Source organism: Staurois parvus, unplaced genomic scaffold (assembly GCF_062004578.1).
Source record: "Staurois parvus isolate SC_StPar_1 unplaced genomic scaffold, SC_StPar_1.0 ptg000025l, whole genome shotgun sequence".
Lineage (NCBI taxonomy): Eukaryota > Metazoa > Chordata > Amphibia > Anura > Ranidae > Staurois > Staurois parvus.
In genome coordinates, this window is record NW_028317821.1 from 1,448,286 (window position 1) to 1,592,464 (window position 144,179).

Consider the following 144,179-nt stretch of genomic DNA (forward strand, 5'->3'; position numbering starts at 1 on the left):
GTCCCCCAAGCAACACCTCGTAGGGTGACAGCCCATGTGGTTGCCGAGGGGCATTCCGGATGGAATAGGGGGCAATGGGGAGACACTCAGGCCAAGGTTTTTGGGTATCGGCCATGATGTTGGAGATCCTGTTTTTAAGGATTCCGTTAAGACGTTCAACCTTACCGCTACTCTCGGGGTGATATGGGGTGTGTAGCCGCTGACTCCAGTTCCACGAAAGAAATGCAGTCGTGTCCTTTGGAAGAGAGGTTAGTAGTGGACAAAGAAGACATGTTAGCAGAAGAGGTGTTAGTATTGTTAGTCGTGTTGCAAAATTCAGCACTGTCGTTGCTGTCCCCCCCCCCCCTTCTCATCTTCCAACACAGGAAGAAGAGAAGCTGGGTTAAGAATAGTGCATCGTTTGATAGTGAGGTTAGTAGGGGTTAGGAGGGCTTTCCCCTGAGAGGGGTACCTTGCCTTGGATGTCCTGTTTTTGCAAGACCGTTCTTGCTGCACTGGTGTCGGTGAGGCAAGGGAGGGGATATTTTAATTCCTCTAGAAAAAGATGGATCTGGGCCGACACCGATTTGTCAACTTCCTATGAGAATTCATAGGAGTTACTTACCATGGTGGTCACAGGGGCGGAGGACTCATCAGGAATGAACTGCCACCGACCTTTAGGTAATTGGGGACAGCTCCTCCTCATGTGCCCCGTTTGGTGGCACTGGAAGCACCTGGGTGGGGGCCTATCCTTCCTGTGACCCAGATCCCTTGGTTTTTCGTGTGGGGTCTGGGACATAAGAACTTTGGCCTTGTCCTGTTTTCTTCTATCCATTTCCCTCTCTATTGCCGCAAGAGTGGAAAGGATAGCAGGGATAGACATCTCATTATATTCGGGTCGGGCCAGAACCAGCCTTTCCCGAATTTTAGTATCGATGCCTTCCAAAAATTTGGCCCGCAACAGAATGTGCGTCGTGGTCACCTTTACCCCTTCAGTTGGAGCATCAGGTCCAACTTCCAGATCCGCATCCAGTGCCGTCTGCTTGAGACGGCGCCAGAAGCAGGCGCTTTCCTCATTAGGACCCTGGGTGAGCTTCATCATGTCCGTAGTAGAGGTAGCACCATACATTTCTGGAAGCTTTGCCTTTAGCTGTGTACAGAACTCTTTGCCCCCTGAAGTCATCTCCTCATGAGTGGTTATAGAGCACCCTGCAATCACTGTACTGGCCACTTCCATGCCCACCTTTGCCCGCAGGATCTGCGCACAATCTGACCCGCTCATACCATAGCTGAACTGGTTTTGTCCAAACATTCGAGCAAATCCTCTCGGATTGACTCGATAGTCCGGGAGCTCAGCCAGAATAGTGCGGATCTCTGCCGGGGTGAAGGGGACATGCCAAACTACCCGTTCCCCTAAAGTCCGTTCCCCCTGTGCATTGGGAGGACCTTCAAATTGCTGCACCCTGACTGGATAGGCCTCGGTCCGGAAAGAGTGCAAGGGCTGGCCCAGCTTCATCGGTGGGCTTAGATTAACCACCTCGCTTACTGCACCTTCAGGTTTGAGGTCCCTCAGATCAGGGTATAGCTGGGGGGGCAGGGGTCTGATCAGTGGTTCGTAGCGCTTTGATGCAATCTGCCCTGTTTCTTAACCGGGTGTCTATTCCCCTTGATTCACAGATAGTCTGCAAATCGGTTGTTGAGAAGGCTTCATAGTTGGAAACAGAAGGAGCTGGGGTGAAGCAGGGAGAAGGGAGAGGTAGACGCTGAGGCATAGATACAGAAGACACGGAAGGTACGTCAAGAGTGACGTCACTAACAGAAGAGACAGGTGCAGTTATACTTATCTCAGCCACTGTTGGTTGTTCGGGAACCCCAGCAGACCCTGATCCTGCCTGCCTTAGTAGAGTCAGCCCTGAAAGAGCTTCCTCCACCTCTGACACTGGATCCTCCTGTTTTATTCCCTCTGGAGGCCAGGTATACATCACCTGGTTCTTCCGGACAGACACCAGTTTATGTATGCCCTGCTTCCCTAATTGGATTGACCTGTGAAGCCATAGCTGTGCGATCTCTAGTTCTGACGCCTGCATCCGTGGTTCAAATTCAGAGATGAATTTTTCCCACCTCCATGCGTCAAATGTACCTTCCCGGGGAATTTCCCATCTGGTACCCTTCGACCATTTATTCCACCTTTTGAGGGGTTCTGTAGACTTCCCCCCCAAACTCACCTTCATCAGTTGTGCAGCTGTCCTTACCCTGAAGAGGGCTGGTTCCCCCTCTCTCTTCATGGACTGACTACTGCCCATCGTGACTAGTCACTGGTATATATCCCGCGTCCGGGTACCTGTTTACCCCCTGGAGCACTCGGTGGGATCCTACCGAGAGGCCTGATCCCACCACTTTCCCAGCACAGCGTAATTTATGTGATACTTATCGATCACCCGAAGCACATCAAGTGGCGGTCAGACTGAGAGCAAACCTCCCACTCCCACAGCGCAATTTATGTGATCCTGACCACCCGAAGTGTTTGTGGTAACCAGGCTAAGCGTTACACTTCCCTGGACCGCCCACTCGCACAGCGCAATTTATGTGGTTCTCATCACCCACTGTGTTTGGCAGGCCACACCGCACAATGATGAAAGTGGCTTTTCTCTCCCTGCACACAGTAGCTAACACAAGTCAAAACAAAAAGAGGGGTTCTTGGATGTTACTTAGGGGTCACTGGTTGGCCGGAAACCTGCTAACTGACCTTTAGGAAATTTGTGTAAAGAAAAAAACTTTCCTAATACACACAGAAAAACCCCTTTTCAACCTGAAAAACCGTTAAAAAGGACAAAGTGGATCCTTATGAAAAACACGGGACGTTTCGCAGTAAAACAATTACACAGAGGTAAACTGAAAAACTGCGCCAAAAATAACCTTGTTGCTGACGCAAAAATCGCTCCTACCAGCACCGCTAAACGATCCACGTTACACACGCAATCTTCGCTGCAACCACCTAAAACCGTTTACACAAAAAGTCTGCTGGACGCGAAACACGTAATGCAGCAGCTTAAAACAAACCCGCTTTACAATAAGGAACTACTTTTAACAAGAAAAACACAAGAAAAACATAATCACTATACAAGAAATCTATGTGCAAAAACTCAGACTTCACCACGCTCACTAAATGTGGAACACGTGAGGGGAAAAATCGCTTAACACACTTTAAATTGGCCGGCAATACGCAAATTTAAAGCTAAAAGCAAACAACTTAAACTGTAAAAATTTGGATTAAAAACACAAAATGGGTCAAATGCATATAGGAAACTTCATGCACATTGCATAGAGATTACTGCACATGTGGTAGTCAACAAAATGGCCACCAACAGGGAAAGCACATGGGAACACTAGCCTCATAAATTGCCTCTAACCTCTTACATAAAACAGACTTTAGGACAGAACATACACTGGACAATTACACAACAATATACAGCACACATACAACACAATTTGGCACGATCACAGAACAGACATAAAACACCAACATATCACACTAACATGCACATGTAACAGAAAGGACCCCCTGCTGCATGCTTGCTGGGAGCAGTAGTACCACAAAACATTGCACAGACTATATACACACAAAGATCTTACAACAGTTAACAATTAACCTAAACCTTTCAGCACTGTAATAATTACCTCACGTGGAGGGGGGTAAAGCAATTACCACAGTACCTACAACCCGCAAATACTTACCTAACATTATGCAACAACTTTTACCCGCTAAAACATATACCCGTTTAATTTTTGGTTGGAAGATTTTTAAACTTGACCAAATCCAGCCAATCAAACCCACCCCTCTGCTGCTCTCCGCAGAGACAAACCCTTGTCTTTCACCCACAAATCAAGATTTTAGGACGCAACTTATAAGAACTTTATTTAGAACTTTTGTAATTTTGCAGCTATGTTCTGGATTTTTGCTTCATTAGCTGACCTGACTCTTGTAAATCAGTTAATGATATTGGATCTATATTGCAATAGCTTGCACTTGCTGCTTATTTTTATATATTTGTCTAATTAGGACAGATGGAGTGTCCCATGTTTGCAGCTGCTTGCTTGTCATACATACAGAAGTATAGTAGCTGACTCAGCTGAGATGCTGAGATCCTATGCCATTTGCCATTTATAGGCATGTTCCTGTACTAAATGTATTTTCTTTGCCTGTGAGATTACACATGTTATTACTTTTCTTAAAGTGGTAGTAAACCGCATCCAAAAAAAAAAAAAGCCCCTGCAAGGAAAAGGCATAATGTGCTAGTATGCATTGTACTAGCACATTATGAAGTACTTACGTTGAAACTAAGCCCTCCAGTGGAGCGCTGTCACGTCTCCCCAGGGCTAACTGGGCGAGCCGCAATTACATCATTCCCGGGTATGCCGCTCCTTCAGATCGCATGCACCGGCTATCAGAGAGGTCTAATATCTCCTAAACAGTTCATGTTTAGCAGATATTATTTTTACCTACAGGTAAGCTTTATATAAGCTTACCTGTAGGTAAAATTATTAAAGAAGAGTTTACTACCACTTTAACCACCTCCTGTCCACCATATAAGGAAATTATGGGTCTGCGGGGGCTATCTCATTCTGGGAAGACATCATATGGCGTCTTTCCACTCTAGTCACACATGCGCGCCCCTGGGACAAAGCCCATCATCGATCAAGGTGAAGAGCCATTGGCTGTGGCTTTTTACTACATGATCGGCTGTGTCTATTCTCTGAAAACCAGGCAGCCTCCAGCAGCGCCATACACCCCACTGGTCATTCGGCAAAAGCCAATGGCGCTAGACCCATGGATGAAAGACCCAGCACTGGAATATTCCATCAACGCCCAAGAATCAGGGCCCAAACATACCTCCCAGATGCACTTGCCAACCCATTATGGCTGCCATCCAACTCAGGATCAGCAAGCATGCCCTCTTTCACTGCATAGCCAGATGTGCAGGCCAACACTGAGGATTTTTCAAAAATTGATTTTTTGCCCGACACTTTACTTCAGTTTATTGTGGACCAGACAAACCGTTATGCCACACAATTCATTACTAACAACCCCAGTTCTTCCTATGCCCATCCATTTGAATGGAGACCTCTTACATTGGAGGAATGTAAGTTATTTTTGGGTCTCACCCTTAACATGGGGCTTACAAAAAAAAAAGGACATGCGCACTAGTCCACACACCCATTCCACCACATGCCATTTTATTCTGCTGAAATGCCCTGTGTCACGGACGCGGTGTCAGACCCCAGACCTTCTCACCAAACTCGTGACAGAAGGAGCGGCCGATCTAAAACTGCAGTGTGACGTGCGTAACAATGCCACACTCAACTGCGCCCTGCACAACGATTGTCCAGCTAATGTTCTACAATCTGTGCCTGCAGCCTGAATGCGTTTGTTACTGGGTCGGGTTAATTACACAACTAACCCTTCACTGCCACCACCCCTTTTTGTACAGAGAAAGGGGAAACTCTCCTTATCAATTAATACACTATAATGATTGAAATAATGATCTATATAACACAGTCCGCAGCCCCGTTATACAGAGATTAAAACAAACAGTAGCTTCTCTTCAAAGGCAGGGATTCGTAAATTGCAATTAAGAACTATAGGAACAGTTCAACACTTTCAGAAAGAAAGATTTATTACTAAAAGAGTCAAACAGGTGCAATAAAAGAAATATTTACAAAGAAGATGTAACTAAGATGTATCTATACATGTACAGAAAACAGCATAGCACAGCAAGAGATATCAGAGAGAGGTGAAAGGGTTAAAGTTACTTGCCAATTAAGCCTTAGCCGTAAGCAGATCCAAGTTTCAGAGCCACGGGGTCTCCCTAAGTTACGATGGGATGATAGGAGAACTTTTTAGCTTAGCCTCAGGCCTACAACCTGTGCTTTTTTAAAGTCCCCCAGCAGGGGGGGTGCCTTTGAGTAACTGGCCAATACTCTGTTTAGGGAGGGATCTCGGGCGGACTCTGAATTAAAACCAATATCTTCATAACCCATGATATGAAACGCAGGGGTCAAACTGACTTGAGGAATGTTCATTTAATTCTGTCACCTTAAACTGTTAGGTTTTACGAGGTTACAATCTCTTTCAATTCCTGGGAGAAGCTGCCTTATCTGTTTTATGATGTGTGAGCCTACACAGGTCCTTGGGTCAGTGCTTCCCAATTCTCTGAGGAACACTGGCCTTATCATGACTTAGGTGAGTAAGGCTACACTTTTGCAGACTGCTCGGCACCGAACTAAGGATGCCTTAACCTGCTGTTGACCCATAACCAGCACACACACATCTGTCACTGTGCCTCTCAGGAAGGGAGGGGGAAGGAGAATAAGGTGTAAATGAATACTTTTTAATAAAGGGGGGAATCTGTGTCAGTCTCTGTTGCGCACGTTCTGCTACACCCTGTAATGCCCAGGTCACGCTATGAGATAATCATGCATTTCCATAAAGTGGAGTTCCAGCTGAAAAAAAAAAATTAGCTACAAAAACTGTAGCTGCTGAATTTTAATATACAGCCACTTACCTGTCCCTTGGTCAGGTGTCCTCACCACCGCTGGTTTCACCGGCCATCTTCTCTCCCTGGCGCCGGCATCTTTAGTGTGGGCACCCGGCTGTGACAGCTTGCGGCTTCACAGCCGGGTGTTTGTTTCCCATGTGCCCTGTTTCCTGTATCCTGTCTCCTGCCTGCTCGACTCTGCTGCTTGACTCTGATTCTGATAGAATTCCCCCTGCACTGATCCCGGCTATTCCTGACCATTCTTTTGCCTGCTCCCGTTGTACCTTTCTGCCTGATTGTTCCTCACCTGGCCTGCCTGACCACTCCACCTCTCCAGCCCTAACTGCACCTGTACCTATTAGTTTAAGGTTTGTTTTGTTTTGCACCGTGTTTGTTTATTTTGTGCAGCTCATAATAAATATTATTATTATTTAATCATTTCTGAAGACCATATTTCTACCTACTGCCTGTACTGACCCAGGACTTTTTATGGGCCATGTTCCTCCTTGCTGCCTGGACAAAAACTTTGGCTGTGCTAACAATATCTCTTCCTGCCGCCTGTAATGACCCAGGACATTTTATGTACCATATTCCTACCTGCTGCCTGGACAAATACCTTGGCTGTGCTGACCATATCTCTGCCTGCTGCCTGTAATGATCCAGGACATTTTATGGACCATGTTCCTGCCTGCTGCCTTAACCATACTTTGGCTGTGCTGACCATATCTCTGCCTGCTGCCTGTACTAACCCAAGACTTTTTATGGACTTTGTTCCTGCCTGCTGCCTGGTTGTCTACCTGCCGCCTGTACTGATCTGGAACAATGTTCTCGTCAAACCACTTGTAATCTTTTGTTTATATTGTTTTTTGTATAATGCTTGCTGATTTTTGTGTTACACTTGTTGCAATGTTGGCACATAATCTGTACAGATATTGAAAAGGTCTTACACATGTGGGATCCCCATAATCAGGAGGAGAAGCAGAATGTATTTTGGGGTGTAATTATTGGTATCTTCATGCTGTTTGTTATAAATATCTTATTGATTGACAACTTTGTGCTAAAAAAATACATTTTCCATTTATGTGGAAAAAATGACATGTTCCAAAACTCATTATGCCTCACAAATAAATACATTTGAGTGTCTTCTTTCCAACATGGGGTAATTTTGTGGGTGTTTCCACCTTCCTGGTGCTCCAGGGCCTTCAAAAATATGACAGGTTGTCAAGAAAGTAGATGTATACTTTTTGCCCCCAGAAGGCCTAAGGGAGCTACTTGGATGTTGGGGTTCTCTATGTGGCCAGGCTGAGGAAAAGTCTCACACACATGGTATCCCCATACTCAGGAGGAGTAGCTGAATATATTTTGGTGTGTAATTTTCATATGTACGCACTATGTGTTAAAAATATATTATAAATGGACAACATTGTATCAAAAAATATGTTTTCATTTTCTTTCCACATTTTCTGAAAACTTGTGGAAAAACATGACATGTTAAAAGACTCATTGTACCTCATAGAATATACGTTGGGGTGTTTGCTTCTCAAAATGGGGTCATTTTGTGAATTATTCCATTGTCCTGGTGCTCCAGGGCCTTCAAAAGTGTAATAGGTTGTCAGGAAATTAAATGTGTAATTGATACCCATAGGACACCTGACGGTGCTCCTTGGATGTTGGTCCTCTCTGTGTGGCTAGGTTGTGAAAAAAGTCTCACACATGTGGTATCCCATACTCAGGAGGAGTAGCAGAATGTGTTTTTGGGATGTAGTTGCAAGTATGCATATGCTGTGTAAGAGAAATAACCTGTTAATATGACAATTTTGTGGAACAAAAAAAAACCGTAATTTTTAGCAGAATTGTAGGAAAAAGTTACAACTTCAAAAAACTCACTATGCCTCTTACTAAATACCTTGGACTGTCTACTTTCCAAAAAGGGTTTCATTTGGAGGGTATTGTACTGTCCTGGCTTGTTAGTATCTCAAGAAGGCTGCATTCACACCTGAGTGTTTTGGAGCGTGAAGCTCGACGCTCCAAAACATTCAGGGGGAAAAAAAAAATCAATGTTTCTCTATTGAGATGGTTCACATCTCCACTCCAAGTTGCCTGAAGCACAACACCTGAAGCTCAAAAAAGTTTTGGAGCAACTTTTGTAGCTGAAATTGGGCAGATTTGCACATTTCTGGCAAGTTTACCTAGCAACAAATGATGCAATAGATGATGTTGGTCACAATTCACTAAGCGGTATCTTACCACATCCGAGTATGCGGTAGGATACCGTATAGCTTTTTTTAACAAAAAGTTTGAATGCACTAAAAAATGCTACTAAAATACAGCATCAAGTCATGCGGAATTTTAAAATACCGGCATGAAAACCATGCGTTAATGTTTCAGCTGTCAGCGGGGTTCCCCACTGCTGACTGCAAGGATTTTTGAATAATGTCAGGATGAGTCTGTCCCAATTCTGTCCTCAATAACATATAATGCAAGAAGCCCAGCTGCTACACCTTTAACCAGTGGTGTATTTTGGTTTTGTGCTGCCCTAGGCAAGACTAAGATTGGACGTCCCCCGTATAAATTTATCCTAACCCTTCTGTTTGAGATCCACCCCTTCAGGACAGGACAGGAGGGGGGCAGCATGATGGGTGGGTGGGACAGGTAGGAAGCAGCATGATGGGGGCACAGAATAAGAGGGGGGCAGTGGGACAGGAAGTGAACAGTGTGACAGGGGGGCCATAGGACAGGTGGGGGGCAGCAGAACAGGTGGGGGGCAGAGAGACAGGAGGTGGGCAGCTGGACAGGAGGGGGCAGCGGGACAGGTGGGGGGCAGCGTGATGGGTGGCAGTGGTGTATTTTGGTTTTGTGCTGCCCTAGACAAGACTAAAATCTAAATTTGTCCTACCCCTACCTGTTTAAAATCCACCCCTTCAGGACAAGACAGGAGGGAACAGCATGACGGGGGCACAAGAAAGGTGGGGGGCAGTAGGACAAGAGGGGGACTGTGGGATGGGGAGGAAGCATGATGGGTGTGCGGTCACGGGACAACAGGGGAGGCAGTGGGACATGTGGGGGCCAGCAGAACAGGTGTGGGGCAGTGGGAAAAGATGCGGGACACTAGGATCTCCGGTAGCAGCTGCAGAAGAGCCGGGGGGGGCTCCTCCACCCTGACCTTGGCCTCCACTGGCACCTCCTAGCCTCCCTGCACATCCCTGAACACGCTGACAGTGGGCTCCGGCCCTTGAGTGCTCCCTGGTGGAATCTGCCCACCGCTCTGCCCTCCTCTGCAGCAGGTCCATTTGCCCATGTGGCCCTACTTGTGAGTCGGCTCGGCTGTCCCCCCACTGATGGCGGCCCTGCCGCTGACACCCACGGTGCCCCTTCTGCCTGGGGGGCGCCGCCGAGCCCCTGTGAAATGCTGCCCAAGGCAAATGCCTTATTTGTCTAATGGCAGATTGGCCCCTGCCTTTAACCCTTTGTTAGAACAGTGTTCAAATATAGTTGCAACTAATAATGATGATCTTCCTGCACAACACAAACAGTGTTAAAGCAGTAGTAAACTCCACTTTTTATCTTGTACCTACAGGTAAGCCTGTAATAAGGCATTCCTGTAGATACAGTGAATACCTCCATTTAGGAGATATTTACATGTGTAGCAGATTGTGATGTCACCGGCTCAAGTGCACTGTGCTCTCAATGGACACCATGCCATCCACTGAGAGAGCTGTGCCATGACTCCCGCTTGCATATCCACCTCATCGTCTCATTCAATTGGCTGAAGCCCAGGACCTCGAAAGGCAGACTGGGTGAAAATTGAATCCCTGTCAGCGGTGAGTCTGTCATACTAGTACATTATGGCATGAGTCTGCAGGGGGACCATTTTTTAATGGGATTTACAACAGCTTTAATTATAGTAAATACAGCTGCCCAGCCCCCTCATAAACAAAAAGAGCTATGTAGGATTTTTCCTTGCTGGACGGTCTAGAACAGAACATCTATAAGGGATAAGCTGCATTTTTTAACCACTTGCCTACCAGGCACTTATACCCCCTTCCTTACCAGGCCAATTTTCAGCTTTCAGTGCTGCCGCACTTTGATTGACAATTGCGCGGTCATGCAACATTGTACCTATATGAAATTTTGATCATTTTTTTCTCACAAATAGAGCTTTCTTTTGGTGGTATTTAATCGCCACTGGGCACTTTACTTTTTGCACTATAAATAAAAAAAGTGCAAAAAATTTGAAAAAAAAAAAAAGTTTATTTGTTTCTTTTATAAAATTTTTCAAACAGGTATTTTTTCTCCTTCACTGATGTGCGTTGATGAGGCAGCACTGATGGGCACTGATAGGCGGCACTGATGGGCACTGATAGGCAGCACTAAAGGGCACTGATAGGCAGTACTAATGAGGTGGCACGGATAGGCGGCACTGATAGACAGCACTAATTAGGGGTCACGGATAGGCGGCACTAATATGCAGCACTGATAGGCGGCACTGATAGGTGACACTGATGATGGGTACTGATAGACGGCACTGACTGGCATCACTGCTGGGCACTGACTGGCAGCACTGACTGGCACAACCCCTGGGCACTGACTGGTGGCACTGACTGGCAGCACTGCTGGGCTGCACTGGTGGGTGGCACTGGTGGGCAGCACTGGTGGGTGGGCACAGGTGGGTGGCACTGGTGGGCACAGGTGGGTGGGCACAGGTGGGTGGCACTGCTGGGCACATGTAGGTGGCACTTCTGGGCACAGGTAGGTGGCACTGCAGAGTGGCACAGGTGGGTGCACTGCTGGGCACAGGTGGGTGTACTGATGGGCACAGGTGGGTGCACTGATGGGCACGGGTGAGCGGAGCTAGTGGGCGCACTGCTGGGCGGAACTTGCGGGTGGCACTGCTGGGCACCGATCATCAGGGCACTGATCATCAGTGCCCTGATGATCGGTGCCGATCCCCGCTCTGACAACTACCGGTTCTCGGCAGTACTTTCCTCACGATCTGACAGTGTGAGGAAAGTGCAGCCGAGAACCGGCACTTGCATTTCCTTCTGATCAGCGTGTCATTGGACACCGCTGATCAGGTGGTAAAAGGCCGCTGTGATTGGCCTTTTACCACATCACGTGATCAGCTGTGTCCGTAGGACACAGCGATCACGGAGATCGCCGAATGCGCGCCCCCTGGGGCGCGCAGGAGAGCGCGTTCTGGGAGGACGTCATATGACGTCCACTCAGAACTGGCCGGCCGCAGTGAAGCCGTCATTCGGCTATCTGTGGTCGGCAGCTGGTTAAACTATTTTATAAAGTTATGCTATGTGAATGGGGAAATGTAACAGATATAAAGTAGAAGTTATCCCAATTTGGCTGCAAAAGTTGAAATATGCCTTAATTATCAATATTACTACCACTGCTATGTCACAGCTTTCTGTTCAGGACCCCTGGTTTTTACGGAGCTGGCACACACATTTGTCATAACAATCAGTGACTCATATATACCTGGCACATTCAGATGTCAGCTGGGGATTCCCAGATGACAGGGAAATGCAGAAAAAAGGGCAGGAATAATGCGATAATGTCCCACCCAAAATTCATACTAGACCATTTTGGTTTGATATGGAATTTAAGGAGGAACCTAACTCCAAAAAAAACCACAAGAAAAAAAAAGGTGGGCTTCCCCCTCCAAAAACCACACCAGACCCTTGTCTGTATCATACCAATCAGTGACTCACCCCCACCCAACACATTCAGCTGTCAGCTGGGGATTCCTGTCTTACAGGTGATTGTAAACAAACGGGCAAGGACAGTGTGAAAAAACAGTGTGGGGTCACCACCATCTTGAAATATTTTTAACCACTTCAAGTCTAGACACTTCTACCCCCTTCCAGTCCAGGCCAATTTTCAGCTTTCAGCACTTTGTTACAATTACGCATAAGAAAGTTTATCCTTTTTTAAGACAGATAGAGCTTTCTTTTGGTCATATTTGATCACCAATGGGTTTTTTATTTTTTGCTATATAAATGAAAAAATACTGAAATGTTGAAAAAAAATTTTTTGCTTAATTTTTGTTATAAAATTTTGCAAATAAATTATTTTTCTTCATAAATGTAGGCCAAAATGTATTCTGCTAAATTGTGGGGGTACAAATAACCCAAAACAGTGTATAATATTTAGTCTGTGTGAAAGCTATAGAGTCTACAAACTATGGGATTTGAAAATTGATCAGTTGAGACCCTAAAATGCCGGATGCTTGTATGACATATGGCAGTGATCAGGACGTTGGTATGCGGTATGGTGTGATCGGGATGTTAACATGAGATATGGTGGTGAACAGGACACTGGTATGGCGGTAGTCAGGATGCTAATATGGGGCAGGGGTGGACTGACAACTCATGGGGCCCCCGGGCAATAGGGGATCATGGGGCCCCTGTGTCCTTGCCCAAACTCAGAAAAACCTATGAAAAAGGTACCAGGGGCATCTCATGGGGCCCCCTACTAACCCTGGGCCCTCAGGCAGTGCCCGAGTTTCCAAATGGTCAGTCTGCCCCTGGTATTGGGTGATCAGCATGCTGGTAGGGGGTATGGCGGTGAACAGGATGCTGGTATGGGGTATACCGGTGAACAATACGCTGGTATGGCATATGGGGTGATCAGATGCTGGTATGGTGGTGATGAGGATGCTAGTATGGGATATGACGGTGATCAGGGACACAGGGGCACTAAACTGGGACACTGGGTTGGCTGGCACTGCAGTGCGTGAGTGCACATGCAGCCTGACAGGCTGCTATATACTCACAAGCTGCAGGATCGCTAGTCTCTCTGCTATCACACTGAGAGCAGAGAGAAGCCATCTTTAGTTTCACTTTAAAGTGTTTACAATGTGAGTGCTCTGATTGGCCATGATGTGATCACCCGGACACAGTGGTAATGTGATCTGCTGTGTCTGGGCGATATAGTAATTGCAGGGCTCCCGGGTGCGCGCTCTGATCCACTGATGCGGGCTGACATATAGGTACATTAGCCTGCATCGGCAAAGCTTCCCGTCCTCCGTCTATATGCAATGGGTGGACGGGAAGAGGTTAAATATTCTAAAGTTATGCTCTATATATGGGGAAAATGTAACAAATATGAAGTGGGTGTTATTCCAGTTTAGAAACATAGTGACATAGAAAAGTGACAGCAGAAAAAGACTGAGTGGTCCATTGAGTCAATTCAAAATTCAAAATAACCCTGTACATACTGTTACTATTCTTTGGCAAAAATAAGTGGTCTGTGTATAGGGGGATCCCTGTGACATCACTGAACAAATATGGTCATGTCCATATATGATCAATGAAGTCAGCTGAGAGACCCTGTCCTTTGGAGTGGTGGGGAATGGCTTTTTGTTTCTTTTGAAGAGGTGACTTTAACCAATCTTCATGATTGATGTGGATCTGAAAACATTTGTACTACAGTAGATACCCTTACACATTCAAGTAGGGGGAGGGGCGGTATCTAGGAGCCCCCTTATTTTTAAAGGGGGTTTCTAGATTCCAATATGCACACTTACACATCTACTGGACCAGGGTTGGGGGAAGAGGCTCTTTTTCTCATCAACAATGGGGCAAGGTGGTTTGTCAGGGGGATCTCTCCTGGCAAGGCACCTCCATGGTATGGTTCAGGGTCTGCACACTCGTTTCACCCTGCCAAGTTGCATGCTCAGATAAAGTTCTGATATTCATTGGGGGGGAGGGGGCATGCTTTCTTTTCTTTTTTTGCATGGGGTAGAGGTGTGCACGACAAAAAATGTGTTTAGTTTCAGATTAATTTGTTAAGTCAATCATTTTGTTTCATCATATTTGTATGTTAGAATGATTAATTTTTGGAATTTGTTTTGTATATTCAAAAGAATTTCAGAAGATTCAGATTCATTCATTGAGCCCATATGTTATTTCCGCGGCTTTTTTGCTTGTGATTTCAATGCCCTTGCAACCTGCTTGCAACTTGCTTGCAACTTTTATGTTTTGCTTGACTTTGGCCAATCATAACAATACAGAGTGTGACACATATTATTGACCTTGCAAAACCCTCTGAAGTTACAAACAAATGAAACAAATAAATACAAATTAATTCATTTTTTTTCTGTTATAATTTATTTCAGATTCATTGAAATGTGTTACTGTTGTGATTCAGAGATTCTAATACATCCAAATCTCTGATTAACAAAAATTTTGTCTGAATTTCTTTTCCCCCCATTAAAATCCAAACCAAATTCTCATCAAGGTTAAGTGTTTTAGAATGAATTTTGGGGGGACTTTTTTTGCTATAGGATATGCTATAGCAAAATAAAATTTAAAAAGAAAATTACCTGGCTAGCTTTTTTGTGAAAAAAATGGAATGGAGATCACCCCAAAAGTCCCCCAAAATATATAAAGGTCTGGTATGTATTTTGAAGGAGTCACCGTGTCATTTTTTACATTTACAAAATGCTCTGCCAGGTTTTTATTGCTGTTTTTGTCCAAATTCTGGGGAACCACTGCTATGACTGGGGAAGAAACTGTGAAAATAATGCCTTTTTTTTTTTAAATCGGTGGCAGTAAGGGGACAGCTTCAGAGTGGGTAAACACATGGCAAGAAAAAACAGAAAAATCTTCTAGCAGTCTGCATTCTAGCCGAAACTTAAAAAAAAAGTTTTTGCTGGAGTTCAGCTTTGACAACAGAGATATAATATTGTGACATTATGAAAAAGAACAGTAAAGAACAACCAATAACAGTGTACCTGTACAGGGGCGGACTGACAGCTCATAGGGCCCCCAGGCAATTTGGGATCATGGGGCCCCTGTGTCCTTGCCCAAACTAAAAAAAGCCTATGAAAAAGGTACCAGGGGCATCTCATGGGGCCCCCTACTGACCCTGGGCCCTCAGGCAGTGCCTGATTTTCCAAATGGTCAGTCCGCCCCTGTACCTGTATAAGTACAGTCATACATACAAAGTGTGTAAAACATTAACACTTATTAATAAGATTATTAACATCAAACTGATTGAATTTACATGTTTATAAAGGACCTGAAGACTTTACATTCCCCTAAAAAGTTAATAAAATACCTTCAGCTAAAAAAAGAAAACTGACTGACAGACCCTAGAGTTAAGGAATGAGTTATGCAACCTAAAAAAGATGTTGAAGGACAGATTTATTCCATGCTACAGTTACTTATTTTGAATATATGCCTTAGCATCAATCATCTAAATTAATTCTGTTAATATTTTTTCAAGCCACTGGCTGGCTCATACTTTATGGTTAAAGGCATGTGCAGGCACTTTTGCCTGTGACAAACACTGGAAAGCATTTCCTAAGTTTGCAGTGAGTTAATGCCAAAATCTCAGTGATACATAGACCCCCACGGTGAATCTTTCAGAGCCTTTTTTATGCCAATATGGTCTTTGTGGGAGTTTGATTCACACGGCTGATGGAGTCATGGAATGGATATTCTGCTAGAAGTCATGATTCAAAACAGAGCACAATCTGCTGTTCACCAAGGAGAGCTCTCATGAATAACTAATAGGTGCAGGGAATCTCCAAGAGTAACTGAGTATTAATTTATTTTATGGAGTGCTGGCAGTCAGGAGCAGAGTAGAATAACAAAGATGCAATATAAGAAGGTCTACATATAAAAGCAAAGAAATATGGTCTGTGCCTCACAGCAAACTTTGCTTTGATGCACTCCGGTGTTTCATTTTTATTTCATCGCTTTTACAGTGTACAAGCACAGAAGATGTTTAATCAACATTTCATTAAGTACAACATTAATTTAACATCTGACAAGATATTAAATCGTTAGTTTACTGCATCTCTAGCCCAGTGGTTTTCTTCTCTCCTTCTAGATCAGTGATGCTCATCTCTTTATGCTGTCTAACGTCCCTAATTCAATTTAAGAACACCAGTGTTTTGGAACATTACAAAATGAGCATGAGAAATGTACAAACAGAATTTACAAGTAAGGAAATCAAAGCCAAACTAAATAGTATTTGTTTGTCTATTTAACCAATTTGTCACACATGACCAGAAGAATAAGTTGTTCTCTAGAAAAAAAAAAAGCAGCAGATATTGTTATAGAGCAAATCTCATTAAAAGCACATGCCGTGTATGACTAATTAAAATGTGATGGTTATTGTGAAAAGTGATGATTTGATATATTTGATGGCAGTTTTAAGGCAAATCAAGGAGATTTTATACCCAGATGCACAGTAGTGCTGCATTTTAATCAGACAGGCAGGGGCATTGGTAACATAAAAAGAAAATCACTTCAGTAAAAGTTTCTGGTGATAAAAATAAAGCAGTAGATAGCAGTGTATGTCATGTCATGTGCACTAATGCTCATAGTTTAGGTAACAAGCTCTGTGAACTGGCAGCTCTTATGTCTAGGGACAACTTGGACATTGTTGCAATTACAGAGACATGGTTCAAGGATTCAAATAACTGGGAAATAACTATACCAGATTATACACTATACAGGAAAGACAGAATGGGGAAGAGGGGAGGTGGAGTTGCCATATACACTATATTGCCAAAATTATTGGCCCACCCTTCCAGATCATTGGATTCAGGTGTTCCAATCACCTCCATGGCCAAAGTGTATACAATCAAGCACCTGGGCATGCAGACTGCTTCTACAAACATTTGTGAAAGAATGGGTCACTCTCAGGAGCTCAGTGAATTCAAGTGTGGTACCATGATAGGTTGCCAGCTGTACAATTAATCCATTTGTGAAATTTCCTTGCTACTAAATATTCCAACAGCAACTCAGCTACTAAGTGGTAGGTCATGTAAAATTATAGAGCGGGGTCAGCGCATGCTGAAGCGCACAGTGTGCAGAAGTAACCAACTGTCTGCAGAGTCAGTAGCTAAAGACATGTAAACTTCGTGTGGCCTTCAGATTAGCACAACAACAGTGTGTAGAGAGCTTCATGGAATGGGATTCAATGGCCGAACAGCTGCATCCAAGCCTTACATCACCAAGTGCAATGCAAAAACTCTGTATGCAGTGGTGTAAAGCACCACTGGACACTAGAACAATGGACATGTTCTCTGGAGTGACGAATCACACTTCTATGTCTGGCAAGCTGATGGACGTGGCTGGGTTTGGTGGTTGCCAGGAGAACAGTACTTGCCTGACTGCATTGTGCCAAGTGTAAAGTTTGGTGGAGGAGAGATTATGGTGTGGGGTTGTTTTTCAGGGGTTGGGCTTGGCCACTTAGTTCCAGTGAAGGGAACTCTTAAGGTATCAGTATAGCAAGACATTTTGGACAATTTCATGCTCTCAACTTCGTGGGAACAGTTTGAGGATGGCCCTCAACCTCAACCCGATAGAACACATTTGGGATGAATTAGAGCAGAGACTGCAAGCCAGGTCTTCTCATCCGACATCAGTGCCTGACCTAACAAATGTGCTTCTAGAAGAATGGTCAAACATTCCCATAGACACACTCCTAAACCTTGTGGACAGCCTTTCCAGAAACGTTGAAGCTGTTATAGCTGCAATAGGTGGACCAACTCAATATTGAACCCTACGGACTAAGACTGGGATGCCATTAAAGTTTGGGTGCATGTAAAGGTGGACGTCCCTACACTTTTGGCAATATAGTGTATGTCAACAATGGCATAAAGCTAACAATAATTCAAAAAAAAAATGAAATACTCAAAACCCTCTGGGTCTGCCTTCCAACCAAATAGGAATCTTCCCTCAGAATTGGTGCAATATACAGATCCCCAGGACAGACTAAAGATTATGATTACTATCTAAGAGAAAATTTGGGTTCCAGTGATCACCAATATCTTTGGTTTGATATTAAAATAAGAATTGAAAAATCATACACAAAAACAAAAGTTATAGATTTCAAAAAGACTAATTTTGCTGTAATGGGTGAATTTCTAAAAAAATTAGTTGAAAGGTTGGAGTAAAATGACAGGAGTAAGTGATCAGTTGGCACTGTTAAAGTCTACCATCCTGGAGAAAACTAGATTATATGCCAAGCAAGTTAGTAAGAATAAACAGAAGAAAAAAACAATGTGGTTATCTAGAGATACTGTAAGTAGGATAGTAAAGGAAAAAAAAATCAGCATATAGGAGATTCAAGGAAACAGGAGGTGTAGCTGACAGAAAAGAGCATAATGGCTCATGTACACTGCAGATGCTAAACTGACGTTCAATGGCTGTTCAGCATATTTTTCAGCAGCCCCTGAACTCTCCTTTATGTTTTCCTATGTGTCCATGTACACATCGTCGTTTACAGTCATTTACAGGCAGTTGAGTTTACAATAGTTTATTTGAACGCACCAAACCTGCGTTCAGGAGTAGATTTTACTGGCGTTTCAAACGCCAAATGCTTGTAAACGCATGTAAATGCTTGTAAATGCGGTTAACCTTGTTTATAAGCGTTTTTTAATTATTCCATATTCAGATGCTGTCCAGAGCCTTTTTTCATAATCAGAAATGCATGCAAAGCATTTTCCATGCATTCAAATGGACCGGGCACACCAGCGCAGTCAGTTCCAGGTTTCACGTTAAGGAAAAAATGGTAAAACGTGCTACATTATGCTCATGATGGGATCCATAGTGAATACAACCAGAAAAGACAGGTAACCTCAACACATACTGCTCTCTCTGCTTCTGCTCTCTCTATCGCACTCAAAATGTCTGAAATAGTTAATTATTTACTATTTTTCAGTGCATTCTGAGCATTTGGGAAGGTCTCCTGAGGTTATCTTTTAAAAACGCTTCTAAACGCAAACGCGCATAAGCGCTGCTAAACGAGCATAAACGCGGTATGCAAACGCGGCTAAACTGCCGTTTTTTAACCTACGTTTTCCAGCAGTCAGTTTCCATCGTTCAGAAGAGTTTTCCAAATGCCCTGTGTACATGAGCCCTAAGAATAGACAAAAGGAGGCCAAACACATTATCAGTGCTGCCAAAGCACAGAAAGAGGAGGAAATTGCTAAATTTGTTAAGAAAGGAGATAAAACCTTTTTTAGGCACATTAGTGATAGAAAGAAAAAAATACAATGGGAGCACTAAAATGAAAACTGGGCACAACCGTTATGTTAAGGGAAATCTGGATGCCACTTAAACAATCCAAAGCAGCATGGCTTTACTGAGGGTAGATCATGTCAGACTAATCTGATTGGATTTTTTTTACTATATTACCAATGTTTTGGACCAGGGTGGTGCTGTGTACCTAGCATATTTTGATTTCAGCAAGGCATTTGATACAGTTCCACATAATTATCTAATACAAAAGTTGTACAAGTTAGGACTTAGCCTTTGGGTGGTTTAGTGGATATGTAGCTGGATAAAGGATAGGTACCAGAGTGTGGTTGTAAATGGGGTTCAGTCTGAACAGAGACCAGTCACTAGTGGTGTACCACAAGGCTCTGTACTAGGTCCTGTTCTATTTAATCTGTATTTAAGTGATATAACTAAAGGTTTGTTAGGTAAGGTATGTCTTTTTGATGATGACACAAAGGTGTGTAATAGGATTGATATCCCTGGAGGTGTCTGTAACATGGAACATGATTTGGCATTGCTGGAAGATTGGTCAGAAAAGTGGAAATTGCAGTTTAATGTTTTTAAATGTAAAATAATGCACCTAGGGAAAAAGAATCCCTTGAGAGAGTACAACATTGGGAGTACAGTGTTGGCTAGCATTTCAGAGGAAAAGGACTTGGGGGTACTTATTTCAAATGACTGCAAAATGAGCAGTGTGGCTAGGCAGCGGGGAAAGCAAATAGAATTCTAGGATGCATCACTAGAGGGATCACCAGCAGGAGGAAGGATGTCCTCATTCCCCTATATAGATCTTTAGTAAGACCTCATTTAGAATACTGTGTCCATTTCTGGAGACCTCACTTGCAAAAAGATATTGATAAGATAGAACGAGTCCAGAGATGGGTAACAAAAATGTTGAAAGGTCTGGGGGATAAAACATCAAGAGCAACTGCAGGAACTTAACATGTACAATAGCTAAATGGTTAGCACTTCTACCTGGCAGTACTAAGGCCGTTGGTTTATATCCCAATAATAGCACCACCTGCCTAGAATTTGCATGTTCTCCCTGTGCCTGCGTGGGTTTCCTCTGGGTACTCTGGTTTCCTCCCACACTCCAGAGACATGCTGTTAGGTTAATTGGATCCTGTCTAAATTGTCCCTAATATGTGTATGTATGAATGTAAGTTAGGAACTTTGCACATAGATGTGTTGGTGAAATTTGTGCATCCTTAGGATGTCCATGCTGGGTGAGAGAAGGATATCAGCATTTCGGACAGTGAGAGGCAGGTGCATGAGTAGGGATATATTTGGAATGCAGTTGCACTTGACTAGAGTGAGCAACGGTATTTCTACACTGCTGTTCTACTACTAGTTCTAGTACTAGTAGTGTTCTAGTACTGTTGTACTGCTACTACTAAACCACTGGCTACCCTACAATCTACCTAAGATATTCAGAGTGCCAGCACAGGTGCCAAGGGTGTAAGGGAGGGTATCTCCTGTTATATTTATTAAGTTAAAAAAAACTTTGATCTTGCAAGAAATTAGTTATTCTGATCATCTAAAATAGTATACAGTCTTTTTTCAGGTTGACCCTTGGGGTATACACGAAATCAAGCATGCCTTGGCAAAGGATTTGTTATAGAGTCCCTCTCAGCAGACATCAGTAAATGTAGAGAATCCTGGGGTAGGTGGTGCTGTTTGATTTGTGTTCTCCCCAACTTAATTTGTCACAGGAGTGTTATCTTTGGACCAAGTGGGTGTTGAAGTGGATGAAACATTTGTATGTGTGCATCACTGTTGCATTCTATGCACTTAATAGTAGCTTTAGAGTCATTAGCAAGGTGTTTTGTGAATGCACAGCATTTGAAACAAGTCACAAATTTTCTTAAAAGTTCTTTACATTCTTGCAGAGTGATTTCTTCCTAAAGCCGATAGATTTCTTATGCAGGAGTGGTTTGGTATGTATGGGAAATTCGGATTTTCAATTTTCTTGCTTTGATCGGTCTTTTTAGAGACTGTAGTGGGTGCAAGTAGACCATTAGCCCTTTTTACTGACAATAGAACTCTGTAGTCATGTGTAAGTTTGTGAGCTTTTGAGAAATTTGACCAAGAGTGTTGGGTCAACCTTGGTGTCTGCTATTCTCCTGACAAACTCACAGAAGTAGGAAAAATAGGATAGGAAAAATATTTTTTTTTTCCTTGTACTTTGATCCAAATGATGCTCCTTCTTCCTGAATGCATATGAAAGCTTAGAGACTACCCAAGAGACTCCATGGACAGTATCCACATAAATGAGGTGATTGTTAGGTTTGGCAAGCTGGAGGTCTAAGAGCAGGTCACTGAGCTTTTGAAACATTAGATTGCGTCTGATAAAAATTTCTTTCACATGGTTTGCAGCCTTTTGAATAAAGTATCCTCAATGACTTCTTGGCAGCCAAAGCCAACCTCAAGTCTGTCTCAAGCAGAGTTAAGACCTGTGTCAGGGTTGTGAAATTGAACTTCCTTGAGTCTCTTCCATAGGTTCAGTGGATTGATAACCGATGTAGTTCTTCTGTAGCTCCAATATCTAGTTTACTCTTTGTGGTCTTAAAGGTGGATTTCTAGCCTCTCTTCGAACCATGTATATAGCAAACTGTGACATATCTGTGTTTTAAGGTCTTGGATGTATGGCTGCAGGTAGAAAAGTTAACAGTGATGGCTGGTACACTGAAGTTGAGTGATTTTGTTTGATATGGTGGTGTAAATGTGTTCAACCTTGACAATGCCTTTGAGTTTTTTGGCAAGTTGACCTGCAGCTGTGGGTCAGTATGACTGATAGGCAGTAAGGGCCTAGTCCCATCGCAAGGCAGATTGTCTGTTATCTGCATACCAGTGTTTATAGCTTGCTGAGGCCTGATTTACTGGGCCATAAGTAACCAAATTATCTTGAAAGGTGGTACAACCTCCTTGACCCCCTACAGTCCGGCTTCCGTCCCCTACACTCCACCGAAACTGCCTTACTCAAACTCTCCAAGGACCTGCTAACTGCCAAAGCTAATGGCCACTATTCAGTGCTCCTACTCCTTGACCTCTCTGCGGCCTTCGACACAGTCGACCACCCCCTCCTCCTCAAAAAACTACACTCACTCGGCCTCAGAGATTCTGCTCTCTCCTGGCTCTCATCCTACCTGTCACAACGCTCTTTCAGCGTTACCTATAATGCTACCACCTCCCCCTCACTCCCCCTCTCTGTTGGGGTCCCTCAAGGCTCCGTCCTTGGGCCCCTTCTCTTCTCCATCTACACCTCCTCCCTTGGCCAACTCATATACTCTCACATCTTCAACTACCACCTATATGCCGACAACACACAAATCTATCTCTCAACCCCCACCTCACCCTCTCAGTCTCTGCCCGAATCACACACCTACTGAGCGACATATCTGACTGGATGTCGCTCCACTTCCTTAAACTGAACCTCTCCAAGACCGAGTTTCTTGTCTTCCCCCCAGCCCGGACACCACCCCCAATTGACTTCTCCATCATGTCCAACAACGCCACCATCAAACTCGCCCCACAGGCCAGAGTACTTGGTGTCATTCTGGACTCCAACCTATCCTTCCAGCCCCAAGTCCAATCTTTAACAAGCTTGTGCAGACTCCACCTCCGCAACATCGCCAAAATACGCACGTTCCTAACCCCAGAAACCACTAAACAGCTCATCCACTCCCTCATCATATCACGACTCGATTACTGCAACTCCCTCCTCACTGGCCTGCCTCGCCGCTGGCTATCCCTGCTTCAGTCGATCCTGAATACGGCAGCCAGACTCATTCACCTTTCCAACCGCTCCATCTCCGCCACCCCCCTCTGCCAATCCCTCCACTGGCTTCCGATTGCGCAACGGATCAAATTCAAAATACTAACACTGACGTACAAAGCCATCCACCACACTGCCCTGAACTACATCACTGACCTAATATCCAAGTACCAACCAGCACGCACACTCCGCTCCTCACAAGACCTCCTTCTCTCTAGTTCCCTGGTCTCCTCCTCCCATTCCCACCTCCAGGACTTCTCCAAGGTGTCACCCATGCTCTGGAACTCCCTGCCCCAACCAATCAGATTATCACCTACTCTCCTCTCCTCTAGGCGCACCCTGAAAACCCATCTCTTCAGGGAAGCCTACCCCACCCCCTGCTAACTTGCCGACCTCCTCCACTCTTCCTACCACTCCATCCCCCACAGCTATCTCCTCCTGTGCCACCATCCCCTCCCTCCTTGATTGTAAGCTCGAAAGAGCAGGGCCCTCGATCCCCTCATGTTCTGCATTGTATTGTTATTGTTCTGTCACATGTTCTGTCCCCCTTTGTAATGTACAGTGCTGAGCAAACTATCGGCGCTTTATAAATACTGTATAATAATAATAATATGTGAGAAATTGAATGCATGAGATGTAACTAAGGGCCTGCTGCTCTTTTCTCACTGGCAGTTTGTTCTAAAACTTTCAACCTCACCACAGCTGTTACTTGCTCACACTGTTTCTCCAAAGCATGCAGAATCTGCTTCCACCTCTGTATTCTTTTGGGCAAAGCCTGTCGGAATTTGAGCAGCTTCTGCATTAGCACAGACCTTAATATGTTGCTGGCTAATAGTGGTAGATCTTGATTGTAGAGACTTGGAGGATTCTTTAGATATAAAGTGTATTTACATAGATATGGATTAATGAAATTGTATGATCTTCACTTCCTCCTTTGTCTTTGTAGTACTAAGCTCTCCCTCTAGATTAAGCCCATCAAACTCTTTTAGTTCTTCTTGTCATTCTTCAGTGTTGTGACACTTTAAGAGATTGGTATATTTACAAAAACGCAGGGGTTGATTCACTAAAAATCTGGTGCAGCTCTGCAAAGAAGCTCTGCAGCTTCTAGGTTTTTTGTCTGTCAAAGCTTAATTAAACAAGCTGAAGTTAGAAGTCCATTGGCTATCATGCACAGCCACACCAGATTTTGCACTCTCCGGTTTTAGTAAATTAGCCCCACAGTCTTTGGTAATTCTCTTAGGTAGCAATTAGGGATGAGCTCAGGCATATTCAGATCCTATTCTGAACCCACTTGAGTTATTCTGCTAGGAAGCTGTCACTGCATAAAGCCAATAATAAGTGGCCAAGACAATTCCTGTCCCACATGCCTTTTGTATCCTCGTGGCTGTGGAGCAGGGAATGCCTCAGTTGTTTATGACTGGCTTTGTGCAGTATGAAAGAATATCAGTGCATGATTGGAGTGCTGCTGATATTCGTTCATATTTTCAATGGAGAGTGGAGACGGACTATAATGGCCAGCACCCAGGTTGTCCATGTATAAGAGAGACCAGTCTTGAGCAGAGCTATGGATCTGTGTGTGTTTGTGACTGTGCAGTGACAGCTTCCTGGTGAGATAGCTCAGGTGGGTTTTGATTAGGATCTGAACACGCTTGAGCTCATCCCTAGGAGCGATGTATTGTTTAAGGGCACCCTCTAGCTCCAGTGACTCATAAACAAACTGAAAGAAAGCAGACATGCGGTTAATATTCTCAGACCATAAAACATTAATATTGGACAACAGTGCCTCTTTGTCAGCCTCTTAATTCTGTTGAACCTTCCAATTTGGTTTAGTTGGGTGTTTTGCTTTTGTGTCTGGTCCAAAGGTCCATTAGGTTTAAAACCTAATCTAGAAGGAATTCTGATTCTTATTGTGGATCAGCTTCCCCAGAATGTGTAATGCCTTACTGAGAAATGTATCAGTCTTAAATCAGCTGGGAGTTTGCAGAACCTGTGTTTTGCAAGGCAATGCAGACAGATTTTACTTTTACTTGCTTAGTTGGATTTTGTAGGCAGGTATCAGAATGGCATGTGGTAATCGCCGTACTCTGTGGTGTTGTCTGGGTTCGTAAAGCATTCTGTAAAAAATGAATTCAAAATTCCAGAAACAGTTAGCATACCAGTTAGTAAATCATGGGTGATGTGTTTTTTTTTCCCAGCGTCATTGAATGGTTGTTTTGGTTCACCATAACAACCAATGACTCTCATCATTATTCTGTGTCCTTGCAACCAATGATGTCGATGGCCTGTACAGCATCCTTGGTTGCTCCTTCTTACGCCAGGGTCAGCATGTTGTGTGAACCAACTGTGTGTGCTGTACTACCCCAGTCAGGAGAGCCTGAGAAGGATGATTAATCAAGAATCAGGTATTCTGAAGAATAGGCAACCCCAGCAGAAGTTCACCCCTCTCCCTCCCTACCCACAACCTTCTGGGTCACATCACAGATCCCAGGAGGCCGAGGGACCATTCACAATGTGCAGCTTGGCTTAAGCATGCACAATGGAGAGCTGGCTGTGAAGCTGCAGGGAGTAACATCTGGCTTTCCACAGTTAACCCAAAGACCAGTGAAAAACCAGCCCGAGTGAGGACAGCGTTCGATCCCTGGACAGGTAAGTGTTTGTTTATTAAAAGTCAGCAGCTACAGTATTATAGCTGCTGACTTTTAATTTTTTAAAAATGACCAAGAGTCCTTTTTGATTTTTAAAATGTATGATTGATTGGAACTAATAAGACAGGGCCAATAATTTTGTTCTCCGATAAAGAACATCTTCACTCAGACTTACCTAGGACATCACAAGTCTTAAATGCAGCTCTGATATTTACACAAACATTCATAATGTAGTGTAGTGCTTACCCCAAAGGAGCTGCTAATGTATGGCTACCCTAATTCTGGATGACAATGACCCTTCCAGCAATGACACACTAAAGTTGAATAAAAAAAGATTTTTGGGGCCTTAACACTTCTTGAAGCAGCAGAAACAATAAAAACAGAAACAGCAATAAACAGTAACAGAATAAATTGAATATGTATGATACAAAAAACAAGGCAAGGACCAAATATTTCTGTACCTGAATTCTAGCTCTGGAGGGATTCCTAACTAAAGCCAGTACAAGAAACTTAAAGGTCCTTGAATCTCTCCAAAACCCCTCTCATATGCCAGTACTGGCAATAAATATTGGGACCCAGAGTCCTGCTTTGGAACGCTCAAGTATATTTGCATCTCATAGTAAATAACGTAAGCCTCCAAACTAAGTCCCAAATTAGGATAGCAGTGTCCCTTTAAGAGAAAGCTTACATTGCTGTGCTGACCCTTGCTCCAGCCCGGGCTTCCTCCCTCTCCCATCCACATCCACAATACCTGGCTGCAGCAGCACCATCTGCTCTGTCCAGATCCCGGCCGCACAACACAGACACTTATCGATCAGCTGTCTTCTTTCTCTGGCCGCTCTCCTCCTCTTCACCAGCTGGTGCCTCACTCGATCTTCTTTGATCTTCGCACTGCCGCTCGGCTCCTCCTCTCCAAGTTCCGCCTCCTCGCCGGTGATTGGCCATCTGTGTGCATTTCCTGAGCTACAGATTCGGCGGCCAATCACCGGCAAAGAGGTGGAGCTTGCAGAGGGAGGGACAGGCTGCCATATGCTGCCCAGTGATCCCGCGAGTGTGGCCAGATGAGAGGGGCAGCATGTCATCCTGCCCACATCACGATCAAGATCCAGGGAAATGAAGACACCAGAAGGATGCCCTCTCCACTCCTCCTCCAGCAGCACCTCGTGGACCGGATCGAAGTGGGACACAGAGTCATGGAGACAGGTAAGACACAGCAGCCCCTGTCCCTTTCCCACAGAACCGTCATTTCCGTGGGAAAGGGGGGGGCAGCCCCCCTGAAAAGTGCCACCCTAGACAAATGCCTTGTTTGCCTCGTGGCAAATACGCCACTGGGTTAGGGTGCAGGCAGATTAGGAGTGGGGCTTAACAAATACAAGACGAAAAGTCAAGCCCAGGGGCGGACTGACCATTCGAGCACTTGGGCACTGCCCGGGGTCAGTAGGGGGCCCCATGAGATGCCCCTGGTACGTTTTCATTGGCTTTTTCATAGGCTTTTTTGGGTGTGGGTGAGGACACAAGGGTCCCATGATCCACTATTGCCCGGGGGCCCCATGAGTTGTCAGTCCGCCTCTGGTCAAGCCCCTAGTGCCCATTCACTTACCCACTTAATTGGCAGCTACAAATATGCAATGGTGTCGTTTCTGTCTCTAAAATGCCTGCCTTTTGTCTATCAGTGTGACCCACCACAATTTCTGCTTTGAGCAGATTGGTTCACTTATTTAACAATATACTTTTTCTATGTGTGGATACCTTAGACTATTTCCTATTTTATGAGTGACATTAAATAAACCAACATATTTTTGTTTACATTTGATTTTATAATTCGGTCCTTAGATAATATTTGGTGATTTCTAAATCTACCACCCAACAATAAAGACAGATAGATTTACTTTATTACCTAATATTCAGTGCTTTCATTTAATTTTTTTTTTCTGCCCTTCCACAACATAGGATAAACTTAATACAATGATTGAAAGATATACCAAAACTTCTGCATAGATTCAGCTACATAATGACAAGACAAGTCACATCAAGACAATGACAAGTCATATCAATCACTTGAAAAATATGTTTAACTGCAGAGCACACAAATCTGAAACTGAAGGAGCAAAGCTTACATCTTCCTCTGTGCTGGATCAGATATGACTAGCTTACTAAAACTGGTATCACAAAGCACAAAACGTGAGAGAGACACAAATAACCTCTAAAACTTTGGAAGGACACATTACCACAAATTTTTAAATGAAAGATATGTTTCTCTTTGAGTAAATTTTTATTAAAGATTTACAAGGATACAGAGCATGGCCTCGTGCAAATATATAGATGAGATCAATATATCAATGATTTTCAAAACAGTATCCATCAAACATCACATGAAAGAGGAGTAACTGAAGAACAAAACAATAGGCATACCAAAATGCATGTAAGTAAAACAATAAAGGTTAAGCAATGTATGAAAAAATATGGAGAGCCAATAACAATACAAGGGCATTCATGGGTTTGGGGTGAAAACTGAGAATGCCATACAGAAAACAAAGATATATATAAAAACAGAGGCCTCCACAGCAGAAGAGATGAAAAGAATGGGGGGGGCGTGGAAGATTAGAAAAAGACTTTAGAAAAAAGAAGGATGGACATCAGGGACACCCTAGCCAGAGCCAAGGGGCCTTGATGCCTATAACAGTGTATAACCGGCTGTAGGCATAGAAGGGTGGTCGTATTGAATCCATGGGGTCCATGTTTTTGGAATTTCTTGTGCATGTCTAGGAGGTGAGCTTTTCATTGATAAATAAAGAATCTAAGCAGTGTTGGACTTCTGCAAAGGGAAGAGATTGTTGTTTCCATGCTCTTGCTATAGTTTTTTTCAAACACTAGTTGGTCTGTGCAGATCCATTTACAATGACTCAGTAAGACTTAATAGTTAATTACCAGTAATGAAAATTGCTTAAAAATAACTTTAGCTCCCTAACCCAGTAATGTAATTTTTTTTTGTTTATTTAAAATCTTGCAAACATACAGCTTCCTAACCCAGTAATGTAGATACCTATGCAGTAGTTGCCCCTGCTTTGTCCCAATCTTGTTGGCTTACAATTATACCAGATCCAGACATAAATGAAAAGCATATAATAAATACAGGAAATTAAAATAGACAGGTACAGCCAATGTTGAATCACACAGTATGTTTTTCATTGCGCTTATTTGCCTTTCGGACTGGCTTTTTTCTAAATTAGGAGTTTTTTAAAATTTGTTTAAACAATAGCAAGTTCAATGGGAGAAAAAATTGCCCCAGCATCAATGAAGGTAAAAAATGTGTTGGTGGTCCATGGAAGGAGAAAAAATATATAAGTTTGGTGCAAGTGAGAGTAAAAAATGCTGCAAGGTCTGAGGTCAGTGGAAGAAGGAATTGTGCCATACCATTGGTGTCAGTGGGAAGAATAGTGCCCCATCACTGGAAGAAATAGTGTGCTATTGTTAATGTCAGTGGGATTTTGAGAGTCCTCCCAGGATTGGGGTTCAATTGTCACTTATTTTTGCATGTGCTCCACAGCTCTTTTTTGTGGCCAGCCAACCTACAACTGGAACTATGCTGGCATTATCAGCAGGAGATAAGAAATAAGGACTGATGACCATTGTGACAGCCAATCACAGTGATCACATGATCAGGAAGCCCTCCTAGTTTTTAAAATCTCTTTGGCAATTGGGCAGTGGTGGCAAAGTTCAAATGTATGATTTTGGCAATGCACACACATTAATGCATGTTTATTCACTCATGAATGTGCGTTACATTGAGGTTAACTCATTAATGGGGCTACCCAATCCATATGAATTGCACCATGCATCTGTCTCAGCATTTATGAATGAACACTGGGTGATCAACAGTGATCACCTTAGCATTCATTCAAAACAGGCAAAGGAATCATAAATATAACACCCACGTTTACCAATCATTCACTTGGCATTCTGAAGAAGAATGGGTGTCGGCAGTCATCTCCCCTGCACAGCCCTCTGTCTCTGTTGCTACAAGCAAAGGGAGAGCAACAGGGGGATCTGAGGGCACAGCAGAGACATCGGGCTGTGCAGGGGACACAGAATGAAGCTGTGTGCTGGTGCCTGCCTGTCACTGCATTCTCCCCACTAGATGTTGACTGATTCTTCCATGCACAGCCTGATGTCTCCCCGCTACAGAAGGTGGAGAAAAGGGGAGGGGTCAGAGAACACAAAGGAGGGTTCAGGCTGTGCAAGGAATGCAGAATTTAGTTGGGACCCAGCAGGTGGGATGCAGGGTGGTAGAGCAGCAGTTCTTGGCGGGTGTTGGCAGTAATGGCAAATGGGGGTCATTTTTTAATAAATTGCAATGATCAGCAACTTGTCATCCACATATCGTACCTATTCATTTAATTAGCAGAGTCAGGAGTACATTTCTAATATAAGTTTATGGTCACTGGAGTGACTGTTAACTTATAGCAGAGAGGGAAATTCAGCCAACATAATGCATACTGATTTGGCCAGCTGGAAGCTGCTGTATGCCCTATGTTGGTGGCAACAAAAGGGTTAAAGGTTATGCAAACCCAATCAATAAAGTTCAAATAAACATGAAAGTTGTACTACAGGTATAAAAACTCTAATTCAAAAATACTCCTCAACAGCCACAGACGATATCAATCCACTTCATGAGCACCAAATGTTTTTGCAGTAATTAATTGTGCCGTACATAGAAAGTGCAAAGGGCAGAGCTGTGGGAGGAACTAGTGCGTCCATCCTCTACAGCACAGGTGCCAAACTGGCAGCCCTCCAGCTATTGCCAAACTACAAGTCCCATGAGGCATTGCAAGATTGACAGTTACAAGCATGACTCCCAAAGGCAGAGGCATGATGGGACTTGTAGTTTCGCAACAGCTGGAGGGCTGCTAGTTTGACACCCCTGCTCTACAGGCTGCTTGCAGAAAACTGCAGGAGGGAACAGATACATGACCAATCACTGTGCACAAAGAGAAAGAGCCGCAGTGGCTGGCTTTTATGACAAACAGCTCCTGCACAAAGGAAACATTTTATACTAGATTGCTGCACAGATCTGGAAGAAACATACACAAAGCAAACCAAGTTTCAAGTAAAAATGCACATGCCCCTTGTATTTAGATAATATTTGCTTATCCTAGAGTTCAAATTTAACATGTTCATATAATTATTACAGTAATTTTGCAAATTTAAATCCGAAGCTTTTATTAAAATAGTAACTCATGATCCTATAAAAGGTCCTTGCTCGGGTACTTCCAGTAATAGGGTAACGACACTCTGTTCGTGTCTACCAACTGTGATCCTGCATGAGCTTCCAATGGAGATTACTAATGGCCATTTCAACACATATTATGAAGGCACAATTTTTATTTATTTATTTATTACAGGTACCTAGATAGTGCCGTCAATTTATACAGCGCTTTACATATACAGTATAATGTACATTCACATCAGTTCCTGCCCTCAAGAAGCTTGCAAACTAAGGTCCCTATCTGTCATTTATGTGCATACTAGGGCCAATTTAGACAGGAGCCAATTAACCTACTGGAATGTCTTTAGAGTGTGGAAGGAAACCGGAGGACCCAGAGGAAACCCACACAGGAACAGGGAAAACATGCAAACTCCAGACATGTAGTGCCGTGGCTGGGATTCAAACCGACGACCCTAATGCTGCTAGGAGGAAGTGCTAACCACTTTCACCATAAGAAAACCTGCCTTGAGAAATGCGATCCTGCCATCACTGAAGTGTGCGTATGTAGACTTCAAAATAGCAAATGTAAGAAAGTTTCTCATGTAAAGAATAAAGTATTCAAGCTAATGCACCAGAATACAAGTGTGCCTGAAAAAAGACGACGTGAGGTTAAGACATTCCATCAAAGAAAGATAAAAAATATGAATGTTGAGGGATATAAAGCAGTTGAAGAGAAATAAACAGACATTCATGTTTTACACAATTGTGAACAAACTGAGGCCTGAATTTTAAGTCCAGGCTCACCATGTGTAAAACGAAAGAAAGGGGTTTTGCAGCAGATCAAAGGGGATTCTAGACAGAAGACAGACTGTTGCAAAGAGCTCTTAAATGAAAATGATACTGAGGCTATATGATCCTACAGTTCCGAGCAACCAGTAGAGCATTAGTGAAGAGGTGTAACCCTCTAAGGAAGAGTTTACAGATGCTCTAGACTGACAAATAACAAAGCACAAGGGAAAGATAACATTCAAGCTGAAATCGTTAATGCAGGAAGTGAAAACTTTCATAACAAGACCATGCACTTATTAAGATGATATGGGTGAAAAAAATATTGCCAGTGGAATTGAATGTTAGCAATTTCTTTAAAAAGCCCCATGGATTGTGCAGATTACAAAAAAAAACAAGCTAAACTCTGCATATAAAATTCTATCTGGCATTATAGCCCAATCTTTATATAAATCTTTAAATAAAAAATATATATATACTGTATATATATATATGGTAATGGTGCTAGAAGACTACTAAGCAGGTCTACGGCTGGAAGGTCAATGATAGCCCAAATGGTTCTAGAAGACTACTAAGCAGGCTTAGGGCTGGAAGGTCAATGACAGCCAAAATGATGCTTGAAGACTACTAAGCAGGTTTAGGGCTGGAAGGTCAATGACAGCCAAAATGATGCTTGAAGACTACTAAGCAGGCTTAGGGCTGGAAGGTCAATGACAGCCAAAATGATGCTTGAAGACTACTAAGCAGGTTTAGGGCTGGAAGGTCAATGGCAGCCAAAATGATGCTTGAAGACTACTAAGCAGGCTTAGGGCTGGAAGGTCAATGACAGCCAAAATGATGCTTGAAGACTACTAAGCAGGTTTAGGGCTGGAAGGTCAATGACAGCCAAAATGATGCTTGAAGACTACTAAGCAGGCTTAGGGCTGGAAGGTCAATGACAGCCAAAATGATGCTTGAAGACTACTAAGCAGGCTTAGGGCTGGAAGGTCAATGACAGCCAAAATTATGCTTGAAGACTACTAAGCAGGCTTAGGGCTGGAAGGTCAATTACAGCCAAAATGATGCTTGAAGACTACTAAGCAGGTTTAGGGCTGGAAGGTCAATGACAGCCAAAATGATGCTTGAAGACTACTAAGCAGGTTTAGGTCTGGAAGGTCAATGACAGCCCAAATGGTGCTAGAAGACTACTAAGCAGGTTAAGGGCTGGAAGGTCAATGACAGCCTAAATTCTTTTTATGGCAAATGTTTGAACATACCTAAGAAAGTGGAATAGAAATATGTCACCTGTTTGTTGATTTTAGTGAAGCAAATTATTTTTTCATGAGAAAATGTTTGGAGTATTTGGCTTATCAGAAAACTTTGTTATGATGGCAAGGGCCTGTATCAATGGGCTTTGTTTCATTTTAGATGGACTTTGCATTTCCTTACTATTCTATCGGAATGTAAAAATTGCTTTGAAGCAGGCAGGGCCAATGCTTCCACTAGTCAAACAAGGCAGCTGCCTAGGGTGTACTGCCACCTAGGGGCACCAGGGCACAGCACAGGTCAGCATTCTCTTTGTGTGGCCTATGGACCTGTTGTACGAAGTCTTAATTTCTCTGCAGAGACCCCCTTTCCACACAGGAAATGATCTTTACTCTGCACAATTGTCTCACAGCCTGTCCACACACTGGCACACACGGTCCTCCAGATGTAACAAGGAGCATGCTAGTGACCGAATGGGGCATATCCAGCATTGGCTCTGCCTTCTTCTACACAGCTGGAGCCAATCAATAGGTGGGGGTGTGCTCTGGTTGCAGGGTTAGCTTTATAGTGCTGGGAGGCCGCCTGTCCTCACTGAGAGTCACAGCCTGGACTCCACAACCTGGCAGGAACCATGAGAGGTGAGCCAAGCCTAGGAGGATTGCGGGTCATGGAGATGACAGGAGGAGGAGGGGGACAGACAATGGTCGGGGTAAGTTGAGTGGATTCTGATTGATCGTGTAGGACACCACCATGTCATGAATGATCCTTCAGCTGATTGGAGGGGCAGCAGAGGGGGTGGAAGAAAGGACAAAGGAAGATGCCTGTGTTGGAACCAGTGTGCCACTCCTTCCAGTGTTCTTCTCAGACTCAGTCCCTTACTGCAAGTTTTGTAACTCTCTTTTTTTTTTGTTTCTCTGTCTGATTGGGCAATACAGTTCATTTATATTTGGTTACTATATATATTTTGTCTTTAATACTGGTGTTGGTGGCATCTTATGGCACTTATTTTTGCAAATTAAAAGAAATTTAGCAGTTTAATGTTTTGTTAATTTAATATTTTCCACTGTCTTTAAACATTTTTTTTGGGGGGGGGTGCACGAATAACTGGTCTTGCCTAGGGCACAAAATAGTCTAGCACCAGTCCTGGAAGCAGGTCAACTGTAGGCTGAATGCAACTGTTAATGAATTCTCAAGGATCATAGAAGTGACTCAAAGTGATGTGAAACAGATGCCATTGACATCCCAAAAAATTTATATTATATAGGGCACACTTGTTGAGGCCCAAGCTCTGTAGCTGTAGGATAAAGGTGCCAGATGGATATCAGGGATGGATGGATGGATGGATGGGAGCAGTAACACTGAGGCAGATCTTCTTAGAGTGGAAGCAAGGCTCTAATGCAGTAACAAGAAAAAGAGAGGAAGGCGCCTCTAAGTGCAGTATTGACAATTTATTTAGTAAACAATGGATAAATTGCACTTACAAGAAAAATAGTTAAAAAGACTCATCATGTGGTAATTAGATCCAGGTGGGACATCCAACTGTCCAGCAGCAAACTCTGTCTATAGGATCAGGAAGTAGAGTCCAGGATGTGCCTGTGAATCAAAATGAAGCTAGGAGAGCAGAGTCGGATGTAGGAGGTGAAGGGGGCAGTAATGCATTTTGGAGCATGCTCAATAGGCTCCTTCTTCAGACCTGAGCCCCAGTAGAATTCCTTTAAATATTATGCCTGGAGGTTCGCCAGGCACTTGCCGCGCACTCACTACAATCTGACATTTACTGGTCAGATGTAAACAATTGGGCAGAGCTAGCAGTGACATCACCACTAGCTTTGCCCAATTGTGCTTTGGTCAATCACAATGCACTGTGAAAGGCGCGAACAGCCCACCAAACTCACTTACCGCTCGTGTGTTCGCCAAACTCTTGAACAGCCGATGTTCGAGTTGAACTTATGTTCGACGGACAATCCTCGTCATTAATTTTTTTTTGAAGGTGGCAGATAATGTGACAAAAGTTTTGCATATTCACAGGGATTATGATACTATAAAAATGTATTAGTATATATGAAATGAATGCACCTCTGTTTAAATCTACAACAGAAGGTAGCAATGCTGGTTTGTGTATGAGTGCTTGTATAATTGATAGTTGACGGGACAGAGAGAGAGAGAAGTTATCCAGGAGTTTTAGCCTTTACCACAGCTTTGGTGCCATAATTGCCATAGGTCTCACTACTAAGATGAGATGCAAACCCACTCACTTATTAACCTCTCATTCTAGTCTAATGTATTCCCATAGCCCTCAAGAAGTAATTAAAATAGTGTACACTGATCTGTACAAAATAAAAAAAACATTGATATCAGGATACACATAATTTGCTATATATTGCAAATGCAAATGCAAAGAAATAATGCTGTCTTGACCAGGATCCCTTGGGTTATATGCTCGTGTGGAAGAGCTATTAATTTGTTTATCCAATTATTTTTTCAATTAACCTATAATAGCATGTCAGAAGTAAGGATCATTGTGTTTGGCCTCCAAACACAGATAACAAAGGTCATCCATTTACAGTCTTAGTGCTATACAGCAGCCGTGGTACATAATTTAGCCATAATGGTTACAAAATGGTTACTGTTCTTTAACAAGGAGTCAATTTATCTTATTTTCCATGGTGTGCCATTTACTAGACTATGTGCCCCTCACTAATGTTTCTAAAAGGGTCTCAGGTTACAATTTCAGTTTGTCTACAAAAATTACATTTAATACTAAACTCCCACATGTAACAAGGTATATGTACAGACAGTAAAAATTTTATACATGTGCATTAGGGTCAGAAAGGTTACATTCCATCAAGCTGTTTGTCTTTTTTTTTTCATTCTCACTGCCAGCCAAAACAATTAGGGCCCATTCACCCCAGCGGGAGTGTGCTATGGCTCCCATAATGTGAGCCTGCGGGTGTGCAGAGTGCATGTGTGTTGTGGTACATTATACAATGCATGCTGATTGAAAATATCACCAGCACACCATGCTCAACAAAAAGACATGACCCTTTATGGTCGCCAACGAAAAAGTCAAGTTTCAAGGCTGGTCTGATTGCTGTATAGAGTGCACTGGCCTTTTTGCATTAATGGAGTTATACAATGAATTGCAGTGATTGCTCTTTTTATTTCAACATTATTAAACCTGACAACCTGACAGCTCATGTAAAGTGGAAGTCTACTGTAAAGAAAAGATGCTTATACTTGCCTATTCTGTGCGCTTTGGTCCAGTCACATGATCGGTTTCCTATGCCAGCTTCAATGTAGAGGAGGGACAGCCTAAAATGGATGCCTATAGTAAGCCTATGGGTTATGTCATCGCCCCAAGCTTTGAAGCCATTGTCAGCAATTTTTCCTCTACGCTGGAGAGGTCATGTGAATGGACTGGAGCGTCCTCAGGATAGGTAAGTATACACATCTTTCCTTTACAGGGTAGTTAGAATAGGCTTAGAACTGGGGTGGGGGCAAGTTTAAGTATAGTTAGGATTTGACTGAACTTCTTTTTTAACTCTATGCCCGGCAGCATGTTGCAGTGTTTTGGAGTATATTGCTATGCACTGTGCTGCTTAAAAATGCTACATCCTCTAAATTCTTTCAGTGTATACCAATGCAGAGTAGTGTGAACTGCATAAATAGGAAATAAGGCGAAAGGGGTTATTCATTAAAACTGCAGAGTGCAAAATCTGGTGCAACTCTGCATAAAAACCAATCAGCTTCCAGGTTTTTTTGTAAAAGCTTAATTGAACAAGCTGAAGTTAGAAGCTGATTGGCTACCATGCACAGCTGCCCCATACTCTGAGTACACCAGTTTTAGTACATCTACCCCAAAGTGTCTAGTCAATGCATTGGTATTGTTTGGGCAATGTTGCCCAATCAGCCTGGTGTGAATGACCCCTTGGAAAGCCTAACTCACCTATATTTCTGTTTTTATTTTTGTTTATGACCCCATTGGGGGAATTTCCTCCCTTTTCTTAGTCCCTTGCTTAATACTTGCCCACTATGTTAAATATATTATGTCTATGTTATTTCTCCTTTACCCTCACTACCTGTTCTAAAACCCAAATAAGGATGGAGATAGAAATAAAATTGGAGCTTTTATTACATCTCTGCTGTAGCCATTTCATTGCTTTGAAATCCTGAAACACTAAGTGCATTTGTAAAGCAATTTGCTATACATCATAAATGTACCTTTGTAATTCTTTAGATCCCATCCACACTGGGTGTTTAGCCTTGGTGCATGGGGTTCTGGTGTGTAACCACAATCGAGGGCATAGGTGTGTCATTCAGGCCAATTGCCAGGAACCTGTCAAATTCTATGAAAATCCGACAGCTGCTATGACTGGATGTTGCACTTAGTGCTACTTCTGTTTAAGGCAGTATGCAGCCATTAATAAATGCCCCAAACTTCATACCGCTACGTGCACTGTCCAGCAATTGTCTGACTTTCTTAGCATTTGACAGACTGCCAGCAGCAGGGCTAAATGATGCATCTGTGCTCTCCATCCGCATAAACTCTGGAATCCCATGCATCGGGGCTAAATGCCCAGTGGGAATGGGGCCTTAAGCAGCGTTATGGCTGTGTAAAAACATATAGTTGGCTTAGGCCACTATAGCAGTCTGGAAGGATTGTTCTGGATCTCCAGTTAGAATTATCTTTATCCTTTTATTATCCTTTCATACAGACAATTGTTGTATTGCAAGAGGAAGAGGAACAGCAAACAAAACATGTATATGACACAGAAATTCATGTCTTGTAAAAAAAAGCTCTCTTCTGCAAGCCTCATTAACCACTTCAGCACTTAATGAGCCATCAATGGATCGCAAAGTACCAAGAGAACCGAGTATGTTGGAGATTGCTGTATTTGATGAGTATTGACTCCCAGTCCATACGACTCTCACCTAAGAAGACTTTGCCTCCTGAAGTATTTCTGCCAAGCTCTTTTGTGATTGACATTGCTCTATTAAAGGTTTCTCTGCTTATGCCCAAGGCGTTGCTGTGGTTACGCTCCTCTGTTCGCCTCTCACTGCCTACAGCAAAATGCTCATTAACTGAATATAGTTTTGGGGTCTTCGAAATACCCCACAAAAGCTTTTCCTGAAAAAATATACACTTCAAAAACACTTTTTAACCTTCTCATAGCTAAACATCATTCGTGTTGTAAGATATTGGATTCATGGTGTCCCAGTACACTTTATGACAATAAAAAAAATCTATTTTACAATGCAGTTATGATACGTTATGCATATATATCAGAGTCTATTCAACCACTATTCGGTAAATTGTAAGAAAGTTTTTCATGTTCTGTAATTAAAACCCAGGTGGCCTCTGATATGCTAACAGCTTTTTCACACATTTTAGATTTTATATACAGGTGGCTAGCTCTATCACTTAATTGCACTGCACCTGGTTTAGGGAGGGCCTTGGCCTTGGGCAATCACAGTACACAAGAATACCTAATATGTTCACATTTTCATTTTTCTAAATGTTCCTAAACCACAAAACAGAGCTTAGACTTGCATACCAAGTATGTAGTTTATTCTTCAATTTTAAATGCCAAATACTAATATTTTAAGCTTTTCTCCATGCAGCAATTCTTCAGAGCTATCTTAGGCAGATCATTTAGCAATTGGAAATTTTGATTACCAATCCTGGTGGTGCCCCTTCCTCTAACATAAAAAACACTGTGTCCTGGATAGCTGTCCTATCTATCCCAGTCTCATCCCAGCCCTGCTTCTGAGACAAACCATTTAACACTGGCTGCAGTGCTTACAATTGTCAGCTTTTGGGTTTAGATTTGGCACCCAAACTTTAGTATTGTTTGCCAAATCTGCTATGAAACCTGACCGTGGTACAATCAGCTCATTCCTAATTAGGGGAAGGGGTTGCTAAAGGTGACGTTACACTCACCTACTATTTACCTTGATGGGGGTGTTTGCTTTTGGACCTTTACTCAGGGCACATCCCCAGGAAACAAAAATTTTTTTGATATATTCTGCAGTAGAAAAAATGATTTCAAACGCAAAGAATAAAGCTGCCACTGTGCAAATTGTGATACCGTTTGTGTATAGAATACTATACACAGTCAAGTTCTCCTAAAGTGTAGTTGCAACATTAATTATGACAATACATTAAATAAAGTAACACAAGTGAAACCACAATCCATATGTAAATAAAGTGCAAAGTGTTTAAAATGGTGAGTCAAATACAAATTAAAATACAAAGTGCAACCAATCAATCATATATTCAGTTCATAAAATGACCACCAAGTGAATATGATTAATAAATTAAAATGGCAAAAGTTCATATGTTGACTCGATGTATATCTGAATGTGTGATGACATTATGGGGTAGCTTCACTCTACATCAAGAAGTGCCGTCGTCGGGGGACTGACTGGGCCCCGGAAGATGTTATTGCTTGACGAAACATGTGGGGCGTTGTGACATCATCACGCATGCAAGCAGGCCAGAGACCAGCGTTGAGAATCAGCTTGCTTCATAGAACTATGTGATTACGGAGATGCAATTTTCAGCTGTACTTTAGAACTTTTAAAATAAAGGGAAAGTTTTTAAATACTTCACTATATACTTTTACCATTTTTCTTTTTGATGGTGACATCTGGATGTTGACAGAGGTGGTCCAAATCGGTGATGGAATTTGCACTTTTGGAGATCATTGGGAAAGCATTGATTTTGAGCTCTTTTGACCATTTATAGTGTAATGGTCCACATTGTTTTTTAATGGTGGTGCAGGGTGGTGGAGGCACTTATATACACTTTGCGATGAAGTTTGGATGTACATCTAGTCAATTGAGCTTCGTTTCATATATATGCGAATTCGGATGCGTTTTGAACCATACCGATTTGCTTGACATGTGAAATGAAACACTATTCTGCGGAGCCTGTTCACAAACATGCAGGCCGGTCACAGTGCAATTTTAAAAAAGGTCCTGTTTGATTCTCAGTGCAGTGTGGGTGCGATTTCCAATATGATACTTATGAACTGTTGTCATTTTAATTTTTTGATCATATTCACTTGGTGGTCATTTCATGAACTGATTTTATGATTATTTGGTTGCACTTTGTATTGTAAATGGTATTTGACTCATTGTTTTAAGCACTTTGCACTTTATTTATATTTGAAGTTATTGTCCTAATTAAGGTTGTAGCTATGCTTTAGGAGAATTTAGCACTACTTTGACTGTTTTATAGTATGATATGTCCAGGAATGCTGCAGCAGCAAGCTAGTGGAGGACTCTACCAGGCAAGCAGTTGATTCCAGTGGACGTTACAATTCAACACCAACTCTGGGCCCTCAAAACATCCCTCTTTTGAACCAAGGGGAGGAACCTTTGAGAATCACTGCTTCTCCTGTAAGCAGAACAAGGCTACTGATGGAAGCATTTATTGGCCACTGGAACAGATTGCAGGGGAGCTTGTACTCCCAGACTTTTTCAGCCATGAGGATAAGGATCTGAGAGGAAGTTTGCCATAAGAGTTAATGCAGTGAGCCAATTGTCACACACCATAAACAGTGTAGGTTGGGCTAGGCCATGAGGCCATACAGACTGGTTCATATTCACCTAGGTCCCTGCAATGACTATGGGACTACAAAAAATGTGGTTTTCCCTCATTGGGCCAGAAACATGGAGTGTGTTGCATTAAGGTGATGATACAAATGACTGACAACCCTGTAAGAAACAAACACAGGGAAGCTTTTATTCTCTGGATTCTTTTCTGTATTCTCTCTGATCATGACCTAATTGAATCTTGCTTAATTTGTGTGGAGCCATATTAAGATTAATGTTTTAAATCATCATGCTTTTCCAACTGCTTTTAATTTTATTTGTACCCAGACAGCTCTGAATCATGTCAGACTCCTGGTGGCCTCAGGGCAGAGGAGCATCTTTCTGACGACATGTTGACGACGCATGCTCATGCAGACATCAATTGCCCTCCTGGTGAGGGCAAAATTTTTTTCTTATTCACATTATATTCACATGATGATATTCACTGCACAAGAGAGCCTCACAAAGCTTTAACTTGAATTCCAGCACAACATTGAAAGGAAGAGAATCCTAGAGGAGAATATGAGTATATGGATGATGATGTGTTTAATTCTTCTAAATATTTGCCACATAGTCAAATTGAACAACGAATTCCTTCATAAATATGTAGAAGGTCAACTCCCACTAGATCCTGCTGCTGATGCTATGCCTGCCCCTGCATCCAGTGCTGGGGGTATGAAAATTTGCTTTAACCCTTTCACTGGCACTTGAAGTAAGGTTTACGTCGCGAGCAACAGTGGGGTTTTACACAATCCCAATTTCTACAACAGCCAGTAATGTGTGTACACACGCTGACTGTTGGCTTTCAGATCGAAGTGATCTTGTATAACTATTGGATTGCTTCCCCACCCTCCAGAATAAGTGCCCCTCAGTCCGAACCCTTGACATAATTCCCAGTCTTCGCTATCCAACTTGCAGGTTTTGGACTGGCATTGTGGGTTTTGGGGGAAAGATCAGTGAATGTCCTTTTGCTGATCTCCTCTAGTTAGTAAGAACCTAGAAGGGACAAACAATTTGTCACTTCTAGTTTCAACTGTCAATTTCCCCAGCTGCTGCAATGAGGAAAAAAACAAATGCAGCATGATATGCACTCCATTAGCTTCAGTGGAGGGCAAAGGTGACATTTGAGGTCTAATAGATCCCTGATATATAAATATATAATGTTTGGGAGTTTAACTACTCTTCAAGCCTAAAATGTGCACTGTAAATGTATGCAAAAACACAAAAACGTCAGTGAAAGGGTTAAACTATAAAGATTTCCTTTTTAATGTTGCACATAACTCTTTGTGCTGATTGTATTAATTTCTTTTTTTGTTTGTTTTTTTGTTTTTTGTTCAGGGACCTTTAGGTGGTCTACAGTTCCAAACAACAACACAAGAACTTGACCTGCCTGAAAGTACTTTCTAACTACTTTCTGATTTCTGTCACCCATTACAAAACACAAGCATTTACTGTCTGAACCATTTTGCCATAAAACTACCCATCCTCACTATTCCCAATTACCTTTGGACATTTTTACTCCACCCATGCTGACCAACACACCTGATTCCCTTTTTGCCTCCCCCCCATTATTCTCAACCTGACATAGCCCATTTACAGCTTCACTATTCCCTCTTCTCCTTTGCAACTCACCCACCGTCTGCCCCTTCTCGCAATCATCCACCTTTCTCCTTCTCCTGTTGCCTCAAACCTCCTCTAACCCTTACCACAATCTTCCATCCTTCTCCTATCCCTGTCACACCCACTGCCATGCCAGACAGGGATTAAACCGAGTTTAAAATATTGTTTTAGTGAAAGGAAAAGAAGGACAGTACAAGAAATATATTTACAGAAAGATATTTATCATGTTACACATGTATTGTAGTTTGTTGGTCTTTAAAAAAAGTTGCCCCTTTCTAACTCGAAGCTAGGATATGCTAGTCCCACTCTCTTTTCAGTGTGTCCTCAGTTTCAGTTCTGAGCACACGTAACTGCTGGAGCTAAACATACCATGACTTTTTTTTACCTATCTCATGTTCACTTGTAAAGATTTGCACACATTTTTTAAATAAAGCTTTCTATGATCTTCAAGATGTCATTTGGATCAAGTCACTGTCTGCCAAGCTACAGAGACTGTAAGTTATAGATCTCTGACCACAACTGGATCAGTTATAGAGACCATCCTTCAATGCTTAGATTCAGCTCCAGTCAAAAAAAATGTATAGCTCCAGTCAAAAAATCTTCTATAGCTGATATGGCCTTGAGTATACAGCAACTACAGTGCTGCATACCCAGTATACAGTACAGTATTATATAGTGTTGTCATTGACATACAAGCCTGTACATGCATTCAAGCTGATGTACCCTGGAGGGGCCATTGAGAATAGCCAGGTTTTCCCAAATACTAGAGACTTACAGTCACATAAGTTCGGTATCACACACACTGACAATTCAGGCTCAGTCTAGGGGATATCTTTTTAGTATTTATTGCTGCTTCATCATAGGGTTTATGGTCACAGGATACTCTGGCAGTGCAGTTAGGCATGAGTGCCTGTAAGTCTTGCTAGCAGTACAGTAGGTGTTCTCACTGGGCAGGTGAACTTGTCAGTGGTCTATAGTAAGGCAGGCAGACTGGCAGGCAGCTGTGCAGCAGACTGAAGAAGAATGGTACTAGCAACAGCAGGCAGATGAGACATCAGCTGGTAGCAGACTGTAGAAAGCAAGGAACAGCAGAGTGGAAGGCAGATGGCAGTGGCAGCAGGCAAGTAGCAGAGTCAGACAGGACGGTTCACACACAGGCAGGATGGATCAGGTACAGGGCACAGGCAGAACCGTGGTCTAGGAACAAGCTGGATCTGGAAGCCAAACAGTGAAGCAGAAACCAATGGAACAGATACAGGCAGAGTTCAGGGGTAGTCAGGGCAATCTGGGATCAGAATACAGGATCACAGGGACACAGGATACAGAGGCGGCTGAAGACAAAACAGCACTGATCCTAACCATTAACCCAGCTTAAATAGCCCGTTTGGTGCCAACATCTGTCACAAGTGCACGTGAGCGCCAGCGCGCACGAGTATGCACGAGAATGCACGATTGCACAGGTGCGCACATGAGAATATACATTAGTTCATTTCTGCAAGTACGAAAGGGAGTACGCATTAGCCTGTGCACAGAGGTTTGTGTAGAGGAGCCAGCTTGTCTAGTGGCATGCCTTTCCTGATACAAAGCCAGCTCAAGTGCAGCAGTGAGCAGTAGAAGAGTTTAATCTACTGAGGGCTGGAACTATACTGCCAGAGTGCACTTATGGCAGGGATGCTAGTCCTAGACTGACTGGAAATGCACTCTCTAAAAGTAAGGGTGGATTGAAGTGGAGGTGTCAGGGGGACAAAGGGGGTTTGCTGAATACTTAATATGGGAGGGACAGTCCTTTGAGGTGCTCTTCTGCCGACTATCGTTGGAGTCCTTTAAAAGCGTCAGCGCACTTAAAGACAGTCCCAGTTAGCCTGCGTGTAGCATAAGTACAGTATGGGTAGGTATAATCCTGGCACAGGTGCAAGAGTGGATGTGGTTTGAATGCAGTAAAGGTTTGGTATAATGAGGTATAGGGTTGGAATAGGTGCAGTCTAGGTCAGAAATAAGTGCAATATAGAGTGCAACATGGATGCAGTGTGTAGCTGCAGTGACCTCTCATTGTAAAAGGGGGGCCCATCAGTCTCCATCCAAAAGGCTCTGGTGATCAGCAGTGGGAAAGAAAGGGTGAGTGAATGCTCCAGTCTTCCTGTGGCATCGGTGCACATGCTATGATGTGATGCTGGCAGTGCTTTGCTGCAGTGCTTCGCTGTCCCTCACTCCCAGTCTTTTTATTATTAATATTATACAGGATTTATATAGCACCAACAGTTTGTGCAGCGCTTTACAACATGACAGTCTTAGTGCAGTCTTAGGCTCGGATCTCATCTGATATGGTCTACAGCTAGCAGGCAAATATTCAGACAGATGTGCTCTCTCTCTAACTCCCTCAATGCCAACAGAGAGAACTTTTCCAGGCAGTTTACAAAAAATTGTCTCTCCACCATTTTTAATTTTGACTTCAAATCTTGTCATAGTCTTTTGACTAAAATGCCATTTTAGTCTTAGTCGTATTTTAGTCATCTGAATTGTTTTAGTTTTAGTCATATCTTAGTCAACTTAAATCTCCAGTACATTTTAGTTGACTAAAATCTCCAGTACATTCCAGTAATCTCCAGGTAGCAGGCAGACAGAGGAATCTTGCGTCTCTCAGCCACTACAGCTAGCCGACAGATTCATGAGACTGGTGCTTTAAAAGGCACGAGGAGGTCCAAGGAAAGCAGAAATTCAGGTGGGTAAGAGTCCCTCCCTCACATTTTCATTCCATTTTCATTCATTGGTGAAAATTGGAATTGATTTTCATCATAGTTTTCCTCAATTCTAATTTTATTTTTGTTTAGTTTTCATCACTGAAAACATGCAACTGATGAAAACTATGATGAAAATATTTTCATAGATGACACTAACACTGGTCTTTAGCTTGCCCCCTGCTGACCGGAGGAGGATAGTGCAGCATAACACCAGTATCACAGTGGAAGTAGAGAATTAAAAAGGGCAGTGTCTCCATATACATATTGCTATAGCCCAGCTCCAGGCTATATAAACAACCTCCATACAGGGCTAGGCAATTTATTTGTGAGACACTGACAGCTAACTCTTTCATTGTCAGAACAATGTCTCAGCAAAACATTACATTTTCTGTGGAGGCAGAAACACAGCAAGAACCAAATTTTTTTTCATATCACGAACTAAGCAAACAATAAAAATATTTGAAAAATGGGCATTGAACAACAGTAAAATAAATGATATAAAAATTGAGAAATACTTAAAGCAGTATAAACCCCCAAACAAAATATTATTGTATTGCAGCTTACCATTTTTTAGATGTGATGGCTGCATTGGCTGTTTTTTTTAGGCTTTTTTCCCTTTATTTTCACTTGGTGATCCAGCCAGGGACACTGTTCATTTTCAACTTCCTTTCACAAACCAAGTTGTTCAGCAAAAGTTGACTGAAAGAACAACCTATCCAGTGCCTCAAAGAGGTCAATGTCAGGAAACAAGCAGGGAATCAGATGTGTTTGTGGCCTTGGAGTGAAATCTTGGTGATGCAGCCCTCCTCTGACTGGGAGATGATCAAACCAAAACTGGAAAAAGGATCCAAGGTTTATTAAAAATATATAAAAAGAGAAAACATACTCACAAAATGAGGTGCATATACAAGACAATAAAACCACTGGAATGGCCCAACGTGATGGTAGAGTGTCCGACTGCTGGTGAGGTTGGCCTGATCTCACTCGTAGGTGTCACGGTCTTCAAGTAATCTCATTGCTTCTTTGAGATAGTCCTGTCTGCTCTGTATTACCAGACCTCCCCATTTATCTGCTTGTTTGATCACAATCTGACAGTTGTTCTTTAAACCCTCTAATGTTTATGTCTCTAATTGGGACATCTCTGATGTATGGTCCTGTCTTTCTGAGTTCCGAATACACAACTTCATAAAATAATGAAATGGGGATAAAAAATTTGATTTAGCATTTATTATTTATTTATTATTTGTTATTTTTAATAAACTTTGGATAATGCTCTAGGTGTTTGCGCCACCTGTGTGTTCCTGTTGCACACTGACAGGAGAGGAGTGCTACAATTCAGCATTATTTATTTATATGTAAAACTTTTATCTTAAAGAAAAAAATGGTTACTCTAATTGTTAAAAAAGTGTTAGCTTGAGTTTGGCTTTAATTTGTTAGTCAACTTCATCTAAATCCGTTAGCGCACCTAACACTAGCCTTCCCCCAGACTGACAATGCTGCTGTCCAAAGGTATCTTTGTTGCTCCTTTATCCAGAGTGGAGACACTCTAAGACAGAAAGTATTTTACTGGTCAGATCACCAAGTGAAAATAAAGGAAAAAAATAAAAGCAATGCGATCACCACATTTACAGATTGGGAAAAAAAGGAGAGAGGGGCGCCAAACTAAGTGCAGTGTGGAACCGGGAGACCAAGTCCCCACAACAGCTTTGGCTCCTATTCTGCCCTCTCCACCAGCCTCCGGGACCTTTGAAGGACGACGTCTATCCTGAGATACAGTTGCAAGAAAAAGTATGTGAATCCCTTGGGATTACGTGGAGTTTTGCATGAATTGGGCATAAAATGTGCTCTGAACGTCATCTAAGTCACAACAATAGAAGAACACAGTCTGCTGAACATAATACTACACAAACATTAGATGTTGCCATGGTTTAATTGCACATAACATGTAAACATTCACAGTGCAGGGAGGAAAAAGTATGTGAGGCCCTAGCTTAATGACTTCTCCCAGAGCTAATTGGAGCCAGGAGTGAGCCAACCTTGACTCCAATCAGTGTGATGATATTGGATGTGTTGCTGACAGCTGTCCTGCCCTTAAAAAACACACACCTGTTTTGGGTTTAGTGGTTTCAAGAAGCACTGTCTGATGTGAACCATGCCTCGCAGAAAAGAGTTCTCAGAAGACCTATGATCAAGAATTCTATTGTTGTGACTTAGATGATGTTCAGAGCACATTTTATGCCCAATTCATGCAAAACTCCAAGTAATCCCAAGGGGTTCACATACTTTTTCTTGCAACTGTACATGCCTTTTCTCTATTGCTATCTAGTGAGTTACCTCAGTTACCTTGCTTAATAAAAATAACCTTTTAATACTGCACTTAGTTTGACGCCACTCTCTCCTTTTCTTCTCTGTGCACAGAGTTCAGCTTTACTCTAAGGGTGCTGCCTCCTGATGTTGCTGATTACACTATACTCCTCATTGGAACACTGTACAATACGGACTACTCCCCCACAATTTTGGACTTTCAGTTCTTCTTTTCTCTCCAACACCAATTTTATTAATTTTTGTTATACTTGCAGGAATGACTCTTAGCATTTGAGCATAGTTTCAATGGAAAACCAAGAGCTCCGGCTGGAAATTCCCACAGCTTTTTGTGGACATTTTGAGGTTGAATGATGGGGGGTAGGAGGTCCTAAGTGTTCAATATTACTTCAGAGGAAACTCCTTTAACTTCACTTTTCAAATTATATCCAAATTTCTGGATGACCATGTTTTACAGTCAGATAGTCAGCATATTGTTCAGAATGAAATCACTGATTTGATAAACATCCAGCATGATAATTGATTCTGTTCAAAAGATGACTTCTCCAATAGGGTAATGTAGTTAAGGAGTGGGACAATGTCTGTCCTAAAAAGAGGTCAAGATTTCAGGGCTTGTGTTTTGCATTGTAGGTTAATAAAATCTGTCCCTACATTGTCAGTGGGGACAGCTTTAGTATCCTCCGGCTTTCAAATTGTTCAAAATAATTTCAAAATATACTCTAATAGACAGTGCCAGTGGATATAAATCGAGTGTTAGCTGGAAACCAAAAAACAAAACAAAACTAAACAAATTAACACTGTGAAAGAAGAGGAGCTGCTGTCTATTCTCTGGAATCCAAAGACATATAATAGTGATTGTTTATTGCAGCACTCCTCCACTCCCTCTCTATTATCTTCTCTGTGCATGCAACAAACATGAACACATAACTTCTCATATGTGAACCTGTTACCAATATTATGTGTATCACACAAATATGCAAATCTTCACATGTGTAAATATTAAACAAAAAATATATACCACCTTGAACAAAAATTATGTGCTATACTAATACAAAAAATCTTAAAATCAAAAAAAATTTTTCACCCAACAGATGTCTATACATAATCAAAAGGAAAGTCCATGCATGAAATAAAACAAAGAAAAAGAAGATTTTTCATCCATATAGCGATTGTTCAATTCATGTGTAAAAACACCACCACACTGTGCTGATCCACCACCCAGATGAATTGAATAAACTCACCAGAGCTCCAAGCTGGTCAAATGATAAACCAGCTAACACGCAGTGGCTCTGGGAGCAATGAGCTGCAGCAATATCTCTCAATCCTACCTGACTGGTCAATCCTCATGAAAATGGATGGAATATCATAGGAAATATCATATCAAAGGAAGAGGAAACTCCATAGTGTAAAACCATTAAAAAAAATATATTCCATGAAAAGGAATGAATCTCACTCACAATGTGCAGTGTCTACACCGACACTGGAATGACAGCATGTGCAAAAGTGAACGGGTGACCTCCAATATCACAAACGCCGACAGCTCACCCTTGCTAAGTGGTACATCACCTCCAAAGCTCCACCCTTTGCGTTTCTTCATCCAACGTGCTCCAGGAGTCGTCCCGTCGTCCCCGTTCTTCAGGATAAATTAGAGTCTGTTGAGTACTCTGCTAGAAGTTTTATGCAAAGTCTATATTTGATAGAGCTTACAAGTCAGTTGAGCCTTCTTGCAGACCCCCTAAGTTTATTTAACCTGATCTGTTGATCCATAAAAACTACAGTTTGTGGCTCATGTAACCTCAACATAAAGCAGACTAATGTCTATTATCCCACAATCAGGGGCGGACTGACCATTTGGAAACTCGGGCACTGCCCGAAGGCCCGGGGTCAGTAGGGGGCCCCATGAGATTCCCCTGGTACCTTTTTCATAGGCTTTTTTGAGTTTGGGCAAGGACACAGGGGCCCCATGATCCCCTATTGCCCAGGGCCCCCATGAGTTGTCAGTCCGCCCCTACCCACAATTAACATTTTGCCATTTGTGAAATTCGTGTTTTATAAAAAGATGCATCTATTCTAACCCAAATTGCAGACTTAATCTATTTGAGTTAGGAGACTATGTGCTACTTGATTGTACTAAGTGCTCCTCTTTGCAGATTATTTGGAAAGCACTGGCATTCCAGATTTTACTGTTGTGTAGTGACATAACCCCCATCACTTAAAAATGTAAAAAGTGAATTTATGTTTTCTGGTTTCAGCCTCCTCCTCCTCCATCTCTGACCCATGTGAGGCTGTTGTATGTCTAGGCCACAGATGGGGTTTCTGAAGAGGATTGGAACAACATTACCTAATTGACCTACTTAGTAATATAATTATGTGTAGGGCTTCTGTATGCACACAAAGGACTACAATAAACAAAAATGTTATAGTGTGAAGGCCTCTATTCCCATATCTTATTAACTCTAAATTCTATCAGGCCCTACAAATGAACAGCATTGTTCTGCCAAGATGTGCATTGCATTAAATAATGGTTGCGGAAAAAGAACTAAGGGTAAAAAAAGGTGGAAGAGAGCACAGTAGTTTGACCCGTCAGTAGACCAATTCCTCTTATACAGCACTCTCTGGGCTTCTTTGAAGAATATGTAAATTCAACATTTCATATTCCTGATATGTGCCTGCTCTACCATGTACTTGTATGAAAAACTATCCTGTTCTCTTTGTATTGCTTCCTTTTACGACATAATAGTGTACCTGCTTTCCTATGCTATCCCTCTGCCTTCCTATTAAAAACTGACCACACTAGACACAGCCTGGGCACAGATATGGAAGAGTTAACTAAGTCATGCATGGTGTCCAGTTTATTTGTTGAAGTGAACATGGTGCTCGGCACGATTAAAGGTACCCCATGTGCCAGGCAAGTGAGCCTATTCCAGGTGCCCATCATACTCTCCCCCTCACACACACACACATGGCTACAGGGACATATTTGAAAGTCCTGCTCTTGAAACCACATTTCACTACACAAAACAAAAAGTGAGAGAGAATCTTCAACAGGGAGCAGCACAGTGGCTTAGTGGTTAGCACTTCTGCCTTGCAGGGCTAGTTCCTTGGCTGAGATCCCAACTGGAACACTATCTGCATGGTGTCCTCATGATTTCCCAGTGCTTGTGTGGATTTCTTCCTACACTCCAAAGACATGCTGGTAGGTTAATTGGCTCAGCTGAGTGCACCCAAAATGGCTGCCTCACCTCTTAGATGCTTTGAATCCCCAGGGAGAAATGCACTATAAAAAATACAAATTAAAAAAAACAGACAACAGTAAAAAGCTGATAGGCATTTCAACATTCCCCAAGTTAACGTCAAAAGCATTTTTGCTTCTTTTGGTGTTGCTGTTTGAGAGTTACCCTAATGTCCTGTCTTTCCTGTGAAAAGGTTCTACACAAAATAGTGCATCAAGAAAATATTTCTAAAATAGTCCAGAAAAGTGATAGGTGAACCTGGTTGGGGTCAGTTTGCAGGAATGTTCAGCAAACATGCCCAAAACTCCTAAATTTGTGACCTTTATTGTGAATCCTATTGAAGTCAAAGGGAGGTGAATCTTGAAAATCAATTTTCTCTATATTTAAGGCCACTAGGCAAGGGATCGTCAGGAAACAGGCTTGGGGAGTTGGGTATTATCAGAGGGGACATGTACCAATGCAAAAAATTTTTTTTTTTCAAAATATTGTCCTGTGGGGTACAGCTCACTTAATGGGGCTTAAAGGTAAATATTAAAAATGCACAATCCTTTAAATAACATGCTTGGAGGATGATCTTAACCCTGCATTGGTGTAAAATTTAACAGTGGAAATAGAGACCCATATATCATTACACACACCCAAAATGATACATTATATGTTAAAGCCCAAAAAGAGACATTTAAAAATGCAAATATTAGTTGTTTGTGATATATTACAGATGTTTCAAAAGAGAAATACAGTAGGTAAACCTTAAGGAGGCAAGCATTGGTTTAACAGCTCTTATATGGTACAACTTAAAGAGGTATATATGGTGCAACTTAAACCATGGCCTTTTTTTTTTTAAACCTGCAAGACAATGGCATGATGTGCTAGTATGCATTATATACTAGCACATTATGACGTACTTACCTTAGAACGAAGCCCTCCAGTGACGCGTTGTCAGTGCTGACAGGACTTCCATCTTCACCCGGTCTTCCTTCCAAGTTCGCATGCTCCGGCCTTCTGACTGGCCAAGCCGCAATGATGTTACTCCTGCGCTCGCGTGCGGGAGATTCAGCTGCAGCACGGAGCTCTGAAGGGACAGCACAGGTATGCCCTTCCTTCAGAGTGCATGCATTTAAGATGTCAGGTTTAGGAGATATTCACTGTACCTACAGAGAACCCTTATTATAGTCTTACCTGTAGGTACAAGTTTAAAAAAAGACTTTACTACCACTTTAAGAAGAAAAAATGAAAAATTTTCTGATGAATATCCAACATCCCCATATTGTAGGATAAAATGAATGAATTGGGACTTTGAAGGCATAAATATGTAAAGATCATAGTGTAACATCATCATCAAAATTGTTTGTTTAGTAAACTTTATATGGTCATACATAGTTAGCCATATTTAAAAACCATATTGTGACATCACCATCAAAACATACAGTTCCAGAGACTCTGTCTCCTCTTACTACCACTTTAAGAACAATATTCCAAACAAAGTAAAGCTGGGTATACATGTATCAAAATGCGGCCACTTCAGCAGGAACCGGCTGAATTTCGGTAGGTGTGTACCCCTGTCTATTCAACAGAAGCCATTCGTTAGACCAGCTTCTGTCAAAGGGTCCAGCTGGAAAATCAACATTTGATGATCGCTTGCAGCCCGCTGTCAGAATACAATAATGAGGCAGGGAAGATCCAGGCATCTACATCACTTGTGTGGATGCAGCAATCTGTCATTATTTTTTTCCTTCAACCCCCTGGTTGAACGAAAAACAACTGTCCGTGTATACTCTGCTTTACTTATATCCTAAAAGTACATACAATTCAAATGACATAATCTGGAGCCATGCAAATGTACAGCCAATAAACATTTGTAGCTACTTGAGAGCAATATTCAACTCATGTATAGTCTAGGTTCACTAGTGCTGCTGCATGATGCATTTTTCAATGCATTTTTGTAGTGCGACTTTACACATTTTTCATACTTCATGGGGGTTTGTTTTATAAAAGGAGTTTGGATTTTATACCCAAAACTATACTAAAAACTCATGTACATGCAATGTACACACTCTAACACTGAAATCTCGGCACAAAAAAAGCACTGCAACTGCACCAAAGAAGAGCCTGGAATATTTCAAAAACTTGCTGCAGCTGTGCTGCATTGATGTGAACAGGCACCATAGAGAATAATTTCATTTCCATTGTCGTGCAGTACAATAGCAAATGTAGGAAAAAAAACACTAGTGTGAACAGGGGTTAATCTTGTGAAAAAAGCACAAACAGAAACCTACCAATCATTTAAATTAGCACCTGTCATAGTCTATCTAAAAAAGAATAAATCATTACACTCCTTTAAATAAGATGTCTTTGGGTATGCTGTACAGCATTTGGCACAAAATCACCGTGACAGGAGGCAGAATGATGGTAATGCATCACTAACACGTCTTAGTGAAGCTGATGCATGCGTTTGGGAATAACTAAGCTAGATTCTTTTTGTGTGGTCACACCTTGCATATGGACCATCAAACTACAGACATGGGGACCTGTGTACCAAGAAGGACATGTGTACCCAGAAAGTATATTGTGTACCCAGAAAGTACCCAGAAAGTATAACTAAAAGTCCAATTTTTTTTATATCTTTTATTTTTCCATCACAGGAAAATCCACTCTCTATTTTTCATGATCACCAGTGTTACCAAGAATATAAGTGAAGGCAAAACCTGTATTTAGATTTGTCACCAGAATTGGAATGGGAATCTTCTAATGGATGCCTTGTCCTGCCTCTCTGCTCAGACAGGCAGGGAGACCTGAGCAGGGGCGGACTGACAACTCATGGGGCCCCTGGGCAATAGGGGATCATGGGGCCCCTGTGTCCTTGCCCAAACTCAAAAAAGTCTATGAAAAAGGTACCAGGGGCATCTCATGGGGCCCCCTACTGACCCCGGGCCCTCGGGCAGGGACCGAGTTTCCAAATGGTCAGTCCGCCCCTGGACCTGAGCAATCAGCGGCGTTTGATTGCTCAGTTCTCACCCTTATTACCAGCATGGGACAGATGCAGGATCGATGCTGCATTCACCTAGGTAAGTATAATTTAAAATACTCCCATACATCTCTTTTCAGTCTAAAGGAAAGGAAGTGAAGAAGATCTCCCAAATGAGATAGAGATATTAAAAACATTAAAACAAAAACACATGGGTTCTAACCATCCCATTTTTTATCCAAAGAAAGAAAAAAATGGTTTGAGAAATACTTGAATATTATTTTTAGCACTCATGAGTGGGCAGGGTCTATCTATATACTGCCATGAAGTGCTCATGATAGGCTTGTCCACACAAAAAAAAATAATTCACAAAAAATATTGGAAGCCATCTTACACAGTACACTCCTTATTTTAGTGATATAATCACTGTGTCTCTATGCTTCTCTGAGCAATGCAGGGATAACTTCCAGAAAACACTGCACCACACTGCCTATAATTAAATCATTTTGAATAATAAGTTAGGAATCTGGACAGTCTGTCAAAAATATTGTGTATAAGGCAATATTTATATGCACCAGAGTATGTTGGCTGATATATGCGTGAGATTGTGCTTGTCTGGAACTGTTTGGTCAGAAAAATAACCCAAATACCATGACAGCTCAGATTGGCCCTAGTGACTCTTTCATGAAGAAATTATGGGTGCTGCCATTGTATGTCTCCCTAAATTGGTTTTACATTTGTTACAGATCATTAATTATACAATATTGCTGCCAAAGCATTAGAAGAACAGTCAAAGATTCCACTCATGCAGTGGGCAAAAAGCTAACATGAGATTGCTGCCTGGCTACAACGCATGCGTGTGGCCCCCATTCCATCTCGCTTTTGTTAGATTCAGGTCTGTTAATCATGTTTGCACACTGAAAAGTGCTATGCATTCAAATAATATTCTGCTGTCAAAGTAACCAGTCCACATACAAAATCAGTTTCAAAAAGTAACCTGCTAATACCGAACTCCAGAAGCCAGAAGGTACACTCTGTCATTAAACTGGTATGTGGGATTAGCAACTGTCATCTAAAACTTCATAAATACACATCCATTTAGGTATTCTTGAGTTAGTCCAACCCTGATGGATTTCCAACAACAATAGTAAATAAATCCTAGTGAATCCAACCTGGGATATTGAGATTCTGTTTGCAAACTTTTCGACATCACAATCTACCTAGAAGCAATAGTATCAATTTGGAATATGAGAAATACTTTTAAAGTGTTGTATATTTCCATGGAGAAGTATATTGATTTATAGCAATTACTATTGATTAATAGTATTTTATTTATTTCTGAGTAGTAGGTTTTGTGTAGCAGGTATATATATTGCTCAATGAAAAATGGTTGAGGGTCTCTGCAATGTAGCAATAAATTTGTGGTATTTGTTCAAATCTGATGTTAAGTTACTGATAATCTATTTGTAGCTACTGTAGCTGACAGTTCAAGACAAAGTGCAAATAAAAAAACATGACAGCTACAGTAAAGTACAGTTCATGGACAGCTGCATACATTAAACATTATGAAATGTCAATACAGCAAAGTGCTGAAAGAAGAACTTGTCCAAGATTTTTTAAGCGTTAGATGGAGTGGAGAAGTAATACAAATTCTGGCAGATTTTTTTAACCACTTCCCCTCCAGAGGATTTACCCCCCCTCCTGACCAGGCCATTTTTTGCGATACGGCGCTGCGTTACTTTAACTGACAATCATGCGGTCCTGTAATGCTGTACATAAATAAAATTTATGTCCTTTTTTCCCACAAATAGAGCTTTCTTTCCCACAAATAGAACTTTCTTTCAGTGGTATTTGTTCACCTGTGCGTTTTTTATTTTTTGCGCTATAAACAAAAAAAGACTGACAATTTTGAAAAAAAATAAATATTTTTGACTTTTTGCTATAAAATATGTCCAGTAAAAAAATAAAAAAAATCTAATTTCATCATAAATTTAGGCCAAAAATGTATTCTGCTCCATGTCTTTGCTAAAAAAAATCCCTATACATGCAAATTAATTGGTTTACGTGAAAGTTATAGCGTCTACAAATGGCGGCATATATACTGGAATTTTTTTCATACTAGTAATGTTGGCGATCAGCAACTTATAGCGGCACTGCAGGACTCGGCGGGCATTCTGACACTAGGTGGGAACTGACTAACTGCCGCTGACATCCCAATGACACTAAAACAGTGATCACTGCTAATAAAAAGCACTGACCAGGGGCGGACTGACCATTTGGAAACTAGGGCACTGCCCGAGGGCCCGGGGTCAGGAGGGGGCCCCATGAGATGCCCCTGGTACCTTTTTCATAGGCTTTTTTCAGTTTGCGCAAGGACACAGGGGCCCATGATCCCCTATTGCCCTGGGGCCCCATGAGTTGTCAGTCAGCCCTTGGCACTGACACTGTACTAATGACACTGGACAGGCAGGCGTTAACATCTGGGGCGCTCAAAGGGTTAACTGTGTGCTGTTTTACATCATGTGCTGTGTGTGTTTTACTAGGGAAACATGCTGCTGTGTATTTCTTTGCTGTGCAGAGAAATACACAGCAGCATGTTCTTGCTGGCAAGAGAGAGACCTGTATTGTTTACACACAGGTCTCTCCCCTGTCAGTGTTAATCGTCGATCACCGGGTGCCGGCGGGAAATCTCTGTCCAGCACACAGAGATTGACATCTGTAGCCACCAATGGCGGTGCGGGTAGGGTGGCACTCCTGCACTCTAACTGGAAATGCAAATCACGTGTATATATACGTGATTTTGCGTAGCCCTGTTGCCCTTTAGAAGTATTTCTGCTATAAGGCAAGTGGTTAATGTGGTCAGTATTTCTCCAAGGACAATCATTTCCTGTCTGGGTGACCATACTGGAAGGCAAGGTGAACCAACCCAACAGGACAGAATCACAGACCAAAACAAAATATTAATGATCACCACACCATTCTATGCACAAAAAAAAATTTTGCATAGCACAAAAAATACCCCACTTGAGTGACCTTCTTACTGTGGCTTGCAGAAGAACATAACATAGGCTTGATTTTTGTTATTGGGTGATCATCAAAAGCATGCCCAGTATTTTTGAGTCGGATTCCCCTATGCATGACCATACTGCAATGTAGCAACAGCAGCACTTCTTTTCAGCTTCTACAAGATGCTAAAAAGCAGCTGATAGAAATGGTGTTGCTCCTTTAAAGTGAACCTGTACTTTATCTTAAACTTTTAGACAGGTAAAGGCAGGACATTTTTTCAGTGGGAACTCGGGGGAACTCAGTTCCGGCACCTCCAGCACTTAATGTATATAATGGCAAGGAGTCTTGGAGTGTTGATGCTGGCTGCTGGGGGATCTAATGTTGCTGGAGATTATCTATTTTTGCCAGGGGGTCTATTGTTTCTGGGGAGGTCTATTGCTAGTGGTGGATCTATTGTTTCTAGGGGTAGGTCTTGTGTTGCTGGGGGGTCAGCCATTGCAGGGAGGGATCTACTGTTGAGGGATGAGTCTATGGTTGCTGGCTGCTGAAGGATCTATTGATGCTGGCTGTTGGGAGTCTATTGTTCTGGGGTGGATCTATTTTTGCTAGCTACAGGGGATCTATTTTACTGCCTTTCTTGTTATCACAGGTAAATTCAATACAAATTACTTAGCACCACAAAATGATATTTGTTTCTGTATTCTCTAAAAAAGAGAGAAGAGATAGAGAGAGGGTGTGAGGGAGAGAGAGAGAGAGGGAGAGAGAGAGAGAGAGACTCACTCACCTTTACAGCTCAGCTCTGGACATCCCTGGGAATGACAGTAGGGCTTTGCATACACCATCAAGCAGCCCATAGCCTATCTCAGATCCCACCTTTTCCCATACTGCATATGTCCCTTCTTCCAGAGGGCAGTGCTGCCCCCCTAAAAAATTCTGCCCTAGGCAAATGCTTTGTTTGCCTTGTGGTAAATAAACCCCTAACTATGGGGACTCGGGTACTGCCCTGAGGGACATGATACTGAGAAAAAATGTTTTTCAAAAAGTACAGTTTTTAAAGGGCAGTCATTTTTCATTGCTTAAAGTAAAAAAAATGAAATCAGATGAAATTCCTTTAAATATAATCCTAGCACAGTCATAACAGGGCAGGAAAGGGAGGGGAGGAATGAGAGCTCAACCTCTCCCTGCGGCTTACCAGGCCATGCGTCCTTGGCATTGGGATGGTGCCCCATGCTGATGGGGACAAGGGCCTCTTCCCAACAATCCTGGCCTGGTGGTTGTGGGGGTTTGTGGGCAGGAGAGGTCATTAGCATCAGGGAACTCCTTTAAATAAGGGGGCACCCTGATGCTGCCCCCCCTTGTGAATGAGTAGGGGGTACTTGTAACCCTACCTATTCACTAAAGGATTAAATTTAGTAAAAAATAAAGACGCCAGACTTTTAAAAAATTCCGTTAGTGAACAAAAAACAAAACAGTTTTTGACCAGTTCTTTATTTAAAAACAAAACAAAACATGGTTTCATCATTGTAATCCATCGTCAGTCATGGTGATCAGTGTTGTCACATCGACGACGACATTTTAAAAAACCTGACGCTTGCTGACCAATCCACACCCTCTGCAATCTGACATTTGCCAGTCAGATGCTAACAATTGGGTGGTGCTAGCGGTGACGTCACTGCTAGCTCCGTCCAATTGTGCTGGGATTTGCCAAGGCATTGCACCTGACCTGTGGTCAGGTGCATTGCTTTGGCCAATCGCAATGCTCTGTGAGAGCGCACTGCATTGTGGCGCACGACAGGCAAATAGCTTACTTATATTGGACTCAAACATCAAGCCCATCCCTATTTTGTATACTTACTTGTAGCAAAATAGTGTTCACATAGTCCTCCCCCGGACATGTATACCTTCCCAGCCATGCATACTTTTCTCCTCCCATCTGCAGCATTCCTGCCTGGTGTCACTGCATGGGGGAGCAAAGTTAACATCATTGTGCACTCTAATGTGACCATGCTAATGCCTGGTGATAGATTGATCAGGCCTAAGCCCCATCACATTGCAGATGTCATGAGCCCTACTATAACCAGAAGTCTCTTAGCAAGGCCTCTGGCAGTGCAGTTTGTACATACCTGGGAGGGTACCTATCTACAGACACTAGAAATTCTGAAGGACCCTCTGCACACTGGTATATACCCTTTCAAGCAAACTATGCAACAAATAGGGATATTTGGTTCACACATATTGCAATACATGTTTAAGCTGGCCAACTGCGTCAAAGTAATCCCTCTATGGCCAGTCCTACTCTGCCCTGCCTACGCAAGTGCTACTGTGGACACAATGCTAGCATAGGGGAAAAGACACAATGGGGAGAGCTACAAGGTTCAGGTCTGGCTACTGGGATACTGGGGCACAGGGATCTCTTGTTTGTTGTATCTACAGACACTGTCACTTTTCCCTGAATGAGAAAGTGACCATGTCTCTTCAAAGATCTCTAAAGTGCCCAAGCTATAGACAATCAAATATATACATATTCTCAAGAAGAAGTAAAAGAGCTTTAACCCTAGGTTCACATCTGTGCGGGTGGTGCCACTGCGGATCTGCACAAAAATGCGTGCAGCCACACTACCCGCACAGAGAAATGCAGACCCGCGGGCGGCTGCGATTAGTTTTAATGGCACGCTGCCCGCACTGGAAATCGCAACCGTACTGGGAACCGAGGTTCCTGTGCGGGCTGCATTTTCAAAAGAAGTGCAGGGACTTCTTCCCTGTGTGTCACGGGCATGGGAGTCTATTCAAATGAATGGGCTCTCGTGCCCATGCAAAACGTGACCCACGCAGCTGCATATATGTGAACCGGGGGTAAATAAGTGACCATTTACCTCTGTACCTTTATCCTTAAAAAGGTACAATAGAGGTAATGAAGTCAAGTTGGGTATCAATACTTTTCTCTCTCCCCTGGGACTGAGATCTTTCTGCTACAGACTTTGACGATTAATTACTCCACACTTTATGCAGCTTCAGAGGTCAGTGAAGGGCTTGTTTTAAAGTTGTTAACCACTTGTGTCCCCAGCCATTTTTCTCCCTAGACAGTTGCGACCAGATCCTTTCCCATGCTGCTGTGCAGCAGCAGATCATGCCTAATGATTACTAATGCTGTCTGCAATCAGCTAATGATGGAACACTCAAGCAGTAATCTACTGCTGTATAGAGAGGCTGGACTGAGTTACAACAGATGTGCTTAAGCCTCCATACCAACAGGACAAGACAGGTGCTGGGCATTCAAGTGGTTAGGAATATGTAAACATTTTCATGTCCATTATCTGGCAGCCACAGTTCTAATTTAAAGTGTAATTCTCTGATATCACTATCTAATCTTAAAACTGCTCCCACTCTCCTTCTAACACTTATGCTAACTAAGCTGTAGAAGAAAGATGCATATACTTACCTATTTTCTGGTTGCTCTGGTCCGGACACATGATTGGCCCTCTTGTGTCAGCTAGCAGCAGCTTCAGGGGAGAGGAGGGTGCAATGACAATGGATGGCCCATAGTAAGCCTATGGGTGACATCATCACTCCAGTCGTGTGATCTCTCCTCTCCCTGACGCCCGTTGACACAGGGGAGATCATGTGACAGGACTGACGCAAACCCGAAAATAGGTAAGTATATGCATTTTTCTTCTACAAATTAGTTAAAGGTGTTAATCCCACAATTTTACTTTAACCTCTTGCCCTGCTGAGGATTTACCCCCTTCCTGACCAGGCCATTTTTTGCGTTACGTTGCTGCGTTATTTTAACTGACAATTGTGCTGTCATGCAACACTACACCCAAAAAAACTTACGTCCTCACGAATTGAGCTTTGTTTCTGCGGCATTTGATCGCCTGTGAGGTTTTTATTTTTTGCGCTATAAAAATAAAAAGACCGACAATTTTGAGAAAAAACAATATTTTGGACTTTTTGCTATTAAACATATACAGTAAAAAAAAATTAAAAAATCAAATTCCGTCATAAATTTAGGCCAAAATGTATTCTGCTGCATGTCTTTGCTATAAAAAAAATCCTAATACGTGTAAATTAATAGGTTTATGTGAAAGTTATAGCCTTTACAAATGGCGGAGATCAGCGACTTATAGCGGGACTGTGATGGGCATTCTGACACTGGGGGGAACTGACTTTGTGTCACTGACATCCCAAGTGACACCAATACAGTGATCAGTGCTAAAAAAAGCACTGATTTTTGTACTAATGGCAGTGGGCAGGAAGGGGATAACATGTGGGGCAATCAAAGGGTTAGCTGTTGCTGTTTCACAGTAAGCTCTGAGTGTGTGCATCACTGTAATCATTCAAAGTACTGTATACAAGCTAACAGGGAGAACTGTATTGTTTACATACAGTTCTCCCCGTCGGAGATGCTCGGCAGTTATCGGGCTTTGGAGAGTAATCACCGGCCGGGACCCGATGATTGACAGCTGCAGCCACGAATGGCGGCGCAGGTAGGTCGTGCGCGCGCCCCCTACCCGGAAATGCAAAATTACCTATATATACGTGATTTTGCGCACCCGTGCCACCCTGTAATAGTATATCTGCTATAGGGCGGTTGGGAAAAGTGAAAGTTCTTTTACTTGACAGCCAATGAGCTTAAAAAATACTACAGAAAGGTTTACTGTAAATTCCTTTATTTTAAAATGGAAACAGGACAGTCTGATTTTGCACTAGCATTCACACAAATCTGATGAGTAGGGGGACTGTATTTAAAGTTATTCTAAAGGCTTACATTTATTTTTTAAATAACAAACATGTCTATACTTACCTGCTGTGTACAGTTGTTTTGCGCAGAGCAGCCCGGATCCTCCTCTTCTTGGGGTCCCCCGCCGGTACTCCTGGCCCCTCTCTCCTGCCGTGTGCCCCCACAGCAAGCAGCTTCCTATGGGAGTACCTGCTGCTCCGTGTGTCCATTCACACACGAAGCACCAGCTCGACCCCACTCCTCTCTCTTCTCATTGACTCACTGGCTGTGCTTGACAGCAGTGGGAACCAATGGCCCCTGCTGATTTCTCAGCCAATGAGGAGAGGGAGTCCCGGGATAGACGAGACTCCAGTGCACATCGCTGGATCAAGATGAGGCATAGTTAAGTATAAGGGGGGCTGGGGGAGGATGCTGCACAGAGAAGGTTTTTTACCTTCATGCATAGAATGCATGAAGGTAAAAAACCTTGAACCTTTACAACCACTTTAATACATGTGTTGCACAAATGCCAGAAGCATTCATGCAAGTTGAACAAAATGTCCTGTATTTTTTCTAGGAGATTAAAGTAGCTGTGAACATACAATGTCATAGACACTTTCTAATAGTTATTACTATGCAGGCACTAAAATTGCATTTGCTTAGTTTCAGAAATGATCTTTCTTACTTTTTTAATAAGATAAAAACCATGCCTGTCACGTGACCATGTATCACTTTTTCCTGATAGTAGGGGGCAAGGCTACAGGATACCGTACAGACACACGGCATGCCTGTATTTCATAGTCTGTTCAGTCTGAGGCAAGAGTCAGGATTTGGATGATTTGGAGGGGATGTGTACCAGAGGCAGGCCATGATTACAGGGGGACGTGGTGGCTAAGCAAACTCCCAATACAGGCATGCTATGAGTCTGCACATTGTCCTGTACCTCTGAATTGGCCAGGCAAAAAGATGAAAACTGACTACACTAACACAGATCAGCTTCTGTGCTCTGTGTTGCTGGTTTAGAACAAGGAAGAACACATCGGCTGTTGCAAACTAAAGACTAACACTAGAAAAACCAAAAAAAATCCCACATCACCTTCCTAGAGTTTCTGGTAAAGAGCAGATGCTCCATTGAATCTGTGCCTTTGGAAAGTCCACTGCTAGTGAAGGTTCATTTTATACAGTATCTGCCACTAAGGACAAGTGGTTGGATCTTTATTCGCACCTTGCTCTTTAAATAAGGATCGCTTTGTTTTTGTATTGTGTATTAACCAGCTAGACAATAAGTGAGTTGCTGAACTATTTCTAAGAATCTTTTTTGAACTTTTGCTTCTGTTAGTTTTAAACAATGCTGCATATATCTCTACAGATTTTACTTCATGCATTCTACCAACTCACCCTCAACAGGAGGGTTTTCTTCTGCTTACGGTGACTGGACATATGATGGATAGTAGGAACACACACTGAACAATAAAGGTCTTTATTCTGGAAACCTTAATCTATCTCCTATTGAGGAGGCTGACAGTGCCGCAGCATTAGCCAATTAAAATCAACACAAGAGAGCATGTTTCTGCCTCAGTCTTTTACTGCACAGATGATGATGTAGCCATTTGAGAGTCAGAAAAAAGTTGCAGTACCACTTAAATTACCATTTCTATTAATACAACTCTTTATGTATTTTAAGCTTTCCTACAATAGCTTTCCATTGTAAACTGAAAGTAGACTGCTGCCTGAGGCCAGCTCTGTGTAGCAACACAGTGGGGCCTCCTTCTCCAAAATCTGTCCTTTTCCTGAAACTGGAAATTGTTATATTCACTTTAGATTCTGATCAATTGCCTTATTCGTGAAAGCAGAGCAAGGTCGATGTCTAAACTGCAGCACAACCAGCATGTACATTTTCACAATTAATCTTACAGTCAAGCAAAAAAAAAACAAGGGAATGAAACTGCTTTATTTTACTAACATTTTGTTGAACAAATTAGGACAAGCCATGATTCTTGAAGTGTGGGGTATGTAAGCCATTTTCCTTGCAGCAGCAAAGTTTCTTTGTCAGTTACATAAGTGTAGTCTGGACAGCAGCTACTAGCAGTTGCAAAACTTTACTCTATTTTGACATGTGTCACGCCATGCATGTGGTATAGACCGGGGTAAGTAAAGGTACCCATAATTCAGACCTGAAGTGGCAATCTTGCTGAAGGCCAAGTGCTGGGGCCAATTTGAAGGAGAACCATGAACAATGCTCAGCTATAGAGTGTCTCCAACCCTTGTAGTGGCAATCTTGCATGAGTTTCAATGGATGAAGATGGACTGTGCTTGGCATCATGAAGTGGCCAGAGTTGTGGGAAGTGAAGAGAAAAGGGCCTGTAGAAAGCACATGTGAAGAGAGACAGAGGAGGACAAAGATGGTGAGTGGTTGCTGCACCTGTCACTGACTACCAGTTCTAAAGTGGATATACCCTCTGTGACATTATTGACACATATTTGATAAATTCCTGCTGCTTTTAATTACTATTACACTGACCTCCATTGGGAAAGTGGGACTACAAGCTCCAGCTTGCCCAGCACTGCATAGCTGCTTCATAACACTCCCAGAAGGAAAATAGCACCAAATTTCATAATCTTGAATTGAGAGCCTCTGTCTGTACATGACCCTAATGTTTCACCCTAGAGATAAAACTGAAAAAGCAAACTGAGTGTTGGTGTCTGGCACAGTACCCCTGCACTCAGATATTGTTAAAAACAGAGACTATAGGCTTCCAGAATCCAATGGAGGACTGAGGATGTGTGTATTTCAGGATCCAATTTGATAGTCTGAAGACCCATTTATCACATTGGAGATACGTCTTCAGGAGTGGAGAGAGGCCACCAGAATATTTTGTGTTGGTTATTCAGCACTCCAGCCGACACCCAGGTCCCAGTGCTGGCCAAATACACATTCTCTCTTGGCCAGTTAGACATTTTCAGAACTAGTGTAGGTGAGCATCTAGTGTAAATACTGTCTTGCAGTATTCTAATGTGTACTATGCCTCTGTATTCAGTTAGTATAGCCATCTAGGACAAAGGCTACCCAAACATCCTATTTGTGTTAACTGTGCAGCTCTACTCATCTTATTGAGTTAACCCTTTATAACGGTCTTACTTCATGCCCCATATGTGCTTTACTGGCCCAAGCTCTTTTAAACACCAGGAGTCATCATGCACCCCTTTAGAGTAACTTCAGACCAGACTTTAGAACAGTTGATGCAACATTTACTAATGACTTTGCAACACAGCCCAACATAGACAGTTTAACATAACATTCCATGACTATCCCAACTAGATGGTCCATGCATACCTCACAAGGTGTTATTCCATTTCTGGCATTTACCATAGCTTTGCAGCTCCCTGGATCCCTGGTATCTTCCGGTGGACTGCAGGGTGCAGTAGGCCCCCTAGATACTGTAGCTCCACAGCTTTAAGGCATCTTGCTCTTGAGTAGGGAAGAGAGGCCCCTGGATCTGGCAATCCTCCTGTTGGTCCCTGGATCTGGTAACCCTCCTACAGATGTAAAATGAAGGGGAAAAAATACAAGGTAAAGACACATTGCACCGGGGACCTGGTGATCACTCCCAATCGTGAAAGCCCCCCACTCCTAGAATGGAGGGAACCTCACACAACAGACACTCACTGATGGTACCCAAATGTCCCCTGTGTGCCCACAGTACCCGCACTTCCCCAATGGAGACCCAACCCACCCTCCCACCACCCCCAAAAACCGCAACCACCCCTCAACATTCCCCCCAAACCCCCAAAACAAAACAAAAAAACCCCTAGAGCACCTCCCAAGGTACTCCAATGCTCCTCCCACAGTGATCCTCCCAAACCCTGGTCACACACATCGAGGTTGCTGTGGCAGATACTAATATTTCACCGCTGATTTACTCCCACTGGCTGCATTACTACCCATGTCCTCATGTTCACATGCTGACTGGATTTCACCCTGGAGGCTTATTCTCACTGAGCACTGTGGTCTGTCTATGCCTGGCCATCAGCCTGTTTTCATTACCTCAGGCTGTTTGTGGAACATTTGATTTAGTGCCCACTCGTAGTCTACAAGTAGACATATCCTGTTGAGTATTATTACAGACATATCTTTTTCCTTATGGATTGGCCAAACCAGACTACATTTTTTTCTAGTGCACTAGTTACCTGATTGTCTAATTGGCCTCTAGAGGCTATAGCCCTTCATACTCAATAATTTCTTTCAGGTTTCTTACTGCGTTATCATATTGCTCATGTATTGAGGTTGACTAGTATTGCAGGTCATTATTATCCATAGGAATATCATATTGTCCTGTTATAGGTGTGTTGGGGGACAGGACATTCGATCTAGTGGGGTCTGGGGGGTAGGAGGGCAATAGTGGGTAGGTGATTTACCTCAGTTCCCTTCTTCCCTTTTTAAGGGGGAGGGGGGTGGTTGGTTGGGTGGGTTTGGGAGGATCATTGTCGGAGGAGCATTGGAGTACCTTGGGAGGTGCTCTCTGGGTTTTTTGTTTTGTTTTCGGGAGTTGGAGGGATTGTTGAGGGGTGGTTAGGGCTCTTGGGTGTGGGGATGGGGGGGGGGGTTGGGTCCCCATTGGGAAGGTGCAGGTACTGTGGGCACACAGGGGACATTTGGGTACCATCAGTGAGTGTCTGTTGTGGGATACTTCCTCCATGCCAGGGGTGGGGGGCTTTGACGATTGGGAGTGATCACCAGGTCCTTGATGCAATGTGTCTTTACCTTGTATGTTTTTTACGAATAAATGTTTTTGAGGTTAGCCTTTTAGGTGTGTAGACTATTTTCTCTTTTCTTTGGTTTTTGAACCCTCCTACAGAAGCATAACCTTCTAAGGCTTCATGTACATGAGCTACCCTGACCACCGGCCACTGGAAAATGCAAATCGCAGTAAAGCTGCGACAAAATGCGGCAACTGCTGTAACGTGTTTTGCATTTTCCTGTGGTCGGCGGTCAAAACGTAACTATCCTGAACGTGATTCTTTCGTGTTCAGGAGAGGGAGGTTTAACCTCAGCTAAACGCAGCAGCTCCTAAACTTTGCTAAAAGCCTATGTGTACATGGACACATAGGCTTTTACGGAGTTGAGTTTAGGAGCTTTGGCAAGAAAATGCCAAAGCTCCTAAACTTGAATTTAGGAACTGCTCGTGTACACGAAGTCTAACCCCTTCCCCAGCCTTGCCCAGACAACTGTCTAGCTTATCGACTGTAGGCAGCCTATCTACAAAGTAAACCTATATAGTACAATCACCTTTGGAGCTGTTAGTTATAATAGGATCTTCTATCCTCTAAAAGGCAACATGTTTTGGTTGCTTGAAACTCACTGACACACCTTGGAGTTGTTTCAACGTTTTAATGGGCAACACTGTCTGGCTAAAAATACAGATATACTATAACTAGGCAAAAATGATGCCGAGAAGTAAATACATTTTTGTGTCTTTTCTTCATTTTCCAAACAATTGTGACAACAAATACTTACCATGCCCCTTAGCAAATACCTTGGAGTGTCTACTTTTCAAAAAGGGGTCATTTGGATGGGGGGGGGGGGGGGGGGGGAGTGTGCTTCTACTATCCTGGCATTTCAGGGCCATCATTAAAAGGTTGTCACACATCACCCACTCTTCTACCCACTTGAGAAACAAGCCTTTTCTGACACTTTTTTTTGCTAGAAAATTACTTTGAACCCCCAAACATTATATAGCTTTTTAAAGCAATAGCACCTAGAGAATAAAATGGTGGGTGCTGCAATTTTGTATGTCACAGTATTTTTCAAACGCTAATTTTTTAGAAAAAATACAGTTTTTTAAATCCTAATGCACAAAAACACAAATATATTGTCCAATTGTTTGCTAAAATATACAAAACATGACATGCTTTAAAATTGCAAATGCCCGTGCAATGGCGACAAACTACGTAAATTTTTAATATCAATAGGTGATGCTTTAAAAATCTTTACAGGTCTCCTTTTCATATTTACACAGGAGGTCTAGTGCTAGAAATACTACCCTTCGATCTGCCATACATGAGCACAGGAAGGGGGGAGGGAGCGTGGATGATTTTTTTTGTGTTTTGTTTTTGCTTTTGTTTTTATTTCTACACTGTCCTTTTTTTTTTGAGTATTTCTATTGTTATCACAGGGAATGTAAATATCCTCTGTGATATCCTTTACAGGTCACTACTTTAGAGTTACACAGGAGGTCTAGTGCTAGAATTACTGCCTTTGATCTGATGTTTGCGGTGATACCTCACATGTATGGTGCAATTTCTGTTTACATACCGCCATGGGACCGCCGATTGCGTTCACCATTTTGTGCGAGCATGGGGATGGGGGTGAATTTTTTAATGTAAATGTCCTCTGTGATAGAAATAGGCAGTGACATGTACTCTTTTCTGAGAAATCTGGGGTGTATTAGATTCTAGATCTCTCCTTTGCCCTTAAAACATCTGATCACACCAAGATCAGTGTAATCAGATGCTTTCCCAATTTAAAAATGGCGCTGTTTATATCCGGAGAAATGGAAATGATGAACTGCTCATAGCTTCCGAACGGGAATATTGCAGGCAGATGGTCAGCAAGTAGTTAAAAAAAATCCCTTAAAAAAATAAAAATTCTTAATACAGTATTTTTTTTTTAAACTTTTTTTATTATTTCCTCTAAAAATATTTTTATCAGACTAGTACAATATTACCATAGTAACATTGTACTACTCTGAGGGGGTGATCAGGGATTTTTTTTTTTTTACACTTTGCTTTGCAGAAGCAATAAAGATTATTGTTCCTGAAATGCAAAGCTTGCTTTGAGCTGTCATGAATGGGTTAAGTCAGTGGTCGGCAAGCCGCGGCTTGCGAGCCACATGCGGCTCTTTACAAACTTAAATGCGGCTCTTCTGTGTGCCGGGCGCCCGCTCCCCTCCCTCCTCTCGAGCGGCCGCCCGCTCCCCTCCCCTCCCTCCTCTCGGGCGGCCGCCCCAAAAGTCAGGACTCTGCAGCTGTCAGGATGTAGGCGGGGCAGCCAGGATGTAGGCGGGGCAGTGTGACAAACTCCTCTCACAGTCCGCCCTGAAGACCAGAACGGCGCGGGAACACGGCGAGAGGAACGCGCGGAGCAAAGGTAAGTGAATTGACACAGGGGGGACTTACTATATGGGGGATGAATTACTATGGGGGATGAATTACTATATGGGGGATGAATTACTATAGGGGGGATGAATTACTATAGGGGGGATGAATTACTATATGGGGGGATGAATTACTATATGGGGGGATGAATTACTATATGGGGGGATGAATTACTATGTGGGGGGATGAATTACTATGTGGGGGGATGAATTACTATATGGGGGATGAATTACTATATGGGGGGATGAATTACTATGTGGGGGGATGAATTACTATAGGGGGGATGAATTACTATATGGGGGATGAATTACTATATGGGGGATGAATTACTATAGGGGGGATGAATTACTATGGGGGATGAATTACTATATGGGGGATGAATTACTATATGGGGGATGAATTACTATATGGGGGATGAATTACTATATGGGAGATGTATTTTCAGTTTTAAAAATGTGGCTCTCAAAATAAATTTCAATCGTGGTTTTGGCGAGATTTGGCTCAGTTGAAAAAAAAGGTTGCCCACCACTGGGTTAAGTTAATGACAGTTCAAAATAATAGTGATCTGGGATTGGCTTTCAGGTTTCAGCGCTCTCACACTTTGAATGACAATTGCGTGGTCATACAACATTGTACCCAAACTAAAATTTTATCATTTTCTTCACACAACTAGAGCTTTCTTTTGGTGGTATTTAATCGCCGCTGGGGTTTTTATTTTTTGCTAAATTAACAAAAAAAGACCAAAAATTTTGAAAAAAACCACACGTTTTTCTTTGTTTCTGTTATAAAAGTTTGCAAATAAATAATTGTTCTTCATAAATTTAGGCCAAGATGTATTCTAGTACATGTCTTTGGTGAAAATACCGCAAATTAGGATGTATTTTTTTGGTTTGTAGGAAAGTTATAGAGTTCACAAACTGGTATAGATCTGAATATTGATCAATCCTGAAGTACTGACGACCAATCTAATTTCTTGAGGTCCAAGAATGTCAGAACAGTACAGATATCCCCCAAATGACCCCTTTTTGCAAAGTAGACAGTCCGTCGTACTTCATAAGAGGCATGGCAAGTTTTTTGAAGTTGTATTTTTTTTGTCATAATTTTTCGGAAAATTAAAAAAATTAGTTTACTATTTTTTTTTTTTACATATTGTCACCAGTGCAGTACAGAGTCATCATATAACTGGCATGGCGGTGATCAGGGACACTGACTGGTGACAGTATGAAAAAAAAATATTTTTTTTCTTTATTATTTTTTTTTTCTTTTTTTTAAGATTTTTTTTTCATATTTCACTATGACCAAAGTAGTACAATGTTACCATAGTAACATTGTACTACTTTGGGGAAGTGATCAGTATTTTTTTTTTTTTTTTTTTTTTTTTTTTTTTACACAATTTGCTTATAGCAAAGAATTACTTTGCTATAAGCAAGCATTTACCTGAATGCCATCGATTCATTCAGGGTTTTTTTTTTTTGTTTTTTTTTTTGCTTAGCTGTGATTTGGCCACAGCCAATCACATGACATGTGCATGTAATTAGCTGTGACCATTCACAGCTAGACACTAGTATACAATGGATGGCATGAATGAAGCCATCCATTGTATACAACTGTCATGTGACCTGCTGTGATTGGTCACAGCAGGTCACATGGTACTGGCAACGGGTGCCGATACTCAGATCTGTCATCGGCCATGTCCGAGGTACACGGCCGGTGACAGATCGCGCCGCTGCGCAGCTCTGCAGGAGTGCGATCTGCACATGTGTGGAAGGACGCCATATTGCGTCCACCCGGAACGCTGATTACATTTGCCGGCCACCATTCAGCCATAGGGCGGGCGGCAAATGGTTAAACACCCCTCTTTCTTTCCTTCCACCTGTGATCACGCCTTCCTCTTCTGCAGAGAGAGGATTTAATTAACAGAGTAATTTGTTGAATCCTCCTATACTTTCTCTGCTATAAGGGTATAGGGAGAGTTCGGTAATGTAAACAGTCCGAATGCTCAAAGTGAAACTAAAAGGACATGCAGGTCCTCCTGCCTAGAAAGGGTGCTGTCCAGCCATGTAATTACAACTAGAAAAGCTACAATTTCTGGGGAAATTGTGGGAAGTGTTCTTGCCTCCACCAGTAGTCTAGGGCTTGAAAATGAGGGAGTGGTGGCAGTTTAGAAATCATGTCCTGATTTTTCAGCTCACACTGTAGCTTTTGTCACTCTGCTGCCTGCTTACACACCTGGGTTCATATGGCAACTCACTCTACAGCAAGGGCAGAGAAGAGTGGTTAAAAACAAACTGCTCCAACTTGCTCACTTCACTGGTGGTTGCCATCTTCAAACGGTTGTAGTTTAAACATTATAAATTCTATTCCGAAGAGCTTTATATTGTGAGAATCACAAGACCCAGACCTATATTTTGATGCATAGTATGTCTCAGAAATATTAAAAATGAAGGCACAGTCGCAGTTTAGAAATTGCCCTTCAAATTTGAGGTGGCTAGAGTGGAGTTTCAATGAATGTCAATGGGCGGCGTGAGTTGCAAACAAATAGTCATATTGTGAAAACTATTAGGACTATGGCTTAGCCGTGGACATTTTTAGTGGCAGCAGGGATAGCTGAACGTTTTGATATAAGATTTGTGTAGGTGGGCTTGAAAATGAGGGAGTGGTGGCAGTTTAGAAATCATGTCCTGATTTTTCAGCTCACACTCTAGCTTTTTTCAGCTCCCACTCTAGTTTTGAACATTCCGCCATTCATTCCTATGGGATGAATTGCACCACAAAAATGCCGATATATCGTGAACCATTCGGCAAAACGTTCCACAAAGTAATAGCACACCAATCGGGAACAATCCGCACGTTTCCGTATATTACGGTCTATGTAGTGTAAAAACTGTGGGAGGAGTTAGGGTGGTAAATTTGGCTATAATAATAAGAATATATATGTGAGATAACAGTGAGTGGTCTTGCCATGCAAGAACACTTAATGACAGAGTGCAGGGAGGAAATTAGCACTAGGGTGTGTAAGCTAGCACTGTGGAAGGAAACTATAAATCTATGATTCATTAGGATGAAATGAAACCATGGTTATGGGGGATTCACATGTCGTCCTTCAGCGAACAATATACATTTCAATATGCCTGAATAAGGTTTACCAGCTCGAAAGAACACTGCGGTGTGTTAGTACATGGATGTTAACATGCTTTATGGAGTGAAGAGGCCCTAACTTATGTTTAAATAACTATTTTATGTCTACTAGGTTAGAAATAACCTTTAGACATAAATGAGCTTTCTGATGCAGTAGAATATCCTCAATTTGGCCAGTTTTAAAGTGAATACAAAGCACCGTGTACTCATTTCTTGTACTATGTATGTAATATATCTCCCAGCCAACTGTAATTCACTTGCACATTTCAAGTTATTTCCAGCTCTTAAACAGCATATTCTCAGAATTGTTTTGATACTACAAATTTGTTCAGAAATGCTCTTTCATACACTTAGAGATCATCAAGAGTTACAATTAGGTGGGTTGAAAAAAATAATTAGTCATTTTGTTCAGAATTTGATTTTTAAAACCCGGTTTCATCCAAAGGAAGGAGAAAATACATAAAATGTGGTATAATTAGCTTTAAGAGGAAAAATGTCCCTTCTTGCTTCCTTGTCTGCAGGTAGACAACTCTATAGATTAACATGCTATTGCATTTATACTGTAAATGTACTGTAAGTGGCACATATAATATTTTTAAAGAATTCCAGGGCTTTATATTTATCTAAAGTATTTGTTAGTCTTGAATCATGTGAATATATGATTAGCAGATTTCAGGTTTTTAAATAAGCCTTCTTTTGTAGTTGAAGACTAAGGCCTGGTTCACATTAGTGAGATTTCAGATGCAACTTGAGTAGCATAGAATCGTACAACAAAGGAAATCACATTACTCTTTACGGTGTTCATTCACATCAAAGCAAAACAGCATGGCGCATTTTTGCAAAATGGTTGGTGTGATTGCAGTGCAATTGTGAACCCCAAAGAATTCAGTGGAAACGTACCAGAAATGCACATATATGTGTCTTTTAAGCCTTTTTTAGAGGTTGGTAAGGAGCCAGCACACGTCAGCATCCTAACAACCAGTGGTTCATTCCCACTGTCAGAAGGGATGAGTCATTGATTGTTAAGGAGTCATTACCCACCGGCATCCTAATAACCAATGACTTATCCCTGAATGTAAAGAAAGTATCAGTAAAAAATGTTTAAAAATAAAACAGTGTGGGATTCCCCCCACAACCTATACCAGGTCATTCAGGTCTGGTATGGATTTTATGGGGGGCCCACACTAAAAAAAAATTTACAATGGTGTGGGGTCCCCTCAGAATCCATACCAGGCCTTTTGGGTCTGGTATGGATTTTAAGGTGGACCCTATGCCAAAAAAACAAAAAAAATTATGTGAGGTCAAAATCCATACTAGACCCTTATTCAAGTGTGATGCCTGGCAGGGTAGAAAAGGTGGGATGAGACTGCCCCCCCCAAAAAAAAAAAAAAAAACTGGGTCGACAGCAGTAGTTCATCATGATTGAAATGGACCTAAATCAATGGACTGTGTGATTGACGATCCCCGCTGGCAAAGTGACCCCCCATGTTGAGGGCATGTGGCCTGGTATGTTTTGGGAGGGGCACACGCTCACCCCCATTTTCCCAGCCTGCCAGCCTGCATGGGGGTCTGGTATGGATATTGGGGGGGGTGCATGAAATATTTTTTTTTTTGGTGTGTGGTCCTTTTAAAATCCATACCACACCCAAAGGGACTGATATGGATTTGGGGTGGACCAACAAGCCTTTTTTTACTTTTACCTGACAAGCCCCTTTGTGCAAGTGCCAGCTTCTTAACAACCAATGACTCATGCTTGCTGTCATCCAGGAACCCCCAAATGACAGAAGGGATAAATCACTGGTTGTTGGATGCCAGCAGGTGTAGTCCCTTTTCCCTATCAAAAGACATACTAGTATCAAAAAAGTGTCAAAAATGCATCACAATGCAACCAAGTCTAACTAAATAATAGCACTGAAAAATGGATGAAATCGCAGTTGCATTAGTGTGAACTAGCCTAAAGAGGAACACCACTCCTCGTCAGTTCAGTTCATATGTCCTTTACCTTTTCTGTTGTTTCTATTCTGGATAAATATACTGTACTTACAAGCCCAGAGGATCCAACATTTTCCTCTTCTCCCTCACTGCTCTCCTCCTAGAGGTCTCAACCAGTGCTGGGATCTTCTTGCTGTACATCACCAGGGGGCCAGCTGTCTCTTCCAGGTTCTTGCAGTTGATGAATCTTCTTGCTGTAGGGAAGCATGCAGCCTCCTTGAATGTGTGACAATGAGATGTCATCCTTATGATATACTGGACATATGAGGATGACAGGTCCTTATGATATATACAATATACTGTATTCTATATATAAATTCATGTTTACTAAATGAAAAAGAAGAACATTTTACTGAGAATTTTTTTACCAATTTGTAAAATCTCCCTGGAATTACTTTTACAGCAATAGTAAACTGGCATCGATGGAGGCAAGGAGGATGGCTGACAATAAGTGACAAATGAAAAGGTATAAAAAACCAAAAACTCTGTACTAATGAAATATATACCTATCTTCAGTGGGATACAACTCAACGATATCAGTGCAATGAATAAAAATTATGTCAGTGCAATAAACACAAATTAATATAGGAGAGGAAAATCACCTACATAAATGCCCACATGCAGATAAGATATTTCAAAACATGACAAATCTCCTCATGTAAAGCGCTATCCTCAGTATTCATGAATTATAAAGATTAATACAGTCCCTTTAAATATATAAAACACACCATGTGTTAATTTCATAAAATAAAGTTCCAAAAAAATGTCCATGAGAAATGCAATGAATAAAAAAGTCCACATTCTCCAATGCCAAAACACCAGTGAACTGATCCAGTCACTACCACCAGAAAGGATAGACAAAATCCTTACCATGTAGTTTGACACGTATAGTAATGGAGGTCAAACAGCGCTTGTTGTTTTTTAACCACTCTGCTCCAGACCCATTCAGATAACTCCCAAGGATCCCACGGACAGCACACAGGATTCGCATGGATGGCTTCCAGGGTGTATCAGGATGATGCACATAAATCCCACAAATGAACCACAGGAGCTCACTCCGAACTAGCATCTCAAGACACCAGTATAGACCATAAGATCAAAAGGAAGCACACTGCACATAGCGTAACACTGTCTAAAATCTTCCTATAAAACTAATATATATATACACTATATTGCCAAAAGTATTGGGACACCTGCCTTTACACGCACATGAACTTTAATGGCATACCAGCCTTATTCCGTAGGGTTCGATATTGAGTTGGCCCACCATTTGCAACTATATCAGCTTCAACTCTTCTGGGAAAGCTGTCCACAAGGTTTAGGAGTGTGTCTATGGGAATGTTTGACCATTCTTCCAGAAGCGCATTTGTGAGATCAGGCACTGATATCGGACGAGAAGGCCTGGCTCGCAGTCTCCGCTCTAATGCATCTCTAAGGTGTTCTATTGGGTTGAGGTCAGGACTCTGTACAGGCCAGTCAAGTTCCTCCACCCCAAACTCACTTATCCATGTCTTTATGGACCTTGCTTTTTGCACTGGTGTGCAGTCATGTTGGAACAGGAAGGGCCATCCCCAAACTGTTCCCACAAAGTTGGGAGCACGAAATTGTCCAAAATGTCTTGGTATGATGACGCCTTAAGAGCTCCCTTCACTAGAACTAAAGGGCCAAGCCCAACTCCTGAAAAACCACCCCACACCATAATCTCCCCTCCACCAAACTTTACACTTGGAACATTGCAGTCAGGCAAGTACCATTCTCCTGGCAACCTCCAAACACAGACACGTCCATTGCCAGACAAAGAAGTGTGATTTGTCACTCGAGAGAATACGTATCCACTGCTCTAGAGTCCAGTGGAAGCGTGCTTTACACCATTGCATCAGACGCTTTGCTTTGGACTTGGTGATATAAGGCTTGGATGCAGCTGCTTGGCCATGGAAACCCATTCCACAAAGATCTCTATGCACTGTGTTTGTGCTGATCTGAAAGCCACATGAAGTTTGGAGGTCTTTAGCTATTGACTCTGCAGACAGTTGGCAACTTCTGCGCACTGCGTGCTTCAGTATGCACAGACTGCGCTCTGTTATTTTATGTGACCCACCACTGTGGCTGAGTTCCTGTTGTTCCCAGTTGCTTTCACTTTGTTATAATACTACTAACAGTTGACCGTGGAATATTTAGCAGCAAGGAAATTTTGCAGATGGACTTATTGCACAGGGGGCAACCTATCATGGTACCAAGCTTGAATTCACTGAGCTCCTGAGAGTGACCCATTCTTTCACAAATGTTTGTAGAAGAAGTCTGCATGCCTAGGTGCTTGATTTTATACACCTGTGGCCATGGATGTAATTGGAACACCTGAATCCAATGATTTGGAGGGATACCTTAATATTTTTGGCATTATAGTTTATATATAGTGGATATAGTGGGGGTTAGCTCAGGTGGGGGATCACCTTTCCTGGGAAAAAGGTAGTCCAGGCAGCAGGTCTTTCTTAAAAAAATCTGATTTGTAGCCAGTTTTATTTAAAACCTTGCATGCATAATAAACAAAACAGATCAGAAAATAAATCCTTGCCATCCAGGCACTAACTAAACAGAAGAGAATCCTATCTCACAGGTGAAGGGCTTCTCCCTGTCTTCAACAAAACATTGTGCAAACCTTTTCCTTTCTTGTACAAAGCAAACTTTCTCATCCACAGCTCTCTCGGATAAGGCTTCCTGAGTCCCAGTCCAAGAGCAACCTATTGCTCCAGTCCTGCTTTATTTATACCACCTGCTGGTGGACACAAGTGAAAAGAAAAATCCTGAACCGGATTTTGCTTTAGTTTCCTACATATGAAAGCAGGCAAGGTGAAACATAGCGTGCCTCAATCACCTCACCTTTCATAATGTCACATATCTCCACCCCCCGCTGAAGCCACTGCAGCTGAGCTACTGTCCCAACAAGGCAATGGACATGGGAAAGGGCATCAGCATTATCCTGAAGTTTCCCAGCTCTATGCTCCACTGTGAATTTAAGTGCTTGTAGTGCAAGAAACCATCATGTCACTCGACTATTTTTCTCCTTGTTATTGCACATCCACTTGAGAGGGGCATGATCAGTGACCAATTTGAATGGTCTCCCCACAGGTAATACTTCAGTGTCTCCAAGGCCCATTTTATAGCCAAACATTCCTTCTCAACAATTGCATAGTTTTATCATGTTTATTAAGCTTTCTGCTCAGGAAGACCAAAGGGTGCTTCTCCCCATCTCTGATTTGGGACAGTACAGCACCGATTCCCACATCAGAGGCACCCGCCTGTACCACAAAGTCTTTTGTGAAATCTGGGATCACGAGCACAGGCTGTGCACAGAAAACTTGTTTCAACATTTGAAATGCTGTCTCAGTCTTAGGATTCCACTCAATCATAACCGACCTTCTACCTTTCATCAGATCTGTCAGTGGGCCTGCAATGGTGGCAAAATTGGGTATAAAAAACCTATAGTAGCCTGTGCTCCCCTGAAATGCCAAGACTTGCTTTTTACTTATAACTTGGGGCCACTTTTGAATTGCCTCAATTTTATTGATCTGAGGCCTAATCAGTCCTCGACCAATAATGTAGCCAAGGTATTTGGCCTCCTCCAAGCCTATGGCACACTTTTTGGGGTTGCCGGCAAGACCTTCTTTCCTAAGCGAATCTACTACTGCTTGCACCCTGGGCAAATAAGACTCCCAATTTGGGCTGTGAATGACTACATTGTCCAAATAGGCAGCTGCGTACTGGCGATGTGGTCTTAACATCCTGTCCATCATTCTCTGGAATGTGGCAGGAGCACCATGCAAACCAAACAGCATCCGCTTATATAGGAAGGACCCCTCAGGTTTAGCGAATACTGTCTTTTCTTTTGCAGATTCCATTAGGGGTATCTGCCAATAGCCTTTAGTCAGATCTAAGGTAGTTATGTATCGGGCCGTTCCCAACCTGTCAATGAGCTCATCCACCCGAAGCATCAGGTAAGCATCGAACTTAGACACACTGTTCAATTTTCTGAAATCATTATAAAATCTGATGGTTCCACACTATGGGACTTGACCAATCACTGTAAGATTCCTCGATCACTCCCAACTCTAACATGTACTTTATGTTTGCCACTGCTCCCCACCTGGCCTCTGGTATTCTATAGGGCTTTACATTTACACGGACACCCGGCTGTGTAACTACTGTATGTCATGCTGTATTATTGTGGTCAGTCCAGGTAAGTGAGAGAAAGTCTCCATTCTTTCTCACAAACTCCTTAATGTCATTCTGTCAGGCCAAGGTTTCAGTTATGAGTACCTGAGGTGTCATGTGGGCCATGTCCTTTTGGGGGTTGGTACGGACAGTAAAGTATGTCCTTCCAAGGTTTTAAGAGATTAATGTGATATTTTTGCTCATGTTTCCTTTTCCCTGGCTGGTAAACTTTATAGTTTACTTCACCTACTTTCTCCAGAATTTCAAAAGGACCTTTCCACTTTGCTAAGAATTTACTTTCCACTCTGGGAACTAGTACCAGCACTCTATTGCAAGGGTTGAAGGTACAGATCTTGGCACCCTGGTTATAAACCCTTCTCTAGGCTTCCTGGGCTTGCTCCATATGTTCCCGTACAAGTGGCATGATGGCTGCAATTCTATTCTGCATCTGTGAGATATGCTCAATGACGCTTCTCTCGCGTCCCGCATTTCTTTTTGCGACATCTAGCAACCCCCTGGGATGTCTACCATACAGTAGTTAAAAAGGCGAGTACCCTGTAGATGCCTGAGATACCTCTCGTATAGCAAACATGAGGTACGGTAACAAAAAATCCCAATTTCTCTCATCTTTGTCCACCACCTTTTTTAACATGTTCTTGAGTGTCTTGTTAAATCTCTCCACAAGACCATCAGTTTGTGGGTGGTAGATCGAGGTACAAAGATGGGAGGTTTTGAACAACTTACACAATTCTTTCATGACTCTGGATATAAATGGTGTGCCCTGATCCATTAATAACTCTTTTGGAATACCAACAGGACTATATACTTGAAGAAGCTCTCTGGCAATAGTCTTAGCAGAGGTATTACGCAAGGGAATGGCTTCAGGATACCGTGTGGCATAGTCCAGTATAACCAGTACATACTGATGGCCCCAGGCAGACCTTACGACTGGTCTCACTAGATCCATGCTCATTCTTTCAAAAGGCACTTAAATTATCGGTAAAGGTACCAGTGGACTGCGAAAATGCGGCGAGGGTGCAGAATACTGACACTCTGGGCATGACTCACACTATTCTTTGACATCTGCATGTAAACCAGGCCAAAAGAATCTCTGGGTTATTCTCTCCTTAGTTTTCTCTATACCCAGGTGGCCACCCATTATATGACCATGGGCTAAATCTAGTACCATCCGGCGATAAGGTTTGGTGACCACTAGGTGCTCCACCACCTCCTCCCCTTGCTTTATCACTTGATACAGCAAGCTATTTTTAAGAGCCATGTAGGGAAAAGACACCCGTACATCAGTTTTAACCAGTTCCCATCAATTATTTTAATGTTTCTTGAGCTCTATTAAGTGTGGAGTTTTCAGTTGTTCCACACAAAAATCCTCTTTTCTGACATGTAGGTCAGGCACCACATTCTGTTTACCCTCATTAGAGCCAGAGATAATCTCTTGTCCAGTATTCTCAACCTTTGAGTTGGAATCCAGCTCCTCCTGCTCCCCAGCAATTATTATTATTATTATTATTATTATACAGGATATATATAGCGCCAATAGTTTTCTCAGCGCTTTACATTATAATGGGAGACAATACACGAGACAGTACAGTAACAATACGATTCAATACACGAGGGGTTCGAGGGCCCTGCTCCTTGGGGCTTACAATCTAGGAGGGAGGGGTTAGTGGTACAGGAGGAAACAACTGTGGGGGATGAAGTGGTAGGAAGAGTGGAGGAGTTCTGTAATTAGCTGAGGGTGGGGTAGGCTTCCCTGAAGAGATAGGTTTTCAGGCTGCGCCTAAAGGTGAGGAGAGTAGGTGATAGCCTGATGGATTGGGGTAGGGAGTTCCATAGGATGGGGTAGCCCTGGAGAAGTCCTGGAGGCGGGCATGGGAGAAGGAGACCAGGGAACTAGAGAGTAGGAGGTCTTGTGAGGAGCGGAGAGTACGTTTTGGGTTGTATTTGTATACCAGATCGGTGATGTAGTTTGGGGCAGTATTATGAACAGCTTTGTACATCAATGTTAGCATTTTGAATTGTATCCGTTGGGCAATCGGAAGCCAGTGGAGGGATTGGCAGAGGGGGGTGGTGGATACGGAGCGGTTTGTGAGGTGGATGAGTCTGGCCGCAGCATTCAAGATGGACTGAAGTGGGGATAGCCTGCGGTGAGGTAAGCCGATGAGGAGGAAGTTACAGTAGTCAAGTCGTGAAATAATAAGGCAGTGAATGAGTTGCTTAGTGGTTTCCGGGGTTAGAAACGGACGTATTTTGGAGATGTTGCGGAGGTGAAGTCTACATGAGTTAGTCAGCGATTGGACTTGGGACTGGAAGGACAGATTGAAGTCTTGGATGACACCTAGTACTCTGGCTTGAGGGGAGGGACTGATGGTGGAGTTGTTGGTCTTGATGGAGAAGTCGGGGGGGTTCAGGTGGAAGTAGGCCCGCTTCGGTTCTTTCGGTTGTGGGTAGGGATGTGGGCGTGAGGTTCCGTTAGGCTGGAGGCTCACTGCTAGTCGGTCGGGAGACATGGGGATGTGCCGAGGTGGGCAGCGATGGTTCTTTTAGGCTACGATGGTTCTTTTAGGCTGCAGGCTGGGGGTTCGTAGCTACTTGAACATAAGGGGGAGTGTGCTGTGGTAGGTTGCAGGCTCAGTGTTGCTTGGGCTTCAGGGGGAGTGTGCTGTTGCAGGTTGGAGGCTCAGTGTCGCTTGGGCTTCAGGGGGAGTGTGCTGTGGTAGGTTGCAGGCTCAGTGTTGCTCAGGGTTCAGGGGGAGTGTGCTGTGGTAGTCCGCAGCAGGCCCTGCCAGGCCGGGTGCTGGAGTGGTAGGCCGCATCAGGCCCTACCAGGCCGGGGGCTGGAGTTGCCATGGAGGGGGGCCTAGACAGCTCCCTTCCTCCAGGTATAGGTGGGGTTGTTGAGGCCGCTGTTGTGTTGGTGGGAGTGGGCTGACAGGCGGTTGTATGGCCATGTGGAGCTGGGGCCCTGTGCTTACTTGCTTGTTGTAGGCCTCAGCAGGCCCTGTCAGTGTTGGGCACCGTGGCGGAGCTTCAAAGCGTGCTGCTGGTGGGTCAGGGAGGTCCCGAGCTGCTGGTGGGTCAGGGAGGTCATGGAGGCCGTCAGTGCCCGCCCTCATCCACTGCTCGGCAAGCCGGCCACGATCCAGGGCCTGGCGAACTTCGATGCCGCCGCAGGCAACTCTTGTCAGGGGCCATGATGGAGCTTCGGATAGCGTGGCGGGGGGGCTCCAGCGGCACCGCTCCCCCCTCTCCAGGTGCAGGGAGGGTCAGGGGGATTACCGGTGGCCGGCATCCACCCGCTGGTCTGGGTGAGTGGCGCGGGGGATGTAGGCGGCCGGATCTCAGGACCACACCACTAGTCAGGCGCCGCGGCGGAGCTCCGGATAGCACAGCGGGGGGACTCCGGCGGCACCGTTCCCCCCTCCAGGTGCAGGGAGGGTCGGGGGGATCCCCGGTGGCCGTCTTCCGCCCGCTGGTCACGGCAGGTGGCGTGGGGGATGTAGATGACCGGAGCTCAGGACACTCAAACAATTACAGAGAAAGGGAAAGATTCTACCCCTTCCTTGGACCCACCAACAGTTTCCCCTTCAACTTTGCAGTCAAAAGGGTAAGGCGTGAGTTCAGGTGTTTCCCCAGCAGCGGGAGCTCGGTCTTCCTGACTTCTCTTCTTTTCCCGCATCCTCCAGAAATGTGGAAAATGTCTCCACACTATGGCTTCATAAAGTAGTCAGGGTATCACTCCCACTGATTGTGTCACAGAGCGCTAGGGAGTATTAATCTAAACCATAGCAGTCTGGTAGTCACGTGTATCACCATTTTTACAAATAACCACAATAGTGCTGGGGTATAACCTTGCAGGTTTTACAAAATCACCTTTGACTAAGGTCACAACACTATCAGAGTCTAGCAGAGCAGTTACTGGCGTTTCATCTATTAAAATGACACACATTTGCTTTTCCATGCTTTCCTGACATGCTGCAGTACATACCACCTGTGCAAAATGAGGCATGCGTTTTTCTAAATAAGCATTATCATATTGCATTGGTTCATCATTTAGGGATCAGTCAGCAGCAATATGACTTAATGCATGGCAATGATAACACTTTATAGGTTCTGCACCCAGACCTCTAAACAACCTCAGGGACCTTCCTGACCTATTTGGCCAGTCTCCAGGTCCTGAGCCCACAGTCTCATTATCTGAAGCAACAGTCCTGTAATTTTTTCCTGAGCTGTTGAACCCTGGAAAAGTCTTACCTGATCCTCTGGGCAGTTTTTCACCCCTAGCAGCATTGGGGTGAGACACGGATGAATGCAACAATTCCTCGGCGGCAGTATATCTCTCCACCAGGTCCACAAGCTGGTTTGCAGTCTTGGGGTCTCCATGGCTGACCCACTTCCTCAAAGTGTCAGGGAGCTCAGGTAGATACGGGTCCATGACCACAAGCTCCACAACCTAAGGGGCTGACAATGTCTCTAGCTAGAGCCATGTCCTGGTGAGATGTATTAAGTAAAACATCAGGGAGCGGGGTGGCTTGTCAGTACTGTACGACCACTGATGCACCCGTTGAGCCCGGACCACAATGGTGATGCCCTTGCGTGCCAGGATCTCAGCCTTCAGCTTCTCATAATCCTGGGCAGCATCTGGTTCCAGGTCATAATAGGCCTTTTGGGGTTCACCTGTCAGAAATGGTGCAAGCAGTCTCGCCCATTTCTCTTTTTGCCATCCTTCCCGAACAGAAACTCTCTCAAAAGTTGTGAGGTAGGCTTCCACATCATCTGCAGGTGTCACCTTTTGCAAGTAATAGCTGGCACACACCATTTTCTGTTCCACTGGCAGTGGACCTGCGGACTCCTTCTTTAATTTCACCAGGTATTGGGCCACCTCCTTAAGGAGCTCTCGGTCTGCTTGTTGGGCCTCCACAAACTGGTGATTCGCCTCTTGCTGTGCTGCAGTGGCCTTTGCGAACTGGCGGTTGGTTTCCCATTGGGTTGCAGTGGCTTGCAGCAAGGCTCTTATCACCACCTCCATCTTCCCACTTGCTCAGGAAGTTGCCCACCAAATCCACTATATGTGGGGGTTAGCTCAGGTGGTGGATCACCTTCCCTGGGAAAAAAAGGTAGTCCAGACAGCAGGTCTTTCTTACAAAATCTGACTTGTAGCCAGTTTTATTTAAAAGGTTGCAAGCATAATAAACAAAACAGAACAGAAAATAAACCCTTGCCATCCAGGCACTAACTAAACAGAAGAGAATCCTATCTCACAGGTGAAAGGCTTCTCCCTGTCACCAACAATACATGTACAAACCTTTTCCTTTCTTGTACAAAGCAAACTTTCTCATCCACAGCTCTCTCGGGAATGGCTTCCTGAGTCCCAGTCCAAGAGCAACCTATTGCTCCAGTCCTGCTTTATTTTACCACCTGCTGGTGGACTCATGTGAAACGAAAAATTCTGTTCGGAACCAAGACAGTCAAAGTGGCCTGGAAAACCTGGACTGGATTCTGCCTTAGTTTCCTACATATGAAAGCATGCAAAATGAAATATAGCATCCCTCAATCACCTTGCCTTTCATAGTGTCACAATATAAATATACACTATATTGCCAAAAGTACTGGGATGCCTGCCTTTACATGCACATGACATTTAATGGCTTCCCAGTCTTAGTCCGTAGGGTCCAATATTGAGTTTGGCCCACCATTTACAGCTATAACAGCTTCAACTCTTCTGGGAAGGCTGTCCACAAGGTTTCAGAATGTGACTATGGGAATGTTTGACCATTCTTCCACGAGCACATTTGTGGGGTCAGGCACTGATGTCAGATGAGAAAGCCTGGCTCACAGTCTCTGCTTTAATTCACCCCAAAGGTGTTCTATCGGGTTGAGGTCAGAAATCTGTGCAGGCCAGTCAAGTTCCTCCACCCCAAACTCGCTCATCCATGTCTTTATGGACCTTACTTTGTGCACTGGTGTGCAGTCATGTAGGAACAGGAAGGGGCTATCTCCAAACTGTTCCCACAAATTTGGGAGCATGAAATTGTCCAAAATGTCCTGGCATGCTGATGTCTTAAGAGTTCCCTTCACTGAAACTTAGTGGCCAAGCCAAACCCCTGGAAAAAAACAAAACCATAATCCCCCCTCTACCAAACCTTACAGTTGGCACAACGCAGTCAGGCAAGTACCATTTTCCTGGCAACCGCCAAACCCAGACACACCTGTGGTGATGGAGGTGATTGGAACACCTGTGACCCAATACTTTTGGCAACATAGTGTATATATATATATATATATATATATATAAATGATTAAGCGCACGGGTGAAAATTTATTCACATCAGACTCAGTTCCTCACGCGGCATGATTCATTACATTTAATGTCTTCAGGGGACATGGAAGCACCAAACTTTTATACTATATATAAAAGTTTTTATACTATACAATAACTTTTTTTTTTATATTTTGCTTTTTCATCATTCGTTCTAGAGAGGAAATGGGAGAGTGGAAAGTGAATTAAGTGAAGTTCTGCTTTAGAGTGCTTCTTGCCACAAGTGGTAACATTGTCACTAAGTTCTGAGTAATAAATTTGTAAATATTAGGGGAATTTACTACGGTGGTACATTTCATTCTTGCCAATGTGAACCTATCCAGAAGATGTTACAACTTTTTTCAAAGCACATGACTGACTGTTAAAAATTAGCACAGGTCTGCTTCAACAAACTGTGGAAATTACTCCTTTAAGAAATTAGAAAACTGTGACTATATAATCCCCTTGGACATGTAAAATAAATGTTGCTCAATTAGTCTAAACCCATACGCAAGGTCCCAAGCATCTTATTAAGTTTTAATGCCTATAGCAATTTCTATATTGCCTGTTCTCTGTTTATATGTTATTATATAGCATACTGCTTATGATATATAAAATATATTCTATCATATATAAATCCATATCTACCAAATAAAAAAGATTGAAGATTTTTCCAAGATTTTCCAAATTCATAAAATCAACCTGGAAATATTTCTACTGCAGCATTGAACAGGAATGAGACACAGTTGAAATTGTTGGAAACTGCAAATAGCAGTCCTTCTGACTCAGGAAAGGTCTAGATTCAACATTGGTGCTAATGGTTACTATTCTAAATATAATTTACAATGCAATGTTGAGGAATGCATTCAAACTGCTTTAAAGGGATGAAGGAGCTTAAGAGTTTTTAAAATTTTTATTACCTATTATGGCATAACTATTGCAATTTATCGTATTTGGGGTAAAGATTCATTTACCAATAGGCTGACTTTAAAAGAGTCTAAAAATTTAACCAGCACTTCAGTAAAGGCAAGTAGGAGCCTTGAAGAACTTGTCTGAGAATTAGTATAAAAAAAGGGGCTGTCTCAAGGTAGGCAGACTCAGACTCAGAGAAGACAACAAGAAGTTCAAAATTTAGAAGCAATGTATTAGGAGCAAATTCAACAGACTGGGACTTGAAGAGGTCAACTGACTGAAAAACAGGGGACAAAAGCAAATTTCCTGCCCAGTAGGTACCGAGTAAAACTTTGACTCAGGGGTGCAGAGGCACAGACTTCATAGTTGATCATGTTTAAGATAACATGCAGAGGTACTAAAAGTGAAGGAAAAACCTCAGGCGTCAGGATCAGACACCAGGGAAGGGATATCATAACTAGATGAAACCTCAGGTGTGGAGGCCAGGGCAGAGATAAGTCTGGCATTGGCATGGTGTCTTTCAGCAGAAATCTCAGGAAGATGAATATCAGTAGGGATCTCAAGAAGCTTGGTTTTGGCAAGAATTTTAAGGAAGGTGGGTCTTGGCATGGCTTTCAAGATACTGGGATGTGGCTTCTGAAGTATTAGAAATTTGGCTTAAATCATCAAAGATCTCTAAGAATCTAGATAAACTGGATTGTATCTTTGGAACTCTTATGAAGTCACTGAAGCACAAGGTAGAATACACAAATGTTGGAATACAGTGTTCATGTATTTTGTACAACAACTACATCAGTATTCAGTAGACATGCATTGCCAAAAGTATTGGGACACCACTCCAAATCATTGGATTCAGGTATTCCAATCACCTCTATGGCCATTAAAGGAGCAGCCATTAAAACACATATCCTGACATGAAATCCAGACAGGATGTTCCCTTTCTGGACCAACATTTCCCATCTCTCATTAGAGTGTTTTATACATTCTGCAAATGTACAGGAGGACTTGAGGAATGTTTTACAGCATGTCTCAGTAGCATGAGAGAAGCATTGTTGTGACAACACTTTACAGCATCTATAGAAGAAAATTACTAAGATTAACAATCAAACCAGGAAAAAGTTAATACATTTTTAACAATTTTTTTTTCTTTCAAAAAGTGTCCATCTGACCTTAAAATAAGCGGGTTTTTCATTATCACTGGGAAAAGTGGGGTTAATTACAGTAACAATGTTTTCATGTCCCTTTGATTGAAACTGTGTTAATTTTTTTTTATTTATTTTACCAGGGGATGATTGCCTTTTAAGAAGACATGCAAGTTTTTGTTCAATATGTTCCGAATAAACATTACATTTGTATTCCAATATGAAAATAGCCCTCAGTACAATTTCTTTCTTCCTCGGAGATCTACACAAAATAACTCTTAGAAGAGCAAATCATATACTCAAAGTGCAATATTCTTTTTACTAAATTGCCTAGTGTCAACTACAGAAAAGTATAATCTGAAATCATGACAAGAGTATGTGCAAGGAAAAAACAGAAATACTGTACTTACTATTTGCATAATAATTTTAAGTGGGTTTAAAAAAAATGTTGAGTCTATTACATAGCTGTGTTCCACAAGAGAGAGAATAGCAGTTTCCACAAAGCAGCATAATGTATCTGTGTGTGATGCTAATTGAATACAAATACACATGTGCATCTGAATGTGCTAATTTGCATATTAGAGATGTGGGAGACAATTGTAGAGCAGGAGACCCGACAATTAGCATGCATTTTGCCTATTTTTTCACTAAGCACTCCATTTTTTCTCAACATCAGTTTCAATTACACATTTAAATTTCATGTTAGAACGGCTTCTTTGTAATTGCTAACTAATTAATAACATACTTACATTCCATATGTACCTGAATTATCCTACCAACAGACAAGAAATAGTATTTCAGTTATGAATAAAAATACATTGAGGATGACTTATGAAAATTAAAGTAGATTAGCTCTGTTAACATATAGAAGCCAATCAGATTTTTTTTTCCATAATGTTTATTATGAAAGTTCAAGACAACAAAATATACACGTAGTGCATAATAATACAGTGTGGTAAAGAAAAGAGTGCACGCAGTATATCACCATGGGCAAAATACATACGTAGAGAGATGATTGGGTAGACAAACATGTACAAAGGTTGCATGTCATACGTGCTAATATTGTGGTTATTATAGGGCACGTAGGCAAGGCAACAAACAATAATGGCAGGGGTAAAGGCACAGAATACCCAAATCCAAAATAGGGCAATGGGGAGCACAATACGTGTAAGTTCAAGCATTGATCCCCCATGGGTCTAAAAACGTATGAGAGGCGAGGTAAGGGAGCAGGGAAAATACGTAATGATTGAGTATATCCCATAAAGGGAATAAGAGAATGCGAGCACTAGGTGGACAAAAAAAAAGGGGGGGGGGGCTACGAAGTGGGTCTCATGTATTTGTGTTTGGGACGAGATCCTCATGGATCAGGCGGCACGCGTATTGCCAGATGCAAATATGTGTGGGTGTTTGTCACCTCTGGGCTGGGAAAGCAAGACGATGGGGCATATGGAGAAGAAAAAACGAGGACATGCAAGATAAAAAGGAAAAAAGAGAAAGAAGCAAAATAGGATAAAAAGGAGTCTAACAGGAAGAGGTAGGGAGGAGGGATAAAGAAGGAGAAAAAAAAAAAAAGGGGGGGATGGGGGGGCTGAGGGAAGGGAGGGAAAGAGAGGAGCAGAGAGGGAGGGGAGGGAACTAGGGAAGGGGCAGGGTAGGCAAGCTTATCATTGATGTAAAAACTCTAAGGACACATCAGCTAACATCATTCCCATAGAGGGTAGAAACAAGTGTCAGACAATCGGGAGGCCCATTATGGAACGGAAGTCCGGTGTTGTTTGAAAATGAGTCCAGCAAGACCAGGTGTGAGAGAATTTGGTTGGGTTATCTTGTGATGAAGCAATCAGCTCTTCCATCTCTGCAACTTTTCCCAAACGGGTGAACCAGTCGAGAATGGAAGGGGGGGCCCATAGAACAGGCAGACAGAGTCTAGCCGCGTTGAGCATATGCATAGCCAGTGATTTAAAATAAAGATGTCTGGGAAGGGAGGAAAAGTGGAGGAGGAATTGGGCCGGAGAGAAATTGAGAGATAAAGTAGAAACCATCGAAGTTATCCGGTGAACTTCCTGCCAGAAAGGCTGGATACTTGGGCATGACCAGCAGATATGGAGGAAAGACCCGTCTGGTGTTCCGCATCTCCAAAACTTGTTAGGCAGAGAGGGGTTGAAGCGACGGATTCTAGAAGAGGTACGGTACCAACGGGAAGCCAGTTTGTAGCCGTTTTCTTGCTTTGATACATTCAACAAGTATTTGTGGGAGTAGGTAAAGATTTGATCCCAGTTTGAAGAGAAGTCTGTTTCCAGGTGTTAGAACCCGCCAGGTGGTGCCCCTGGCTGCCCACTTGACAGACCTACCCAAAGCGTGGAGTCTAAGTCCCGGTCTGTGCTTTCACCAGGGCCCCTGATGGTGGGGATGGACTTGAAACAGACCGGGACCAGGTCACGATCTCCGAGCAGGCCCACCAGTGGCAGGGGCAACCTCCGGGGATGTATTGGTACCGGGAGAGCCAGATGTGAGGAGGACGGCAGGACCTAGCAGGATGGATCACGAGCGGGGGTCCCGTGGGGTAGGCGAGGTACAGAATCGGCAGGCGGAGAGTAGTCAGGTCACACGCAGGGTCAGCAGGATAAGTCAGTCCGTAGAGAGGTCAAAACAAGCCGAGGGTCAGGATGGGAGAAGGCAGAGTAGTCAGGACAATCCGGGTCAACACAGGAGTAGGCAGCATAGTCAGGGTCAATCAGGGTCAAAAACACAGGTACAGGACTCAGGAACTCAGATAGACCTTGCGGCGATTACTGACAGTGCAGGGCATCTTTAAATATTGCGCCCTGCACTGTCATTGGCCGCTCGGGACGCGCCCCCGGGCTGTCATTGGCCGCCTGAGGCGCGCCCGCGGGTCCCACTGCGCATGCGCGGCATCCTGTCATCCACGGCTTGCCGGGACCTAGTGCCTGTGTCCCGGCGTGAGCCGTCGCCAGCGCGCATGCGCCGGCCGACAGGACGCCGCGATCCCTGACACCAGGTCTCTGCTCCAAGCTCTGCAGGCGGGTATTTGTAGCTGCTGACTTTTTTCTTTTTGGGGGGAGTGTCACGATCGCGGCGTCAGACCCCAGACCTTCTCACCCAAACTCGTGACTGAAGGATTAGCCGATCTAAAACCGCGATGTGCCGTGCGTAACAATGCCACACCCAGCTGCAACCTGCACAACGATTTTCCAGCTAATGGGCCACAATCAATGTACCGGCAGCCTGGGCGATTGTTACTGGGTCAGGTTAATTACGCAATTAACCCTTCACACTGCCACCACCTCCTTTTTGTACAGAGAAAGAGGAAACTTGGTGTTATCAGCTATAACACTATAATGATTGAAATAATCGACTGCATAACACGGTCATAACACAGGCCTGTTATACAGAGGGTTAAACAAACAGTAGCGTTCTCTTTAGAGGCAGGGATTCGTAAATTGCAATACAGAGCTATAGAAACAGTTCAACACTTTCAGAAAGAAAGATTTATTACTAAAAAGGTCAAACGGGTGCAATAAAAATATTTACAGAAACAAGATGTAACTAAGATATATATATAAATATACAAAGAACCATAGCATAGCAAAGAGATATCAGAGAGAGGTGAAAGGGTTAAGGTACTTGCCAAAATCCTGGGTTACCAGATCCAAGTTTCAGAGCAAGAGGGCACATGTCTCCCCAGGTGGTATTGATGTTAAAAATGGGAGATGTCTTCAACTTCTTACACTCTTAGGTCTGACAGCCCTTTTTTGTAGTCCCCAGCAGGGGGTGTCTCTTAAGTCAATGCCCAGGGCGTGTAGTTATGGGCGAATGCCTCAACTAGAGCAAAAATCTCCTGTAACTCATATTTTGACCCATAACTGTCCATCTGCACAAGGGACAGTCCACCCACGGGTAGATTATTATGCAGACATGTCTGAGGATTGATTAGATATGGATTATGAAATTATATACTGCACGGTTCACGAGATCTATGTTTCTGCGTTCCTATGTGTCCGAGACAAGGCGAGTGACCCATCAAACTGTTCGCCTGCTCATTGGCCATCTGACGATATGTCTGGTTTTTATGTAAGTCTCTCACATTCCAAGATATGAGACATAGGGGAGACATGGATTTTAACAAAGGTTATCTGATTCTGTCACCTACAATAAGTTAGGTTTATGAGGTCGGAATCTCTTTCAACTCTTGGGAAAGCTTGCCTTATCTCTTCCGAGGTGTGAAATGGCACAGGTTCTTGGGACAGTGAGGCACCTCGTGGCTCCCTGCTGGGATCTGGCCTGTGACACTTTTAACACATGCACATCTGTCACTGTGCCTCTCAGAGTGAGAGGGGGGGGGGGGGGGAGAATGAGGGAATAACATGGCTACTCTTAACAAAATGGCGGACTGCGTCAGTCTCTGGTGCGCACGTTTGCGACACCATCTGCATATTATAAAATGGTAAAGGATATCCGATGGTAGATTCTTGTCTGAATGTTCTCTGTGAGAGATCTTTGGTGAACAGTTCAAGGCACGTTGAGTGCAGTGCAGGAAAGAGGGGCAGGGAACCCCTCTAGTAGATGAGCAAACCTCAGGAGTTTCATGGCCGAATCCTGGATTGAGGGAAAAGGGGATGTAATGGAGAACATCCGGTGAGTCAAGGTATATATGGACTTGACCAGGGCCTCCTGACAGCAGCTTAGCTAAGATGGAGAGGCAGATGGGAGTCAGGTGGTTGCAGTCTAAAGCAACAGTGGCGGTGCCACAAGGAGGCTTGCAAAGGAGGGAGGCAGAGTGAGATGTACTGTGGCAGATGGTTGAGGAATTAGATGGCAGGGAGTTGCAGAATGAGATCCAGGGAGCCTCCAGAGGCGTGCGGGTGATCGTATGTCGATGTAACAGGAAGTTCAAGCTGGAGCAGTTGTGGGAGGGCTTTCAGGGTGGGGATTCTGAGGCCCCTAAAGGTAACATCCAAGAAACGGGAGTTGTCCGGATAAGCTGTGGGGGTGAAGTGTGAAGGTCAGAAGCCGATAGAAGGTTGGCAACGTGTTCTGGATGAGAGGGGCAGGAGCGAGAGAAGATGCAGAGTTCCTAAGCCTCACGGCGGGGCCTTCTGTGAGCAGGCGAAGCCGTCGGGCTGGATGTGGTAGTATGCCCCCTGTCATAAGGTCTCGAGGGGGTCCAGGGAGCAGAGCGGCGTCGACGAGAGAGGTGTCCTTGCCACTTCATTGCACTGGTTTCTGAATTAGTTGTTGGGGCAAAAGGGATCCGCATATTCCTGTACCAGTCAGGAAGGTCGAGTAGTGGTATTTCTAGAGCTTCGCAGAAGTTGGGCAAATCCTCTGGGAACCGTAGATTAGCAGTGCGCCCGTGTGCTTGTGCGGAAAGGCAGAAGGGAAACCGCCATCTGTAGGGTATGTTGTGGGATCGGAGCGAGTCCAGTATTGGGCGGAGTTCCCTCCTTTGTTGTAGGGTCATAGTGGAGAGATCTTGGAACAGATGTATTTCTGACCCCTATACAAAAGGCGTCTTCTTTCTCTGGCGCATCTGAGGATATCCTCTTTATGTGGAAAACTAACTAGACAACATACTATGTCTCTGGGGGGGGTCTGTATCTCTGCCCCTAGGTCGGAGTGATCTATGGGCATGATCCATGTCAATAGGCGTTGCAGGTGGGCGGCCCAGCAAGTCATTAAAGATCGTCACGACTGTTCTGGAGATTTTGTTCGGTTCTACAGATTCTGGTATGCCACAGATTCTGATGTTATGTCTGCGTCCATGATTGTCTAAATCCTCAATGTGTCTATAGTATTCACATATGCTGGAGGCGTGGGAGGCAGTCATCTGCTGAATTTCCACTATTGCGTCCACATTTTGTTTGGCAGAGAGTTCTACCCCTTCTAATCTGGTGCCCAGGGAATGGAGGTCATCACGTAGGTCAGTAAGGGCAGTAGAAAACGTTATTTTAATGTCAGCAGCCACAGCATGTAGGTCTCTCAATGATAGGGCATGGGATTCAGAGGAGAGATCATGCTGTGGGGCAGAATCTGATATTGTGTCAGAGGCTGTGCTCTGTGGAATGGCTGCGGCTGCAGAGGGAGGGAGGGAGGTAGAGGGAACAGGAGAGGGTGATGACTGCGGCCTGTCCCTCTGCTGGGAGCGGAATAGCCCCAGAATATGACATGCTGGCTGCTGATTAGGGACCCATGGGGAGCAGGACTGGGATCCGGTCCGCTTTCCCCATGTTTGCCTGTCCTATGCTCACCCGATCCGCAGTGTAAGGGAGCAGGATGTCTCCGGCCGACGGAAGCTCCCAGCTTAAGCGGCCATCTCAGATCACGGCAGACCACGCCCCTCCAGATTTTATCATTTGTTTTGTAATTTCGACATTGAAGATTTAAAGAATACCTTCTTCTGAACATATTCAGCGTGTAACATGTAACATGTAGCTAAATTTGGAGACCAGGTGAGGATGAATACAATTTCTCTTTATTTCGTCCAAGTAGTACACGTTTCAAACAGAGCCAACACTAATTTTTAAGAGACAGTGTAAAAAATAATGACATAAAATACATTTTAAAAAGAGTAAAGTGCGCTATCTCCCCCTTTGCTTGTGCGCAAAGGCAAACACATACGTAGGTCGCTCAAACATAAGTAAACATTGTTCACACCTCACACGTGAGGTATCAGCGCGGACATTATAATGAGAGCAATAATGAAAGTGCCTGACCTCCTGTATAACTCTAAACTGGTAAAGGGTTTAGAGCTTTGCCTATGGAGATTTTTAAGTACTGTTGTTTGTGACCGTTCCACTAGCATGCGCTATTCTAAATTGATATGTTAGGTATCTATTTATTCAGCGTAACATCATCTTTTATGTTTTAACAAGAAAATGGGTATTATATTGTGTTTTTGTGCATTAAAACTCATCAACTGCGTTGACTCCACCCTGTAGCAGGTATACTGCTACAGGGTGGACTCCCTGCGCAAAATCACGCTGGTGTCAGGCCCGACTGATCAGCCAACAGACTCAGGCCAGTGATGTTTGGCCTGGATCTTCTGATTGATCCCTGGCCTATCACACATCATCCTGTACCTGTGTTTACATTTACACAGGTACAGGAAATGATGCAATCTTCTCTCTCTGGGCACATTCTGTCCCAGAGAGAGAAGAAAGCAGATCCACGTGAGTAAAAACAGCACACATTTACAGTAAAAACACAGCTAGGTCACATTTAACCCCCTGATCACCCCCCCCCCCCCCCATTAACCTCTTCACTGCCATTTTATTAGTACAGTGTACAGATTTTTTTTACTGATCACTGTATTAGTGCCACCGATAGCGTTAGCGTCAGTTAGCGTCCCTCTCAGATAGTGTCCGATTGCCCTCCACTACACCAGTCATCACATATAACCCCTTGATTGCCAGGAACACGGTCACGTACAGTATACAATAAACCTCCATTGCTAGTATAGTATCTGAACGGATCAATATCTTTGATCAGATCAGCACTATACCAGCGTTTACATTAGTATAATGTCCCCCAAAATGCAGCATTAGTGGGATCAGCCCCGGCACCTGCCAGCACCTGCATGTAGCCCCTTAACCTCCCTCCCACTTTCTGCCCCAGCAAGTGCAGTCTCAGTAGGTCACTGCCACTTGATACATTGCCCATAAAACCGCAGTTTTCGCAGAATCAGGTCTGATCTCTGTTAGCACTTGCAGGTAATTTTTTTTGTAGCGGTTCAAGCAGTCCCTGACATCCAGGTGCTCTTTTTTCCCATGAGTCACACTAGGTACCTATAAATTTAGTGGCCAAAATGTCCAGTACTCTAATGAAGAGGCCTACAGGATTCTGAGTATGTCAGATGAAAGCGAAGGGCCTCACTGACAGATTCAGATTGTAGACAGCAGCAGCACCCTGACAGATAGCTCAAATGATGGAGAAGTGGTCCCTGCTAAGGTCAGGCATATCCGACCCTGTTCCCAGGTTGCTAAGATGTTACAATCGCATGATGATTCTCATATGCAGCAGAGTGCCATTAATAGTGCCGCTCTACCTTTTGGTGAACTGGCGAGCACCAGCGGCCTAGTACATCCTGGTCTTATGTATACCAGCATTGCAGTATCACTTGGTGACATGGCGAGTCCCATTAGTGCAGTACAAGCTGGTGCAGTGGCTAGCACAAGTAGTGTCCCGCAGCCACCAAGAATTCGCACACAGGCCCGTAGAGCCTCTAGTGTACTCTCGGATGTGATTGCAAATCCTGCTTGGCAGCCCACAAATTCTGCAGCACCTGTACTTCCCCCATTCACTGCCCAACCTGGAATTCAGGTGGAAACAGCAAATTTAACTACTCCCCTTGATTTTTTGGAGCCGTTTTTCGTGGAAAATCTGTATTGATTGTGGATCAAAGCAATTTATATGCACAACAGTTTATTGCCGCCAACCCAAATTCAAACCTTGCCAGGCCATTTGCATGGAAACCTTTTATGAATTTAAAGTTATTTTGGGTCTAACCCTCAACATGGACATTACTAAAAAAAAATTAATTGTGGTTGTATTGGTCCACAGACTCGTGTTCTCTGCTGCCATGGCCAGGCATAGATATGAGAATACACTCGTTCTCAGGGTGTTCCTTAATTTGACTGGCTCCACAAAATTCTGCCCTCATAAATCCCCTCAACCAAAAAATTTCAGATGTCTATACTCCCCAGCAAAACATCTGTGATAGATAGTTAGTTTTTCTGTCTACCTTGCATTCAAACAATTTCTCATCAGCAAGTGTGACAGATATGGGATCAAGATGTATAACATCTGTGAGATGGCAACAGGCTATACATGTAAGTTTTGGTTTTACAAGAGAAAAGATGATGTGGAGCCCCCCAGATGCTCAGACTACATGAGGAGCAGTGGCAAGATAGTTTGGGACTTGGTGTCATCTTTTTCCCATATGGGGTACCACTTATACATGGATAATTTTTTCAAGTGTGCCACGATTTAGACATTTGTACAATCTTGGCGCATGTGACACCGTGTGACCTAATCGCCGGGGGTTCTCCCAATGGCTTGTAAATACTCATCTTAGAAAGAGAGAAAAAGCCTGCTTGAGAAATAATGAATTGCTTGCAGTGAAGTGGGAGGGCCAACGGGATGTTTTCATTCACGCAAATATGACCATTCAAATTTCCACGGCAGCTGGTGTTGTTGAGAAGCCCCTCTGTGTCCATGACTATAACCTTAACATAGGAGGGGTGGACTTCAATGACCAGATGATGAAGCTGTACTTAGTTTCCCGAAAATCTAGACGCTGGTACAAAAAAGTGTCTGTTTGTTTATTTCAAATGTTTATATTACACTTTTGTGCTTTACCAAGCAACCACCTGGATCCTTCCTAAAATTCCATGAAGAGATCATCACGGCTCTTTTGTATCCAGAAGGTGCTATGCCCCATACCCCCAACACAGATGCAGTTATCCGACTGTATGAGAGGCATTTCCCGATGCCATTCCTGGTACCCCAACCCAAAGGACACCCCAAAAAAGGTGTTGTGTCTGTAGCAGACATGGAATTAGGCTTGACACCAGTTTTTTTTTGTCTCTTCTGTCCTGGCCAACCTTGTCTCTGCCTCAAGGACTGCTTCCATCGCTACCATACATTAGTGGACTATTAGTTTAGGGTACAGCATGGCACAGTTGAGGGCACATATTTGCACAGGGTCTCGAAAGATGTTAGGTAGTCAGGAAACTGACCATCACATTTTGAGAGACACTACAATCTGGTTAAAGTTAAAGTGAAAAAAAGTAAAAAAAAAAACATTTTTTTAATTTTAAAAACCAAAAATAGTTGTCTTTTTTTGTTGTTGAGTTTTTATTTTACCATTATGGTTTTACTGTTACTGTTTTATTGTTAAACATTGCTGTTTTCTTTGCAGGCATGCCATGCAGCTGCAGTACCGATCTGTTTATTCTGACAGTAATAGGGGGTCTTGCTCTCACAATATACGTAAATGTGTGCAGCACTGTTGGATGAGATTTTTCATCCGTAGTTAAAAAAAGAATATACAGTTGCAAGAAAAAGTATGTGAACCCCTTGGGATTACTTTTCCTCCCTGCACTGTGAATGTTTACATGTTATGTGCAATTAAACCATGGCAACATCTAATGTTTGTGTAGTATTATGTTCAGCAGACTGTGTTCTTCTATTGTTGTGACTTAGATGACGTTCAGAGCACATTTTATGCCCAATTCATGCAAAAATCCCAAGGGGTTCACATACTTTTTCTTGCAACTGTATGGCAAAGAATGGGAGCCTGGGGTGGCCAGTGGGTGGATAGCTCCTATGCTTCAGCATATATATGTTATAATATTTTTTGGCACTTTTTTTTATAAAAAAGTTGTTTTATTGAGTTACTGTTTTATTGTTTCTGTTTTATTGTAAACCATTGCTGTTTTCTTTGCAGGAATGCCATTCAGCTGCAACACTGATCTGTTTATTCTGACAGCAACGGGGGGGGGGGGGGGGTCTTGCTCTCAGAAAATACGTGAGTGTGTGCAGCACTGTTGGATGAAATTTTTCATTCGCAGTTAAAAAATAGCATATATGCCCAAGCATGGGGGCCTGGGGTGGCCAGTGGGTGGATAGCCCCTATGCTTCAGCATATATATATTCTATAATATTTTTGGCACACATTTCAATAAAAAAAGTTGTTTTATTGAGTTACTATTTTATTGTTAACCATTGCCGTTTTCTTTGCAGGAATACCATTCAGCTGCAACAAAGATATATTTATTCTGATAACAACATGGTCTTGCTCTGAGAATATGCATAAGTAAGTGTGTGCAGCACTGTTGGATGAGATTTTTCATTTGCAGTTAAAAAAGAGCATATATGCCCAAGCATGGGGGCCTGGGGTGGCCAGTTTGTGGATGGCCCCTATGCTTTGGCATATATTTTTTAAATTTTTTTCAGCAGAGATTTCTTCATCCACATTGATCGATGTGAATAGAGAAATCTGTTAGGTTCTTTTTTTTTCTGAACAACAAAAATAAGAACATTTCATGTGTGCCCCCCATTAGAAGTGGGTGAATGCAGGGCGGTATATTCTAATGGTGGGCATGCCACACACTTTTTCTGGCAGAGATTTCTTCTCTTTTTTTCATTCAGCCTACATAAATAAAAAGACCATAGCATGTACACCCAACAAGGACAAGCGATGTACTGGTACATCACTGGACTTTTAATGGTTATAACAGGATGATGCCTGCAGCTGCAGGGACTGTGATGTGTTATATCGCTAACAAGATTCGGACCTCTGCTGGAAGGAAATTTTGCTGACCGGACCTCCGTAAATTTTAATTTAAGACCCCTGATCTATACCATAGTTTGTAGACGCTAGAACTTTCACACAAAGCAATTAATATAAACTTATTGGGATTTTTCTTACCAAAGACATGTAGCAGAATACATTTTGGCCTAAATTTAAAAAAGAAAGCTCTATTTGTGTGCAAAAAAAGAACATAAATTTTGTTTGGGTACATCATTGCATGACTGCGCAGTTACCAGTTGAACTAGTTCAACGTGGTAACACAAAAAAAATGCCTGGTCAGGAAGGGGGGTACATCCTCTGGAGGCCAAGTAGTTAAAGTGTATTTTTTCCAAATAACCTGAGTTTGAAAAACTGCTGTGCAAATACCGGTAATGTTACATACAAATTTGCAACAACCACCATTTTACTCTCTAGGGCATTTACTAAAAAAAAATATTTATAATATTTGAGAGTTCCAAGTAATTTTCTACCAAAAAAAGATGATTCTTACATTTATGCAAGTGCCAGAATGGGTTTGAGAAGCAAGTGGCTAACTATAGTCAAGAGCCAGCCCCTTCACTTTAAAAGTTAGGGCCCCCTTCCATGCCCCATGTTCACAGTGCTGTATTGTGTTATATTACTGAATGCAGTGTGGTGGGTTACATATTATGCATCCCAACCATGCTCACAGGGTAAAGATCAAACAGTCATTTTATTTGTACTACTGCCTTTCTGTGTGTGCCGTTATTTGGGTGTTTCATTGGGGTTTTTACTTATATTTGATCTTTTTATACTTCTTTTTTACTTTCAGCTGGGGTTAAAAAAATATAGGGTTGGGGCTTAGTGTTTTGGGATGGGGTTTCATTTGTAGATTTTATGGTAGATATAGGGTAGATTTTATGGTAGATATATATTTTCTATAATTTTGCTAGTGATTTTTCTTATTTCAAAGTCAGCAGTGTGACTGACACTATATTTATGTATTCATAATCTCAGATAGGCTTGGAGAGAGAGAGAGAGAGAGAGAGGGGGGGAGGGGGGGAGAGGGAGAGGGAGAGGGAGAGGGAGAGGGGGGGGAGAGAGGGGGGGGAGAGAGGGGGGGGAGAGAGAGGGGGGGGGAGAGAGAGAAAGAGAGAGGGGGGGGGAGAGAGAGGGGGGGAGAGAGAGAAAGAGAGAGAGGGGGGGGAGAGGGGGAGAGAGGGGGAGAGAGAGGGGGAGAGAGAGGGGGAGAGAGAGGGGGAGAGAGAGGGGGAGAGAGAGGGGGAGAGAGAGGGGGAGAGAGAGGGGGAGAGAGAGGGGGAGAGAGAGGGGGAGAGAGAGGGGGAGAGAGAGGGGGAGAGAGAGGGGGAGAGAGAGGGGGAGAGAGAGGGGGAGAGAGAGAGAGGGGGGGAGAGAGAGAGAGGGGGGGAGAGAGAGAGAGGGGGGGGAGAGAGAGAGAGGGGGGGGAGAGAGAGAGGGGGGGGGAGAGAGAGAGGGGGGGGAGAGAGAGAGAAGGGGGGAGAGAGAGAGAGGGGGGGGAGAGAGGGGGAGGGGGGGAGAGAGAGGGGGAGAGAGAGAGAGAGAGAGAGAGAGAGGGAGGTTCTACACATGTAGTTGGTAGGGTGAGAACAGTTTCTACACCAGCAACACAAATCAGTATTCCTTTGAGAGTCAGGGCAGGTCTACTTTTTCTTTCTGGGAATGAAAATGCTATACAGCCAGAGCATGTTCAGTAGGTTATTGAGGGCCTTCCCCATCTTCCTTCAGCAAGACAAAGAGCTACCAGTTTTCTTATAACAACTGCCCTCTTCCTCCACTGCTAATCCCACCCTAGCCCCAAAAACAAGCACAGAGAAATGGCCTAAATTTTTTTAGCACACCATCAGTAACCTGCTGCAGCAGAATGCTAGGAGCATGCAAGTAGGCTAGATAAGGCAGGGAGCAATTGACTGTAATGTTCCTGAAGCTGCAGCTTATTGACAAATGGGCTCAAGTGATGAGGGTGGTCATGATGAGGTGGCAGACCATACCTGAGTGCAAGAAACGGTAAAGTAGAAAGCGAGGTACAGGCAGAACAGCCGTGAGGCAGGATTTTGTCCAGGGACAGGGGCAGTTTGCAGAAGATTGACAGGAGCAGTCATCCTATTTCACCAGATAGCACTGTCCCATGAGTATGGGCCATTGCTATCTCTAGGGCCACTCCACTTACCTCAGCAGTCTGGGCCTTTTTCACACACCTGCTGCTGACAGCAGCATTTTGGTCAGCAGACTCTTCCTGCAGTATATCTTGTTGTGGTAAAACTACCAGTTATTAAGAAAACACCACAATCTGCACCATAACATTTGGTGGGAGCAGAACATCAATGATATCAGTCAGCAGCCAATTCCTATTCTTCACTTTTTACCTTTGCTCCACTCCACAAAACTCTCTATCTGCATCTGCTGCAACATCTGGGGCCACAAAGAATGGGGAAGGAAATGTGCCAAGGTGTTTTAGAGGCCTGTCTTATAGAATATCAAGTAGAGATGGGAGTAACCATGGGGACACGCCAAGTAGCGCCAAGCATAGGTTTGAACTTTTCTGTAAATTTCCAAACCCCACCTTGGTGTTTCCTGCAACATTCTTGACCAGGAAAGAGTCTCTTCCACAGCTGCTTGAGCAGAATCCCCCATGCCCAATGTCTCAGTACAAGTTTGGCAAGCTGTTGGTTTACATCTGCTCCCATTCCAGCTCCTGGAGTCAGCCCCCTTTTTCGAATTTATGATCTGTGCTACACCACAGTGGTGGATGCCATTTTTCTGCCCAGAGGGCCAACCTTGCCCTCCATAAGCATGCGAAAGGTAATGTCACCCGACTACACAGTAAGTGACAGGGTACATGTAATCAAAAATACATGGTCCAGCAAGTATGGACAGGGATGTTACATTTTTTTACCCACTGGGTAAATTTCATGGCAGCTGGGAAGGATGCAGGACAGGGCACACTGCTGGTTGTTCCACCCCATGTTTGGCAGCTTGGTAATGGTGACAGCACAGTAATCTTTACCCTCCTCTTCCTCAATGGCCTCATCTGGTGACTTCCCAGACCCATAAGTATTCCTCAAAGCCTATGGAACCACAAGGACAAAATGCTGCCAAGCTATTTTGAAGCTGGTATGCCTGGGAAACAGCAGCCACACTGGGCCAGAGATTCTGGCAGCTCCTCAGGGGCAGGCCTAAGATGTGGTTGACCCTACATCATCATTTGCCAGTCAAGCTCATGTGTGACAACAGCACCAACCTGCTGATCCATAACACAACACACAGCTTAAAGGAAACTCACAAACACGTATTAAAAAGAATTGGTGTTTTTCCCATGTTGCCATTGAAATCACAATACCTTGCTTACTAGCCTTGATTATAACAACACTTCATTTTTTTAAATGTACTCCTATAGACTTCAATGGAGTTTGGATTATATTCACTTTAGCCTAGTAGTCTGGATTATGTTCACTTTAGCCTAGCATTGTACAGTATAGTGTAGGTATAAGCGTATGCAATATGGAGGAGCATTTTATATACCAGAAAGAATTAGTTCCATTATATCCCTGCATCATTACATTAGTGAATATACAGTATGACTTCTTTCACAGAGACAAACTGTGCAAGGAATTATGAAAGATCATTTGGCTAAACCCATTCCTATGTCAAGGGGCTTGTAAGAGGGAATTTGGTAATGACTTTATACTATTGCCTTTTTTTGCAGTGTGCATTAAACTTGTGCCTGTTAGATGTTTTCCCTGTAGACAATGTCAACAAAGTGGCAAAGTGAGGTTGGGACTATCCAGCAAAGTACTGGTGTGCCCTCTGCTATGTTCTCCTGGTGCCATCTTGGGGAAGCCTGGGCCTGATTGCACACATCATTCCTGCATGATCTTAGGGTATAGGCTATAAACAGTACAATCTGCTTCATAACAGGTTCACTGAATGAGAAGTGAAAATAGGGAGAGAGGCCTATTATGATCAGGGAGAGATAAGTGCTGTGGATGAGCCCCTTTTTCTGGGAACAGGATGAAGATAGGTTCAAAGTAGTAAGAAAAGTAGTAAGCAATCCTTTGAAAGATCTATCTGCTCAGTATCCTGCTTTAAGAGAACATTATACTTCGTGCTGTGCTCTCCCTCCTTGGTAAAACAAAACATCTTGGTTAATAACACAAAAGAAACCCAGATTGATTGTTTAAGGGAATTAAAAGGGAGTTGGAGCTTAAGCACTCTGTCACGGTGTAAGGTCAGGTTCAGAGATCAGTTGCTATAGCAGTAAAAGGCTTACCTGGAACCAGCAGGATAGGTACACCAGCGGATACCCCTGGGAATGACGCAGGCGGGGTCTAAGTATTAACCGGTATTCACCAGAGCTCCTAATGGTGGAGATGGATTGGGCTGCGTGTTAATACCAGGTCGCAGATCTCAGGATCACCCCACCAAGGAATGAGCAGACTGGGAACCAATAGCGGATCAACAGGTTAGGGATCAGACGAAAGCAGAGTCGGTCACAAGCCAAGGGTCGGTCACAAATGGTAGCAGATCAATCGTGGTCAGGAACAAGCCAAAGGTCAGTAGCGGAGGTGTAGACGACAGCAGCAGGAACAGCAGCAGGATATTGGCTGGAAAGGCACAATAATCTGGCAAGGAGGAAGTCCAAGGACATGGCTTATATAGGAAGTTCATGGGAGGAGCAAGGAGTTCAAGGTTCAAGAGCAAACAAGGCACAAGGCAGGATTATCCAATAGATGAGGCAAAGTGTTGTCCAGCATCCTAGGTAGCTCAGTGAGTAGAGTTACTGCCTGACACAGTAGAAGTCCCAGGTTCAAGTCCAGGCCCTGACAGTACTCCCCTCCTCCCAGGACGTCCACTGGACGTCTTAGGACTAGGCTTGTGTGGAAACCTCTGGTGGAATTCTCTTGTTAGTCTAGGAGCATGAACATTCTCCTCAGGCTCCCAAGAATTTTCTTCTGGTCCATATCCTTCCCATTGAACCAGATACTGTAACTTATTCCTAAAGATCCTGGAATCAAAGGATTTTCTCCACCACAAATTCTTCTTCACCCTGTACCTCAACAGGTGGAGGAGGTGGAAAAATTCTTCCAGGGAAAGGATTTTCCTGAAACGGTTTGAGTAGTGATATATGAAAAACAGGGCGAATCCTCATACTATTCGGAAGCTGTAAGCGAAAGGTGACTGGGTTGATTTGGGCAGAAATCTGAAAAGGACCCACAAACTTTTGACCCAACTTAGCAGATGGCACCTGGACCTTCAAATTCTTTGTTGATAACCAAACTTTTTCACCCACATGAAACGTAGGAAGAGTTCTCCGGTGTCTGTCTGCAGACTTTTTGTAATACTCCTGAGCTTCCCTCAAAGTCTCAATCAATTTCTCTTGAATCTCCTGCAATGTAGTTAGTCTATTGGTAACAGCAGGGATTGGAGTTGTGATAGGGAGATCAGGAATAAAAACTGGATGGTAACCGGCGTTTAAGTAAAAAGGACTTTGAGAGGTGGAACTATGTTTAGAATTGTTGTATGCAAACTCTGCAGTGGGAAGACAGTCCACCCAGTCATCCTGAAGATAAGTGACAAAGCATCGAAGATACTGTTCCATTGTTTGATTAGTTCTCTCAGTCTGACCATTAGACTGGGGATGAAAAGCAGAGGACAGATTAATTGTAACACCTAAGGCTGAGAAAAAACTTCTCCAGAATTTCGAAGTAAACTGCACACCTCTGTCAGACACCACATCATCAGGGATTCCATGCAGTTTAAAGATTTCTCGAACCATCAGTTCAGCAGTCTGTTCAGCAGTGGGCACCCCCTTAACTGGAACAAAATGGGCCATTTTAGTGAGACGGTCAACCACTACCAAAATGATGGTCATTCCTTTTGAGGGAGGTAAATCCACCACAAAATCCATAGAAATAGACCCCCATGGTCTTGATGGAACAGGGAGTGGCTGAAGCAACCCCAAAGGGGAGGCTCGGGGAATCTTATTGCGTGCACAGGTCAAGCATGAGGTCACATAGCGTTTGACATCTTTCTTGTACCCCGGCCACCAAAAGGAACGTGATAATAGTTCTTCGGTCTTAGCGACTCCAAAATGCCTAGCAAGTTTGGAATCATGAACCAACTTGAGAGCTTCCACCCGAACAGATTCAGGTACATAAATATGATGTCCTTGAATCCAAAAGCCATTCTTATAAGTCAGGTTAATGTCCGTAGGTGGATGATTGAGAAGTGGATCATTCTCATACCCCTCTTTAAGAAGATTCAAGAATGCCTTAGGACTTGTGGCCCCTAGAAAGTTCTTTTGAGGCAGGATTGTGCATTCAGAAGTGTTCTCCTGGAGAGGCCCAGGCGACATTCGTGATAAGGCATCAGCCTTTCCGTTTCTTGACCCAGGTCGATATGAGATAATAAAATTGAACCTGGAAAAGAACAGTGACCAACGTGCTTGTCTAGAAGACAATCTCTTGGCAGAACGGATGAATTCTAGATTTTTATGATCCGTGAAGACAGTCACAGGATGCTTAGCCCCTTCCAAAAGATGCCTCCATTCGGAAAAGGCTTCCCTAATTGCCAGCAACTCCTTATTCCCAATGTCATAATTCCTTTCAGCAGATGACATCAAACGAGAAAAATAAGCACAGGGATGAAGCTGCATTTTTTCTCCTCGTCGCTGAGAAATGATAGCTCCCACGGCGGAGTCTGAGGCATCCACTTCCACAATAAAAGGTAGCTCAGGATCAGGATGTACCAATATTGGTGCAGATGTGAAGAGAGTCTTTAGCTTACTAAAAGCAGTTTGTGCCTCAGTTGACCATGCAAAGGGCACTCCTTTCTTTGTCAGCTGTGTAATTGGTGCTATTACCTTAGAGAAGTTTCTTATGAATTTCCTATAAAAGTTTGCAAATCCAATAAATCGTTGTATTTCCTTAACGTTTCCCGGGGCAGTCCAATCCACCACTGCTCACTCCTTCTGAAGAAACGATATATCCCAAGAACTGGATCTGGGCTCGTTCAAACTCACACTTCTCCAGTTTGATGTAAAGTCGGTTCATCCTTAACCTTTTGAATACAGTGCAGACATGCTTGCGATGCTCCACCAGGTTGTCCGAAAAGATGAGGATATTGTCCAGATAAGCAATAACAAACTTGTCCAACAAATCTCGAAACACATCATTTATGAAGTGCTGAAAAGTCGCGGGAGCATTACATAGGCCAAAAGGCATAACTAGGGACTCAAAGTGTCCATATCTGGTTCTAAAGGCAGTCTTCCATTCGTCGCCTTGACGCATGCGTACCAGGTTATATGCCCCCCGTAAGTCAAGTTTTGTGAAGACTTTGGCAGAGCGGAGTCTTTCCAACATCTCTGCGATTAAAGGGAGTGGGTAACGGTTTTTAACAGTGATTTTATTCAAGCCCCTAAAATCAATGCATGGACGCAAGGTGGAGTCCTTTTTCTCAACAAAGAACAGGGCTGCTCCTGCAGGAGATGTTGAGGGTCTGATAAAGCCCTTCTCCAAATTCTCATCAAGCCACTCCCTTAGCACCTTTAACTCAGGTTCTGATAAATTGAAAATGCGGCTGAATGGTATTTCTGCTCCTCGAAGCAGTTCAATGGGACAATCATATGGACGATGAGGAGGTAGTTGATCCGCATTTTTCTTATCACAGACGTCTCGAAACTCATGGTATTGTGGAGGCATACTGTCATATGACTGTGTAGTTACCATATCAGCCTGTGATTTCCTGATTGGTAGACAACTTGTAGCACATGGTTTCCTACAATGTTCCTCACAATGGGGGGGATGTAAAATTTATGGTCCATGCTCCCCAGTTGATGAAGGGATTATGGGTAGTAAACCAAGGGATGCCCAGGATGACAGGAAATTTAGGTGATGTAATCAGCTGAAAGCTGATGGTCTCAAAATGGTCAGCCTGAAATTGGAGTACTAGAGGAACTGTTTCATGAGTAACTGGTCCTGATGATAAAGGTGAACCATCAACTGTCTCCATATCAATAGGGGCAGATTTGTTTCTCCTGAGAATATTATTATTGTGGGCAAACTCTATGTCCATAAAGTTTCCCCCAGCGCCAGAGTCCAGCATAGCAGAACAAGGAATTTCATGGCCCTCAGTAAAAAGTTTGATAGGGACAACAAAATGAGACTGTTTAGGACCAACTTTATTTTCTTCATCGATCAATGGGGAGATAGACTGGGTAATTGAATTTATGCGTTCAGGCAGGATAACATCAGTCACAGCAATTGTTCTTTTGACTTTATTAGGACAATTGACTGCGTAATGCCCAGAGTACCCACAGTATAAACATAAATTCTCCAAACGTCTTCTCTCCTTCTCTTGAGTAGAAATTGCTCTTTTAACAGTATCTACTTGCATAGGTTCAGGTGTGTTATAATCTGAAGAAATGTTTAAATCCTTCTGACTGAACTGATTAGCAGAAAAACGCATGCCACCATTACTTCCCAATCTCTCCTTTCTTCTTTCTGTCAGTCTCTGGTCAATCCGAATGCATAATTGGATGAACTCCTCAAGATCGTTAGGAGTCTCTACTCTGGCGAGCTCATCCTTCACCTGTTCAGAGAGCCCCTGCCGGAACTGACTCTTTTGCGCTGCTGGGTTCCGGGTGGTGTCTGAGATCCAGCGTCGAAATTCAGTTGTATACTCCGCAACAGGGCGTCTACCCTGCCTCAAACTATGCAGCTTTGCTTCAGCGGTAGCGCAGCGGTTGGGATCATCAAAGACCTGGTTCATTGCAGTCACAAAACTGTTTAACATTGCATTGTTTTGCTCTATATAAGGAGAGGCCCAAGCTAGGGCTTCCTCAGTCAGGAGGTTTATAACAAACAATACCTTCTGCCTCTCAGTATTAAATGCAGCAGGTTGCATCTGGAAATAAATGCGGCATTGGTTAAGGAAACCCCTGTAGTGGCGGCGGTCTCCATTGAACTTGAGTGGCAGAGGCATGCGTGTATTAGCAACATCGCGGGAGCACATGTCCAGCAATCGTGTCTGCAGAGCATGGATCTCTTCCTGTTGCCCCTCTACTATACTTTGCAGTTCAGCAAATTTCTTTTGGTAGGTAACACCAAACTCTTGTAGCTCTGAAATTTGCTGCCTGACAGGAGCCATGGCATTTGCTATAGCGGCCTCCATGTGTGGGCCAGATTATTCTGTCACGGTGTAAGGTCAGGTTCAGAGATCAGTTGCTATAGCAGTAAAAGGCTTACCTGGAACCAGCAGGATAGGTACACCAGCGGATCCCCCTGGGAATGACGCAGGCTCACCTGAGGTGCGGGGTCTAAGTATTAACCGGTATTCACCAGAGCTCCTAATGGTGGAGATGGATTGGGCTGCGTGTTAATACCAGGTCGCAGATCTCAGGATCACCCCACCAGGGAATGAGCAGACTGGGAACCAATAGCGGATCAACAGGTTAGGGATCAGGCGAAAGCAGAGTCGGTCACAAGCCAAGGGTTGGTCACAAATGGTAGCAGATCAATCGTGGCCAGGAACAAGCCAAAGGTCAGTAGCGGAGGTGTAGACAGCAGCAGGAACAGTAGCAGGATATTGGCTGGAAAGGCACAATAATCTGGCAAGGAGGAAGTCCAAGGACATGGCTTATATAGGAAGTTCATGGGAGGAGCAAGGAGTTCAAGGTTCAAGCGCAAACAAGGCACAAGGCAGGATTATCCAATAGATGAGGCAAAGTGTTGTCCAGCATCCTAGGTAGCTCAGTGAGTAGAGTTACTGCCTGACACAGTAGAAGTCCCAGGTTCAAGTCCAGGCCCTGACACACTCTCCTATAAATTTGGTTCTGTAAAAAGTGAAGGCTTGTATTCAAAACCTGTATGTACTGTCAACTTATTTCTTTTTTTTTGGTGGTTAATCCGTTGGAATCCCTAAACAAGGAACACAGCTGAAAGAAAAGTATTTATTTCCCGCTGTTTACTACATTTACTTACAAAAGATTATTTGCTAAGAACTATTCTGTTATGTACCATTTTATCTACTGGTGATGTCCCTAAACATCTATGTGTCACAGGCTATCTCAGGGGAATTACCTATTTTTTAAAGGGTTCTAGCTCATAGACTTAAAAGGCATTGGGTAGTCCCTGATCTTTTCAGACAGGTCTATTTACCCACCTATTCCCTATCCAACGCATGGATCTTTACAATATTTAATGCTTTGGCGGATAGAAAGGGAAATGGTTAGGTCCTCTGTTGTCTTTAATGTGTCTTTGTTTTCATTGGAAAGGTTTCTCATTATCAACTGACCTGAAGAAAAGCTGTCATCAGGACAAGTGCCCAATGCCAACATTAAAACATTTCCCTTTACCTGTACCAACAACTGCCAACGGTGAACATCAGGACAGGCTGTAAAGCAAAAAACTCCACAAAGAGGACACAGAGAGCAATAAAAACCTTAATGCTGTTACAATCTATCCTAAACTTTAACCACATTACCTGTGCTGTAAATGTCAGAAAAGATTAATCTTTGCCTTGTAAGTATTATGCATTTATTTTGTGTAATTGGAACAGGCAATCACTTTGTATGCAAAATTTAGTACAGTTGGTAGCAGTTTCTGAAAATAATTCAAGCATATACCCCAAATGAACTATTAAGCATGGATCAGCAATCAATTCACTTATTTCTGGAGATGTACCTGCAGTTCTGTGCCAAACACTATTGTGAGAGAAGGATCTCCTGAAAGACAATCTCTTGTATTGTTATAGCTCACTTACTAAATCTGTTAGGACTATTTAGTAAACATGCCTTTGATATAAAACCTAATTTGATGAGCTCATCTTCATACAGATGAGCTGTGCCTCCATTATCCATAATATATCCACAGTAGCGTACCTTACGGAGCCATCCCACATCGTACACATGCCGCAAAATGTCATAGGCAGAAATTTGCATATTTTTATTAAAATGTGGTCGTTTATGCAGCTATATACTTCCAGAAATGTCTTCTGCCTTGCTAAACAACTGCTACAAGGGTCCCAGCACTGGCATCAAGAACCCACTTTAGATTAGTCTTGATAGGATTTCTACCAGAGCACAAGTATCTTAGGGATAGACTAGTATTATTAGATGGTTCCACTCATACAATGTTTCCTATAGATGTAGAGAGGGGTTGTTGCATGTTGCAAACCCTTTGTCTAAACATTCTTTCTTATTACAATACATAGGGTAATGTTTCTAAGCTGTTCAATAAATGTTCCCCTGGGAGTGGGCTGATAACTGTCTGCTCCACCCCAACAGGCATAAAACTGTTGCTTGATCCAATAAAAAATGGGCAGAATTAGTGATTGTAATTTCATGTTAGTGGAAACTGAAGTCTGAGAACATCATGAGCCTTGGTGTGTGTGTGTTGTAGTCTGTACCAGCACCCCTTTATGGCAAACTGCAGGGCATAATAGCGTGCTAATCAAGCCAGTGCAAATATTGAGCAGGGCCAATGAATTGTTAGGGGCATGGTTTGCTTGCAGAAATAGAATTGACTTTGCACAAATTACAGTTTTTAAGAATATGATTTTATAGTGACAGTTCTGCCAGTAATTACATTTTTTTTTAAATTTGTACAGTAAACACACAGTGCTGATTTGGTTACACACATAGAAAATACCATAGAAGTAAACAGTGTTCTTCAAAACATGGGTCCATCAGCACAATATGCTGGCACAAAATGTCTAATCTGCATAATACTCTGAGAACGAATAGGCATTTATTACAATATATAGGCAATATGTAAGCAAATGTAACAATACATAGAAAAAGTCTTGTCAGTGTCCAGAGGTAGGTGATGGAAGGGAAGAATGTACAACCCACACTTTCTTCCAGCTCTCTCATCTTCAGTGTCAGCTCACCACTCTCACCACTGGGTGATTGGAGTATTGATGGTGATTTAATTACTCCACTAAGCTAATTAGTGGCTGGGCAGTGTATAATTTTTATCAAGAGGCAAATCTGTAGTGTTCCCAGTTATAAGCACAATTCACATGAACAAAGCCCAATACATCCACATGCTGCGTATATGTAAAAAAGTTCAAATTGTATGTTAACCATAAAAATGAGCTTCCCTTATTTGCTCCCTTTTGATCTTGTAAATAAGCTATTAAAGGGTTTAGTTATATCTGGTCAATAAGTACAAGTCCAGTGACTTCCTGAAATGGGCTGGCAATGCTGCACTGAAATCTTCTCCAATGTTATCAGCCCTGTCTCAGTTCTCTTGGTAACTATAAAATATCTCTTTGTTATGTTATAGAAGAGAAGGGGAGGCATTCTGTAGTCAAAACAGAATTCCTCCCTTCATACAGTACAGTGAGTGAGCAATGCCACATAGTAAGTGTGTTTCTGGCAGCATCCAAAGGTGAAAATAAAGGAAAAGAAGCCAAAAAAATGAATGTAGTCACCACATCAAATAAATGGTAAGCTGCAATCAAATAAATTATTATTTTTGGATTGAAATGTTTTAATTTTGTTTCCCTTCCCTACAATGCACTTGTAGGCAGGTGCAGTACTGTTTCCTCCACTGTAGGTGGTGCTCAACCAAAGTGGTACTGCAGCTGAAGAGGAGGGCAGGAGAAACCTGGTTTCTCTATGGTTTCCTAGGCCCCTAGGACAATGTTCTGGTTGTCTACACTGCATTCATGTGACCTTTGGTGGCCATCCTGGGTCAACATAGCCTTTTTAGGTCCTTGCCCCCAGGTTTTTGAAGGGAATTTGTGAAGTGGAGACTGTAGGGAAAGAGCAGCCATCTGTTAGAGAATGTGAATAGCGGTAGGGAGAGATTCCAGACAAGTAGGGACATGCTAGGGCACTCCATCCTTTTTGGAAGCCTCCCTTTTGGGGCCCAACCAGACCACATCTGAGACAGACGCTGTTGGTACTTCTGAACTTGTTGTTTTCCCAAACTGCACAGAACTGAGTGCTTTCTGGCATGATATTCTCCTGCTAGGCTGTTGGTAAAGTTGGGCTTTTCCTTCGATACAATTTTTGTTACCTGCAACTGGACTCTGTATAATTACTACATAGCACCACGCTGCACCTTCCATACACACTACTGAAATTAACACTAAACGGTCAAGAGGAACTCTAGAGTTTGAAGAAAGCAATCTAACATACTTCTAAACAGCCATGCACAGTTTATGACTTGACGGATTACAGTAAACTAAAATACTGCAAGAAAATGACAGTAGGAATATAATGTAAGTTAAAAAAAAGAAAGAAGCATGCATTTGTATAGTTGAACCACTGTTTTTTTCCCAGTACATCATGTTTTTCTTAAGAGAATGTTGAATTATAAATCATCCTATCTGATATTAAAAGACACAGCTGATAACAAAATCTGTTCTGCAGGGTCAATTCTATTCCCACAAACAATGCATCTCTCCAATTAGCTTGTTCAGAAGTGCTCTATCTCCAGTAAAGTAATTGTCCTACTTTTGGTATCATTCCATAATAATCAATATGGCTGGCATTCCTCTCTTCACAACAAAATACATCAGTGATCATACTTACAGCTATAGTCATTTTAAAGACTCTTGTTTATCCTGGCTTATCCTCTTGTGCGCACATTTCCATATTCCTCTTATTTAATAGGGCAAAGATCTAATTTGCTACATGGGTGTTCTGGCTGGCTCAGTGATCTCCTCACCTCATTTAAACATCTTAGAAAATCACACATTATAATCTTACAGTACTGTTTATCTGTGACATCAAATTGCTGCATAGTGGTTTGCACCATGAGGCAAGGTGAGAACCTCGGCTCAAATAACAGCCGTTAGGGGCTGGTAGCAACTTCATAAAACATTTTTGGCTTGACAGGGGTGCATGAACCTGTTTCTGCCTTTAACTCCTTCCTGCTGGCTACAATGCAGACAGGAGATTTCAAATGATCAGACTTGTTTAAAAAAAATTGCTGGCAGAAGTATAGAAATGCCCAGTTTCATATTCCAAAATATGTAAACATAAAGAATTTATGGGGTACACAGTGACTGAAAGATAAATTGTCAAACCACTTTCTCCTGAGTTATAAATAACACAATGCAACAGGCGTCATTTCTGGGTTTGGTGAGAACTTCATATGAAGCAGAAGTCAGTTAAAGTGTTACTAAACCCAGGACCCCGCATTTACTATATCTGGTCTCCCAAAGTACACAGAACATGGAAATGCAGTTATTTTAGAAAATATAAACTGCAAAATACCTTTTCTCATCAGCAGTTAGAGCAGTCTTGTGACTTTTATATCAGTGTTCAGCAGAGCACTGGTTAAAGCTTGTAGAAGTAGTTTTCATTCTCCTCTAGCTGCCCTATGAGAATGCAGAACCCCTGACCCTCTGTCAGGACAGTACTGATTGGCCATGTGCTGATCACATGCACTCTCCCAAGAAAAAGAAAAAAACTCTCAAGCAGTACACACCAAACTGAGCATGTGTAGAGTGTTTCCAGAGGCTGTGCTCTATCAGGAGATGAAATGGGGACAGTAGAAGAAGTGGAGGATCAGAGAAGACAGGCTCAAACATCCTTTTTACACAATGCAGTGGATTAACGCCTTAGGTCTCACAGTGAGCATAGCAAGCATGTTTTGCTGCATATACAGACTGATTTTATTATTGTAGGTTTAGTAATACAAAATTAGGGTTTGACAATTAGTTGCATTAACACTATGTGACATAAAATTGCAACTTTGACCATTTTATTCTCTAGGATCTCTGCTTTTAGTAACACTTTAAAGTGTAACTCTGGTTTTGCTTAGAGAATAAAAACTCCATGTGAACATAACCGCTGCCGTGCCACAATATAGCAGAAATACTGCTACAGGGCGGCACAGGTGCGCAAAATCACATATATATACGTGATTTTGCAGTAGGGAACCTATCAATCATTGGGTCCTGGCAGGTGATTCTCCGCCGGCACCCAATGATCTCCGAGGATTTCTGACGGGGGAGAGACCTGTATGTAAAAAAAAAAAATACAGATCTCTCCCCTGTCAGCTCCTGCACACTGCTTTGTAGGGCTCTGCATATGTGCACAAACAGCACAGCCCACATAGTAAAACAGCACACAGTTAGCCTTTTGATCACCCCACATGTTAACCCCTTCCTGCCCAGTCCCATTAGAACAGTGTCAGTGCTTTTTATTAGCACTTTGATCTGTGTATTGTTGGCACTAGGGATGTCAGTGACACCAAGTCATTTCCCCCCAGTGTCAGAATGCCCTCTGCAGTCCTGCTATAAGTCGCTGATTGCCGCCATTACAAGTAAAAAAAAAAGAAATACAGTATATATATCACCATTTGTAGACGCTATAACATTCACGTAAACCAATTAATTTACACATATTGGGATTTTGTTTAGCAAAGACATGGAGCAGAATACATTTTGGCCTAAATTTATGACTAAATTTGATTTTTTAAATTTTTTTGCTGGACATGTTTAACCACCTCCCGCCCGCCATATAAGGCAATGACGGGCGCAAGGCAGTTCTCTCGTTCTGGGAGGTGATCGGTGGTGCGCTGTGTCCATCGGACACAGCGGATCACCAATCAATGGAAAGAGCCAAAGATGGCAGCTCGGTCATGTGATCAGCTGTGTCCAATCATAGCTGATCACATGTAAACAGGGAAATGCCGGTTATTGGCATTTCTCTCCTCACGAGCTGTCATGCTGACAGCTCGAGAGGAGAGGAGAGCCGGTAATCGGCATTCCTCGGAGGACATGTACACTGATCATCAGGGCACTGATGATCAGTGTGCCCTGATGATCAGTGTAGCCCCAGCAGTGCCACCTGTCAGTGCTCATCATAGCCAGCTGTCAGTGCTCATCAATGCCACCTATCAGTGCCCCTCAGTGCCTCATCAATGCCACATATCAGTACCTTCCAGTGCACATCAATGCCACATATCAGTGCCCATCTGAGCTACCTTTCAGTGTCACCTATCAGTGTCAGTCAGTGTCACTTATCAATGCCAGTCAGTGGCACCTATCAGTGCTGCCAATCTGTGTCACCTATCAGTGCCAGTCAGTGCTGCCTGTCATTGTGCATCAGTGCCGCCTATCAGTGCTTGTCAGTGCTACCTAACAGTGCCAGTCAGTGCCCCCTATCAGTGCCAGTCAGTGCTGCCTATTAGTGCCACCTATCAGTGCTACCTATCAGTGCCATATATGAGTGCTGCCTTTCAGTGCCCATCAGTGATGTCTGTCAATGCCCATCAGTGCCACGTACTAGTGCCTCCTCATCAGTGCCTGTCAGTCCCAAAATTCTTTTTGTTTATAGCGCAAAAAATAAAAAATGCACAGGCGATCAAATACCACCAAAAGAAAGCTCTATTTGTGGGGGAAAAAAGGACGTAAATATCATTTGGGTGCAGCGTTGCATGACCGCACAATTGTCAGTTAAAGTAACACAACAACGTATTGCAAAAAATGGCCTGGTCATGAATCGAAGGGGGGGGGGGAGGGTAAATCCTCTGGAAGGTAAGTGGTTAAAGGCTAAGTTTACATTTAAAAAAATAATAATAAATGCACATTTTTTTGCAGGTAAAAAATTTATTATTTTTTTAATCTACAGCCTATAAGGCATTGCACCCACGATTAGCAGATAAATATGGGTGGAACATGTAACATGTTTCAAAGGTGAACTTATCCTTTAATTCTGTTAGCAAACTTATGTATATACTTACCATGCCTTCCCTTTCTCAATTTGACTACAAAGCATGAAGCTCTGCCTTTATTATGACTATCTGAGAAGCCTCAGTGTTGTGAAGAAAATAATCTGCATATCTTTATGTGTGCAAGCTCTCTGAAAGTATCTTGCCAAGGATGAAGCTCTTAATGCAAGGGATGTCTGTCTGGGATTTGAAGGGTGTTCAGGCTGTGTGGAAACATATGGGGAAATGAGTCAATAATGTAAGCATAAAGTGAGAATTCTGGGAGTGTTCTATACACAGTGTAGATAGCAAGGCTTTATAAAATGATAGTGATGCAAACTTTGTCTAAAGTTAAATTAAATGGGCAGTACAGTGGCTAAGTGGTTAGCACTTCTGTCTAGAAGCACTAGGGTTGTCGGTTTGTATCCCAACCAGGGCACTACCTGCCTGGAGTTTGCATGTTTCTCCTTATGCTTTTGTGGGTTTCCTCTGGGTACTCTGTCTTTCTCCCACACTCCAAAGACATGCTGGTAGGTTAATTGGTTCCTGTTTAAATTGGCCCTAGTATGTATAAATGTGAGTTAGGGGCCCTGAGATTGTAAGTTCCTTAAGGGCAGAGACTAACAGGCCTATATAAGTACCTGAAATAAATTACAAAAAGGACCGTCTACCAATTGTATAGAACGGGATCTTACAAAAGTGGAGCTTATCTTTCAGCTACTAGAAATCTCCTGCCCTTTTCAGCTTAATCCTGCACTCCATATCAGTGTTCTCTCCCACTCTCTCAAACGGGTCTAGCAGTGGAGGCTTTTGAAAATGGACAGTAGCTTTATTCAGCTACATTCTTAACTCCTGCTGTCTCTTGGACTGAAATGACCATAAGCAGCTTAGGCAAACTACCAGTTGCACAAATCCCTCCTCTACGGTTGTTGAAACAAATGGATTAGCATTGTTTGCTACAAACTATACCTGGAAGATACCTGCTTCTACTAATGGATACAACATTTATATATGGTCAACAAAGTTAAAAGACTACATTTTGTGCATCTCTGGAAGCTTCCACGCTAATACTGATTTCCATAAACAGCTATAGAGACTGAATTCAGATACAAAAAAGATATAAGTCATAATGAATTATGCTCTACACTCACCAGTATTAGGTACACTTGTTCAATTGCTTGGTAACACACATTGTTAACCAACCAATCACATGGCAGTAGTTCAATGCATTTAGGCATCTAGAAGTGGTGAAGACGACTTGCTGTTGTTTAAATTGAGAATCAGAATGGGGAAGAATGGGATTTAAGTTACTTTGAACGTGGCACGGTTGTTGGAGTCAGACAGGCTGGTCTGAGTATTTCAAAAACTGCTAATCTATTGGGATTTTCACGGTTGTTGGAGTCAGACAGGCTGGTCTGAGTATTTCAAAAACTGCTGATCTATTGGGATTTTCACGCACAACCATTTCTAGGGTTTACAAAGAATGGTCTGAAAAGGAGAAAATACCCAGTGAGTGGCAGTTATGTGCATGCAAAAATGCATGGCTGATGTCAGAGGTTAGAGGAGAATGGGCGGACTGGTTCGAGATTAAAACCAAGGTATGCAGAATACCATCTCTGAATGCACAACACATTGAACCTTGAAGACCACACCAAGTGCCACTTTGCACAGGCTCACTAAAATTGGACAATAGAAGATTGGAAAAACATTGCCTGGTCTGATGAGCTTGGATTTTAGCTGCGACATTCAGACAGTAGGATCAGAATTTGGTGTAAACAACATGAAAGCATGGATCTATCCTGCCTTGTATCAACGGTTCAGGTTGGTAGTGGTGCAATGTTGATGGGGGATATTTTCTTGGCACACTTTAGTACCAACTGAGCATCATTTAAACGCCAGTATTGTTGCTGATGATGTCCGTCCCTTTATGACTACAGTGTACCCATCTTTTGATGGCTACTTCCAGCAGGACAATGCACCATGTCACACAGCTCAAATCATCTCAAACTGGTTTCTTGAACATGACAGTGAATTCACTGTACTCCAATGGCCTCCACAATCACCAGATCTCAATCCAATAGAGCATCTTTGGGATGTGGTGGAACGGGAGATTCACCTCATGGATATGCAGCCGAGAAATCTGCAGCAACTGCGTGATCCTGTCAAATCTCTGAGGAATGTTTTAACACCTTGTCGAATCTATGCCATGAAGAATTAAAGCAGTTCTGAAGGCAAAAGGGGATCCAACCCGGTACTGGCAAGACATACCTAATGAAGTGGCCAGTGAGTGTATATGTTGAAAGTTACTTGGGGCTTCATCAAGATACATTTTAAGAACCTCTGGTCTAAGGTCGAAACCTTGTCTGGTGCTCAGCCCAAATCTCAAAGTTTGGATTTTGGCTTAGACACCACTTTAACGCTAAAATTGAAGTGTATGTATAATCAAAACTTTTTTGAAGGACTCAAACCTCTATCCAGTTATTTTTGGCTGTCTGTGTCTTTCAGGGGAGTTTTTTGTACCTTCTGTTTTGGAGACGCAACAGAAAATGGAAGGAAATCCCTTGGATAGTTGTCATCAGAACATTTGTCTCCACTGAAAGATTTCTATCACATCTCGTTCTCATGACAACTCTAAAAATGTGTTTTTGCACTTACCACCTGTCTCAGTCACAATGGTCACCTGGATAAATAAAGTAGACCTTCCCAGCAAGGGCACAAACCACAATAAATGCTTTGCATTTGTTCTAGCCTTTTAAAACTACAACTGATACTAAAAAAAAGTTTGCCTTTATATATACTCTACAATGCAAAGCCTTAGACCTATTTCTTAATAGACCTGAAATTGCTTGACAATATCCCTTACAGTTTTGCCACTTGTTGAGCTATTCTGGGCAATTTCTCTAGTAATATTTCCATTATTTGAAATAATGTGAATTTGATAATTTGACCAATTTATAACCGCTTTTAAACTTTTTTGCTCTTTTGACATTTCTTGACACCTTACCAATCTCAACTGTTAAAGTCAACTGAAAAATTAGGTTTACAAAAGATGAATATTTTCTTTTTAATTTTGCTATTTAGTTCAACAATGTTTCCAGTTTTGCTGTTTTTACAATATGTCTGCATTTCCTAATTTTCCCACTTGACTTTGACATCACAAATTTCTTTTTTAAATGTTCATGAACTAAAAACATGCATTGGTAAAAAGAGAAAATGAACTCAAACCAAAGCTTGTTCTTTATAAAAAGGCTTCATAGACTAACACATGTTGTAAGACAATGTAAAATATAATCTGTCAGCTTTCTCATGTTGTCAGCTACCATTGGAATTTATATACCAGGATATCTGGAAGCTGTGGTAGAGTGCATAGATGCCTTAATAAATCATTTAACCAATGATTGTCTACTGGAGCATGTTTTTAAATTTTTTTCACATGCATGGTAAAATAGAAAAAGTGCTTAGAACCCCCAAACATTATATGTTTTCTGGAAACAAAAGCCTTGGAGAATAAAATGGTGGCTGTTGCAATTTTTTAGTGTCACACTATAGTTGCAAAGTCGTTTTTTAAAAGCAAACTTGCAGGAATAAACACACTTAAACACATTTTAGTGCACCCAAACACAATGCAATACACACTTTTTGGTAAAATATAAAGAATGACGTTGCTTCGAGTAAATAGATGCTAACTACTTGTCAAGATCTAAAACTGCACACACATGTTAGTCAGGTTTAGTAGGCTAAAAAAACTCTTTTATCCAGTTATCTTTTATCAACAGTTATCTAAGTGCAGCTGATCCAGAATGTCTAAGGCTAGTTTCACATTGATCCATTTTTCTTCCATTTTTGCATTAAAAGAAGTGGAAGAAAAATGTTTGACTGTGTATTCCTATGGAACTCTTCACACTAGTCCGTTGTTGCGGGTCAGGTGCATTTTTTTAAATCCCATTTGCTGCATTTTTGGTGTGGTGAAGAAACACACCAAATACGCACCCCCCCACACTGAAGTAAATGGAAAACGCATCAAAAATGTATAGGTAGGTGCGTTTTGTGGTGTGTTTTTGAGTCACATGTTCTTTTAAAAAAAATCAGCAGAAACGCTGTAAAATCGCAACAAAAGAGTGTATGCATTTTTGCTGAGTTTTTGCTAGGATCAGTGTGAAACCAGCCTAAATGTAGGTGATTACAGAAAGCTAATAAAAAGATACATTTAAATACTTTTACTTGTTGAATTTAAAAATATATTTTATTATTTTAAATGAATACACTATTATGAAAAGCTATAACAAGCATGTGTTGTTGTGTTTGGATTTGCTTGAGCTTAAGTTGTAAAGTACATCTGTCATGAGATAAAAACATCAGCTATTGCTGACCTACATATGAAAAGTCTGATGTTTTGATTCTTATTCTTAATACTTGTCCCGTCCCTGGTCAATGATTCTAAGCATTAAAACCAAAGCATCTGCCTCATAAAGAAGGGTAAGTAAGGGCAGATGGAAAATGTCCGTCATAACAAGTCTTCAACTTTTCAGGTATGTGAGATAGGCAGTAATCAGAACCACCAGTAGCTGTGGCTATGGCAGTGGAAACCAACCACAAAGAAAAAGCAAACTAGTAAGTGGTCAAAGGGCAAAAAAAAGGAATAAAGTATTTTATTTGTTATTTTAAAAAAATATATAACACATTCACTCATACAATATTAAATAAAGCAGGTGTTTACAAAAATACTTTTACTATCATTCATCATTTTACATAGTTCAAATGTAAAGGAGCCCATTGTTGCAGGGACCTTGATTCAGGTCAGTACATTTGCTTTCACCATGGGAAAATGGCACTGATAGATTTCAGTGCAGTGCTCCCCGCTAGAGAGAACAATGCCCCAATTAGACCACCCTCACAACAACCCTCTCCGCAACCCTAACACTAATCTTAAAACTAACTCACCTCCCTGTAACCATTAACCTCACACTAACCTTCCCTGTAACCCTCATTCCAACCCCCCATGTTAATATCCATATGCTCCATTGTAGATTCGGTGCCTGTCCCAAGAAGTTCATCCTCTGCTCAACATCTCTATGATTAAGCTCATTTCTGAGTGATGTTGGTGTAGGTTCAGGTGATGTTGCCATTTGCACTAAATAAATTAAATGTTTCCAAAAGGCTTTTATCTTGCTATGCAGCCTGCCTTTTCTCTACAGTGTTTGTCTTTGTAAACTTATCTCTTCTCTGCTGGAGACCAACCTACCCTGCAATGCATAAGATCAGTGTGGAAGTCCCCACATTCACTCATACAATAGTAAATAAAGCAGGTGTTTACAAAAATACTTTTACTATCATTCATCATTTTACATAGTTCAAATGTAAAGGAGCCCATTGTTGCAGGGACCTTGATTCAGGTCAGTACATTGGCTTTCACCATGGGAAAATGGCACTGATAGATTTCAGTGCAGTGCTCCCCGCTAGAGAGAACAATGCCCCAATTAGACCACCCTCACAACAACCCTCTCCGCAACCCTAACACTAATCTTAAAACTAACTCACCTCCCTGTAACCATTAACCTCACACTAACCTTCCCTGTAACCCTCATTCCAACCCCCCATGTTAATGTAACATTTCCACTAACCCTCTCTATAAACATAAGGCAAAACCTCACACTGACCTTCCCTGTAACCCTCATTCCAACCCCCCATGTTAATGTAACCCTTCCACTAACCTTCTCTATAAACATAAGGCAAAACCTCACACTAACCCTACCTGTAACCTTCACAGTAAACGTTCCTCTATTGTAACCTGCACGCTAACTCTCTCTCTAACCTTAATGCCAACTTTTACACCAACCCTTTCTATAACCCTCACACTAATTCTTGCTCTAACTCCAACCTGCAAACTCTCCCTATGTTTTGCATTGTGTCTTGTAGGGTCACTTTAAGGTAAAGCAAGGAAGAAATAAAAACGTGTGTAGTGCATTAATGTGCTTTATTAAACAAAATGCTGTACATACTATTTTAGGAAAGACAATATAAAACATACAAAGTATTACAGATATACATACAACATGCATGTACATCCTAAACTTCTTAGTGAATGAGCATGAACAGTAGTATGTGCACAATTGGAAGGTGGTAAAAGTTACTTAGCTAAGGTTATAGTAGCTTTGCAATCTTTGTAGGCAGCCAGGACCCCAGGCTCTACTCTACGAGCAATTGCAGGAAATCAGGAGCTAGCTTCATCCCCAAGTGAAACTCCTCCAATGGCCCTGTGAAGTCCCCTCTGGTAAAGACCTTCTTTGTTGTTATGTTATGTTATTATGAAGTCCCCCAAACTAGTTGTGCTCCTTTGTCTTTAGCACATGGCTGAGTTCCAGTGCTTTGTTCCCTCTCCATAATTCCTGATACATCATGGCTCCTAGAAGCAAACAAATTGATTAGCATGTGATTAGGGGAAGCCTGGCTTCCAAAAACAATACATGGTAAACAAAATGCATCATTTCATTTCTTTATGCTATAAACAAATCACTAAAATAGCCATAGCAACACGCCCTATAACCCAATTTCTAACCCTCACACTAACCATACCCTTAACCCTCACACTAACCCTGCCTGTAATCCTTCCTAACAAACACACCAACTCTCCCTATAACCCCAATGCAAACTCTCGCACTAACCCTACCTGTAACCTTCACAATAACTTTTTCTGTATTGTAACCTGTACACTGGCTCTCCCAAGAACTCTAATGCTAACCCTCACACTAACCCACCTGTAATACCCACACAAAATCTGCTTAGGGTTAACGTAACCTTTCATAATATCCATATGCTCCATTGTAGATTCGGTGCCTGTCCCAAGCAGTTCATCCTCTGCTCAACATCTCTATGATTAAGCTCATTTCTGAGTGATGTTGGTGTATGTTCAGGTGATGTTGCCATTTGCACTAAATAAATTAAATGTTTCCAAAAGGCTTTTATCTTGCTATGCAGCCTGCCTTTTCTCTACAGTGTTTGTCTTTGTAAACTTATCTCTTCTCTGCTGGAGACCAACCTACCCTGCAATGCATAAGATCAGTGTGGAAGTCCCCACATTGAAATTGACTGATTCAGATTCAATAAAATGTAGTTTTCTAGTTTTCTAGATATGGTTCTTTGGTTCAGCTGAATCATCCTGGTATGCTAAATGGTTTGGTCAACTCGCGGTTGAAGTTCATTTTTCTAGACTTTTTCTCCTTTCCAGTAAACGCTGATTTTCAACTAAGGACCCAATAAAAGTAAGGTGTGTAGCATGTTGTGTAATTTGCTGGTCCTTTTACCTCAATCCCTGAGAGGCGTATTAAGTAAAAAATGCTTCAAGCTTGAAGTGACTGAAGTTGAAGGGTATTTCTACAGTAGCACTACCCCTTTAGGGATTGCTGAGTAATTTTTGGACTCCCTATCAATCTTGACCTCTCATTGAAAACCCAACCTCTGCTGCCACCACCATGCTCTGGTGACCCAGATAAATCACACATGTAGAATGGACTCACACACAGAGTAGTATAAACCAAAATGAAGTTTATATTGAATTTGGAGGTAACTGTGTCAAGAATAACAAAACAACTCTGGTATTTGCAACAAATCTGATCACTGTTTACAACTATGAGCAAAAGTAACAATATTCACAGTAAAACAACAGTATCTGTAAGCAGGCCTGCTTTCAGAAATAATCCACTGCCTCCAGTCTGCGGGACGGTTGAATCTACAGTGAGCAGAAATGACTATCGATAGCAGATAAGCTCGCTGTGGGCCCTCAGAACTAGATAACAAGGATTAAATGTGAAATAAAGAGAAATCTCAGTTATATTTGGCAGTGTCCCCTTTAAGAGCTCTATAATGTCTTCTGCACACTAGTTGGGGCCCAATTGGTGTGAAGTTGCATCAAGGGAGAGATGATAGTTCTTCAGGGTGGTTACATCAAAGATAGTGAGAGAAAATGAGAATATTAACACTTCCCTGATTGATGGTAAAGAATTAGTGCAAGGTTCCCTTTAAGAGCTCTGACCGTGAATTGAGTTTGAAGTAGTAAATAGCAACAATTGACATAATTGTGTATGGACAAAGACAACTCCCTCTGAATGTCAAAGACAAAAGATGAAAAGTAGTAGGAATCCTGCTCTGCAGAGAGGGGAATGGACTTGTTGATTCAGTTGGCTCTGCTGTATCTTGGTCTGTAACGGTCAGCTTAAACGATAACTGTACTGCAGATACATTACAACAATGGTGCTGGTATAACTAGGCCGCATACTGGGGCAACTGTATGTAATGTTTACAACCATGTGCAAGCAGATAACTGAGGTGGCAAACTATTAATATTCACTTTGTTAGTGGATGCATAGGTCTCTCTCAAAGAAAAATTATATAAGAAACCTGGCGCAAAAGGTGAAGGTTAGGATTAGGTGCTCAAAGATGGTGGTCTGGTAGCTCACAATTCCAAATGCACCACATGAATCAAACACTACTGACAGTATGAGGAACACCAAGGAAAGTAAACCCACTATATAACAAATTGTCCACAACCCTCAGTAGAGTAGGTCAAACAGAAAATGCTTAAAATTTAAACTTACTGGAACCACATGAGGTGCCTCACATGACTCATGTCCTGGACGCCAGAGAGGTAAGGATGATGAAGGTGAAAACAACACCAACTGTGCTGTGATGTCATACATGAGGGACAGCAGAAAAAACCCAGAAGGTGCCACAGTCGCACTGGAAGTGTGCCACAAGGCTAGCAAGAAGGCGGCATGGGTGGAGGATAGTGTGAGTGGAAGGGAAGCAGCCTTGGACGACACAGGATGGAGCCCTCAGGACAGGAACAGCTGAACCGTCAGTCCGGATGTAATGTCACAGTCCTGACAAGAAGCCTGACAGGAAATATGGAGTCAGGACAATGATGAAAAGATGACCTGAAGAAGGGGCATGTCCTGAAGCATGCATTCTTCGACATCAAACATTGTTTTAATTCTCCTCTTGCCTACATTAGAATATCAGCCTGATATTTTTTCATCATTGCCCTGACTCCAGACTTCCTGTCAGGCTTCTCACCAGGACCGTGACGTCACATCCGAACCGATGATCCATCAGAGACAGTCCATTGGCACTCTGCTCTGTCTCCTGCTATCAGAGCAGCTGGATTGGTAGGGTGGAAAGAGGGGCAGTCAGTAAGTTCTTTCCTCTCTCTTTCTCTCTCCAATCCTGACTCCGTGGCCCAGTACAGCATTTCAGTAGACAGCACTCCTTCAATCTCCCTCCACACTCTCCTGGCCAATCTCCCGGGCTTTGATATTTATATGCCCCCGCCCACACACTACCTCTCCTGGGAAATGTAGTCCTTGGCAATCTGCTTATCAGCCAAGTCCTGCTGTTCAGAAATACAAGTTCCAGAGGGCTGTACTGTCAATGTGAGTAACCCTGAATAGCAGGCCGCTGCCATCTAATGTCTAGTTTAGTGTATTGCAAGTAATAGCATTTCAATGGGTTACACTACAAAATCATAGCCAATGTTACACACATGGTATCTAGCCTGTCAGGGAAACAGGAGATCACAAAACACAGCATTCCCCTTCACACCTCCCAAAATTCCAAATATCAATATCTCCATCGTTACAAGAAAAATATGAAGCTGGGGATCAGCAGAGAACATCAGAACATGCTAAAAATATACACCATTTCTCAGAGGCTGTGAAAACTCACAAAAGCAAAGCTAGTAACTGGGGGATGACTGGGGAGAGTTAACCCCAACAATGCTGGTGGCTATGCCTGTCAGTAAACTCAATGCATCCATTTGCCTTCCAGAACAAAAATCTGCAAAAATAAGTGGACAACTCAGCATGTTTGGATTTAAATAATCTTATTACAGCTGCCTTCCATTTTTTACAATCTAGTTAATAAACAATTGAACACTGTCAGTTTTTTTGAACCTACAGAGAGAGCTCGAACCCCCTACTGTACTTCTTTCGCTGTTTTTTGCTGAGGGTTAATAAATTGTCTCCTTATTTCTGCATGGATGCCTGTATGTTCCCCACACCTGCTCTCAATGTATAAATAGCCGCAGGTAATAAATGGTGCCCACCATAATTTTGCAGTGCTCAGGTGTATCTATCTGGGAATTTTGGCACCTGCTTCTTTCGATGATGGCAGGGGGTACGGCTGAGTGTCAGAGTGATTAATCCTTTCATTGTCAGTGACAGCAAAACAAGGCCTATATTCATCTTACATCCAAGATGTGTAGGCATATGACCGTGCTGGGCACCGCTGCCCCAATTACTGGTCGCTAAAATCATCTTGTGCTTGTCACTAATTGGTGCCCATTTTAACTAATCAGTTCTCATTGTGAGCTACACATGTCTTAAATAGAATAAATAACCAAGATGCTGTCTTTTGTAAAGATCTACTTCTGTATGCAGAACTAAGTAACACAACAAATTCTAGCTACATTTTTACAGAAGTACTTTCTCGTTTGCTGGCACCTCTATTTCAAGCCTCCACTTATGCTATTTTTACCTTCAGCATAAATTTTGCACATTTTTAACAATTCAGCACTTCCTAAATTCTTTGACTTTCCCTGCCAACCCCCAGATAACCTGCTGACTGCATGGATGCCTACAGTGTAAATAAAAAAAGATTTGTGGAACCTATAAGCAAGGGATCCCCAGAGGCTTGTAAGCTCCTTGTGGCTTTCGGTTCCTACTGATGTTACCCAAAACAGATTGTTTTCTGTCCTATATACTCGTATTTACAGCACATTTCAGAGAATCATGAACTATAACAAATGTATGAAAGGCAATGTAAGATCTTAAAAGGGTGGATGGAAACCCAAAATGGACAACATTTAGGCTCCATGCACACTAGTGTCTTTTTAAGCTCCTAGAAGCTGTTATTAGCATTTTTTCTGTTCCTAGAAGTTAAATAGTGTTATCCCATAAATATATAAAGTGCAGCGCTAAATCATAAGAATGGCATCAAACAAAAAAGTTTGTTCAGAAAAGTTCATTCAGATAATTCATGTAACAGTGGCCAAATAATAATAACACAGCTACATCAGATCCAGAAGAACTCGTTGAAGTAATGATAGAAATGCGCACTCACCGACCTCGCATAGGAAATGCACAAAATGTTTAGTGTTATCCCATGATTGTAGATTGTAAGCTCCAAGGATCAGGGCCCCCCTATCCCTCTTGTATTGAACTGTATTGTTGCTGTATTGTCTCCCGTTATATTGTAAAGCGCTGAGCAAACTGTTGGCGCTATATAAATCCTGTATAATAATAATAATAAAAATAATAATATGTGTCCAAGCACACTACTTTAGGCTTTTAGCATTTTTTGAGCTTCAAAGTCTAGGAGCAGAAATGAATTGTTTTTATATAGATTTTTGGAGCATTTTTCCAGCAGAAAAAGACACTAAACGCTCCTAAATGCTGCTAAATGTTGCTAATCACTATTAAAATGCTTCTACATGTTTTTTTCTAGCTTTTTTTTCCCTCTACATGTACTGGAAAAATGCTAATAAAACGCTAACACTCCTAAACGCTTCTGAATGCTACTAAAACACTATGAAAAAAACACAATTACCAGCGTTTTTTTATCCAGGGTTTTTTTTAGCTTAAGTGTGCATGGAGCCTTAGTTTTCTGAAGCATTGTGTATCATAAACATTTTTTTTGTTTTTGTTTTGGTTTGGTTTTTCATAAAATACTGTTTGCACTTTTTTTTATATTTTATTTATTTTTTATTTTTTTGCACCTCAGTTCTAGTCTTTTTCTCCAGTCTCTTTCGGACTCTAGAACTTGCTAGACATAATTGTTGCACAGTGGTCCCATAATGGGAAGTTCCTGAAAAAGGGCCTTCCTGACAGGATCACCAGGTATTATTTTTGTGAACTTTTGGAGATTTAAAACAATTAAAAAACACTTTTTACATTATATTAGCATTCTAAAGGATAAGATTTAAGTAATTGGGTTTAGATCTAATTTAATGTTTTTTATATGCTGTACATGCAAAAGGTATTCAAGTAACCATCACATTTATTAAAGTGGTTGTAAACAAATCCTCCTACATAAGTTGTATGTGATTTTATTTTTTTTCCTTCATTAAATGTCTCACAGCTTACCATGCCTTTTTTTGATAATATTGTGCCTATTAGCCTTGAAAATGGCTAAAATGTTGTATCGAGATTTACCCTCTCTAGACATCAATGCAGTTCCCTACTAAGCTTGGGTTTCACAATTTAGGATTTAATATGGCCCATCTTAACTATATTACTGTGTGACTCACAAGTTGGTAAATGGGTGCTTAGAATTGACACAACACAGCAGAAATTCTTGGATTTTTCAGTTCCACGATTTTATTTCACTGAGCTTCTCTTTTTATTTGCCCTCTGAACAGATAATGAGACAGTCTTTTTAAATTTCTGCAGAAAACTTCAGTAAAGTGTTTAGAGCTGAACTGTTTTGTAACATAGCTTACAGGCAAAAAGGAAATCTCTATATATGACCCTAACGTATTATATGCCACTTTTGAAGTTTAGATCTAGTTTCCTTTCACACTGAAGCCTTCTAATTCTAGTTCAGAGCTAACTGACATTACACCACAGTATCAGGGCTCATACAGTGGATATAAAAAGTCTACACACCCCTGTTAAAATGTCAAGTTTCTGTGATGAGACAAAGATAAAAATGAGACAAAGATAAATCATTTCAGAACTTTTGCCACCCTTAATGTAACCTATAAACTGTACAACTGTACAACTCAGTTGAACAACAAACTGCAATATTTTAGGTCGAGGGGAAGTAAAAATTAAAAAAACTAAAATAATATGATTGCATAAGTGTGCACACCCTTACACTAATACTTTGTTGAATCACCTTTTAATTTTATTACAGCACTCAGTCTTTTGGGTATGAGTCTATCAGCATGGCACAGCTTGACTTGGCACTCTTCCTTGGCCCACTCTTCCTTGCAAAAACACACCAAATCTGTCAGATTGCGAGGGCATCTCCTGTGCACAGCCCTCTTCATATCACCCCACAGATTTGTGATCGGATTCAGGTCTGGGCTCTGGTTGGGCCATTCCGAAACTTTAATCTTCTTTTGGTGAAGCCATTCCTTTGTTGATTTGGATGTATGCTTTGGATCGTTGTCATACTTGAAGATAAAGTTCCTCCTCATGTTCAGCTTTCTAGCAGAAGCCTGAAGGTTTTGTGCCAATATTGACTGGTATTTGGAACTGTTCATAATTCCCTCTACCTTGACTTCATCAGACAGTTTATCACATGCTTTTGGGAGATTTCAGATGTGTTTTTGGAAATTTAACCATGCTTGGTTGGTTTTTTTTAGTAAGAAAAGGCTTCCATATTGCCATTCTACCCCATAGCCCAGACATATGAAGAATACTGGAAATTGTTGTCACATACCACACAGTCAGTACTTGCCAGATATTCCTGCAGCCCCTTTAATGTTGTTGTAGGCCTCCTGACAGCCTCCCAGACCAGTTTTCTTCACGTCTTTTCCATTTTGTACGGACGTCCAGTTCTTGGTAATGTCACTGTTGCACCATATTTTCTCCACTTGATGATGACTGTCTTCACTGTGTTCCATGGTATATCTAATGCCTTGGAAATTCTTTTGTTCCCTTCTCCTGACTGATACCTTTTAACAATGAGATCCCTGTGATGCTTTGGAAGCTTTCTGCAGACCATGGCTTTTGCTGTAGGATGCGACTAAGAATATGTCAGGAAAGACCTACTAGAACAGCTGAACTTTATTTGGGGTTAATCAGAGGTTAATGATGGCAGATGTGTACTGACTCATATTTAACATGATTTTGAATGTGATTGCTTAATTCTGAACACAGCAACTGTGTGCAAACAAAACCCTCTGTTTTTAACGCAAACTGTTAGACAGGGCCAAATTGGTTGTTTTTCAGGATGGCTGGTAAGTGTGGCTAGGAAATCCTTTTTTCGTTTGTGATGTGCATTGCCCTTCCATGTGCACCTTACTGCTAACTCCTGTTATAGGATTGGACAGTTGCCATTGTTTTGTGCAGTTAGCTAAGCACTCCTCCTGCCCACAAACCTGAGCCAAGGGCAGATGGATTCTAGGAAGTAATGCTACTTGAATCATTTGCCTTTACTAAGATTACTATGGCTAGAAATGCTAGGAGGTATTTTTCAAAGTGATTTTTAAAAAAAATAAAGCATGAAGACATGGGTGGATGGGTGAATTTATTTTGGATAGTTAATATGAATTAAATAGCATTTAGTTTGTGGTGCTCAGATACACTTTAGTTTTGCTTTAACACCTTTACTGGCATGTCTGTATGTTGTATGAAGTTCGCTTACTGCCTTGCTCCTGTGTATGACCTCGGCTAGACCTGTGACTACACTTGCTTCTATTCCTGACTGGTCTTCGGTGAATGATTCCTGGTTCTGAATCCTGGCCCCACCTCCTGTTCTGCTCTCCTGCCACAATCTGCCTAAGAATCTCGAGTCCCGCCTGTCCTGCTGACACCACGGCACATGGAAGACTTCACCTGCCTGTCTGAACTATCTTCCACCCTGCTGACACCGCTTTGAGGTCAAGTCCTTTCCAAGTGCCTCATCCACCCTGCTCATCAGGCTACTCCATAACAGGCAACCCATGCTTCTTTGGGCACAGCACTCCCTGTTTCCACTTTGAGAGGTGCTCTGCACTCTCATCACTTTGGCCTCCGACCAGGTACGTGACATCTCCAGTGTTAGGCGACATCTTACGCATACATGGTTGGGCAGAAATAGCATCCTAAAAGTGAACGTACGTTCCCGATTGCTATATCCATTTCAAACTCTACCAGTGGCAATACCAGTGAATTTTGTGCGACAAATTAAACATAAGTTTGTACAGTTTTTATGGGCAGACTGTCCACCCAGGATTATGGTAGATACTCTCATGCTGCCTAAATGTCTTGGGGGTATAGAATTCCCAGATCTAGTACTGTATTACAAGACCACACATTTAGTGAAGATCTTGGATTGGTGTAACCATAATCAGGCAAAAAGCTGGATATCTTTGGAGCAGCATATGCCTCCTATACCTCTTGGGGCTCTTCCATGGCTTCATACAGGATTTCCCATCCAGGTAAAAGATCATCCTATCCTGGGCACTACTTATAAAATTGTTTCTAGGAATAGTTCCAGGGTGATAAATTCCCTGTCAACACCACCTGCGATACCAGTGATTGGAAATTCAGATTTTCCACCAGGGCTATATGACCCTATATTTCATCATTTTATAGAAGTTGGGAAGTTTAGAGTGCAATATTTTGGGGAAGAGAGTGGTTGGAAAACTATAGTTGATATTCAATCCATGATCTCACCACTCCTTCCGTTATGGCAAACAATTTCATTAAGGTATTACCAGGGGCGGACTGACAACTCATGGGGCCCCCGGGCAATAGGGGATCATGGGGCCCCTGTGTCCTTGCCCAAAATCAAAAAAGCCTATGATAAAGGTACCAGGAGCATCTCATGGGGCCCCCTACTGACCCCGGGCCCTCCGGCAGTGCCCAAGTTTCCAAATGGTCAGTCCGCCCCTGGGTATTACCTTTTTCGATATCTTTACCTTTTTGGAGCTTTCTGATATACCTACCGTCTTTGAGTGCCTCTGTATTGCTGATCGACCTAAACGAAGGGGTCTCTCTAGAGCATATGCTGCATTGGTTGCTCCTCCAGACTCTTTTATTCCCTTTTTCATTAGAGCATGGGAAAGAGGTTTATATGTGACATTATCTGTGGATCAAATGACTTTCTTTTTTACTTTACACAAATCTTCTATTTCTTCAAGACTGCAGGAATCAGGATATAAGCTCCTGACTAGATGGTATAGATTTCTGGAGAGACTACACAGAGTGTTTCCGACTGTCGACCCCACCTATTGGCGGTGTGGAGAAGACAGGGGATCGCTCCCCTGTCTATGACCCAGTAGTCTGTTTGCTACACCTTAGTCCTCTTTCCAAATGAAAATATCAACATTCTCTAGTGAGACATCTTTTTAACGTGGTGAGGACCTGTATACCAGCACATTGGAAATCCCCTTCTGCCCCTGCGAGATATCAGATTTTTCTTTAATATAATTTGTCGCTTTAAATAAAGAATTAAAAGCAAAAAAAATCTGGGGCAGCTGTACCGAAAAGTGCACTGAAGTCTGTTGCCATTTCACGGGCACATGCAATTTTAACAACCCCCTGCCTGGCCTATAGTCAAATGATGGCTGAGCAGGAGCTTTTAAATTCTGGGTGAGCATCATTTAATGTCCTCCAGACACCGGCCTCCTGCATGCTCTAAAGGCCATGCTGGAGCTCAATATTTCACCCAATAAGCCATTGTACCGTGCTAGCCCCAGTACCAAGTGATCGCTGTGACCAATCAATGCCAAATATACACAATTAATTGCTTTCATTTATAGCCATTCATTGTGTAATATTGTGATCTCTGTGATTGGTCACAGTGATCACATAGTACAGACAGGGCCAATCAATACACACCTGTACTGTGTGATAGCTGTGCCCAATCACAGCTATCATAATTGTACATAATAGCATATGAATAAATGTGATCATAAAAATCATGTGATCATCATTGTTATAAGAAATCATAGTGTAACATAAAATATCCTAATCACCTTTCCAGAGTAGTACAGTGGTAACACTGCATTGCCTTGGTCACAGTATGTGTAAAAAAAAAAGAAAGAAAAACAATGGATTGAAAAGAAGAGGAAAGAATGTTTAAAATGTTTTAAAAATCTATCATTTTTTTATAACATACTATTACCAGTTAGGATCCCTGATTACTGCCACACCAGTCATATGATGACGCTGTACTGCCTTGGTGACAGTATGTAAAAAAAAAATAGTAAAAAAAATAAATTTTATTTACTTTGATGATTTTCAAAAAACTGTGACAAAAAAATTACAACTTCAAAAAACTCACCATGCTTGGATGTGGCAGAGGTCACAGGCATCAAGCTCAGCGAGATAGCTCCAGGGCTATAAGCCTCAATTAGCTGGGGCCCTGATGTCTACCAGACTTTTGCTAGAAAGGGATCGAAAAATCGTAAACCAAGTCCTTCACGGAGTTCAAAAGACCTTCCAAGGGGTCGTAAAAACAGACTTACATTTAAAAACTCACTTTTGCATATAAGTTTATATCTTCACATAGGACATAATTACCTAAACATGGAGCACAGATTCGGATAGCTAACTTTGATACAAATCACCTGATATATTACACCCCCTATCTGACATATACCGGAGAGCAGAAAATTATATCTCCTGAAACATGAATATTTCATATTTCACATCTAACCGTTCCACAGATGCATCTGCATATTAATCTACTAGTGACAAGGCTGCTAAATGCACCAAGAATAAGTTATGAACCATAATATAGGCTATTATTATTAATATTATTATTATTCAGTATTTATAAAGCGCCAATAGTTATGAGAGTTTTTGGTCATAGCTTGGGTCTCACCTACAAACTCCCTCCCCAAATGAGGTGGTTGGGTACTGCTCCATGGAGACACCCTGTGGAGTTGCTAGAAAAAGCAGGCTGAGTTGAGCTGTGGGGAAGAGTTGAAGAATCTCCCTGCTTTAACATCGAAACTGACAGTGGGAGATAAAAAATCCTTTTGGCTCATGAAACTTGAAGCTGCTTAACCCAAGGCTTTTTGGCAAGTACTTTATCTACCTAAACTTCTTTCTGTTATCTCTTTGCTGTGCTATTGTTCTCTGTATATTTATATATATATATATATTGGCTACATCTTTTTCTGTAAATATTTTTATTGCACCCTTTTGACCTTTTAGTAATAAATCTTACTTTCTGAAAGCGTTGAACTGTTTCTGAAGCTCTTTACTGCAAATTACGAATTCCTGCAGCTGAAGAGCGCTACTGTGTGTGTGTGTTTAACCCTCTGTATAACCTGCCTGCGGTGACAGTGGTATACAGACGATTATCCAACCATCATAGTGTTATTGCTAATATTGCTGAGTGTCCTCTTTCTCTGTACAAAAAGGAGTTGGTGGCAGTGTGAAGGGTTAATTACGTAATTAACCTGACCCAGTAACAATCCCTCTCAGGCTGCTGGTACATCGATTGTGGTCCAGTGAGCTGGAAAATCTTTGTGCAGCTGGGCGTGGCATTGTTAGGCATGTGACAGCACAGTTTTAGATTGGCTAGTCCTTCAGTCACGAGTTTGGTGAGAAGGGCTGGGGTCTGACGCCACAATCGTCACACTTGACATTTTGGGTATCTATTTACTCAGCATGACCTCATCTTTTATATTTTACCAAAAATTAGCTAATTGCATTTGTGAGCCCTAAAATTATCTGTAGTGCACTTTTTACTGAAGTTTTTGTGCTAATATCGTGCAGCATAAAAAATTGGAACTACACTACTTTATTTTCTAGGGTGTTTGCTTCCAGAAAATATTTAATGTTGTGGGGGGGGGGGGTTTGCAATCTTCAGGGCTGAAATTATTTTTTAAACATTTGTGAAAAAAACACAAAAGTGGCTTTGAAAAGGTTAATCCATTGGGAGATCAGCATGCATTTCAGAGATGGACTACATATGAATTTTTCTTTTTGCCCTAGCATATGCTTTGAGGTGTACTTCCCCAGTGGGCTGGTCTCCTATTTCTAGACCAGTGTCTCTTTCCTCTGTCAGCTTTGAGCAGCAAACAGAGAGTAAGATCAGCTCTAGAGTACACACATTATCAACCATACAGCTGGCCATACACATTTCACAGAGCTATTAAACTTTTCATTCAATTTTTTTTGTCGAAATTCCAAAGCAGCTGAAGACATAAAATGGTGATTTTCATCAACTGTCCCATCAAGGTGGGATCAGATTGTCTTATTCAAAATTGATGGAAAAATCCAATAGCTTTCCATAAAGTTTAAGTAGTTTTTTCCGATTTGATTTAATTCAACTCTCTCGATTAACTGTATTGAAGATGTCATTTCTTTTTGTTCAGTTTTGACTTCACAATCAACCGAATTCTGGTGGTTGATTGAACTTGTTGTTAGATTGATTAGGTTCTTGTTATTGTATATGCAATTGAAATTGATTGAAAATGGCCGACTTTCTTCTCTCAGTCATTAAGCTGGGAATATGCAGCTTTTAAGCATTTTTATTTATTTCAGGTACCTATATAGTGCAGTCAATTTATACAGCGCTTTACATATATATTGTACATTAACATCAGTCCCTAACCCTCAAGGAGCATACAATCTAAGGTCCCTAACCTACATTCATACATACACATACTAGGGCCAATTTAGACAGGATCCAATTAACCTACATGCATTTGTTTGGAGTGTGTGAGGAAATCGGAGTACCTAGAGGAAACCCACACAGGCACAGGGAGAAAATACAAACTCCAGGCAGGTGGTGCCGTGGCTGAGATTCGAACCAGTGACCCTAGTACTGCCAGGCAGAAGTGCTAACCATATAATCCCTGTTGACAAAGTCCGGATGTGACGAAACGCGTCCAGGGCACGTGACGTAGTGACGCATTGACGTTCCCGGAAGTGCCATGGCGGCCATTTTGGATTTTGGAATACATGGTTGTCCATATCCCTGGGGCTTCCAGTTACCACCTGGCACCCCTCTAGAGCTGAATGACCATCGTTTTGGAGCCATCGTTGAGTATCATGGCTGTATATACAGCTTCATGACCTGGAAGCTGATTTTATCGGTTTTTAATGTAAGTTGCTATAATAAAATTTGTATGTTATTTGATTCATACGCTGATCCCTGGTCTGTTTGTGAGGTCTATGGGAAGTGTCTGGAGAAGATGATGTTATTTTGAGGAAACTCCATTCCGAACTATGGATTTTATGTTGGTTTCATTTATTCTAGGGTAATTATGCACTTTTACTATATTGTTTGCAGTGGTGTAAACTGTGTATATTTGAATCCCTCACGATTGATGTGGCACTGTAACGTTTGCATGTTGCACGTGTGGCACCTTTTTGAGACCTAAGATAATAAGATGTCTAGGTTTTTTTCTTTTTGAGGTATATAAAAAGTATTTGGGATTCATCGATCATCTGAATCAGTGTTTATCGATTTACCAAGACTGTGGACTTATTTTGTATATTCTTCTTGGTTTTGGACTTTTATTGGACTTTGGGTTTATTTACTTTAAGTCTGTTTTATATATTTCATATAACCACTGTGCTGCCCATCTAAGCATCTAGGTGTGCTCGGCTGCCACTCTGCATGAAGTAAATGTGGCAAAGGTGACCGAGGAAAAATGTACACACACACATATTTATTACATTTCAGTGCCAATATCTATGCTGTGCAAGGGTTCATTCTGTCATTCTGACAATTTTAAAGCATGACACTTAAGAAAACATTCAGTCTTGTTGATCTGGTCTGGTTAAAGTGGATTAGAACCAGAAACGAACTCTCCTGCGCTCAGAGACCCAGATAGGTGGTGAATGGATGGAACAAGAACTTGAAAAATTCACCCACCAATGCATATAGGGTTGTGCAGCTCCAAACAAGGCTGGGGAAGCCCGACCAGTACTGCAAAGCGAAACAAAACAAAAGGCGCACCAACCTTGCACATTACCTCATTAAACCAAATTTTTTTGAATACAGAATGATACTCTGTATTCAATAAAATTTGGTTTACTGAGGTAATGCACAAGGTTGGTGTGCCTTTTGGTTAAAGTGGAACTTTACCCATAAAAACTTGATAAAAAATAATATTCTTTAGCAAGTAACATACATTCCACATTAATAATTATGCTACCAAAATTAGTGTGTGCTGTAAGTTGCCTCCAGCGTTGTTCCTGTTTCTTCTTGCCAGAGGCTGCCATTTTGCTGAAGCCCCGAGTCCTGAGCAGCAGTAAATCTTTAGGCTGTCAACAAACCGGCCTGAACAGTGCAGAGCAGGGTGAGACAATGGGGTTTATTTATTAAAGTTTTTCACTCAGAATCTCGGGCACTTCTGCATAGAAACCAATCAGCTTACAGGTTTTTACTGCTAAAGCTGAACTGAACAAGCTGAGGTTACAAGCTGATTGGCTACCATACACAGGTGCACGAGATTCTGATTGAAGAAGCTTTAGTAAATAAACTTCAGTGTATTGCTGAATTTTAACTAATTGCCCTCCAGAGGATTTACCCCCCTTCCTAACCAGGCTATGTGTTACTTTAACTGACAATTGCGTGGTCATGCAACACTGCACCCAAATTAAATTTATGTCCTTTTTTTCCCACAAATTGAACTTTTTTTGATGGTATTTGATCGCCCGTGTGTTTTTTATTTTTTGCGCTATAAAAAAAAAAGGGTAACAATTTTGAGAAAAAAAACAATATTTTAGATTTTTTGCTATTAAACATGTCCAGCAAAAAAATTTTAAAAATCAAATTTCGGCATAAATTTAGGCCAAAATGTATTCTGCTAAATGTCCTTGCTAAAACAAAATTCCAATACGTGTAAATTAATTGGTTTATGTGAAAGTTATAACATTTACAAATGGTGGTATACATACTGGGATTTTTTTTTTTTTTGTAATGGCAGTGATCAGCAACTTATAGCGGGACTGACACAGAGGGGAACTGACTTGGTGTCACTGACATCTCCAGTGACTCCAATACAGTGATCAGTGCTAAAAAAAAAAAGCACTGACGCAGTACTAATGGCACTGGGCAGGAAGAGGTTAACATGAGGGGCGATCAAAGGGTTAACTGTGTGCTGTGTGCTGTTTTACTGTGTGCTGTGTCCGTGTGCTTCACTGTAAGCACACTGCTTTGCATGGCTGTGCTGTGCACAACCATGCAAAGCAGTGTGCATGAGTTGAAAGGGAGGAGGACTGTTTTGTTTACCAACAGTTCTCCTCCCTGTCGGAGATGCTCGGCAAGTAATCCCTGGCCGGGACCCGGTGATTTGCAGCCATGGCCGCAAATGGTGGTGTGGGTAGGGCGCATGCAAGGTGCCTACCCAGATAAGCAAAGTCATATATATATATATATATATATATATATATATATATGATTTTGCGCACACCGTGCCACCCTGTAGCAGTATATCTGCTATAGGGCAGTCAGGAAGTGGTTAAACAGTATAGATACTTATTTTTAATGTTTTACAAACCTCCACCTGCAAAAGGATCCAGCATGAAGTGATATAGCAGGACTTAATTTTCTGACTAATGTTCCATTTTAACTCTTTGTACAGGTATTTCTTTCCTTAAAGCAGAACTGTAGGTAACGTGACTTTTTTTTCATTCCTGTTCTATTAAAAAAATTATCTCTGCTGAAATTTATTCCATGGCTGGATCTCTGCTTATTATCTGGAAAATCATACTTTTGTTCACACTGGATAGTACAACTTTCGCTGCTGGGCTATTAGAATTGTGGTTCTCTGTGTTACTTATCTGCTTCGCCTCTTCTTTCTTCCATTCACAAAAAGACATATTTATGAATGGTTTACAGAATCCAAGCCATTCTGTAAATAGACAAAGGGAGAAGAGGGGCTGATAACTGATACTAGCTGACTCTATACTCAAGTATAGTGAAAGCTGTACTATCCAGCATGAGGAAACGTATGGCTGCCATCTAAGATTTGCTGCACCTTTGCAGTTATGGCTCTATATAACATTGAATCAGGTGTGTGTGTATATGTATTTGTCAGCCTGGTCTCTGGATCAACAAATATAAACGCTCACTTAGGAAAGAGAGGCAGCCGCCTGTGGCGTTGGCTTATTAGAAGGGAAACCGTAGTGATTTTTCCAGCTGAAATTATTATCTTTTTTTTTCAAGAACTCAGATGGGTATCTCTCTTTGCTCACCAAATGGTTCTGAAAACAAACTGGGTTATCTCATGTATGATTATATTAAATTTGAATTCCTGCACATGGTTACCTAATTCATTACAATACAAATTGGATCTACAGTATAATATAGTTGAATCTATAACCTTTCCTTTTTTGTTTTAGCTCAAATCCACGTTTATTTTTAATCAGTGCTTGTAAAATAAAAAATGCCAAGCAGTATTTACCTTCTCCATGCTCAATCACTGTCCGCGTCTGTTGTCCAGTGCTGGGCCTCGTTCAGGTTAAATGACACCCAACATCACTCAACTCACTTTCTTTGTACATCAGCTCTGCTTTCAGTAACAATGAGGAATGCCCGTTACCGGAGGACAGAAGAAAGGGGCCTCTGCATGGCATGAGACTGGGCCAAAGACATCATGAAAAATGGTAAATGAAAATCATTTTTTTTTAATACTGGGGAGCAATGGGGTGTTCAAATCTGAAACCAAGTTTTAATACTACTTAAAATTCATGTGTTTGATGATACAATATTTAAACTCTCTAAATAGCTCCCTGGGGAGTTGCTAGACTGTATGCTCAGCTGGCACATATTGCTCAGTGTTTAAACAGATATATTGAAGGGAGGGTTTTATTTTCTTCTCAACAACACTTTTCACATACAAATCTGTTTATGAAGAGCCTTCATTATGTTGACTTTGACAATCTTTGTTTATTCCCTGAACTAAAATCAAAGCATTGTACATGTCAAAACAAGCATGCACAGAGATCTCAGTAAAAAAAAAGTGTTTGATTGAAAATGTAAAGGTCACAGATGTTGTTTTTTGTAAAAGCAAGGTGTAAAGCAAGGTGCTCACTTAGAGGTGCATGGATGGGTATTACAGTGAAGTTCCAATTTAATTTAAAAAAAAAAATAAAAGTCAGCAGCTACAAAAACTATAGCTGCTGACTTTTAACCACTTGCCCTCCAGAGGATTTACCCCCCTTCCTGACCAGGCCATTTTTTGAGAAACAGCGCTGCGTTATTTTAACTGACAATTGTGCGATCATACAACACTGCACCCAAATGAAATGTATGTCCTTTTTTCCCCACAAATGGAGCTTTCTTTTGGTATTATCACCTGTGCAGTTTTTTGCGCTATAAAAAAAAATGCAGACACTTTTGAGAAAAAAACAATATTTTTTTACTTTTTGTTTTTAAACATGGCAAGCAAAAAATAAAACAAAAAATCTAATTTCATCTTAAATTTTGGCCAAAATATATTCTGCTACATGTGTTTGCTGAAAAAAATCCCAATATGTGTAAATTAATTGTTTTACGTGAAAGTTTTAGCATTTACAAATGGTGGTATATATACTGGAATTCTTTTTCTTTATACAAGTAAAAGCGGCGATCAGTGATTTATAGCGGGACTGCGGCGGTCATTCTGACACTGGGGGGGACTGACTAACTGTCACTGACATCTCCAGTGACACCAATACAGTGATCAGTGTTAACAAAAAGCACTGACACTGTACTAATGACACTGGGCAGGAAGGGGTTAACATCTGGGGAGATCAAAGGGTTAACTATGTGCTGTTTTACTATTGTGTATATGTGTGTTGTACTGTGGCAGCACATTGCTTTGTATGGCTCTGCTATGCAGAGCCTTACAAAGCAGTGTGCTGGAGCTGACAGGGGAGAGAACTGTATTGTTTACATACAGACCTCTCCCTGTCAGTGATACTCAGCAATCGCCAGGTGTCAGCAGAGAATCATCGGTTGGGACCCGGTGATCGACAGCTGAAGCTGCAACAGCTCAAGCACGCCCCTACTCGAAATGTGAAATTATATATATATATATATATATATATATATATATATATATATACATGATTTTTTCACAGCTGTAGCAGTATTTTCTGCTATAGGACGGTGGGTAAGCCGTTAAAATACAGACACTTACCTGTCCCTCAGTCCAGCAGTGTCCTCACCACAGCTTTTTTCACCGGCCATCTTCTCTCCCCGACATCGGCATCTTCACTGTGGGCATCTGGCTGTGACAGCTTGCAGCTTCACAGCCGGGTACCCTATGGGCATGTGCAAGAAGCACTGCACTTTGTGAATGGCCCCATAGTCTTCTGGGACCTGTCACGTGTCTCTGAAGACTTCGGGGAGGGAGGGGGGGACAGCTTTTGCTTCCGATTGCAGGTACATGTCAAATCCGGGTACCCACTCCCCCCTGGCTCCCCACAGGTTCCAGCCCTTAACGGGGAGTGGGGGGACAAAGCCTTAAATGGAACTTCCATTTAAAGGAAGAAAAACTCTAACATTTTCAGGTGAAAATATGAAAATAAAGGGATGAAAGCATGAAAAAATTAAAACTAATGCAGCCAGTTACATCTAGAGATTGGAAAATCTACAATGTATAACACTTTTATTTTTGGGTTTAGGTGGTTGTTAGGTGGGTGCTGTGTGGTGCTGCAGCAGAGAACACACAGAGTCCTGGACTGCAGCAAACAATGATTTTAGGGCTTGCAAAACAGTACAACAACCTGGCGGGGAGCACACCCAACCAGGGAACTCACAACAGTCAGATTGCAGAGTAAGCAGTGAGTAGGTCTGAGCTGGAAGCAGCACTTGATAAGGGAAGCAGAGTGCGACCTGGCCGGTCAAACCAAAAGAGGAGCTTGCTTAGATGCATACAAGGCCCTAAGCTTTCCTTCTTCCTCTGGAATCTCCCTCTGCCACTAATTCTGTCATTGACAGACGGTTGTACTGTCTCTACACTAGCCAACTCACAACTGCGTGGCAAAGCCCAGAGGCAAGGACTTAAAGCAGAGTTCCAGCCCCCTCCCTGTCGCAAATGTGCGCAGCACACAGTGGAGGACGCAGACTCCATTTTGTTAAGAGTATACCTTTTCTCCCCTCACTCCCTCCCTCTCTGAGAGGAGACATTTGGCCAGGGTGTGTGTGTGTGTGCTGGTTGTGGGTCACTGGTAGGCCAAGGCATCTCTGAGCTAGGTGCCTAGCTGTCTCAGAAAGCTGTACCATTTCACACCTCGGAAGAGATAAGGCAAGCTTTCTCAGCAGTTGAGAGAGATTCCAACCTCATAAAACCTAACTCAGCATAGGTGACAGAATCAGATAACCTCAGTTAAAACCATTTTTCCCCTATGTCTCATATCTTGGAATATGAGAGACTTACATAAAAACCAAACATATCGTCAGATGGACGATAAGCAGGCAAACAGTTTGATGGGTCACTCGCCTTGTCTCGGACACACAGCAAAGCAGAAATATAGATCTCGTGAACCGTTTAGTGTACACTTTCATAATTCATATCTAATCAATTCTCAGACTTGTCTGCATATTAATCTACCTGCGGGTTGAATGTCACATGTGCAGATGAAAAGTTATGGGCCAAATATGAGTTATGAGAGATTTTTGCTCTAGTTGAAGCATCCACCCATCTCTCCACGCCCTAAGCGGAGATTGGTCCTTGACTGCAGAGCCACCCCCTGCTGGGGACTACAAAATAGGCTGTCAGGCCTAAGAGTGGAAGTTGAAGACGTCTCCCATTTTAACATCAATACCACCTGGGGGAGACCCGTGCCCCTTCTGCTCAGAAACTTGATCTGCTTACATCCAAGGCTTAATGGCAAGTACCTTAACCCTTTAACCTCTCTCTGTTATCTCTTTGCTGTGCTGTAATGCTCTGTATATTTATATATATATATTAGTTACATCTTTTTTCTGTAAATATTTTTATTGCACCCGTTTGACCTTTTAGTAATAAATCTTTCTTTCTGAAAGTGTTGAACTGTTTCTATAGCTCTGTATTGCAATTTACGAATCCCTGCCTCTAAAGAGAATGCTACTGTTTGTTTAACCCTCTGTATAACAGGCCTGTGTTATGACCGTGTTATGCAATCGATTATTTCAATCATTATAGTGTTATAGCTGATAACGCCGAGTTTCCTCTTTCTCTGTACAAAAAGGAGGTGGTGGCAGTGTGAGGGGTTAATTGCGTAATTAACCTGACCCAGTAACAATCGCCCAGGCTGCCGGTACATCGATTGTGGCCCATTAGCTGGAAAATCATTGTGCAGCTGGGCGTGGCATTGTTACGCACGTCACATCGCGGTTTTAGATCGGCTAATCTTTCAGTCACGAGTTTGGGTGAGAAGGTCTGGGGTCTGACGCCTCGATCGTGACACTCCCCCCCAAAAAAAGTAAAAGTCAGCAGCTACAAATACTATAGCTTCTGACTTTTAATATCAGGGCACTTACCTGTCCAGGGATCCAGCAGTGTCCTCACCCCAACCCGATTCTTCAATCAGCCATCGTGTGCTGGCGCTGCAATCTTGACTAAGGGAGACTGGCATACCTTGCACCTTTATCGCTGGTTTCCTACTGTGCATGTGCGAAGTGTGCTGTGCTTTGTGAATAGGCTGCAGTCTTCTGGGACCTTAGAAGTGTCCCAGAGGGCTGCTAGGGGGGCGAACTTCCAGCTAATTGTTTCAGACAAGTAGAGATTTCATTTGGTGGTATTAAGTCACCACTAAGTTTTTTTTTTTTTGGTATATAAATGAAAAAATGCCAAAAATTATGGGAAAAAAACCCACATTTTTTGTTATAATATTTTACAAACAAATACTCTTCCTTCATAAATTTAGGCCAAATTGTAGTCTACATTTCTTTTGTTAAAAAAAAACCCCAAATCAGTGTATATTAATTAGTCTGTGTGAAAGTTTATATACATACAGCAGTTAAAATAAGTATTGAACACGTCACCATTTTTCTCAGTAAATATATTTCCAGTGGTGCTATTTACATTTTCTGCAATCCATACATACAAAGAAACCAAAACAAATAACTTCAGAAATGAAGTTATGTGTAATAAAATGGAATGACACAGGGAAATAGTATTGAACACATGAAGAAAGAGAGGTGCAAATAGAAAAAAGGTGGAAAGCCAAGACACCAGCTGAAATCCATTAGTAATTAGAAAGTAATCCCACCTCTTGTCAGTGCAAATTAATATCAGCTGGTTCAGTCTCAACTGATGACCTATAAAAAGGAGTCTCATTACCAAGGCGTCACATCTTATGATGTGTAAAAGCAAAGACCTCTCTCAAGACCCTTACAACCTTATTGTTGCAAAACATACTGATGACATTGGTTACAGAATGATATCTAAACATCTGAATGTTCCAGTGTGTACTGTTGGGGCCAAAATTTGGAAGTAAAAAGAACTTCATTTCACCATAAACTGGCCACAACCAGGTGATTCTCACAAAATTTGAAAAGAATTATCAGAAGAGTTGTCCAAGAGCCAAGGACCACTTGTGGAGAGCTTCAGAAAGAACTGGAATTAGCAGGTACAATTTTTTCAAAGAAAACAATAAGTAATGCACTCAGCTGCCGTGGCCTATATGCACACTCACCACGCAAGGCTCCATTGCTGAAGAAAAAACATGTTGAAGCTCGTTTTAAGCTTGCTGCACAACAAGCCTGTGAAATACTGGGAGAATATAGTCTGGTCAGATGAGATCACAAATAAACTCTTTGGATGTCATAATACACACCATGTTTGGAGGTCAAATGGCACTGCACATCACCCCAAAAACACCATACCAACAGTGAAGTTTGGAGGTCAGAACATCATGGCAGCATACGGTATTCCATTTCACAGAGCAGGTAAGTTTAACCACCTCCCACGCGCCATATAGTAATACGACGGGCGCAAGGTGGTTCTCTCGTTCTGGGAGGACGTCATATGACGTCCTCCCATTCTCACTGCGCATGCGAGGCTCAGGGAGTGTGCAGTGGTGCGATTGGCGGTGCGCTGTGTCCCTCGGACACAGCGGCTCACCGATCACTGAAAGAGCCGAAGATGTCGGCTCGGTCATGTGATCAGCTGTGTCCAATCACAGTTGATCACATGTAAACAGGGAAATGCCGGTTATCTGCATTTCTCTCCTCTTGAGCTGTCACGCTGAAGCTCGAGAGGAGAGGAGAGCCGGTAATTGGCTTTCCGCGGAGGGGACATGATGATCAGTGTAGCCCCAGCAGTGCCACCTGTCATTGTTCATCAGTGCCTTATGTCAGTGCTCATCAGTGCCTCGTGCCAGTGCCCATCAGTGCCACATCAGTGCCACATATCAGTGCCTACCAGTGCACATCAATGCCACATATCAGTGCCCATCTGAGCTGCCTTTCAGTGTCACCCATCAGTGCCAGTCAGTGCCACCTATCAATGCAAATCAGTGCCACCTATCAGTGCTGCCAATCAGTGCCACCTGTCAGTGCTGCCTATCAGTGCCAGTCAGTGCCGCCTAACAGTGCCAGTCAGTGCCGCCTAACAGTGCCAGTCAGTGCCGCCTAACAGTGCTGCCTATCAGTGCCCATCAGTGATGCCTGTCATTGCCCATCAGTGCCACCTACCAGTGCCTCCTCATCAGTGCCACCTATCAGTGTCCATCAGTGCAGCCTATCAGTGCCCATCAGTGCAGCCTCATTAGCGCACATCAGTGAAGGAGAAAAATCACTTGTTTACAAAATTTTATAACAAAAACTAAGAAAAAAATTTTTTTTTTCAAAATGTTCAGTGGTTTTTGGTTTGTTTAAGCAAAAATAAAAAACCCAGAGGTGATACAATACCACCAAAATAAATCTCTATCTGTCAGAAAACAATTATAAAAATTTCATATGGGTACAGTGTTGCATGACCGCGCAATTGTCATTCAAAGTGCGACAGCGCTGAAAGCTGAAAATTGGCCTGGGCAGGAAGGGGGTAAAAGTGCCCTGTAGGTGAGTGGTTAAACTTATCTGTAATTTTTTTTAAATGTTTACAGTCAGTTTAACCACTTGCTTCTTAGGCACTTATACCCCCTTCATGTCCAGGCCAATTTTTAGCTTTCAGTGCTGTTGCACTTTGTCATGCATCATTGTACCCATATGACATTTTTATTATTTTTTTCACACAAATAGAGCTTTCTTTTGGTGGTATTTAATAGTCACTGGGTATTTTATTTTTTGCGCTATAATCAAAAAAAGAGCAAAAAA